A 110,873-nucleotide genomic window follows, 5' to 3' on the forward strand; every position below is an offset into this window, starting at 1 on the left:
TGCTCATTGAACAAATGATATTTAGTCAGGCTCTATGTGAAGTGCTGAGGATTTAGCAGCACAGGACCCCCACGTCCTGAAGAAAGGAGAGATGTAAAGTGTTAGGAGCTTTTCAGGTTGCCATCTACTGCCTTAGAATTAGTGAATGAACCTATATCTCCCCCCACACCCACTCTCCATCACTGACCACACCATCCTAATCCTCAGCACAGTCATTTATAAAGTGCTTTTCCACCTATAAACGTAACTGTGCTGTCATGCCAAGGAAGATGCCTTAGAGATATAAATTCCAGATGGAGAAGAAACCATTGACTTCCCATTGCTGTTTGAACATCTATTTTATTTTTGTCACCATGAAAGTAATAAAACTTCATTATATAAAATTTGGAGCAATAGAGAGAGAAAAAAAATCACCTCATGACAAAGTTAGGATTTTGATGTGTTTCCTTCTAGTCTTTTTTTCTATAGCTCTTTAACACTTTTTCTCAAAGGCCCTTAGCCCAGGGCATGTCCTATGTCAATGGGTATGGAGTGAGGTAGATACTGCATTTTCTCCTCTGACCCCATTCAGAGTGGCCCCTGAGGACAAGGTTTCATTCTATCTGGTGCCCGGACACAGAAATGGTGATAGAGGCATTCAGCAGGCTGATCTCTTAATCCAGATTGGTGTAGTCATTTGAAACTGAAAGCAGCTCCTTTTTATGTTGCCTGCTTCTCAGCATTAACTTTTCTTTGATGTAATTTTTGCTTCCGATGCTCTCTCCCTTCATGGGTTAGATTAGTGTGAAATTGGCCTGGCTCCTCTAGAGACTGCAGTGTTAAGCTTCAAATACTTGGTTCTTATTGGAAATCCTTAACCCACATCAGGGGAGAAAAGTGCAGTGTTACTTAGGAGTGAGTGTGTGTTTGTGTGTATGCGTGCGTGTATGAACACACGTGTGCAGGATTGGGCGCAAGGCAAGAGGAAGAGAAGTGCATGTTGACAAGGGGGAGGTGTGAAAATTGAGACCCTTCTCCATTTATTGACTGCTGAAGACCCGCTCATGTTAGTCATGGGGAAAGGGGTAGGAACAGGTCTTAGGGAGCTTGAAAACCAGATAAGTGAAGAAAGCCAATTTAGTTGACTGGTCCTCTGGCTGGAGCTGTCCAAAGGTGTTGGTGCTGAAGAGAAGGAAAGATGATGGTGATGTTACACGACCCTGCCTAGATCCATGGGGTTATGCCTGCTCCTATGGGTGTGCCACCTGGTTCGGAGGTGACCTTGAAACACACACAGGACATGGTTACCAGCATTCTGAGAGGACAGGCAGGGGTGGATCCCTTCACCAATCCTGCCCTTCTTTCTTGCTACCTCCCATGTGACAAAGAAGAATGGCGACTTGTCATTGGGCCAGGCTGCTGGAGGGGGCTACTCAACCACAAGGAAGACTTGCTTGAGCACCTGGCTCAGGAGAGGGTTACCTCCCACCTTAAGGCAGAATCAGGGGCTTCTTGCTGTAAGTGATCTAGATAAGTCCAGAGGGAAGAGGTGCTCCAGGTTTTGGATGGCACTTCCAACTTACCCCAGGTAATACAACCTCAGACTTTCTGCTCCCAATTCAGCTTTCTGCCTGACATAAAGACATCACTGGAGGAGAGAAGCTGCTGAAGGTGGTTCTGACCACCACCTGGCCTGAGCTGTCCATAGAGGAGGAAGTAATCACCAAACTGTATGACCATCAGGAAGTTCTGGGGGAACCTCAGACTTTCCATTCAAAAACAGTTTAGCTCCAAATATTTCAAGCTTGTTATCAGCCAACATATACTTCCCCTCTGCAATCCCCATCCAGCTTTCTCTGTCTGACTAGCCTTGACCTTTACTTGTACCCCCCAGCTTCCGCCTCAGTTTCTTTTCTTCCCTACAGTACTCCATTCCCTGGCCTTGGCTCTCTGTCACCCCCGGCCTTGGCCCTCTGTTATCCCATCTCTGGCTCCCCATGTGGCATTGTCTCAGCACCTGAGCTTAACCTGTAGCTTCCACACCCTCCCTGGCTCCTGGTCTTGGCCCATCTGCCCTTGCACATGCCTTTTTCTCTAGCACCCGCTGCTGCCCAGAGCCACATAGAGCCATCTCCTGCCAGTGTACGCCTGTGACCTTTCTTTCCCTCGCCCTGCACTCTATTCCTTCCCCTCACTCCTGGTGGATTCTTCCCCTGACTTTCCCACTCACCTGGGTCTTCCGCTCTGCCCCCTTCTACCCAGGGTTTCTGCACACTTGCCCTGCTCAGTGCCCTGCTGGTCTCTGCCTCGTGGAGGGGCCTTGGCCCACTTTGGTTTAGCCTTGCGCCTCCCTGTGCTTGGGCCCTCCTCTCCCCTTCTTGAATCCGCAAATCACTCCTTCCAGTGTCAGCCGGCAAATTGGTTTATCCTCCCCCCAACCCGGCTTTCATTACCTTGCCGAAATGAAGCGATATCTCCTCGGCCGAGGCTTCCCGGCCGTGCCGCCGCTGGCATAATAAATGAAGACAAAGTGCCGGCGGCATAGACCATCTCTCCCACCGCACCACCAGCCGCTGCCAGCTTCATTATTCGCTTAAGTTGCCGGAGAGAATTACTTAACCCTGACCCGTGTATTAGGGGCCTATATTAATGCCGCGACAGGCGCCTCTTACGGCAGAGAACAATTTATTAGTGCCGAAACAGGCTGCTTTTCTCTGTCATTTTTCCAATCTGAGCTTTGAACACACATCATTAAACTTGTCTGACTCTCTCCCCTTCTCCATCATTCCTTTTTCATTTTTTTTTTAAACAGAAATCACCGTAGAGAATGGAGATTGTTCTGCAAATCTCCAAGTGCCTTTCCCTCTCTTTTCTCATCTTCTTTCTTCCTTTTCTTCTTTCGTGTTCTTTCCTTGGCCTGTTTTTGGTCTTGCTGCTTTATCTGTCACTCCCCTATTTTCAGAGTCAGAATATGTTGGGAGGAAACATTTGCTTCCTGGAAGAGAATCGAGTTGTCCTTTGGGTGTGGGGGTGCAGGTAGGTGTGGGGACAGCCATAGCCTGGGTCCATGGAGCCCTCCATCAGCTGTCCCTCCCTCAGATTCCTCTGCCTCTGCCTCTTTTTGCACCTCCAGCTGGGAGCATCTTACTTTGAAAACAGGCATTGGGATGGATTCTGGGAGCTAAGGAGCTGTGCGTCAGGAGCAACTGGGCAGGGTTCCTATTTGTCATGGAGAATTTACCACATGCACAGTTGAGAAGGGGGGAGGTGGCCATGCAGTGTCTAAAGCATTCTTAGCTCAGGTGCAGTGTCTGGCCACAGTCCGGGACATTGGCCACTGCCACAGAGCTGCATATATGGCCCTCCCTGACCAGGGCATGCAGGGTGTCAGTTTTTAGGTGTTCCCGTCTCTGGTTCCCCATGTGGCATTTTCTCAGCACCTGAACTTAACCTGTAGCTTCCACGTCCTCCCTGGCTCCTGGTCTTGGCCCATCCACCCTTGCACATGCCCTTTTCTCTAGCACCCGCTGCTGCCCAGAGTTACATAGAGCCATCTCCTACCTGGTGACATCTCCTACCCTTTGTGCTGGGGACACATATGGCCACTGTCTTAGTTTGTGTTCCTCTGAAAGCAGAGCTTGGGCATACTTGGCTACAGATAGTTTGAAAGGTGACACCAGAAAGCAGGAGTTGGGGAGGAAGGGAGAAGTAAGGCCTGTAAGGAGGAAAAGCCAAAAAAAGTGTGTTCTCAAGAGGCCCTCTGATCAGGGTACACAATGTCCTCCAGAATTATCCTTTTGGGGAGACTGGGGTATTTATCCACAGACTACTGTCCCTCATTGGTTAAAGGGCATAAACTCTACCATACTTCACTGTGCTTGGTGTGTGTGCAGGGTGGGGGTGGGCTTGCTGCACCTTCTCCTTAGAGAAGGTCCTGGGGCAGAAAACAAGAGAGAAATGTGAAGCTCCTGCTTGAGATGTGTTAGTATGGGTTTGCATGACAATGACCAGCACAACTGTGGCTGAAATCAGAGGTGGGCTGGGAGGAAGTAAAGTGCACCAGTGGCATCCACCCCTGCCACCATCCCACAGGCCCTCCTCCTCTCACCATCCCCTCCCTCTCAATCCCCAACACCTGCCACCTCCAGCAGTTCTGAGCTCTGCAGCCCCAGCCTGGCCAGGGGCTGCCTACACAAGCAATGTCACAGACTGGGCAGAGACATAAACAGGTGAGGCAGGATGGGGAAAATCAACAGGAACGGGTGGGGACTAGTAAATCAGGGAGCAAAGACAACCACACACACTGTTAGACAAACATATTTGAGGGCTAGAAAATATGACCTGCAGATGACCAGTTTAGCATCAGGGTGGTGTCTTTGCAGGAAATTCAACTTTGGGGAAGTTTCCACTCACTTTTTAGCATTCTTCCCAACTCTAGCTGATGGCTCTGGGCTTTGTTTGGAAGTGAGTCTGGAGGAGAGGGGTTGAGGAGGGGAGAAGAGCAGGAAAGCCCATCTAAATGGCCCGTGGCTTTACCCACATCCTAGTCCTTCCCAAATTCCCTGGGCCTCCAGATCCCTGCCACCCTCCCTCCCACTTAGCTCATAGCTCTTGAAAGTTCTCTAATCACCTCTCTGCTTCCTGCATTAATGAGCCTCTCATCTCACTGATGGCAATCAGAATATTTGCTTATGAAAGGGACACGGTTAATAACACGATCGCTCCCCTCCGCCTCCTTCCTTCCTCTCCTTCCCCCTCCCCTTCCCTCACCCTCCACACAATTCTCTCAATTAACGATAGGCAGAAATTAATTTTTCCCCTCAATCGAAACAATTGCAGGGAAGCGGATTGCCAGCGTGGCTTCAGATAGGGATGGCTCCCAGCAGAGCGGAGAGAAAGGAAGGAGATGGAGGAGATAAGCTGGCTCTATCTGCAGGCACAGGACAGAGTAATACAAATGTTATCCTTAGAAATGTACTTAAAGAGGATATGTTTATAATTCGGAGGGGATTTTCGGGGGCTCTCCTGCCCTCCCTCCCTCTCCAGGGCACTCCACTCGACTCACTTCTGTATAGCAGAACCCAGAGTTTGCTGAAAATTTTGCTCCTGCTGCCTCAATGGATGGAGTGGACCTGGGGTGAGAAGGGAGATCAGGTTATCTGGGGGTTTATGGTCACGGTCCAGGGGCCCAGAGCTTAGGCCACTATTGATAGGGTTCACTTTGCGGCCAAGTGCCAAACACAAGGTGTCAGGTTTGAGTGTTGCGTGGGCTTCCCAGGTGAGGACCTGGCTTATCTGCTACCTTTACCACCCTTTCTGCACCTGCCTGGACTTTTGGCATGGGCCTCCCTCCCAGCCCATTTCTCCAACCAAGTAGAGAGGCAGGGGCCTACATGGAAGCCAAGATCATGTCCTAGCAAAGTGGTTTTAAGAACATGGACTGCTCTATGATAGTATTGGCGGACCTGATCACACCTCTCAGCATTGGACAGATCATTTGGGCAGCAAATCAAGAGAATAACCATTATTCTTTCAGAGGGAGAGAAGAAATCTAGGGTGATTAGAGGGGAGAGCGGGGAGGGAAAGGGGGATGGGGAGGGATTGGACAAGGGGCATAAAGAATAATTACGATTTGTAACACTATATATGCTAGTAATATTGATTTGATCAACATATCTCAATGTTGAGCCCCCAAAATATGTATAATCAATTTTGATTCAATAAAAATTTAAAAAAAAAAAAAAAAAGAACACGAACTGTGGAGCCTGACAGCCTGAGTTTGAATCCCAGCTCTGTTTGCCTAACAGCTCTGTGATTGTAGGCAAGTTACTTAACCTCTCTGTGTCTTGATTTCCTCATCTGTAAAACAGGGATCACACCTACCTCACAGAGTTGTTATGAGGATTAAATGAGTGACTATTAGTAAGTGTTTAGAATAGTACCCGGTGTGTAGCAAGGGCTATTTAAATGTCTGGTAAATAAGTTAAAAAAAATAATAAAGCTTGTACTCCGGTGGCAGTCAGAAATCTGTTGATCCATTCATTCAACAAACATTCATTGTGCACGGGTCTTATGGAGGAGACAGACATTTAAAGGATTTGGTGGTCTCTGCACCTGAGTTGTGAATACCCATCACGTGAGCAGAATTCATCATCACTGTGGACTTCGAAATGTGCTCTGGGATTTCAGAGGGAGGGAGAGGGGAAATTTAGCCAGGACAATCAGGGTTGACTTCACGGAGGAGGTGGCATCAGCGATGAACTTTGAAGAATACGTTGAATTTATAGGTTGGGAAAGGATGCTGCCAGGTAAAGGGGCAGGAAGAATGGAAATATGTCGTTGTAATGCCAACAGGTCAGGCAGGAAAGTTGGAGAACGGGGTGAGGCAGGGACGCAGCGTTAGAGTAGTCCCTTGTGTCATTTCCACCCCCGCTCCGTCCCAGCCGTCCCCTCTCTCTCAATATCCAAGAAAGATGAACTTCTCTCAGTGCGAGAGGAAGTTATCATTAGCCGAGAATTAAGACTGATTAATGCTGCGGCCCCCTCCCCCCGTGGTCCTTATCTGGTGGCGGTGAGCTGGACAATGCGGCAGGTTGGGAGGGGGAAGAGCAGGAGACGGAGGAGATGGAAGACAATAAACAGTAAGTGCAAGAAAAAAGGGAGCGCCGCTGCTCCCACTTGTTAGATGGAAGGCGCCTCTCGAGAGGGGGCGAGGCTCCCAATTGCTAATTAGCGCCTGTGAAAAGGCCTGGCTGCGATACGCGCGCCGCTGAAAGGCCGGCGTTAATGAAGCCGCGGCGGGCCCGCTTCCCTTTGACCGGCCGTCGTCCCCCCTCCGAGCCCCGGGCCGGCGGGACAATGCAGCGGGGAGCGCCGGCTCCCCCAGGCCTCGCCGGGACGGCCCGGGCAGCGCGCGCGCCAGGTGGAGGGGGAGATAAGGCCGGGCGCGGGGAAGAGGCTCACTCCCAGGGGCCCGGGGAAAATTTGCAGTTATTATGAAGGAGATGAGACAGATTAAAAGCCCTTGTGTTCGCCGCTTTGCCCCTTTCTTTAGTGGCTTCATCTAGGAGATGAAAGAAGTTGGAAATGACTTTCTCTGCTTTGCGCTGCAAGAAGCTTCATGGCACATTTCTTGACTTTATTCCTTCTTTTGTTTCTCTCTTCCTTGCCTTTAACCCCTGAAAGGCATCACCGTGCCGCCGCCACAGGCACTCGAGACTGGGAAATGGGGACTGGAGGGGCCTCCTCCGTTGACCGCTGGCAGCCAGGCCTTGCAGGTCTGTGGCTTTTATCGCTGAGGGCAATGGCTGGGCTAGAGAGGAGATGCGCTTGCCCTCCCAGGAGGGCTCCAAGAGGAGCCTGGATGACCCATATTCCAGAGGAGTTGGAGATTCCCAGAATCCCTCTGGAGATAGGCAGTACTGCACTGTGTCTTAGCACAGGCACTCCACAGCCAAATCACCTGGGTTCAAACCCTAACTCCAGCGCACATTAGCTGGGGCCTTGGGCAAGATACTTAACTTCTCTGTGCCTCAGTCTCCTATCTGTGAAAGGGGGATGATGATAACACCTACTTTTTAGGTGGGGTAGACTGATTGCATTTCTGTCCCTGTTTTTTCATGCCTCCTTGTATCTACATCCTTTGTGAGTACCTTCCCATACTAATTCTGGGCTTGACCACATGACTTGCTTTGGCCAATGTGTTTGTAACAAACTCAATTCAAGCAGAAGGTTGAAAAACTGTTGTGTGTTTATGTCTCCTTTCTTAGAATCCTACTACAGTTATGAGAACATGCCAGGCTGGCCTCTGGCCATAAGAACATGGCTGTGCCAGCCTGCTAAAGGCATGTGGGAGACATGGGGAGGAGAGTCAAGTTGCCCCAGACAAGGATATCCTAGAACATCCAGCCCCCAGCTGACTGCAGATGCATGAGCAAGCCCAGCCAAGATCAGCCAAGCCTAGCCCAGATGGGCAGAACTTCCCAGCCAACCTATGGACTTGTGAGAAGTAATAAGTGAATGTTGTTTCAAGCAACTAAGTTTTGGGGGTGGCTTGTTATGCAGCATTATTGTGACAATAGATAGATAACCAGTACACCAACTGATTTCTAGAAGTCAGGTGCTGCCATAAGCTAAACTAAACCAAACCAGAAAACAAAACCAACCCTAACATACGTTGCATTAATTTTGGGATTGGAAAGCAAGTGGAAGCTAGAAAAGATGATAAAGAAACTGCTATAGCAGGTTGAAAAAAAAAGTGACCCCTATTATATCTAGTGAAATAAATGGTAAAACATGTTGTCTGAGGTAATTTGGAAGATAGAAGTGCTTAATGAACTTATGGATTTGAGTAATAGGATTTCCAGGTAGAATGTTGAAAGGATTGGATGGCTCTTACTAACTGAACTTGATAAGGTATTATGAGAAAAAGATGAGCTAAAGAAGGAAATGACCAGTTTGTTAACAGAATTTACAGGGAATATAAGGAGCCCAGAACTTGCTGGATTGGAGAAAAAGACTGTTCCTTATCTCCAGCTGTCCTAGTCAGTAAAAGATTCTCAATGTAATACATGGCCTGAGACTTTCACTTTTGCCATTAACAGAATAACAGGGACTATATTTTCCCTCTCACCTTAAAGAATTAAAGAATACAAAAATTTCCCACATCCAACAAAGTAAAAGTAGCAATGTATGGAAAACAATACAAAATTATGGAACATAGAGAAGCAGAAAAAGACAACTATGATGTAAAGAAAAGCAAATTAATAAAAGCAGACCCAGAAATGACACAGATGACAGAACTAGTAAACAATTGACTTTGTAGAAAATTAAATGGATATTATAACTATATTTCGTATGTTTAACAAGGTAGAGAAAAACATGAACATATTAAAGAGAGAAATGAAAGATATAAAAAAAAGTCCCAAATCTAACTTTTATACAAACATAACCTCTGAGATAAATAAATAAGTGAATAATAGCACATTAGGTACTGTAGAAGAAAAGATCAGTGACTTTGAAAATATAGCAATATAAACTAAAATATAACACACAGAGGAAGAAAAGTCACAACAAAAGACAGGAAGGAAGAAAAAAATAGATCCATTTAAGACAACCTAATACACTTGTATGTGTAATTGAAGTTCAAGAAGTAGATGGGAAGTGGGAGGAAAAGAATATTTAAAGAAAATAGTCAAAAGTTTTCCAAATTCAATAAAAACTACAAATCCACCGATTCAAGAAGCTCAATGATTTCCAAGGACAAGAAGCATGACAAAAATGACACCAAGACACATTATAATCTAATTGCTTAAAGCTACTGATGAAGAGGAAATCTGAACAGCAGCAAGAGTATAAAGATAATTACAAATAGAGGAAAATAGATAAGAAGAACAGCAGACTTAGTCTTTGAAATAATACAAGCCAAAAGACAGTGGAGCAGCATCTTTAAAGTACTGAAAGAAAAACATTGTCAACCTTGTATTCTATATCCAGCAAGATACTTTTCAAAAATGAAGATAATATAAAGAGTTTTCAGAGAAACTAAAGCTGAAAGAATTATCACAAACAGGACTTCCAATCAAGATGGCAGAATAGACAGTCCCCAGTGTCACTCTCTCCCACAATCAGCCAATTTACAACTATTAAAAAGCAATGGCTGCCAGGCTGGGGCTGCTGGAGCTCAGGGGAAGAGGAGGAGAGACCTACAGAGTTCATGCAAGCAAGAGAAGCCACGACGAGAGAAAGAAAGGACCACTCTGACCATTTTGAGCCCCAGTCACTTCAAGGCTGGCCCTGGTGAGCACCCAGAGCAAGAGCTGGCAAAAGCTGCAGCTGTGCCCTTCATACGAAGGTGCTTGAAGGCTGCAGGGGAGAAGAGGGTTTTGGTGGCCCTCAGGCCAGCAAGACCACTAACAGGGTTCCTGTGGACTCACATAGGAGTGAGGACCCATAGACAACTGAAAAAAAGAGCCACTTGGCGGCTGGTGAGTCATTGCAAGGAACCGGCACATGGCCTGTCCGATGGGAAGTGTTTGAAGTGCGGGGGGTGGGGGAAGACGGGCCCACCAGGAGAACACTGAGGCACAGCATGGACAGCTGATCTGCCCTCCAATCAGCACAGGCCCACTCAGTGGAGACTGGTCAGGAATACAGGACTGCAGGGGGTGCGGTTTTCTGAAAAGACTCAGGCCCAGACTAGATTTTCCACACAATCCAGGTGTACCAGACCTCACAAGACCCGGAGGTGCTTACAAGATCAACAATTAAAACCTGAGCTGGACAAAAAGCCTTCCCTGGAGAATCAGCAGCAAATCAGCAATTTAGCTCAACCACAGAGCTCAAGTGCTGGTTCCCACAGGAAGTTCCCCCATTTTAGAAGTAACCAAAGGATAACAAATTAGTTCCAGTGCAGAGTTTAAGGGGTGGGAACAGCAAATAATCTAAGACAGAACTGAAAGAAAAAACAAAAACCCACAGATCAGAGACAAAGTTCTGATATTAACCAGTAAAGGTCTAACACTACTAAAGAATACCTATAAAACCTAGAAGGACTGGGAGTCCCTCAGGCTCCCAAGCCAGGGTAGAAGGAGGACTGAGTGCCTCAGCCACACACCCCCAACATACCCCCAACATCTGCATCCAGGCCAGCCACAACTGAAACGCTGCTCGAAGCCCCTTGGGCTCTCCTGCCGGAAGGAGGGGGTTGCCACGGGCTTTGACCATGTCCCACCTCCCTCCTTCCTCTTCCCCCCACCCTATCTCCCTCCCCTTCTCCTCTCCCCCTCCCCTGCAATTGCTCCACAACAACATCTTAGAATATAAAAATAAATAAGTAAATAAATAAATAAGTTTTTAAAAGAAAAAAAAAAAAGAATTATCACATACATACCATAAGTAATGTTAAAGAAAACAAAAAATTTTTTTTTTGGTGACTGGCTGGTTCAGGGATCTGAACCTGTGATCTTGGTGTCACAAGGCTGTGCTCTAACCAACTAAGCTAACTGGCCAGTCCAAGAAACTAGTTTAGGCAGATGGAAATTTATACCACATGGAGATCTGAAGCTACACAAACAAATGAAAAACACTGAAAGTGGTATCTGTGAAACTATAAATTATTTTTTTCTTATTTGAAGTCTCTTTAAGTGATAATTAACTGCTTAAGGCAAAACCAGCAACAACAAAAACAATGTATTGTGGGATCTCTGCCATATACTGAAGTAAAATGAATGACAACTGATGGGGGTCAGGGCACACTACCCCCCAATATGACACCTTGGTCATAGAGGAAACAGCAGAAACAGGCCAAACAAAGTAGAAAAAATTCCTCTCGCGCCTTCTCCCCCAAAGCAGGCCCTAAAACATAGGTGATCTTCACCTGAAAATGTACATAACACTCTTATTCCAGAGCGATACTTCCTATACCCAGAGGAAAAGAATGTTCTTATCCTCAATGACCTAGACATGCCAAAAAGAATCTGAACAAACAGGGCTTGCTAAATCCCCCCAGTTTATGACCATTAGATCACACCTTTTGTCCTCCAATCATACTTCTGCATGACTGTTCATAAAAATATGGTTTTCCATGTTTCTTTGGGTCTTCGTTTCTGAAGGCTCTTGTGTCATGTAAAACTTATTTTAAATAAATTAGTATGCTATTCTCTTGCTGATTTATCTTTTATTATAGATTCCTCAGCCATGAGCCTTGCATTGGATGAAAAATCTTTTCTCCCTACTCAACAATCCACAAAGACTGGAAGAGAGGAAACGGTACTATACAGTTGTAAACTTCTTTTTTTTTTGTCTTTTTCGTGACTGGCACTTAGCCAGTGAGTGGCCATTCCTATATAGGATCCGAACCCGCGGCGGGAGTGTCGCTGCGCTCCTAGTGCCGCACTCTCCTGAGTGCACCATGGGCTCAGCCCAGTAAACTTCTTATACTAGGTGTGAAGAGGTAGGATATTGCTTGAAGGCAGACTGAGATAAGTTAAAAATGTATATTATAAACCTTAAAGCAACCACTAAAAATATAAAACAGAGGTATACCAAGTAAGCTAATAAAGGAGATAAATAAAATCACAAAAAGCAATCCAGAAAAATGAAAAAAAAAAAAAAAGAAGAGAAAAGAAACAAAGAACAGATGAGACAAACAGAAAATAAGTAGCATGATGGTAGATTTAAACTTAATTGTTATGGTCTGAGTTGTACCCCCTAAATTAATATGTTGAAGTCCTAACTCCCAATACCTCAGAATGTGACTATATTTGGCAATGGGGTCTTTAAAGTGGTAATTAAGTTAAAATATGGTCATTAGGAAGGGCCCTAATACAAAATGTCTAGTCACAGGAAATTTGGACACAGACACGTGCTGAAGGAAGAAGACAGGATGGCCATTTATAAGCCAAAGAAGAGGTCTCAGAAGAAACCAAACTTGCTAATACCTTGATCTCAGACTTCTAGCCTCCAGAATTGTGAGAAATAAATTTCTGTTGTTTAGGCCACCCACTCTGTGGTCCTTTGCTATAGTAGCCTGAGCAAATTAATACACTAGCCTAACCAATATTCATATTCAGTGCAAATATTCTAAACAACCCTGGTCCCCACCACAACCACCACCAACCTGCCAGACCAGAGCCCACTCATCCCCTTTAACTCATAGATCTCTGGATCAAGAGGAGCCACATTTAAGAAAAGAAGCTGCATTTGGTTCTGATATAGTCCACATCTTAGTCTGATATAGTAATTGGATGAGACTTTTGGGTGTCTTGGGATGGGGTGTGCATATTTAGCATGTGGGAGTGAATAATTGTGACCAGAGGGAGGACTGTGGTAAGATGATGCCATTAATGACCCCAACTTTTCATGTTTCCCCCCAAAGGATATGCTCAAGTTCTAACCTCCAGTACCTGTGAATGTAACCTTGTTTGGAAATAGAGTCTTTGCAGATACAATCAAGTTAAAGTGAGGATCATATTGGGTTAGGGTGAGCCCTAATCCAATGACTACTGTCCTTAGAAGAAGAGGAAAAGAGACACAGAAACAGCCACACAGAGAGGGAAGATGGCGGTGTAAAGATGGAGGCAGAGAATGGAGTGATGGATCTATAAACCAAGGAACACCGAGGATTGGCAACCACCAGAAGTTAGGACGAGGCAGGGAAGGGCATTTCCCTAGAGCCTTTACAGGGAGCATCACCTTGTTAACACCTTGATTTTGGACTTCTAGCCTCCAGAACTGTGAGAAAATAAATTTATGTTGTTTAAAGTCACCCAGTTTATGGTATTTTGCTGTTGCAGCTCCAGGAAATGCGCCACCTCATGGCCTTTGCCTTTACAGTTCCCTCTCCCTAGAATGCTTGTCCCTGAGATGGTAGGATGGCACACTCCTTCTCTTCTTTGAGGCGTCTGCTCACATGAGCCCTTATGGAGATACTTATCACAAATTGCAGCAAGTCCCCTCCCAGCATTTCCTTTCCCTTATCCTGATTTCTTATTCTTCATATCCACCACCTGACATTTCATATATTGATCCATTTATTGTTTGTCTCCCTTCCCTGGAAGAGAAGAATCCTGAAAGGAGGGACTTTTTGTTCAAGGGTGCATCTTCAGTATTTAAGACATGATAAGCACTGAGTAAATATGTCCTGACTGACTGACTGAATGAGTGAATATCAGTGCAAAACGGTTCCTGCCAAATACCTTCCAAAGGGAAGAAGAAAGTACAGTAAAAAGAATACCTTTTGGAGCCAGATGCCTAGTTCAAATCAGTTATTTCATACACCAGCTGTGTGACCCTGTTTAACCTCTCCAAGTGTCAGTTTTCTCATCTTTGTAGGGACAATAGCACTTAGATTACAGGGTTATTTTGAGGATTAATTGAGTGATTTAATCAATAAATGAGGTACAAATCTCTTTCTATAACAACATATGTCTAACAGTTAATGTATATTATATATGTGCCATGCAAGCTGCTAAGCACACACACTCATCTTAGAGGCATTATAGCTTCATGGTTGCATGTATGGCTCCTGGAGTCACTGTGCCTGGTTACACACTTACCAGTTGTGTAGCCTTGAGCAAGCTAGTTAACCTCTCTGTGCCTTAGTTTTCTCATCTGTAAAATAGAGATAATAATAGTACTTACTTCATAGGATTTCTATGAGGATTATTGAGTTACTCCATGTTAGTATTTAGAATAGTGTCTGGCAACTACTGAGTGCTCAGTAGATGTCAACTACAGTTACACGTCGCTTAACGACAGGGATGTGTTCTGAGAAATGTGACGTTGATTTGGTGATTTCATTGTTGTGTGAACATTGTAGAGTGTACTTATACAAACTAGATGTTATAGCCTACTAAACACCTAAACTTTATGATATAGCTTTTAGGCTACAAACCTGTATGGCGTGTTACTGTGCTAAATACTGTAAGCAACTGTAACACAATGGTATTTGTGTATCATAAACATAGAAAAGTACAGTAAAAATATGGCATTATAATCTTATGGGACCACTGTCGTATATGTGTTCCATCATTGGCTTAAACATTGTTGTGTGGTGTACGACTGTACTTGTAGCAGTCAGGGTTCTCCAGGGAGACAGAACCAATAGGGTGTGTATGCGTGTGTGTGTGTGTGTGTGTGTGTGTGTGTGTGTGTGTGTGTGTGTGTACACCCACATAGATGAGCGAGGATTTATTAGAGAAATTGGCTCATGTGATTATGGAGACTGAGAAGTCCCACGATAGGTCATTTGCATGCTGGAGACCCAGGGATGCCAGTAGTATGACTCAGTCCAGGTCCAAAAGCCTCAGAATCAGGGAAGCTGATGGTGTAACTGTCAGCCTGAGCCTCTGGGGGTCCACTGATGCAAGTTCTGGAGGCCAAAGGCTGAAGAATCCAGAGTTCTAATGTTCAAGGGCTGCAGAAGGGTATTCCAGACCGAGGAGAGAGCTAATTGGCCATTCCCCTGCTTTTTTGTTCTATCCAGGCCCCCAGCCTGGGTGAATGGTGCCCACCAACACTGAGGGTGGATCTTCCCCACTCAGTCCACTCCATCCCTTAGTCCAGACAAGTTGGCACCTAAAATTAACTATCATACCACTATTATTTTATTATCATTTAACTTAATCGTCTATGTATTTCTGGGACTGTCCTGGCACATTAGTGCTCTAAAAATACTCATTTCCCTTCTCCCATCCTCTTCTCAGTCCTCCATAAAGTCAGCTTGAGCTGTTCTTTTATCTTTTAGCTGTTCTTTTTTACAAGCTCCTCAGTGAATTGCAGGTTAAACAGTCTCGGCCTGGCTCTCTGAGCAGTCCAGTTTCTTGTTTTTCTTTAGTTCCAATGAGGTTCATGTAAGAACAAGCTCAGCCACGCACAGAAGGTGAGTGATCTGAGCTCAGTTATTTCAGCCCCTCATTACCTGCTTAGATGGATACCACGTCTTGTGACAGCCCCTTCCAGACACAGATACAGGAATTTGTAATGCTAAGCTTTCAATGGCAGAACAATTTTTATGCATATAAGGGCAGCAGGTTTGGGTACACATTTTCTGTCATTTTTTTAAAGAGATGGCAAGAGAAACATGAGTAGAAGAGCTGCAAGTTTTGCCAAGGTAAGTGGCAGCAGTGTCTTTTGGCCCTAAGGATGGGCAAGAAAGAAGATGTTGGTGGATATGGGAGGGTGGCCTGAATGATGGGCAGGTGTAAAAAGTAGGATGCTCTTGGCTGTAAGTAACAGAAAACTGCAACAAAAAGTTGCTTCAACAATAAGGACAGTTGGAACATCCCAAAACAGAAAGTTCTGGAATAGATCCTTCAGAATAGGTTGATACAGTCCTCAGCGATGTCATCAGAGATCCAGGTTCTTCTCTGCTTTGCCATCCTCAGTGTTGGCTCCATCCTCAGGGTATAAGAAAGAAGGTTGTGACAGTTCTAGATGTCACATTCAGGCCCAACAATTTCCAGAAAAGGAAGAGAGATGGTCTCTTCCTGTGATTCTCTGTAAGAGTAGAAACGTATATGAGAAGGTGCCCCTAACCACTCTCCCCTCATGTTTCGTTGCTCATTATTGGGTCACGTGCCCGCTCCTGAAACAACCCACATGGGAATAAGATTGTTCAGCCCATTAGATGGGGGTGGGGGTCCACATTCTCTGAGCACATGGACTAGTGTGGTGGTGTTCAGGGCTGAATTGTACCCCCCACATTCATATGTTGAAGCCCTAACCCCCTGTACCTCAGAATGTGACTGTATTTGGACATGGAGTCTTTAAGAGGTGACTGAGCTGTTAGGGTAGACACTACTCCAATCTGACTGGTGTCCTCATACAAAGAAGAAACTTGGGACATACAGATACCAGGGGCGCACACACAGAGAAGCAAGAGGGTGGCCACCTGCAAACCAAGGAGAAACCAGGCCTCAGAGGAAACCACCCTGCTGGCACCTTGATCTTGAACTTCCAGCCTCCACTGTGTGAAAACAAATTTTTGTTGTTTAAGTCACCTAGTCTGTGGTATTTTGTTACTGCAGCCCTAGCAAACTAATGTATGGGGTAGGTCCTGTTAGGAAGAAGGAAGGGGTATTGAATTGCCTGGCAGGCAGCTAATGTGTCCACTAAAGAAGCAGTGACAGAAGAAGGAAAGAGTAGGAATAAGTGAATGTATCTTAGAGATTAGTTGGAATAAATAAATATAGCCAGAGCAGAAGCTTTGGAGTCAGATAGAGCTGGATTTCAGTCCTGGCTCTATCATTTACTAGCTGTATGGATTTAGGCAAATATATTAACCCCTCCAAAGCTTTAATTTTTCATCTATAAAATGGGGATAATATAACACTGTGGTAGGCAGAATAATGGCCCATGGAATCTCCAAATATGTTACCTTCCATGGCAAAAAAGACTAAATATATTACCTTACATGGCAAAAGTGCCTTACATTGCAAATGTGACTAAAGTTAAGGATCCTGAGACAGAATGACTATCCTGAATTATCCAAGTGGGTCTACTCTAAGCATGTGGGTTCCTTAAAGCAGAGAACCTTTCCCAGCTGTGGTCAGAGAGAGACATGGGGACAGAAGAAGGGTCAGAGAGATTTGATGTTGCTGGATTTGAAGATGGAGGAAGGGGCCATGAGACAAGGAATGTGGGCAGGCTTTAAAAGCTAGAAAAGGCAAGGAGATAGATTCTTCCCGAGAGTCTCCCAAAAGGAACACAGCCCTGCTGATACCTTGATTTTAGCCCAGTGAGACCTGCATTAGACTTCTGACTTACAGAATTTTAAGATGATATATTTGTGTTGTTTTAAGCCACTAAGTTTGTGGTAATTTGTTATGGCAGCCATAGGAAACTAATACAAACACCTACGTCAAAATGGTAATTGAGAGGACTAAATGAAATAATGAACTTAAAGGCTTCAGCATGATGCCTAGCCTATAGTAAGCCTTTAATAAATGCTACTTCAACAAAACCCCCAAGCTCAACAGAGTTGAGGAGGGTGAGAGAGTATGAGAGGTGGTATATGGCACAGGAGGAGTTTGGCTAGCCTCTGACAGCTGCCACCTGCCCCTTGGCTGCCTGCTCTGGACTACAGCACAGTCCCATTTCCTGTCCCCTTTCTTGATGTGCTTTATAGGAGTTCTGTTTCTGTTATCATTCTGCTAAGGAGCATTCAACATTCTCCCATTCCTAAATCCTTGCCTCCAGGGAGGTTTCCTACAAAGCCAAAGGCTGGGGGCAGGGGAGGAGGGCAAGTTGTTGGTAGTCACTAATTTTCCAACTAAATGCTGACACTGCTAGCCCTTCTTGGTGGGTACTACTTCTATGAGTAACATCTCTCCAGTGGCTGCTGGAAAATATTTTTGGAAAGATTCCAGGATGTCTTGGATCAGTTTAGAGAAGATCCAAGCCAAGAAAAGGGGGAAATAGAAAAGAATTGTGGAGATGAGAAAATGAGGAATTTATTCATTCATCAAATGTTTATTGAGCACCTACTATGTGTCAGGCACTATTCTAGGTGTTGGGGCAAAAGAACACACAATGTCCCTATTCTTTTTTTTTTTTTTTTAAAGATGTCCAGTAAGTGGAACTTAACCCTTGACTTGGTGTTGTCAGCACCATGCTCTCCCATGTGAGCTAACCGGACATCCCTATATAGGATCTGAACCCGTGCTCTTGGTGTTGTCAGCACCACACTCTCCCAAGTGAGCCACGGGCCGGCCCCTACAATGTCCCTGTTCTTACAGAACTTACATTCCATTGAGAGACAATAGAGTAGAAGTGAGCAAACACCAAATAAACAAGACAATATTGGATTACGACAAGTACCATAAGGTAATAAACAAGGTTCTATGGTTTGAATGTGTCCCCTTCAAAATTCAGGTGTTGAAATATAATGGCCAGTGTGATGGGATTAAGAGATGGGGTCTTTAAGAGGTGTAATCACTCTTAAAGGAAATTAGAAGCACTAATCTCAATCTTAAGAGAAAATTTAATTTTAAGAGAAATGCTTCTCCCCTCATGAGTGAAATTAGGCCCATACAAAAGAGTTTTTATGCAGCATTTGGCTAGCTAGTTTGCCCTTCTACTTTCTGCCACGTGAAGACAGTGTTCTTCCCTTCCAGAGGATGCAGCAACAAGGCACCACTCTGAAAGCAGAGAGCAGGTCTCACTTCACAGCCAGACCTACTGGTGCCTTGATCTTGGACTTGTCAGCCTCCAGAACTGTGAGAGGATAAATGTCTGTTATTCATAAATTACCCAGTTTGGTGATATTTTGTTATAGCAGCACAAAATGGACTAAGTCACAAAGTGATGAGATAGAAAGTACTTTAAATCATATAAGGAAAGGCCTCTCTGTGAAGGTGACATTTTAGCCAAGATCTCAAGGATGCTGTCAGGTACAGGACAGCATACATCAAGGCCTTAGAGAAGTGGGGGAAGACAGCTTGGTGAGCTGGTACTGCAAGCATGGGGAAGAGAGGCAGAGGCTGGCTGGCTGGCTGGTTATCTCACTCAGTGAAGCATGGTGTTGATAATGCCGAGGTCAAGGGTTCAGATCCCCTTACCGGCCCGCCACACACAAAAAAATGATGAGAGGCAAGCAGGGGCCAGATTGCATCTGGCTGTGCAGGCCCTGGTGAGGACTTCAGGTTTAATACAAATGCAGGAAATCTAATGAATCAACAGGAGAAGATTTTTATTAATTAATCATTTAAAACTATTTTTGAGTGGGGGAGGAAAGTAGAAGGAGAAACCCTATTATTTTCTCCCATGTGCAGATCATTTTTCAGCTGGGCATTTCTTCAACTAACAGTTTCATTCCAATGGTTAACTGAGGGAAACCTGTTGATAGACTCTTCTCAATAAACTAATAATACTTTTGGAATAGTTAATTTGTGTCAGGCTCTGTGCTAAATGCTTTGCATTCATCATTTCCTCTCCATCCAAGAGATAGGCATGTACTATTATTATTTCCATATTACAGATGAGGAAGCAAGAGCTCGAAGAAGTTAAGCGGCCAGCTCTGGACATGCTAGTCAGTTACAGAGCTTCGCCGCTCACCTCCTTCCCTCCTTCCCCCGCTGTTGCCTGCTTGCAGTCTGCTCAAACCTCCTGACCGTCAGTGACTTCCTTAGTCAACAAGGGTGATGGCATTTTCTTAGAACTGCTCACCTCCAGTTTTCCTTTTGGTCTTCTTTTTCTTAAAACTCTGCCTCCTCTGGCATTTATACGCTAGTTCACTTCAAATGCTCTCTGTTCCTTTGGAGCCATCCCCTTTGTCCCCCACAGACTTCTCTTGCTATCGTCTTTTATTGTGTGGCTCTGTTGATGTCTTCCACCATCCCATGAAAGCAGAGCTTTCATTAAAGTTTTCTCCTGACCCAACATTTAGTAAACAAGTATTTAATGTTTAATTAACAATAGCTATTGAGCACCTACCATGTGCAAAGCACTGTGCTAGGCACTGGTGAGAATATGATAAATAGGACAGGGTCTCCGAGGCAACGGAGTAGGCTTCATTTTTGTTCACGTAACTACACAAGAATCTCCAGAGCTTAGCACAGGGCGAGGCATATTGCTGGTGCTAAGTAAATATTTGTTGAATGAGTGATTTAGTTGGGGAGGCAAACTCACACATAATTGGCTCTATTTCAAGGCTGAATGAAGAAAGTGCTGTAATGAAGACACTGGCAAGTGCTGAGAGAAAGCCAAAGGAGTGGGCAAGCAAAGGGAGGTCTTCATGGAGGTGACATCTGCATTGAACCTTCAAATCACCCAAATCCCAGGGATGTTCAAGAACCAGCAAGTGGTATAGTGTGCTCAAGCATGATGCAGGAGGTAGTGGAAGATGGATGAAGTGACATGATCCAAATTGTGTTTTAGGAAACTCACTCTAGTGCCAGTATAAAGAATGGCTTTTGCGGGGAGAGGCTGCAGGTGGGAAGACATGTAAGGTGGCTGCTGCATTATTCAGAAGAGTGGTTTCCAGCCCAAACAAGGCCAATGGCACAGTGAAAACAAGAAGGACAATGGACACAACACTACTGTAGGAGTGCAGCCCATGAGGCTTAGCATTTAACTAGATAAAGGGGTATAAGGAGAAGCAGGAACCAAAAATGGTTTTGAAACTTCTCACCAACTGAGCTCTAACCAACTGAACTAACCAGCCAGCCCTGAAACTTCTCACCTTGGTGACTGTTTGTGGTGGTGATACTTCCCAAGCAGGGAACAGTAGAGAAGTGGCAGACTTGATAGGAACTATGGAAGAAACTAAGCTTTATTTTGACATCTTAAATTGGAGACGCTGGTGGAGTAAACAAATGGAGATATCTAGCAGAAAGCTGACAATAAAAGCTGGATTTCAAGAAATTTGGGGACTTTCAGTGCTGATGGAGGCAACTGACATCATGGGAATGGATGTGATTTACAGGAGAGAATTTTCACTTAAGCAGAAAAAAGGGCTGCTGGCTGCTGGACACCTTTGAACATTTCCATATTTCTGTCCTGTGGGATTCACAAATTCAGTATGTCCAAAATGGAATTAATCATCTTCCCACCAAACCTGTTTCTCTTCTTAACTTCTCTAGCTGTGCAGATGGCACTGACCATTCTCGTAGTCACTCCAGCCACTCTGGCTTGAAACCTCAGTCATCTTTGTCTCTTTTTCTCTCTCTCTCTTTTTTTCTGTCTCGTCCCTTGACTCTTTTCACAATAAGTTTCACCTATAGAAAATTCTGAAAATACACAGAAACATCAGGTAGGAGATATAATCATTCATACTGGAACTATTTTGGATGTAGTATAGTGTATTAGTTTGGTAATACTCCTATGCAAGTATCTATTTAATTTCCTTTATATATGAATCATACTCTACATTTTTAGGGTAACCTTTTTACTGAACAGTTATGTAGAAATGTACACAATCATAAATCTATGACTTTTCATGTCATTAAATATTCTTTTAGAACATCAATTTAACAAGGCTGCAAAGTATTCCATCCATAGATGTACCATAATTTAGTTAACTAACCCCTGTTGAAAGATTCCTGACTTTTAATCTCCTTATCCCTCTCAGCAATACTGCAGAAATAAATTTACCTGCATTTAAAATTTTTGTGCCCACTTCCAACTATTCTTTAGAATAAAATTCTTACCGGCAGAATTTCTGGGTCAAAAGGCATGTGCATTTAAAAAAAATAAACCGTTTCTTTTAAAACAGTTTTAGGTTTAGGGAAAAATTATGAAAATACTATAGTTTCTATACAACCTCCACCCAATTTCCCCTATTATTAATGTCTTACATTAATATAGCACACTTGTCATGATTAACCAATATTGGTACATTGTTATTAACTAAAATCCATACTTTATCCAGATTTCTTTAGTTTTTATCTAATGTCCTTTTTATATTCTGGTATCCCACCCAGGATACCACATTATATTTAGTTGTCATGTCTCCTTAGGCTTTTCTTGGCTGTGATAGTTTCTTACATTTTCCTCATCTTTGATGACTTCAATTTTTGGTCAGGTATTCTGTTGAATGTTCCTCAGATGGGGTTTGTCTGATTTTTTTTTCTTTTCTTATGATTAGACTAGAGTTATGGGTTTTGGGAGGAAAGTACCATACAGTGCCATTCTTGTCATATATGAAGTCCATATACTGTCATCATGATTGATCGCTTTTGATGTTAACCTTGATCACCCAGCTGTGGTAGTGTTTGTCAGGTGTCTTCACTGAAAGTTACTAATTTTTCCCCCTTTCCATACTGTATTCTTTGGAAGGAAGTCACTACACTCAGCCCACACTTAAGGAATTGGGAGTTAGGCTCCACGGTGGAGTATCTACATAAATTATTTGGGATTCTCCTGTAGATTTGTCTCTTCTTCACCATTTATTAACTTAATCACTGATTTACATCAGTATGGGCTTATGATATTTCCTTTATACTTTGAGTTATAATTCAATACTACTTTACTTGTTTTATTGCTCAAGGCATGTGTTTTTTTAATGTTCTGAGTAACTCTATGTAAAATCAGCCCCTCCCAAAGGTTGTGCCAACTCTCATAGTTAAGAATGAGATCCATTTCTTCTCAACTTCACACACTCCTCAGCCTAACGCCCCGAAAAAAGATGAGCATTCGGGTGTCTTCCCTCACGATCACCTCAGTCCCGGCAGTACCCCTCTGCCTGCCTCTAGCCCCACCTCGGGTTTCCCCGCGGCCCCGCCCACCGTAGGCGGACGTGGGCGGGGCCGAGGGCGGAAGCGCTGGGGCGGGGCGGGCCCTCCAGCGCGGTCAGCCCTTCCCACTCTACCACCGTCCCACCCCTCCGGCCCAGACCGGAAATGAGGTCAGAGAGGGAAGGCCCCGGCGGGGGGACTCGGCCCAAAAAGCGGCGGGCGTTGGAGGTGGCAGCGGCAGCCGGTGAGGGGAGGAGTGGGTTGACAAGGTTGGGGTCCACGGGCCAGCGCCAGAGGGGATCGGAGCTCCGGACCGTGGCTGAGCTGCTGAGGGCGCCATGGAGCCGCGGCGGCCGGCGGGAGGGGCGAGGGTGGCGAGGCCTTGCTTTTCGGGGCCTATCGCTCCCATCCCTGGGGGTGAGGGTCTGGCCGTCCCCGGGGCGATAGTCCTCTCTTCTCTCTACTTTCTGTTTCTCTTGGGCTTGCGACAGCGGGAGGGCCTAGTGTCCAAAGCCGTGGTCGCCCTAACCCTCGGGGACGGGCGGGGGCGTGATGGAGAATCCTTCGAAACACCGTTTTTCTCACAGATGTGGCCTTGTTGTGACCCTGATCACGGAGGGAGCTCAGTCGTCAGGACTGGCTTTTTGGCAGTTTCTTCCCTAAAAGGGCTGAACCCCTGCTCCTGGGGAGCCCAAATGAGAAGGTGCCTCCTGCCTCCCCCACCCCCTACCCCGTCCCCCATCCTTCGACCCTGCGCCTGCTTCTCTTCTGCTTCACTGTCCACCAGCTTCACGTTCCTTCCTGTGCGTGACTCAGACAGCCTTACCTCTCCCCGGGTGCGTGCCTGGACCCGCGGGTCCTCTCGGAGAGCACAGCCGAGACTGGAGGTGTGGGAGTCCCAGGGTTCTTCTGTCACCTACTGTTCGAATTGCAGGCTTTGAGGCAGAAAAGAATTCTGCGCAGGCATTTGACTACAGATTGTTTGATGACTTCGTTCTACATTAAAGTTTGTGCAGTTCTGCCCGAGTTTTTAAAGCAGTACTTTATTAGGGAAGTAGATTTAGACATGCTGTTCCCACTTGTTTATCTATTTTGGTCTTAGGGACAGTTGTTTTCCAAACCCCACTGATGACGTTTTAAACCACTTTTACTGCTTAAAGGGACTTGGTGTTTTTATGTGTGTGCCTTTTGACACTTTGAGAAGTTTTGTTTGGTAGTTTGGGAAGTAGGTGTCCGGAATGCTCCCACAGATGTGGCAAATAAGCCAGAAGACTGTTTTCCTGCCTTTGAATTTGTTGGCGTAGGGACAGCATGAAAATAGGTTTTAGAAATTCCTTTACAAAATGAAAATTGCATAAAAGGAAATATGGCCTAAGAGTGGTGCCACACAGTTTTAAGCTCTAATTATGGTCTTGAAATACTTTGGGCTTAACAAGGGCTAGGGAAGAAGTGCTAATTTAATATGTATTGTGTTGTATAAATTATATTGCAAATTTCCCTTTAAAAGGGAATTTTGAAAATCGCTGCTACTACTCTCATCCCTTGGAGGTTTTGCCTCTGAAGTGACCCCTGGAGTGTGATTTGACGAGAATCAGTTGGAAAATAGGAAATTTTGGAAAGCAGTTATGTAGAAATCTTTGAGACTCCACCCTATCCCTGTCATTTCAGCCTTTGATATATCCTATTTTTCTGTGGTTGTGTGGCACTAAAGCATATAATTAGGGTGATCATTTTCTAAAGGATAGGAGAGGAGCTTAAAAATTGCTATTTAAAAATATTTGTCATACTCTATAAGGTTCTATACCTAGTAGCTTCCAGGTAGTACTTGGTACCAGAATGGGTGCAAACTTAGTTTTTTTTCCATTTTTCCATTCTGAGTACAAACCTGAGTCACTACAAATTCTTGATTACTAAAACAGCAAACTGTCTTTTTTAACATATGCCATTAAGTTGTCTTTCTGTTCCCTGCCATGTGCATTGTCAGTAGTGACCCCAGACCACTGAACAGTCCTTTATTCATCTTCAGCACCATGATGATGAACCTGTGTTTCTTCGACTCTTCTGTGGTTTTAAGGTTGTGTATTTTTCTGCTGATGAGACATTCTCTAATCTTTTTGGATCTCATCGTTAGGTAATTCAGTGACAAATTTAACTGGGGAAAAGGGAGAAAGATCTATTTCCCTGAGTTTGCTTGATTTTGCTCATATCCCAGTTGTCATCTGGAGAATGTTTGAGTTTTTGTACTTAAGAAATGTTGACTTCAGGCGTTTAACAAGTGCCAAATACCTATTTTTAGCGGCTTAATTGGGCATAGATGGTAGGAACAGAGCCAGATGAAAGGTGACTTTATTTTCTATAGACAGGCAGGACTCTGGATTGCCATGAACAATTTTATAAAATTATTCTGAAACAACAGATCCTATTCAGGCTTTCTTTTTTTTTCGAACTTCCTTTTGGCAGATGTGGCCTCATGGATGAGCTGGTACATGACTTAGCCTCAGCCTTGGAGCAGACATCTGAGCAGAATAAGCTTGGTGAGCTGTGGGAGGAGATGGCCCTGAGCCCTCGGCAGCAGAGGCGGCAGCTTCGGAAACGCCGAGGCCGGAAGCGTCGTTCAGACTTTACTCACCTGGCAGAGCATACCTGCTGCTATAGCGAGGCCTCTGAGTCAAGTCTGGATGAGGCCATTAAGGACTGTCGAGAAGTGGCCCCAGTCACCAATTTTAGTGACTCAGATGACACAATGGTAGCCAAACGGCACCCAGCTCTCAATGCCATTGTTAAGAGTAAGCAACATTCTTGGCATGAATCTGACTCCTTTACTGAAAATGCACCTTGTCGACCACTCAGGCGCCGGCGGAAGGTAAAGCGAGTGACATCAGAGGTGGCTGCCAGCCTTCAGCAGAAGCTGAAGGTGTCAGATTGGAGCTATGAGAGAGGCTGCAGGTTCAAGTCTGCTAAGAAGCAACGTCTGTCCCGCTGGAAGGAGAATACTCCCTGGACCTCATCAGGCCACGGGTTGTGTGAATCAGCAGAAAATAGGACTTTCCTAAGCAAAACGGGGAGGAAAGAAAGGATGGAGTGTGAAGCAGATGAACAAAAACAGGGCTCTGATGAGAACATGTCAGAATGGTGAGATCTCCCTTACTAAGTCAAAGATTTTCCTGGTTAATTTTACCCAAAGTGCAAAATCCACAGTCTTGATGAGTTATACTTTCTTTCAAACCAGCCACACTAGTCTTGACTTTGTAGCCTTCCTTTACTCAATTAGTAGTTTATCTCTAACTTTTAAAAGTACCATTCATGAATCTATTTCCCTGTGTCAGAAAGGCTATATGTAATAGAAGCACATTTGTTTCTAAAAGTTGTTTAAACTTTGTACCTCAAATGCATAACCAAGAATTTTATTTTAAAAAGCAATTTGCAGTTGTTTCTGCCATCTAGTTTATACATAGATACTGGTCTTTAGAACCAGGGTCTCAGCAGAGGCTGGTGTATATGAGTACAGTTGGCTTTCTGTATCTGTACTATGCCATTTTATATAAGGAACTTGAGCATCCACAGATTTTGGTATCTGCAGGGGGTCCTGGAACTAATCTTCCACCCTTACGGAGGGTCTGCTGTATATGTGTGTGTGAGAAAATGCAGGTGCCAGGTATATGGAGTTTGTAAATGTTCCTGTAAGCTGCCTTTCCCCATTAAGAATCATAGCTTTAGATACTTTTGGGATATAATTCTGTTACAATTTGACTATACTGACTTTATTTTTTATGGCTGACATTCAAGTTGTCTGAACACATGGTGGGCTTTGAAAATAACAGTACTGAGTCCCATTATCTTATACTAAATATGATCAAGCCAGAAAAATTTGTCTGTAATGAGTGCATGTGTATTATCAGTGTAGTTTTCAGTAACTTTTTATTTTTTACATCGCAGATAGTCCTAGGAACATTGATACCCCCAGCTCGATACTTAATCTGTGGTATCTGTTTCCTAATGAGGATGCCATTGGTGTTGTGGATGGGACAAATTCTTTGTGGTGCATTGCCGGATGTTTAACATCTCTACATTGTTCACACTCCTTTTCACTGTATCAAACCAAATGCTGCCACTGGTGCTCCCTAGTGAACTGAGTACTCCTGGTTGAGAACCATTGTATTCTATTATTGTTAATATTAATTAGCATTTATTAAGCACTAACTGTGTGCCAGGCACTGTACTATACTTAACATATATTCTTATTTAATGTTCATGACTCCACTGTGTGGTAGTTACCACTATTGGTATTTTATAGAAGAGGAAAGTAAGGTTAATAGAGTTTAGATAATTTGCCTAAGGTCACTCAGTGCCAAAACTGGGAATCAAACCTGATTCCAAAGCTCATTCTTAACCACCATGTTTTGCTGCCATTTGAGCTTGTCTTTTCCATGACCCTTTTCTGTCTCAACTTAACTTTTACAACGGTAGAACATATGACCTTTCTTAGGACTTTGCTTCTTCTGAAGTTTGTCTTAAAAGCAAAGACATAAATCTTAGGAACTCTGAGGTGAGGCTGTGTCAGTAACGGGAGAAACTGTTTAGGTCTGTACGCCTGTATCTTTCAGGGATGGTTTTTAATCTAGCTTTTCAACTTTTTCTTACTAACTTTGTATTTGCCAGTCTGCTCAGTTATATTGAGGTAGACTCATAATTTGGCTTTCCTAATTTTCCTCTAACGCCTAGTTCTTTCTAAAGCCTTTTTACCCAATTTATATGCTTTTGGATTATAAAGGTATTTTTTCCTCATCATGCTATTTTTAATCAAATAAGAAATGCTTAGTCAACTTGAAGCCTTTCAAAACATTGAAAACCTCTATTGAGTCATTCAAGTTTGTTTTAATATTGAGCACACATAGTAAACAATAATTTTCTTACTGTTAAGAATAGTGATTTTAAAAATACCTTTTTGGAATGATAGCTTGTGTATGCTTCTTCCCCAGCATTGCTTGTTAAACTATGACGTAATTGTGTGTGAGAGAGACTATTAACACTCTCTCCTCTAAAGTAGCTCAAGTGTGGCTCTAAATGCAGAGCCTATAATCTAGCATTGAGGTGCTTCAGTCTTCCTGCTCCTTCTTACCCCAGACACATCTATTGCACATTATAATCAGGCTGTAATCATATATATTCTAATTATCTAACAGTCTGAATAAATTGAGGTAGAGAGCAGTTCTTATTAAATTCTTACTCTTTTCAAATTGAGAACTTGTTCCCCATTTGGGACTTCAATCCCTTGTCTGTGACTTCAGAGTTCTTTCAGTAATGCCAAAGTCCTTGTAGCTATGAAGGAATAATGGGTGGAGTAATAGCATACCTGGAATGAGAAAAATTATTCTTCAAGATTTTCTAATTATGTAGGCATCCTAAATTCTCCTTGACTTGTCCTGAATCAACTGTAATTATAAACAGAAGTGTTTGTTATTTTTTTCCCCCTAAATCCACTTAATGGGGAAAGAGGGTGATTCTTATTATTTGACTGCATATTATGTTTGCCTCTCCTTAACAGTAAAGCGGGACTAAAATCTTTTGATTTTCAAGCTGCTCCCGATTATCAAGCACACCTTATAAACAGGGCTCACATTATAATGTAAGTAGATAGTAGTTTATGATTTGGGTATTATACTGTCCTGGTGAGTTTTTTCTGTCAAAAATTTTCTACTTTTTTTTTCTTCCTTTAAAAGAAATACTTCCAAGAATCCTCTTAGTTACTCTTTCATAAATCTGCTTAGATGTGCCACAGTTGATTCACGTACAGATCAGAGTGCAGAGCTTTACCTTTTATCAGCGGTGTTGAGGGTTGTCAGAGTAATGATCCACCTTGTAAAATTATTAAGATGAAGGTGATCATTAAGCTTAGCTTAGCCTAGTCAATGGATAGAATTTTTAAAAAGGCATATATTAGGGGGGTTAGATTTGAAAATGTATGTCTCAATCAGCTTTGTTTCTAATTTCCTTAAATTCATTCTTTGCTGACTAAACATGGAGTAGTTTTAAGCTTCAGCAGTATTTCTTTTTGCTTTTCTGTTTCTTTTCCTTCAGTTCTTCACCTATCAATCCCTCATGAGTCCTGAGGAGCTCTAAGTAGTTACGGTGTAATAGTTTTTTTTTATGCCTGCATAAAGATCAAATTATTATTTTAATATTTTTGTATTTATGTGTGTTTATGAATATTCTAAAATGGAACTACTCTTATAAAATTACTTTCTACTGATCTTTATTGAAATTGTCTGTATAGCAGCTATTAATTCGGTGACCATTGCCTAATTTTGCTCTGTTCTTCACTAACACATTATTTGTTTGTTCCCCTTGAATATAGTTCAGCTTCTTTTTCTTTCATAAGTGAATTGGTTGGGTGATGGCCCGAAGTCACATTCAGGAGCCTTCCTAAGATGATGTATTAGAGGCCGATCTCACAGGAAAGAAAATATTCCCTTCTCTTGGAAGGCAAGTGACAGAGATAGAGTGCTAAACCTCCCCCCTCCTTCTTCAGCCCAAGCTGACCTTCTGCGGCCCCTTGGTGCCTCTTGTTTTCTTATTTTTATAGAAAATCAATATCACTTCTGACACAAACAATAGCTCAGAAGCAAGAATAAATGGGAGAAAGCTGAGATCTCTGTCCATCACCTCTCACTTTAACTCCCCCAAACTCTTTAATTATGAGTGTGCTTTGCTCCAGGTGTTTGTGACAGTGAAATTGCTAAATGAGGACCATTTTAACCAAAGATTAGGTGATCAATAACACTCTATAGCAGTAGCTTGTTGGATCAATAGCATTCATTATTTCATGGTTAAGGTAAGTAGCCTCCTTTGCAAGTGGAGGTCATTAATCAGGGGTTACTGGAGCTGTGGAAAAGAATATATGTGGTGGGTTGGGGATATTCTGTTTTCTATTCTGCAAACAGGGATACTGACCAAAAGTATATTTACCATTGTTGTAGTTGGAAGTCTTACATTTGAGAATATTGCATAGTGTGCTTATATAGATTTATTTAATGTTCTGCTAGTATGTCCTTAGGAACAACTGAAAATGACAACTTTGGAGGTGAATATGATACTATTGCATTTGAAGGACTATCTCTTGAAAGAATCTACCTCTTGAAAGAAATGTCAGGATTATTCTGTGTGGCTCCAGAGGAAGGAACTCCAGGACTCAGGGATAGAAAGTATGAAGAATTAAATGTTGCCTCAGTGTTAAAACATAACATTCTAAATATTAGAACTCTTTAAAAATGAAGTGAATTGTTTTGCCAAGTAGTAAGTTCTAGATTACTGGAGGGATTTAAGCAAGGGCCTGATGACTGCTTATTGAGTTACTTTAGAGTTGAGAAAGTTGAACTGAAAGACTTCTAATATCCCTTGAAACTCTGAGATTCTATGATTCTTTTGAGTCACAGCCTACCTCCCACCATTGTAACTTCTTGTTTTAAAAGGCATCTGATTCTCAACTGCCTACTCAATACTTAGAAAAACATAAAACATTGCCAACTCACATCACCGGAAACTAGGGCTTTCAGCTGGCTTATTGCCAAGATTTCCTTAAACTACAAGGCTGATAGAACTGCACTGGAGAATACAAATTGGCATTCTATGGTGGCAGTGCTGAGCCTGCCCTGAAGGTAAATAGCAGACCCTGCATCTTTTCTCTACAGTCAGCCCTTGGTTCAGGATGCAAGGTCTGTTTCAGTCAGAAAATTGGGCAGTTGCAGTTTGAGGCAGAGTGTTTTTCCATCCTTAACTTCCTAATCAGTGTCTTTCAGTTTCTATTTAGAGGCTATAACTTCCAGAATACACTTGGATAGAGAAGCTTAGTGTTTTCTATGTGTGTATTTGTGTTTGGGGATAGAAGGTAGTCACAGGATTGAGTCCTGGGAAGTATAATCTCCAAGAATAAAGGGTTTTTTTGTTTGTTTTTTTTGAAGCCCCAGCAGTTTTTTTTTTTTTTTTTTTTGAATTTTAATTTATCAGTATACAATGTAGTTGATTTTTGTGTCCCTTTACCAATTCCTCCTTTTCCTCCCTCCCTCTACACTCTCCCCCACATCAACATCATATCTGTTCACTTTTCTTAACAAGTTCCAAGAGTAAAGTTTACTGTTGGCATGGGCAGAGAAGCAGAAGGCCCTCTTCATAGTGCATTCTGGAGATTGTAGTGTTTTATATACCTCCATTTGCAAACTCCTAGAATGGGGTTAGAATCAGGCAGTGAGGGTTAAACCTTTTATGCAGTCCAGCATAGCTGTGTAGATAAAAGCCTACTAGTAGCACTGGAAATTAGGCTAGGGGCTCTGCTTCTTCTCAGTTGTAGGTCTGAGAAGAGCATGCTACCATATCCAGGGAGTAGAGTATGGGACCAACGGTAATCTATGCACCCTCTCTATTGGCAAATACCAACAAGAGGCCTTTGAACAAACTCTGCAGAATAAGGGAATGGGAACATTATTCTGAAAGTTCAGAGGAGAAGAGCAAGTCTTTGAAGATGATTGCCAGAGGGAACCAGAAGAACATTTTAGAAAATCTTCATCAGGGTACAAGAAGATATAATTATTTTGAAATAGGAGCAGTAAGTCATAGGAGAGAAAGATAGCTATTTGAAAACCCAATAGTTTGTGAGGAAAAATGATAGGGAAATTTAAAATGTAATTACAATATTAATATGAAGGACAGTTTACTCTGCAGAAAATTGAGTTGATGATGTAGAAAACTTTGGAAGCCTGCCCGAAATGCAGAGAGAGGAAATAAAAAATGAGAGAGAAAATCATATCTGGCAGACAGCAAATAGAGGCCCAGTCTGTGAGTGTGTAAATATTCTCAAGGAAGAAATCAAAGCATTGGGAAAGAATAACTTAAAAGATACAGCTTAAGATAAAAAGTGTTTCTGAGTTGAAAAAATTAAGGCTAAAGATTAAAAGGGAAAACTAATGAAAAGAGACCTTTAGTTAGTCATATCCTGGCAATATTTTTGCATTCTGCATTGATGATGGAGGTGGAGCAGGTATAAAGGAAAATCTTAAAAGGAATGTAAATATAATTGGCATTCATTCCCCTAAATGTGAGGGGTTACATTTGCCTATAGAGTTTTGAGGGGGAAAATGTTGCTCTCCACCCTTCATTTTTATATACAGTAAAGATATATTTCATGTGGAAAGGCAGCAGATAGACATTCTCAGATATGCAGGTCTCAGAATATACGCTCTTTAAAAATTTACTCTTAAAAGACATTTAATTTACCTGAAGATGAATCACTATTAATTCTAAGAAAAAGTAAGTCTTTAAAGGATGGGTGGACTTCTCTGAGGCATAGCCCCAGGTCAATAGCAGAGTCTTCAGGAAGATCATTATTTCTGCAAAGTATACCTTATTGTACCAGTCACATTAATGAACCTGTAAAACTCTAGATTTTGCTGCCTTCTCTCATGGCACCATCTGAATGAAACTGAAAAACAGACTCCTTCATTATACATTCTCCTAACTTACAGGAATAATTTTGGAATCGATATGAGATATTTCTCCAAATAACCTCTCCCTCAGTCATATTTACTACCAGATTGGGAAATCTGATTGCATATGGTTGTAAATGTACCACCTCTACCAGGAAAAAGATTAGGAAAAAATAGTAAAACCAAAAATGATTTTGGGCAGTGGGTCTAGGAGTGACATTTGTTTTTTCTGTTTTTCTGAATTCTAAAACAATTTAAAATTTTTCTTAAATGCATTATTATTTCATGTAGAAATTAAAATTAAAACCCCTTAGTTTTTAGAATTGTGATGTAAGCCGTAAACTTTATCTTACTTGTTTACTTTAAAATATATATTAATTAAATGTTAAAAGACATTTCTTATTAAACAACTTGATTAATAAGACCTAAAATGGGGGAGAAACAAACTCAGGTGATAACTCATTAATACCAACTTTTGATTATAAGTGATAAACTAATTCTGTACCTTCTTATTGAATTCAGACAGGTATAAACTACTCTTTTTCAATTCTAAGTTTACAGTCTTTTGTGGTTAGGGATATGAAAGAATTAGCAAGCTCTCAGGTCATAGTGTTAGCTGTGCTTTTTTTCTCTCAATTGTGGGAATTCAAAGAGATCTGTCTTGTTGAAACTAGAAGCTACTATTTAGGACTAGGAAGAAGGGAATTATTTTCAAAAAAGAATTCATAAAGATTCTGTATTATATATTGCTGCAGAAAGAATTGCCCTAAAATTTAGTAACTCTAAACAACGAATATTTATTGTCTTACAGGTCCAGGGGTTAAGAATTTGAGAGTGACTTAGCTGGATGGTTTTGGTTCAGAGTGTCTCATGAGGTTGCAGTCACACTGTTGGCAGGGGCCACAGTTCTTTCAAGCCTTGACTGGGGCTGAAGATCTGCTTCCAAAATCACTCACATGGCCGTTGGCAGATCTCATTTCCTCATAAGGCTATATTGGACTGAGAGTCTCAGTTCCTTTTCATGTGGGCCTTTCCACAGGGGTGTCAGTGTCCTCAAGACACGGTAGTTGGCTTCCCCTTGAGCGAGTGATCTGAAGAGAGAGAGCGCCCAAGATGAAAGCTGCAGTCTTTTATGACCTAATTTCAGAAGTGACATACCATTACTTCTGCCTTATGCTATTTGTTACACAGACCCCCCCCCCCCCCCCACCGCCCCATGGTACAGTGTGAGAAGGACGACACCAGGGTGTGAAATAACAGCAGGCTGGGATCATCAGGAGTCATCTTGGAGTCTGATACAACAGATGGATACTGGCCTTCTGAAATTTTTTCTTAACCTAGTGTGATGCTAAATTCAGGAACAGTGTTGTTAGGCTCTGATATTTCCCCAGAACTTATAAGGAGAATGTTTCTACTTTGATTTCAAAGGGAGGGCATTCAGCAACCATAACGGCAAGCAAGGTATGGGTCCCTAAGAATATATTTTGGTGTATTTTATGTAAGTATGTTAACGATGTTTGTTTTTAAAATTCAAGATATGGCATTGAGCATGGTGCTGATAACACCAAGGTTAAGGGTTGGGATTTCCATGCTGGCCAGCCACCAAAAAAAAAATATATATATATGGCATTGAGGGGGAGAGCTTCTTCCCAAAGTGAGTTTATAATTAGTTTTCTTAGAGTTCAGCATGTCTGATGTATTATTAGCTGATAAGCGGTAGTAGTGAAAGCACAGCTAGAGTTTCAGCTGCATCTGAAGTTATAAGTAACAAACAAAGCAAAGGAATTCTCCTTCCCTATCTCAGTTGATCTGTTTGTGTCTTCAGGAGAATGAAAATGAGAAGTCCTGCGATTCAAAGGTGTCTTATGTATAGAGAAACATGGACTTGCCTTTTGGTAAATTAGGTGAATCTGTCTGCACTATCCTTGTTTTAGTGTCTATTCAGTGAGTTCATGGGTATTAGACATAAACCACCCTGGCTCTGATGCTTACTCGCTGTGTGATGTTGGGCAAGTTGCTTAACCTCTCTAAGCTTCATTTCCTCTGTAACATGAGGTTGACATATTTACCTCACAGAGTTTTGGGGTAGAAGAAATGTGATAATTAATATAAAGTGCTTAGTACATTAGTTATGCTACTGAATAAAGTGGGGGAACATTTTTTTTAGTGAAAGGCATTGTAGAGAAATGTGATGTGTTATTATTTTTAATCTCTTATGAATATTTTTGAGACATTTTCTAGTTTCTAAAATGGGGTGATTTCCTTAGGGTTGTAAGGGTAATTTTCTAGGCTCGCACCACCCCTTATTAATTGCAGAATATTCTTCATTAGAAAGCATTCTTTTTCCTATCTCTTCACACCTTTTTCCCACAGTTGTAGACTAATAGTTCTTTATAAAATGCCTTTATTTAAATTGTGATTGACAAGTTTCTTTGTTAGTTTTAGAGCTGGTTACAGGACAGTGTCTGGTATATGATTAATACAGTAAATACTAAATAAATGAGTGAAGGTTTAGGAGAAATGGGGGGGGGGTTCCGTCCTCCTCTTTTTCCTGTTAGCGACTCTTTATTCTCCCAATTTGTGATTGGGTTTTTTTGAATGATATATAAATTATTTGTAAGGTTAATGTATTTCTTCTACTCCTCCAAAATATTTTAGAAATATTCTAGGAAGATTTTTATATGCAAACTATTTACAGATTAGAATCATATAAATCATATGAGAACAGGGAGTGCAGAACAACTGCCAAGGCAGACAGGAGGCATTGATGCCTCTAAGAGTTGCTGCCATTTTAGAGAAGACAAGATTTCATTACCAGCTATCTTTGTGGGCCTTGTCTTGTGACTTTATGTGAAGATTAATAAAGGCTGGGTTTCCGTCTTCCTGACTAAGCTTCAGAAGATCACAAGTGGAGTGGACACTAGAGGTGAGATCACATTTTTTTCTTGTGAAAATGAGGAAAGGGGCATTTTTTTCCTTACCTAGTAAAAACGCTCATAGCAAAAAAGTGTGAATTATAAAAGAGGCAGTCCTTTGAGATGCATCCTGAGTGGCTAACTGGGTTCAGATTCTGAAAGGAGCCGAGCAGCCATTTGCTGGCTGGATGTTACATGCATGCCCAGCGTCCTCAGAAAAACCACAAGCTGGACAAAAGCTGAACTTGGGGCTTTCATAGCTGTCTGTTGCTGTTTACACTGCCAGAATCAACTGCTGCTGGATTTTAATGACAACCAGTCAGGACTGAACAGGCTTGCATCCCTCATTTACAGAGCAGACCGAAGTGAGAACCTGGGCAGGAACTTTCTCTGTAAGGTAGTCCTTGTCTCTATTCTGGCAGAGTGCGCTTTCATTTTGTACAGAAGGCTGCTTATCCCTGGTTTGTAATCTGTTTGTCAAATAAAGTTTCCCTTTGTCTCCAAATTCTTTTCTAGTGAGTTTTGTTAACAAAAGTTATAAATAAATTTAAAGGTTTTGGAATAGGAAAAAATATGTACAAGCCTGACATCTTTTAACTTTTAGACTTGTGATCTACAAAGGTGCTAAAGGAAAATTCTTTATTGAATGGGAACTTCTTTTTATCAGAATATTAAATTGAATTAGCTAAACTAACATTTTATAGTTGACTAAATCATTATTAAAATCCTACTGATCTAATTTTTTAAAAAAATCATAATATCTGAGCCAGAAATGAGGACTACAGGACTGGAAAACTTTGACCTATAACTTGGAAGGGGAAATATTTGCTTCTGCTTTATAGCTAGCACTACATTTTTGCAACCTGTATGAGAGTGTTTGTGTGTGAGCATGCCATGAAGCTTCCACTTCTTTCTGCCTCAGAAAATTGCGCGAACAATTTTTTACATGTGATTACGTTTTTACAATGCAAGTAATTCTGAGGGGAAAAAAATAGAATTAGCAAATGCTATCAGATGATGTATTCATTTCCAGGTATTGGTAGAATGATGACACATTTATGTAATAAGTGTTCTGTACACATAATTTTTTTAATGAAGAAAATACATATCTCCCTTGATTATGGTCTTAAAATCCTGGTGATATTTCTATTATATCATTGCCATTACTCTAATTAACTATATATAGGAAAAACTCTTTTAGACAAGTTTACTACAAGCCCTTTTCAGAACACTAATTCTCCTGAAATGCTGCTAACAACAATAGAAAATGTACAGTGACAGGTTACCAACACCTTTCTTGATCCAGCAGATATTCTTTGAGCTTGCCCCTTTTATTTGGAATATGAGGAGAGAATGGAATCTATGCAAAAAAGGATCAAGGAAGCGCTGTATGGTGTGGTGGCTGGAAATTAATGGGGGAAGGAATTGATAGCCTTTGTGATAGAGCAACTGTTTAATTTTTTAATTGGAAATATTCAAACAGAGAGGATCATAGTCATTGCAGAGTAGAACTTGTAATACATATAGAATAGGGATCAGCAAACTTTCTCTATTAAGAACTATATAGAAAATATTTTAGGGCATTGTGGGCTATACATTTTCTGTTGCAACTACTCAGCTTTGCAGTTGTAGTGCAAAAGAAGCCATAGAGGATATGAAGTGAATGAGTGTGGCTGTGTTCCAATAACACTTTAGTATTTATGTACACTGAAATTTGAATTTCATATCATTTCCATATGTCACAAAATATTTATCTTTTGATTTTTTTTCCCCAAAGATCTAAAACTGTAAAAATTCTTTGCTCATGGGTCATGCAAAAACAGGTGATAGGCCGTTGTTTGTTAACCTCTAAATATCAGTAATGATTCTGCTAACGAATAAAGCATATAACACGATGGTGGAGTAGAATCTGTCCCATGGCCTATGTGGTTCGTAGCTTTCCTTCATATCAAGAGAAGTTTAAAAGTATTAAATTTGCTTTATCCTCGAGGCCAGATAAGTATAATAAAGTAGTAATATGAAAGACTGTGTAGTAAGACTCTATGGATTTGACCACTAAGGTTCTATGGAAATTGCTAAAAACACAAAAACAACACCATTAAGTTTAGCAGGCACAGTTCCTTAAACGCAGGAAGAATGTAGAACTTGGTGTAGATGCCTTTTGTATTTAACTGTAGAGCTCTTTGAAGATTTTAAATCCATCAGACTCCAGCAACAGAGTTTCGTGAGACATTTCATATAATGACCCCTGACAGTGTTCCCACTTATAAGTACAGAAGAGAATAAGATGAAAGAACCTATAAAGAAATAGAGTATGTTGGCTCTTGCTGCAACAAATCTCTTGCATCTGTTCTTCAGAGATGAGCTTAAGTGAGGAAAGAATTGCTACTTAATTTAACTAGCATTTTTAGGATTTAGTGTTCGCGGGCTATTTGGAAATTTTGCAAAATACAAAATATTTTCAAATTTTTGTTGCAAGAATGTAGATTGGGATTTTGTTAAGCCTCTTTCTTCTGAAGCATGGCGAAAATGCTTTTTTTTTTTTTTTTTTTTCTTTAATCTTGTAGAGCAGTTGAAAAAAATTGACTAGCTTGGAAGGAAACACTCCCAATCAGGGAAATAGTTAATATTTGTAAAGGATTGAGAGAGTTTTCTTGAACCAGATAAATCAAATTCAGTGAAGATTAGGTGGATGAAAGCAGCATAAGAAGAAGCAGAATCAATTGTTAGGACAAAAGTTTTATTTCAATCTGTTCAAACAAAGTTTTTTTTTATATTTTTATTTTTAATGTTAGCTCATTTTTTCAGGGTGAGTTTTGTGTATCTGCTTGATATCAAAGAAGACGTTAAATTTAGAAATTATAACTTGCTATATTGATTTTTTTTTTCTGTTTATGGATTTTTGTTTGCTGCTTTATAAATGGGGGGAAACTTAAGAGATGCTAGATGTCTTAAAGTTGGATCGCTTCATTTGAAACAGGTAGTTGGCAATATTTAAAAATAAAATTGGTTGATAAAATTTGCAAATTGTGTTGTTTAATATACTAAACCAGATTAAGATTACTTCTGTGAGCCTTAATAAATAATTTTCTAATCCTAAACTAACAGTGACTTTAGATATTTTAGAAATACTTGGAAATACAAGTAAAAGTTTTAGAATTCTCCTCTTCTTATATTTCTTTTGTTTGATGGGAGAATGGACTTCACCTTGTGGCTTCCCTATAATATTTACGTATTGGGCTGGCTGGTTAGCTGTTTAGAGCTCAGTGTTATCAAGGTCAAAAGTTCGATCCCCTACTCTTTAGGAAAGCTTGGAATATTTCCATTTGAAAACCAAAAAGAATGTATAGTGCTTTGTTTTTGATTGGAACTGTTATTTTACTCTTGTGTTTTACTCTTTTTTTCAGTGAAACCAGCAGTGTGTGTAGCAGCAGTGACACTGGGCTCTTTACCAATGATGAAGGACGGCAAGGTAATCTTGATCCCAGCCTTAGGACATTGATTCAGTGTTTATGGGAAGATTCTAATGATTATAGGAGTGACTCACTGAGAATATGATGGTTTTCTATGGCAGTGGTTCTCAAACTTTAGGGCATATAAGAGCCACGTGGGGATCTGTTAAAACTGCAAATTCCTAAGCTTCTAGAACCCAAATAAGGCGAGAGTTGACCCCTGGAATCTACATTTTTTATAAGCACCTGAAGTGATTCTTATGCAGGTAGTTTAGACTTTGAGAATCATTGGTCCAGGGGTTAGGATGTTGAGGCTGGGACCTTGGGAATTTTCTTTTTGTTATAACAAAGAAATATCCTCATGTATTACTCTCTTTTTATTTGATTACATTAATTAATTTATTTATTTTTGGCATCTGGCTAGTACGGGGATCCGAACCAATGCCCTTAGTGTTATAAGGCTACTCTCCTTTTTTGGATGTTAAGACATTCTTATTTTAACATAGGGAAAATTTTGTTATTTTTATAACCTTATTTATAAATGATTATAGTGCTCTGGGTAAATATACAGGTACTTGTATATTTACCTGAGTGTCTTCTTTCTCAAATTAAAACTCCTGAAGTTTAATATGGAGCCCTGTGAATAAGGCTAGCGTATGTTAATTACCAGTTCTTTAGTTTTACAGTAATTTGAAACTGTGTCTTGATATAAGGACATTTTACAAAATTCTTGTCCTCTAGACTTGCTCAGGGCCACACTACTTGTATACCAACAAGAATTTCATTTAGTTTTTTTGGACTGTAGTGTTCTTAATCTAAATAAGGTATTTGTAGATCTCTAAAGTCACTTCTAGCTCTGAAATTCAATAATTTTTCCCAAGGGTTACATGTTTAGCTTGATCCAGGTAGGCTCCCCCAGTAACCGAAAGGATCCTGGGACTGTGAGACTCAGCGTCCAAGTCCTGATTTGGACAGGTATTGTGGGGAGGGTATCTGATCCATGCCTCAGAGTTGTAAGAATGGAGACAGTTTCATCCCCATGGAGTTGTTGAACTTCCTACTATAATGGAGGTTGTTGTGAGCACATTTCTATCTTTAATTCTGAGGGAACTAAATGTCATTAAACAGTATGTGTATGTACAAGTAGGCTCTAGCTATAGCGTCTTGATTTTGTTATCTCATAGCAAAAAAGTCTAGTTGTCTTTCCATGAATGAGCTCTTTATGAGCTGTTCATGGTGCATACTGTTCAGAGTTACTGATGTTTGCTCTTTTTCTTTTCTTTTACTACAGCGGTATGAAGTATCATAATGTACCTCTTAAAGGTCATGTTGCATAATTATACAGATTTGTAAGAAAGTGTGGACCTATTGTAGCAGATTTAAGTTTGGGGGCCTTTGAGAACCCTTTCCACTTACAATAATTCCTTGGCTTATCATGAAAGATTATAGAATATTCTGAAGCTTCAGCTCCTCTCTTTCCCTGCCTTAACTTTATACTTTCTGGTGATATTTAGATGCTTAGAGCTCTTTGCACAAAGCTATGTTATTTCCTGCTTCTATGCCTTTGTTCATGCTGGTCTCTCTGCCTGAAATTTCATCCTCACCTTTCCTTGAATGGCTAGTCTTCCACCAAGACATAGTTCTCCTTTAGCCCCTCCAGAGCTTATTTCCGGATTATATTAGTGGGTGTTCTTGCCCTCAGTTTCTTGTTGGGTTTGGCCAATAGGAGGCATCAGCAGAAGATGAGAGGGAGGGATGTAAGTGTATTCACTGTATTAGTCAAGTTTTTATTGTGATAATGCTGCTTAACAGCCCCCAAATTTCAGTGACTTACTCTAGGTTACCACATTTATTTCTTGCTGTAGGGCTGTGGGTTGGTTGTGGTTTAACTGATCTTGCCTGGGCTCAGCTGATCTCCAGGCTTCAGGTTAGGTTTACATCTACTCAGTGTATTTTATTTTGGAACTTAGGCTAAAGGAGCAATGGATGTTTGCGGCATGGACTTCTCATGACAAAGGACATAAATGCCAAGAAACCAAGCCAGACCATGTGTGCATATTTAAAGCCTTTGCTTGAATCATATCTGCTAAAGTTCAGCTACCTAAAGCAGGTCATATGACCAAGCCCAGTGAGTCAGTAGGATGAGGAGTGTGCTCTGCCCAAAGGGTAAGGGGCTGTGGAATTCAGTGGCAAAGGGCATGGATGAATCATTGTATTATAGGGTGGATATGAGGACTTGGAAATGATAGTGCAGTCTATCACATTGGATTATAGCTTTCCCTGGCTCCCTTTCTGTTGGATTGCTGGTCGGTATTGGTTGCATTCCTCTGCTGAAGGCTACCGTTCCTGTTTGGCTGTGTTTTCCTGTAACCACGGTTTTTTGCTCTGGGCACTGAGAACCATTTTTCCCTTGTCACTTCAGGTATGGTAAAGACTCCCTGCTGTGCTGGCTCCAGGGTGTTTCACCATCCTTTGTTGCTTTCCTTGTTAGTATTGTATATAAATTTGTAAATGGTCACTTCACTAAAATGTCCTCAACTACCCCATTTAAATGTGCCCTGTGTTTCCTGAAGCCATTCTAATTGATAGCCCTTACTCATTCTTCATGCTCCTTTGGCTCCTGGTACTTATTGCTTTTTTATCACTTACCATACTATGTTGTTTAGATGTGCATCTTTTCCATTGAAGCTTTTTAAAACGAATTATTATTTGCAACCACAGTACCTAAAACATTGAAATTCACACTTTCTCTCTGAAGGTTTGATAATTGCGTCTGCTGAAATAAACTGACAATAGACAGATTAACAGGAGAAAAGGGCATATAAATTTATTAATAGAAGGGTACGGGAGTCACACAAAGTATGAAACTCAGAGAAGGGCCAGATAGTTTAAGCTTAAGTACTCTTTTCATTTACCCTAGGGAATATAGGCAGTTTTAGAGAAAGAGTAAATGATTTTTATGGGAGATAAATGGGTCCAAAGAATAGGCAGTATGCTGAGACTAAGTTCATATGGCTCTGGGTGTGATGTCAACTCTAGTCGTCTTTCCTTCCAGTTAATCTGTTTGATGAGATGATAGGGAAGGAGGCCCAAGACAATTGCATTCCTTCTGGAGGAACTTCCCTTGTCAGATAAGGGAACTTCAGAGAAAGCCCCTCCCTGTGCTACCTAGAGAGGCAGAGGGGCAAGAGAAGGTCTGAGAGACCTTGGTTCTGAGGCTGCTTCTTTAGTTCAAAGTATGCAGCATGTCAAAGCACTATCCTTTAGGGTATTGTTTTCTGAGCCCCAACAATGGCATATAGTGAGTTCCTAACAAATAGTTATTGAGAAACCCAGATAAGGGAAACATTCTCCTTTTTCTCCCCCAAATAAAATTGTACCAAATTATAAAACAACTTATGCCTGTTTTGGTTAAAGCAAGGTTCTAGAAGAGCCAGAGGTCAGGAGCCTGATCCACTCAGCCTCTTCCTTATTCTCTGGCAGCATTCTTTTAAGGAGCTCCTGCATCAGGCATCCTAGTGACCCCAGGTTGAAGACTACTGATCTCACAAGGTTCCTTCCAGTTCAGTGAGTCCCTTTTTGTATTATTAAAAATCTTGATTGAATGCTTGAGAACCAAAAATCTGTCATTTGTCATCAGAAAACATGCTCTAACTAAATGTTCTATTTCAATAAATAGCCAAAGGAATGCTTATGGATAAGAAAGGATTTAAAACATTGAAGTGCAGAGAAAACAATCATTGCACACTAATGCTTGTCTTTAATTCATCTATGTACCTGGTTGGTAAGATACTTTTGGAGTAGTGGTTCTCAAAATGTGGTCCCTAGATCAGCTTAGCATCACTAGAGAACTTGTTAGAAATGAAAATTTTTGGTTCGCCAGGACCAGAATCAGAAACTTTAGGGGTAGGTCCCAGTAGTTTGTCTTACCAAGCCCTCCTGGTTCTTCTGATGCATGCTAAAGGTTGAGAACCACTGTTTTAGAGTCAGCTGTTTGTAGTGTGTTTTTAAAAGGGAACACTTTGAGTAACTTCTTTAGTGGCAATATCTGCTGCCTATTCACCAGAACACAGCTTTCGTTGCCCCTTTTGGAGATCTCCAAGTGATTTAAGAGTTATCATTATGCTGGGTGTTAGTGGTTCATGTGATTGGCATGCCAATCACAGCTTCTCTGAAGATCCAGTATACATTAGAGAATGAAAGCATTATTATGAACTCTTGAGATGCTCTTGTAATAATTTCCTTCATCCTTACTGTTTTAAAAGGGGAATATGGTTGCAGACATGAAGTTTTCTTCTTTGTTCTTTGTTGTCAGGAATAAACTCTAGTGGAAACATCGTTTATCATTGTAAGCAATAGAAAGAAATTTGAGCCAAGAGTCTGGATATATGGATCTAGTTGTGACTTTGCCATTAAGGAACAGTATGGCCTTGGGCAAATAGTATAACTTCTTGAAATTCTTCAGGGAATTATATAGTGTATTTCTGTGGATAGTTTTTTCTTGGTAGTTTGGATTGCTAATGTTAAGATGATTTTCTGTCCCATTAATGAGATGCCAAGGAAAAAACAAGACATAGGTATACATTCTTTATTCATATGAGAAATGTGGATATACCAAGAAATCCCTCAGAAACAACTACTTTTGAATTGAGAAACATTTTTAAGCTTTGAACCCGTACGTTTATTTATACCATGGAGAATGATAGAGGGGAGGCAGTTTATTTTTGTAGTAAAGACCTCAAGGTTTGGAGTTAGGCTTTGGGTTAAAATCCTAGCTTTATTATTTACTAACTTGACCTTGACTTCTCTGGTCTTTAGTTGTCTCACTGTAAGTTGGAGTTAAGTGTAGGGCTTGGAAGAGATAACTTATTTACAGATTTTGAGCCTGGATCTTTGTAAGTTATAAGGACTTAGTAAGTGGTAGCTTTATTAGTTTTAACTATTAAAGCAGTCCAATCTAAGAGTTTGACATTCATATGAAACTAGTTTGATGTCCAGTTTTATCATAATGTGGATCAAGAAGAAGGACCAGAACAATTATTTTGTACTTTGATTTTTTTTTAAAGTATACTCAAAACTATGGCACTGAGAACTCATCCTCCCATGGTTTTTCTTAGAGCATGTTAAAATCCAGTTTATGATATGATCTCTTTGTTTTAGGGGATGATGAGCAGAGTGATTGGTTCTATGAAGGAGAATGTGTCCCAGGATTCACTGTCCCTAATCTTCTGCCCAAGTGGGCTCCTGAGCATTGCTCTGAAGTAGAAAGAATGGATTCTGGACTGGATAAACTTTCAGATTCCACATTCCTTTTACCTTCTCGGCCAGCTCAAAGAGGTGAGTTCTGAGGTGAGACTAAAAATATATACTTTGTGCTTTTATGGTTTTCTTTGGGAAGAAGAATCATCTCGTAGCGAGCATACTAGGGTACTTCAAAAAGTTTGTGGAAAAATAGAATTAAAGATAATACAAATCTTTCCATGAACTTTTTGAAGTACCCTCGTATTCATACCTCTAAGTACACGTTAACTATCTGAATTTGGAAGCTAGTTCAGGGATTTTTAGAGGACTCAAGGGTGAGTCTTAAAGCTTGAGGTCCATTTCTACCTAAATCAGTCCTTGCAGACTGTTGAGACATATATTAGCGCATTTCTTCAGCTTGCCATTGCCATTTGTGCCAAATTTAGAAGCCTCACGCTATGTCATGGCTGCTTATCCTGCTGTAAAACTGATGGGTTATTGAGTGCTTATTGGAAGCCTGAAATATTGGATCTTGGAAGAGAACAGATTTCAGTCAGAACATTCACATTCAAGGTATAATGGCGTTTTTTAAATGGATGATTTAAAAATATTTCTTTAAATAATTTTATTTTAATGATTCCATTATTGCAGACTTTAACCTAAATACATGTTCTTTCTCCTTGCTTTTCCTTCAATTATGTTGTAGCAAGGTGGGGAAGAAAGAGCCTAGGACAGGGGGAAGGAAATGTGGTGGTAATATTCTCTGGTACTGTTTACCTAGCTCTGTAGCTGTGACAAAGTCACTTTATTTTCTTGGGATGTTAGGGTCATCACTTAAGATTGACATTGAACAAAACTGTTTCAGAGGTGTCTTTTATGATTCTAGGATTCCCAGTATCCAGTAATCAACCAGTTAGTTATCAAGTAGTTGTTGAGCATCTGTTGGTGAGCAGAATTACAGTAAGAGCTGTGAACTCCTATTATGTAGGATTTTGTTATGATGAATTTGGATGGTTGAAAGGCCTTCTCAGAGCAGTTGGTTCTTGGTAAAGACTACTGCGTGGCTAAGGCACATTCTTTCACTGACAGTCTCAGTTAACATTTCTAAAAGTTCTTTATGGACCACGTAGAATATACACAAGTATGCAAGAATAACAGGAAGAAACTTAAAATGGCCTGTAATCCTACATCCAGAGACCATTTCACTCTTAACATTTCTGTGCAGATTCTTCCAGTTCTCTCTATGTGTAGAGCATGTACAAAATGTTAGAAAAATGTTAGAAAAATGGGACTATGCTATAATACATGCTATTTTCATCATTATTTAATGAATTAGAATGTTTTTGAGATAGTAACTAGCATTTGTGTAGTGTTTTCAGTTTATAAAGTACCTTCCATGTGCTGTCTCACTGAGTCTTCTGTTTCACAGGGCTGTTAGTCCTGTAAGGTAGGACTGAGCAGGTGATTATCTCTCTTTTATAGATGAGGATGCCTAGGGCAAAGATAAATGGCATGCCTAAGATCATACTGCTAGTGACAAGACATGGGAATAATAAATCCTTGGCAAATAGCCTTGTGATACTAGTTTAAAGGTCAATCTGGTAAGATCTTGGGGTAGAGCCTTCAGTGTACCAACAGCATATGATTGCTTATGGATTTTCTGCATTCAGTAACTGAGGCCTTATTTTTTTTAGGGTATCATACTCGCTTGAATCGTCTGCCTGGAGCTGCAGCTCGATGCCTCAGAAAGGGGCGGAGAAGGCTTGTTGGAAAGGTGATAGCTCTCACGGTTTACTAGGCTCAGTGGGAAGATACTATTCCCTATGGGATTTGTGTACCTGATTGACAATCAAAGGTGATGCAGAACTCCCTGGAGTTATGAAGCCAACTGGAATGTTTTGGGAGTTTCAAGAGTGAACATTAAGTAGGACCTGAATGGATACACACATAAAGATGAAGCTTAATTCATACAGAAGTCTGACAAAACAAATACTTTATTACAGTGTCTGTTATCTATAAATCTACATGCTCGATCTGTGTCTCTTCTGCACTTTTGATTAATGTTATATTATTATTGTATAAGTTGAAATACTCTTGGCTTATGACTCCTCCTGAATTCATGAATGTGTCTTTGTTCTGTCCTAACTTTGGTCTTTCATCCTAGAATTCATTAAAAAAAATTTTTTTTAACTGGAAAAAAAAATCTCTTATCAAATTTCAAGAGCCCCTCCTTGGCTACAAGGGAAGAATATGAGTATCTACTGTTTATTCATTTCTGCTTTTGCCAGGGACTGTACTAGGCATTCAGCTCATTTAGTCCTCCCAACAACCTTGTAAAAAAGGTGATATTCCCCTTTAGCACATGAGGAATTCTTAGGTTCAGAAAAGTTATGTCTGAGGTTACCCAGATAGAAGTGGCAGAGTAGAGATTTGAACCCAGGCCTCCTTTTATGTTTTTTTATTTTTATTATATTTTACTTATGTTTTACTCTGTCTTTGAGATTGAGAAATAGGATAAGATAGAGGCTCATACCCAGTTAGAGAAGATGGTAGTGAGCAAAGAGTATGGAAAGGAGGCATTTGAGAGCATTAATTTGTTTACTCAATAAGCATTTAGAATACCTACTATGTGGTAGGCTCTATGCCAAGCCAGGTATATATGTAGTGGTCAGAGACACAGTCTGGCTACCCTCAAGGGTACCCCCTGACTGCTATATACCTGGCTAAGGAACTATGTTATAGTCTAATGAGGGAACTATTTTCTGAAGTTTCAGGCATGCAAAAGAAAAGAGATTGTTTATTTCCAGATTAACTTAGAGTCTTATTCTTTTTATCTCTAAATTAAAATTCAGATTTCTAATTAGACATTTGATTATTGGAAGAATGGTACCTCTTCCTTCTGAATTACTCATTTTACGGACAATAACATGGTACTTTCACTGTTCTAGGAGCTTATTCTTGACAGGATAGCTAGCAGGATAGGAGTACCTGAGATGGAGGGAGGCCTGAGGTGGGGAGTGGGGAACAGAGAGATGGTTTTACTTTTTACTGGTTAGCCTTCACAGGTAATGTTCTCCCTACCACTTACCTTCCTTTCTTTCAGCTCTTATAAAATAAGAAGCTCTACTTTCATGGAAGTCACTCAGTTCATCTTGAAGGCTCCCTTTAGCTTGCCTGGAAGGGAACTAGGGCCTATTGGATGTGCCCCTAATGATTTCAAATGAATAGGATAATATTTACTTGTTTAATTCATCTTCATCACCTTAAAGGGATATTTGTCATTTCTAGCAGAGGTCACTGCTCTGCCCCCCTAGTTCCCCCTCCCCCATCTCTCTTTTCTTTTTCTAAATTGTAATCATAAATAATGAGTTTCATTCACAGTTCCCTGCCAGCGAGCTGCTAATTACGCAAAGTACTGCTTGTAATTTACACAGTAATAAACTGTAAATTTAAACATTACAGCACTTTAAGTTAATAATTTTTCTGCTGTAACAAATAGCTCATTTTTCACCCATCTTTTCCCGTTGCCCCCCTACCATGTCTGTGTCTATGACCAAGAAGCATAGCTGTAAGGGATGAAGAATATGAAGAATACAGTGTGTGAAACCTTTTCATTTAGCTCCACTCCCACCCAGAATCTGGCCTCAAATTAATTTTTCTGTAGCCAGTTCTGCTAAGATGTGTGTCCTAATGTTTAGGCTAATCCATACACATAGATGAATACAGATAGTAACATTTGCCCAGAAATAAATGTGTTTGAGTAATAGGTTTGACATTCTTGACATTCGTGCCCATGACTTATGTTCTCTTAACACTTACTACTGCGTGTGTAACTCTTCCTGTATATGTGTTGGTATGCTTTCCTGGGTACTGTGGTAGATAGTCATTGTAAATGTACTCAAATTAAATGAAGGGTGAGTGCCTTCTGCCATTTTCCAATTTTGTGGAGGTGATTAATTTCTGAATTGCTTGTGGTGTTATAGGTAAGCTTTCACATTACAATCTCGAGAAAGAATCAATTTATACAAACTTCTGTTTTTACTTCAGGAGATGATGTTAAAGGGACAAAATACAGAGTGACAATTTTTGTAAGTCACAGAAGTCTTTTGACATGTATACATTTGGTCAGCAGATATGTAGGTTTTACCAGTGAGGACTCAGTAAGTGTCCCAGTATGAAGACTGTTGGCACTATCATCACATAACTGTAGGGATCTTGTTGTGCTGGCTTGTTAAAATTGGCCACTGCTGGATTTTCTAAAAAATTGTTTCTATTCCTATATACTTTAATAACTCCAGTATTACTCACTATATTAAAATACCATATATTATAAACAATATTTGTAATGACTTTTTTCGATCACCAGGGGAAAATAAGTTTAGGATAACACATAGTACTTTTGAGATAGATTACCATAAAAAGAAATATAGTTGCTATTGGATTTTTAAAATTGACATTTGACATGTGGCTTTGAAGTTGCCTCGGCTGGCACAGCTATGGGAAAGTGTGAGCTTGATGACAGATTGTGCTTTATATATTTATTTCTGTGGTTGGATGATACTCTTGTCTTCCTTGTCTTTTTAGGAGACCATAAGTACTTTGGGTACTGAGAGGATAAGCCATATCATTAGTGACCCTCGGCAGAAAGAGTAAGTGCTTATATATTTACTGGCTGTCCTAGCCTGTTCCTTGGAGAAGGAGGCAGAGAGGAGTTTTGTGAAGTAATCTAGAAATAAGGCTTCAGAACTGAAAGAAGAGATCCTAAAGATTTGTACTTTATAACAGTTAACATGGTTAATATCCTAAACCCATGACAGTGATTTTCTTTTCCTTTCTAGACTATTTTCTGTTTTTTGTTTTTTTATATCTATAGATGCTGCATTAGTAGACTCCAATAAGCATGTTATATTTTAAACTCATTTTTCTGTTTTTTAAAAAATTATTTTTGTTCAAAATGGGTGTTTGCCTCTACTCTCCTATGTTTATTCTCTTCCCATGTTTAGATTTCTTCATAGAGAAGTATCTTTTTGTCTTAACTACAGTGGTATAGTAAATGCAGTGAAAAAGCCTGTATGTAGCTACAGGAGAATCATTCTGCCCTTTCTCGTGACAGCCTCGTCCCCTAACATAGTTGGCTTTTTCATGTATCCTGTGTGCATTATGGTCAGTACCCAGTTGTGATCCTATACACATCCAGCCTGGTTTAATTTTTAATTTACAAAATAGGCAAGATGTGCCCAGAAATAAATTTTATGCCCTTGGAGAGAGGGTTTTACTTTTCCTCTTTATTGATTAGGCTTGACAGATAATGTTCTCTCTACCACCACCCTTACTTACTTACTTTCAGTTCTTGTAAAATAAGAACCCTATGCCCTTGTTGAGTTGGGGATCCTGTTGTCGCTGCACAGCTGAGAGTGCATTTGTGTCACACGGTAATTCTGGACTTATTTCTAGCCTGTCCAGTCTCTTAGATTCCGTTTCAAGGCTTCTTCCTTTGATGAGTTATTTTCAACAAAAAAGTTCACACACATTTAATATCTTTCACCTTTTCTCCTTCCATTGCATCTTTTCTCCATTTCTTTCTTTGACTTTACTTCATTATTCTAACATCTTTTTATCTTCTCCTCCCCTCTATAATTTTCCTACCACTTCTTTTATTGTTTTCTTTCCTGTTATTCTCTCCCTCTCTGTAGTTTCTGGTTACCATCAGCTGGGAAAAGAGAACGAAATCAGGTAAGATTGCTTTTCTTTGTCATCTGTATTTTATCATTTGGTTTCCTTTCCTTTAGAAAGAATAAAGCGTTGGCTTCTGACTTTCCTCACATTTCTGCCTGTGCGCATGAGGTAAGGTTTCCTCTTTCCTGTGTTATTCTGATTTTCTTAGAGTACTGTTTTCCAAGAATATCAGTACTCACTGATAAGAACTATAGCTAATTCTTCTTTTTAGGTCACACTGTGATCATCAGTTTCTTCTCACTTGTAACATTTACCTCATAGGATTCCTGTTTTTATTTTAGTTTTGAACTTTGCAGTAAGAAAGCAGAATGAATCTCATCTGCTTTATGGTTTAGTTCAACATTCAAATCCTATGCTGAAGAGTATGATGTTGAAGACTGAATAGATGAAGCAAAAGAAGGTAGAGCTGCTTTGTGAGTGAAGTGGGGTTGAGGCCTTAGAACCCTGCCCTCTTAGTCTTTTCCCTAGCTACCCCTTGAGGGGGTCCTTGGCATATTTAGTCCTTTGTGTAGGGGTCATAATTTAAAAATTACAGTAGCTATTAATATGTTCCTTTATGTTTGATGCTTTTTGATTTTCTTGGAGGGTAAGTTTATCTTGGTGCATCTGCTAGTTGTAAAATAGATGAAGACTGATAGGTAAAAATTCTTAGGCTTCCTGTCGCTCTGTGTTTTTTGTTTTTTTAACTACTTAGTAACTTATCGAGTTAATTTACATTTTAGACTTGGAAGCTTCATAGTGAATTTGCTGTTACAGAAAGAACTAGAGCAATGGAAGACATAATTTGTATATATTTATGAGGTTATTTTATGTGGTACGTGGATACACAATTTTTATTTTTAAATTATATATTATAATGTATATTAGAAAAAATATAATTTTTATATTGTTTATGAAAACATAGTAAGGACAAGGCTGAGTAAAAAGAAAAAGAAAAATACTAAGTAAACAGTAGTGCAGGTGGTAGGCAGATAAGGAAAAAGTCATGAAGGTGGTATAGTAGTGAGATAACTGCAGTTTGGGGAACTCTAAGCTAGAGCACTAATCATGTTTATTTTGGAGGATCTAAAGGCAGTAGGGGACGTGTGGTGATCACCTGGTTCAGATCTGTTATTTACAAATGAAGAACTAGAGGTCCATAAGGTTTATGGTTTTGCCTGAAGTCATACAGCTAGTAGAAATGGGACTGGAACCTCTATGGCAGACAGAACAGTTGCCTAGTTTGTATTTTCTTTACATACTTTTGAAGTTACCATTCAAAGTTCTTCTAGTCTTAAGGTATACTAAGTTCTGAACTTTTGGGGGTGGACTATTTATTGTGGAAAAAATCTAAAGAAAGCTAGCAAACATAAAGTGAGATGCTTTTATATATAGTATCCCATTTGATCCTTTCCACCACCATTCGAGGTCAATATTTTACAGATGAGAAACTGAAATTACTTTGTATCCTGAAGGCCATATTTCATTTAGCTCTCACAATAATCCTGTAAAATAGATAAGACAAATAGCAATACATCCATTTTACAGATGAGGACAGTAAAGCTGAAAGAGATTGTATCATTTTTTTTTCCTGCTGTTGGCGTGCTGGGGCGCCTGCAGTGAGCCTGGCCAGAATGTGACTGCCACAGCCTTCCTCCTCACCCAGGTGACCCTGGTTCCAAGGTTATGTTATTTTTAACACGCAGCAACTCAGTGGTAGTTTGGTACTAAAAGTTAAATATTCTAATTCTTAGTCCAGTTCTCTTTCCACTATACTATGGTGCTGGTATGTGCTAACCAGTTGTTCTCGGAAACATTTTGCCAGGGTAAGGAAATGAAAAGGTAATTTCATGCTAATCTTCTTTGGAACAAGGGATAATACATAGTTGATAATCAATAGGCATAAGTTCTTGCTATGTCAGTTGGAAAGTACTGTCTTCTGCCATTTAAAGGATTATAGTGTATCTGAAGTTTTTGAAAAGTTGTTCTTTAACAAGGAATAGTCTTTTATTTTTTTTTTTAGGTGTGCTAGATCAGGCATGCTATAGTCATGGGTATACTATTAAATGTCTGTAACTTTATTGAATGCTGTCTGTATTTGGTATGACAAAGGAATGGTCAGTTAAAGGGGAAAAATAATCAAATAGTAGGTTACCCTTTGAGATCAGGTCTGTTTCATATAAACCTTATTAAAGCAATCTTATTTGTTCCCACAGTTTAATCCCCTTTCTCCTCTGTACTCCCTGGATGTTCTTGCTGATGCTTCTCACCGAAGGTGTTCACCAGCACACTGCTCTGCCAGGTAATTGTCCTCAAGTGGCTCTTATTTTCTTCTGGGCAATACCGTATCCCTTTTTATAACAGTTCAAGTTGTAAATTATGTTTGTGTATAGTATCCAATTTGATCCTTGCAAAACTTTTTTGAGGTAAATGGATGTTTTACAGATACAGAAACTGAGGCAGAGCGGTGAAGTCTCTTTCCTGTGGTCACATAGCTAGTATGTGATTAAATCTCAACTTTGACCTAAGTCTTCTGGCTTATATTTTACATTATTTCTGCTGCTAAAAGCCTCATCTTCAAAGAACATTATTAATGTTCCTTGCCATGACCTGCAAACCCCTGCATAATCTGACTTCTCCCTACATGTTTAGCCTCCTTTCATATAATTCTTCCCCCCCTTTCTGGGAGAGAGACTCAGCTGCTCCAGAGAGTTCCATGTTCTTCACAAATAGCAATTCTTTTCTGCCTCTGAAACTTAGCATTTGTTCTTTTTGCCTGAAAAACCGTGTTAAAGCTCCTGCCTGTCTCAACTCAGGTGCTACTTCCTCAGGGAGGATCGCTCAGACCATCCTATCTAAATGGGCCGCCTCCAGCACTTTCTGCTCATTACCTGTTTTCTTTATAGCTCTAATCATAGTCTGTAATGAATTTGCTTATTAGTTTATTTTGGTGGGATTTTTTCCCCTACTTTTTCCCCCAGTCTCTCTCTGTAGAATATAAGCTTCAAAGTATCCCCATACTTTGAAGTGGTATAATTTTATTTTGTTCCCTGATAAATCCCCAGGACCTAACACAGTGTCTGGCACTTGCTGAGCATTCAGTATATATTTGTCAAATGAATGAATCTTACACCTCTCAATATAAATGCTCTTGTTAGGTGACATGGGAAGTATATAAATGGTAGCATCCACTGGCAGTGCTGTTATGCACAAAAGAGCAGCTAATAGGCTGGACCACAGAACTTTTATTATTTCTGGTGGGACAAATATTTTTTTTCCAAGGTTTTGATGTTTGTTTTCTTTTCTTTTTTTCCTCTTCCTAATAAGTTCTAAATAAGTTCTAAAATGGATGTGCTCATAGGCTTGGGGTGCAGCCTGCACAAAGAACTTACTCTTTCATGGATACAGTTAGAATTTCCACTGTGGGCTACAATAATAAACTCTGCACTAGGATCTACTGCTTTCTACTGGAGAAGCAGAATTTCAACAGGGATAGTCTTTTGAAAAGAGAGGCCATCAGAAATGGTGTTACTAAGAATGTGGAAAATTGTGGGATGATATAAACTGCTACTGTAAAGCCTTTTCTTCAGTAGCATGCTGTTTATTCTCATTCATTCATTCAATGTTTGCTGACTCCTTGCTATGTGCCAGGCTCTTTGTTTAGGTACTGCCCTCAAGGAGCTTACATTCTCACGGGAAAGTCAGATGTGGAGATTGACAGTTACAATAAAGATATGATATGAATAAATATAAAGCACAGAGGATGGGGTCCTAACTTAGAGGCTCAGGGAGCTTTTCTTAGAGGTGTGGTGCTCAAGCTGTCTTGGAAGACACAAAATCTCAATCCATAGAAAAGCAGTCCTCCAGTTTTTTGTCTTAATATGAAATAAAATAATGGCTGTGTATACTCTTTGGGAAAACTATATGAGTAGCACCATTTCATGTTAGATGCTGAAAGCAGATTTACTTAGCCCTCCTCCCTTTACCTCTGCTACATAGAGCTGTGCTGTGCTGAGATCAGTATATCTGCTTTTTTCTATTCGGTTTTCTGTTTTCTTTAAAAGCTTTATCCTGTGGCTGGTCTGGGAGACAGTTTGTTGTTTCTTTGTGTATCTCATTATTTACATCATTATCTTCACTTTCTTGCCTGGCAGTGTTTGTGGCTGGACTTGGAAACGTAAGGAAGTCTTAGCCATGCTTCTAGTGCATTTGGCTCTAGGGAAATATTGTTTGTTGCTTTAGACCATTGCTAAAAAAGCAAAGGAGAAAGAATGTGGAAAATTATAGACTATATTTGTCCTTAATTCTACACATCATTCCCGGGGCAGTAGGATACCAAGTGGGTTGCATGCATGAAGATTCTTTGGGATAGAGGAAAAAAATTTTTAAATTTACGTTTATTATCTTATCGTTGAAAATTTTTTTTGCTTTTAATTGTACATGTATTAGTCTAGTAGCACATATTTATATGTATATATTACATATATAATGAGTATTTCCTTGAAATTTTTTACTAATGAGAATGTACAGTAAATGAAGTTTGGCAACCACTACTCTGTGGGAAATGATCAGCACAAATGACCTCTGTGCAGTTTTTAGAAAATGTGAATGATGAAACACTGAGCTCTCAGCGCTACCTCTCACTCCTTTGAAATAATGGTGGGGGTCTCTGCCCAGCAAGGAGTCAGTGAAGAAGGGGCTCTCTAGCTCCAGTGTAGCAGACTGATGAGATTGAATTCAGAACTAGGTAGTGGGCTTTGCGAAGAGTGGACTATTTAAGAGAAGCCTGGAACCAAGGAGGGAATGTGAAGCAGTAGGGTGGTAGGCTAGAGGCAGGTGAATGACTATATTAAAAATGGATTCAGGTGGAAATTTTCTTTTTCTTGTCCCACTTTATTTGTAGTAGGAAAAGGTTTCTTTCAAAGCATTTAGGCAGCATTGGGAATTTCACACCCATCATTAGAACGATGTGTGTGTGGGGGGGGTGACTATGTTACCATTGTGTGTGTGTGTGTGTGTGTGTGTGTGTGTGTGTGTGTGTGTGTGTGTGTTGACTATGTTACCATTAGTGGTATAATTTTATTTTGTGAAGAGAGAAGTGTTTCCTGTTTTATCACAGCTTTCCCTGAGGAGGGCTGGTGTATTAATTTGCTGTATTGCCTCCTGGCTGTTCCCAGGCTGTTTTTCCTCTTCATCATGGAATTTTTAATGGCCCTGGTGCCTCTTGGGAAGCATGTGAGGAAGAGTTCCTCAGGGAGTACTTCCCTTTTTTCACATGCCTATAATTACTCTCCTTTAAGAGCACAAAGAGTTTGATAATCATGCCTGAACTGTGAAGGTTCCCTCCTGTCAGGTTACTGAGCTGAGGTTGCTTCTTGCCCGGACGCTGCCAATTCCACTCTCTCAAGCACTTGACTACTGCATAGGAGCAAAGGCTCCTCAACTGTTTCCTCACTGCTAGAGCCATGTACACCTCTGATGCTCAGAATAGGTTTGGGGACCACTGGGGGATGATGAGTGGCCTCAAGATACGCTCTTGTTTAGTACTTTATTGCTATAACAAATAAATAATAGGACCATAATTTTAAGATAACACTTTATTTATATATATTATTTTTGTACAGCTTAGATAGCAGGTAAAATGGATGGGAAGGAGAGTTTTGTGGTCTTTGTACCATCTAATAGATTTATGGATTAAGAGGGTTTCAGAAATACCACCCTAGAAATACTTAAGTTTGGGGGTTTTCAACCCTAGCTGTACTTTGGAATCACCTGACAATCTTTAAAAAATATATCCATGCTAGGCTCCACCTCCAGAGATTCTTATTTAATTGGTCTGGGATGAGACCCAAGCATTGGCATTATTTTAAAGTTCCCCAGGTGACAAATATACAGCCACAGGTAAGAACGATTGCCCTAAATGTGTATGGCTTTTTGACTGGTGCTTCGTAATTTGCTTAACAGGGGCTCCCATTTCATGACTGGCATAAGCTCTTGCCTTGGTATTGTGTGCATGATTCCTTCTGAGAGGTAGAACTCTGGACTTTTCTTAGCTTTGAAGAACCTGCTGCAGGTGAAGAAGAATGTTAGTGTCTAGCACAGTGCCTAGCACATAGATTCATAAATGGGGGAGGGCATAGATTTGCTGGATCGATGTACGGATAGGTGGATAGTTGGCTGGGTGTGTGGATGATATTCATAAACCAGCTATTTTGATTTGGCTGTTTTGGTTGCTAACATTGGGATTTGCTATTAAAGTAGTATTACTCAGTATTGGTGTTAAGAACTGCTTCTGCTCAAACAGCAGATGGTGTAATTGGTGTTCTGGTAGAGGCAGTGGTATTGTTAAGAGCACAGTCACAAATTTGTAATAGGGAGATTAGTGCTGTAGGCAGCTTTTCCCAAAATTAGAGATTTATTGCTTGTGAAGGATAGCTTCACTTACCATTATTACCTATAGAAATGATAGCTAGAACTTATTATTACATACAGATCAATTGCATCTATGTGATGCACAAATCTCCAGTTGTAGTTTTTGATTGTTTTATGGCAGTTTTGAGTTTTCTCCAGCTTTAATGACCTTTCCTCTGTTTTGGCTGGTGATTTGTTAATGCATTATCATTTTCATTTATTCTGTCTTACCTTAAGTTCCAAAATAGCAAAGTACATGTTTGATACCTTCTTTCATACAGGCCAGCTTCCTTTGAAATAAAGGAAGCTTTTACATTCAAGAAATTATATTTTCAGTTCCAGTGAGGACAGCAGATATCAGCCTGGTATGCAAATATTGTACATGTTCCTTAATGAATGTATGAAGAGTCTCATACCTTCTATTATTTTCTTCATGGTCTGTGAGATATTGGTATAGGCAGTATGAGATTAAGAGCATAGATATTAGCATGAGGCAGATGCAGGTTAGAATCTTAGCTTTACCTGGGCAAATGACCTAACCTCTCCATACCTCAATTTCCTCATCTTTAAAATGGAAATATTAATACTTTTCTTATTGGACTAGTAGGGATCAAAATGAAATAATATATGTAAATATTTAGCATCTTGGTTGCTAATATTATTTTTGTTACATAGTTACTACCCTACTCTGTCCTTAGGATAATTGCAATTTTAAAAAGTTTCAGTTGGCTTCCAGGTCATTTGCTAATGAGATGTAATACAGATTCTTGAAGTGTGTAAATGGCCTCAGATGGACTGAAAGAGGAGGCATTTGGACAGTGTTTGGGTAAAAAAGAGAGAGACCTTTCTGCCCATTAGAGAGTTGAAATATGATAGACTGGGCTCATTGTAATTCATTTTATCTGTTCACAAACGTTATGATCTGCATATCAGAGTTGTGTGCCCAGCTGGTCGTGCCACTTGACAAGGAGTTTCAAAGAGCAGAGAGAAGACTCAATTCATGCTATTAATTTTGACCTTTGGAGCCATAGTAAATAGCCTTAGGTTTTACCCCAGGGCTTGGAGGAAAGAACCTTTTATTAGTCCTATATCTGTTGGGGATGCTCTGATGTACAGCAGCTCTTGCCTACCTCTTTGGTGTCTTAGTTTTGTCCACGTGAGGAAATGCTTCTGCTATTATATTGTCCATAATGCTGCCAGAGCCTATTGGAATTTCCCATTATATAGTACACAGTTCTTGAATCTTTTGTCCTCTGTTGGAGGGTCATGTTTATAGCAGCTCTCAGCTGGCTGGCATGTTACTGCCTAAGTGGAGTGATGAGAGCATTTTTTTCTCTCTCTGTTTTTCCGTTATAATATACCCATCTTTCCCACTGATGTGAAACAATTCTGTTCCTGTGGGTGGCATGAAACAGCTTCATGATATGTCTACCTTGGCCTGGCCTCGCTGAGGGAAGTAGATCAGGGAGGATTTTCAGGTGCTAGTGAGCAGTTTGTCACAGACTGCTGAGGGTTAGATTTGAATCAAAACCATTAGTGGAATTGCCAGGATTTCTTCCTACTTCATAAGCCTCCTCTGTTTCCTAGGATAATTGTGGTTTTCTCTCCCTAGCTGCTCTTGGTGTCATAGGGCTGGAAGTTTTCCCATGTGCAAGTCTGTGAAAATATTTCCCCTCCTGCGTGTTTAACCCTAAAGATAAAATCACATGTGAGGGAGGGTTCTCTCTACTTCCCTGGATTTAATCCTCCTTTCCCTCATTTTGCCCTCGCACTTCACTTGTTCCTTGATTACAGCTCAGTGTCTCAGATTATTAGTTCTTTCTTATGAATAGGTCTTCCTCCTATTTTGTGAGCTCCTGGGGACTGGGCCTCAGCTCAGTCATCTTGAATCTACCCTCTCCACATCCAGCGTAGTGTTTTACACAGGATAGGACTCCATAAATTTTTGTTCAAAATAATTGAGAATAGATTACTAATTAAGGAGAATAATAGGAATATATGATATATATGACCGTTGGTCTTTAGAAACATCAATTTTTTTCCTGATGTTACTTATTTGTGTGTGTTTAAGAAAAAGTACAGCAAATAAATACCTTTTTCACATTAAATTTTATTCTTATTTCATACAAAAAATGAACTTTTCAATAGCTTTAAAAAATAAGTGATTTTTGAAGGTGAACTGTTTCTTAAATTAGTTTGCCATAGGCAGATAAAGACCGTCTTCTCTCCTTAGGAGTGACTCTAAACATCTTTGTTCTAAATCTAAAGCAGTCACTTCAGTTATTTTTTGCCAACATTGGTTCTAGTAAACATGCATGTATTTCTCAAAGTAATTTTTTTCCCCTAAAAGTACATTCCTGCCCCAAGGGCATAGTGATCTGCCCAGTTTCCTAAGTAACACTGCAGTTTTAACAACTCACCTGATCTTTCAGTTACCTGCAGTAAAAAATAAAGTAGAAATGTGTTTATGCATGGATATAAAGAATACTCTTTCAATTAATTGTTAATCTTTAGCATTCACCTTCACACAGGATAAGAATTTAGTGACTTTTTCTGAAGTAAGAATTTTTTTTACAAGAGTGTATTTATTGCTTTTAATACTCATTCCTTCTGCACCCTTATACCCTCAATAAATTCTTTTTGGCAAATCCCACCACAGTGGGAAAATGTGACACTCTTGAGGGAAGTACTGGTCCCTGTGCTCAAGCTGCAAAAGAAGTACGTGCCCCAAGTGTTCACTGGCTTGAGTGGAGATGGACCCTGAGGCCCCATCAGATGGGACAGAGCAAGCACAGCCTGTCTCTTCTGTAGGTTGATTGCTTGTATACTGGGGAACAGTACTTTTATCTAAGTTTATATTCGTTTAATCATTCTGTTCTTCTTTAGGTAAATATTTAGATCTGTATTATTGACTAGGTTGGCTTTGGAAATTTGGTAGATTTTTTTAACTCAGAATTTTCACAGTGGGTAGGTGCTTGTCAGAATTACCTGGGGAAAAATTTCAAAATAAACATATTACTGACCCTGCTCCCACTCCAGCCCAATCTACTAAATTAGGATCTTGGTGGGGGCATGTGTTCTTTATAAAAGCTCTATATATGATTCTGATAACCACTTGCCACTCCAAATGAGAATGGAATTTTAACTTGGAAGAGACTTTAGCTTAACTTGTAGTTAGCCTTTTTTTGCACTCTGAATTATTGAAAGGTCCCTTCACCTAACATATATAGTACATGGTTTTCAGCACAAGAACAACCATATACTGCTCTTAAAAAACAGTTTTTAAAAATCTGGTTAAATCTTCTACCCTTTCTACCTATAGGGAGGGGCTCTGTGTGTTGGTGAGAAAGGGAAGCCCAGACTTTTTCCCTTTCCTTCCTGTTACCTCATTTGTGCTCTGTTCCTTTTCAGTTTCCATTTTGTGTTAGGCAGTGATATTGTCAAAGTAAAATAACACACATGAAAGAAATAACACATTAAAAATAAAGGGAGCCAGGTGGTTAAATACCCTTAACTGAACATGGGGGTGCAGAGGTGGTCAATCTCTTTATTTTTTCTTCCCTTCCTTAATTTTTTATGTCTACGATTAATGATATGGGATTATTTGGGAGTAAACAAAAAACTAGAACTGCCTCTGGTATAGGAAGCAGAGACTACAGCAGTTGCCAACCCACATGCTGAGGTTCCCAAAAATAACACAAAGGGGCCCTTCCTAGCCCCACACATATTATCTTTTACTCCCAAATAGGGCTGCCCTAATGTTTTGAATGTGCTATACAGCATGGCAGGTTCCATTTCCTGTCTCCTTTAAATACTCTTCCTTTCTCCAGGCTGTTCTGGGTCCTTTTCCTTTTTCTTCCTCTAACCAAGCAGATGGAGTCCTCAGGTGGATTTTCCCGGGCTGTAAACTCTTCCAGTACTGGTGTTCACTTAAAACCGAAAAAGAAGAAAAATGTCTTACTGTCCTTTTAAAGCAGTTTGACTGTTTCTCATCTTCCTTCCCCAAATTTTGACTAGGAAAGGACAAAGGGAGAGAAAAATATCTCTTGAGTATTAAGATATGATGTTATTCTACCTTCTATGAAATAGCTTTCCAACCTGGAAATGGGTCTTAAGAGAAATGTCACAGCCAAGTAACCAGCATCCAGATTAAAAGAAAGAACATTACCTGAAAGAACCCTAGAAACCTTCGGTGCCTCTCCTAGCCACTGTCTCTTATCCCCCACACTCCACTTCTCAAGGGTGCCACTATCCTGACATCTAATAACATAGTTGAGTTTGAAGCAGTGGTGTTAACATTTATTCTGAAAAGTTTTGGAGATTCCTTTAATGAGCTTAAGATAAAGAGGAAAGAAGCATAAATATAAACTGTAATCCCTTGTTTGACTTTTTCTCCTTCTGAATTACTCATGATTGAATTAGGTCAAAGTGCCTGGACAGTTAAAGTTTGGATCTGTATATACTCAAGTACTGTTGGCTCTCTGTATCTGCAAGTTCTGCATCCGTGGATTCAACCAACCATATATCGAAAATATTACAGCAATAAAAAATAATACAAATAAAAAACAATAAAGAATGACAGCTATTTACATAGCATTTACATCGTGTTAGATATTAAACAACTATTTACATAGCATTTACATTGTATTAGATATTATAAGTAATCTAGAGATTACTTAAAACTAGAACCTCAGGCAAACCTGAGAATCTTGTTAGCAAGGCAAGAAGAAAACTGTCAGATGGGCAAATTTTCCTACTCAGAGGGCCCCTAATCTGGCAACTTCTTAAACAAGTTAAATCTAGAAATGATTTAAAGTGAGTGTACAGGAGGATGTGCAAATACTATGCCATTTTATATCAGGGACTTGGGTATCCTTGGGTTTAGGCATCTGTAGGGGGTCCTAGAGCCAATCCACAGCAGATACTGAGGCATGACTGTACCATGTTTGTGGAAAAGATGGAGTATATTCAGTACATTTCTCTGTTTTGATGAGGAACAAAATTTTGTAGTATTACTTTCTTTTCTGCTGTGTCTTGGCTTCAAAGGGAATTACCACCTCTCCATTCAGACTGACGTGTTGTCTACCTTTGATGTTCTGTCATCTATGTTAATTTATTATTAAATTAGCATGCTGACTTAGACTTATTCCCAGGATTTATAGAAGGTATGAAAAACAAACTGTTTTCCCTATTTATACATTTATTTAGAATTAACTATTTGTACTTTCAGAATTAACTATTGATGGGGTGTTTAACTTAATGGTAACTCTCCGTACAGGAGAGAGTAATCAAAAAAAGGTGATTTGAATGGAAGTTTCCAAACCACTGGCTTTGTATTGTACATCTCTGCCTCTAGCATTCATTGCATTAAAAAAAAATTTTCTTAGGATTCCAGACAAATTCTTATATTTTCCTGTTTATAAATTGAATTGATTCTTAAGCTTTACTATTTAGAGAAACAAATGTGAGTATGTGTGTGCGCGTGCACATGCGTGTATGCTTTTAAACTGAGGTAGTTGCCAAATTAGGGGCCCTCTGAGTAGGAAAATTTGTCCATTTGACAGTTTTCTTGTTGCCTTGCTAACTAGGTTCTCTTAGGTGTGTCTGAGGTTCCAGTTTTACGATTAAGCCATGAGACTTGATCCCTAGCTGAGACTACCAATTAGGAGTTCATCTGGTATAATTTTACTGATTCCTTTTTATATGTTATGTACTTTGGCTATTTTTAAAAAATTGTGGCTAAAACATACATGAAATAAAATTTACCATTTTAACCACTCTTAAGTGTTCAGTTGGCCATTTGATTTTTAGAAATTTTATTCACTCATATCAGTTCTAGTCAACAGATATTTAATGAGGATCAGCTATGTACCTTGTGCTGATGTTGGTAGATAATTTGAAAATTATGAAAGAACTATAAATATGGTCCTTCTTCTCAGGATCCCTGTTCTTAATCTCAAGGAGATGAAGCCTCATTTAGGGAAACAAGATATATGTACACCAGTTAAATAATAATTCATGGTAGATAAGGCCTCAGATGTTCAAGGAAAGCTTTGTGTAAAGGTATGACTCAATTTGGTTCTTAATTCAGGGGCAGGATCTTTCTCGTTTGAGAGGTGGGAAAAAGGGGGAACAGTGGTTAACTAAAATAGCACATCAGCTATTTCAGTGTTAAGTCTGTCTTTTCAGAGAATCTTTGCTTTTCTAGCTTTGACACTCTCAGTGTTTTGTTTTTAAAATAAGCTGAATTTTCAGATGAGGAAACATATTATTGGCACATAATTCATATTTTTAAAAGTCACAGAAACCAAACTTATTCAACTTGTGATATAGACAGTATTAAATAAAAATCCAGATTTAAGTGGCAGAAGAGTTCAACTTTCTTTTACAATTCTATACAAATATCTGTGTTCATGCAACATTAAACTTTTCAGTATATTGTCATTTGGGAGTAGGTTTTTCATGAGTGAGTTTAGAACAATTGCATTTATAGTTTTTATGAAAAATAACTATAAAGATCAGCATGTAATGAAACACATATTTATTGTAGTTAATCTTTGATGTCTGCTACTCTGAAATCAGGTGAAAGTTTAGAATGGGTGTGTATTAGGGGTAAAGAGTGAGTTACGATTAATTCTGGATAATCTTGTGCCAACCCTTACAGCAAAAACATGGTGCCCATGGCTTTCCCCAGGCTATAATTGATCAAGAATTTCATCTAGGCTGCGCATAATGTCTTACAATAGGAATTACACAGTTAAAACCATTTTTTCTCTTTTCATATCTACAGACAGGCAAACATACACTGGGGACCACCATGTTCACGTGACATTAAGAGGAAACGGAAACCTGTGGCCACAGCATCTCTGTCTAGCCCCAGTGCAGGTGAGTATATATGCAGTTATCATTTATTGAGCACCTTCTGTGTGTCAGGCACAAAATTATGTGTTTTTCTACCTAATCTTTTTGATAAGGTGGGTTCTTTTATTCCCATGTTACATGGGAAAACTGAGACTATATGTAATTTGCCCAGTTCTCTCTGACCCTGAGGTCTATGCTTTCTTACTGTGTTACGAGGCTTTCTGGAGTTTTAAGACCTATATTCTACTATCAGGCAACCTCCAGTCATCTGAGGTTTTGTTCTAGCACAGATGGGAAATTAGGTCCAAGTTAATGAAAATCCAGTTGGGGTGGTAGTTTAGTCAGTAGTCAGGAATTGCATGAGTTTATTTACATTCTTATTTGGTATACAGTACAATCCACTCTTACTTTTGTGTATAATAGAGTGCTAATATTTAACTGGTCATGAAAGTTCTAATTAAAAACTATTTTTCAGGTTAAAACTTTTTAGTTTTCTGTGCAAAACTAATACTACTTAGTAGAAGCCTATTAAAATAGTATTTATCTTTGGTGGGGGGTAGTGACCAAGAGAAGGCACAAAAAAGCCTTCTGTGGTGCTAGAAATGCTCCATATCATGAACTAGGTAGGGGTTACATGGGTATTTACATATGTAAAGACTCTTGACCTATATACTTAAGATTTATGTACTTTACTGCACGTATGTTATTCCTAAATGAAAAAAGGGACAGTTATGTATTTATGTCAGCAAGAAAATTGGATATTGAGTATATTGCAGATTATTTTGTTTTCCTCAGAAAATACTGTATATTATATAGGTCAGAGCAATTGATAGCTGAGTAAAGAGTAAACCTCAGACAGATATGAAACTCTTCCCCTACCTTTGCTTAGTAAGTTTCAGCATACTCTGAAATTGTCCTCTTTGAGCTTCTGTTTGGGATGGCTGCTTGGTGGTTCATACTGGACACTCTTAATCACAGGTCTGACCATTACAGTAAATTTTTTTAGTGCTTTCCACATGGCCAGGCCCTGACCTGACAACTTTGCATGCATTATTCCACTTAATATTTGCAACAGCCTTATAAGGTAGGTGCTGTTTTTATTCCCAGTTTATACATGAGGAAACTGAGGCTTAAATCATTTCCCCAAGGGTACACTGTTGAAAATGAGAGCCAAGATCAGACTAGTTTCCCTATGACCCTAGAGATACCCTCTTAAACACTGCAGGTGTTTTGTCTTTTTATATACAATAGGATTGATTCCAAACTATGAACCCACATCAAAACTCAGATCCTAACCCAGTCTGTGGTATTTGAAACATTAAAACAAAAGCTCCCTTTTTAAATCTTTTTTTTCTGTTTAATATCTACCTATTTCTATTTAATATCTATCTATTTTTAGCTTTTAATTCTTTATAAGAGAAGAACCATTAGGAAGAGTTTAAATCCTTATTCCATATTAAAATCAAGAAATGTACTGGGAGGTATTAAACAAGATTTGAGCATTAAACATGTCACCTACTGAGCCCAACTCCTCTCTTCTCACTTGTTGACTAAGCCCTGCTTCACTGAACACTTTCTTTTTTTCTTCCCACAACCTGAGTGCCCCATGGAGGTGAAGGACATAGCCCGAGCCTGCGCCATCAGTCAGTAGAACAAATGGGCTTGCTCTGCCTAACATCGGGCCATCTCGGATTCCACCTCTTTTATAGAAATGAGTGATGAAGAGAGGTGCGTTCCGCTTTGCCGCTGTATTAATACACATCAGGGGCCAGCTCCTGGCACTAAATCACGCTACTGCATACATCTGTTATCAGACTCTTCACCAGTGTGATGAACAAGACTGCAGATAGAGGCTTCCTTGTGTCATTCTTTATAGGATTTTCCTAAAAGAATAAATAGCTCAGATCTCTGCCAACACTCTCCCCTGTCACTGTGATGAATTCAGCTTCTTTCTTAAACATGCAGCCACAAATCTTTTTCCTTTTTCCCCTCCCCCACTAGTAGAAAGTTTTGAGTTGAAATTGTCTGAATTTAAAGATATTAATAAGGCTAGAGAGGTGAAGAGCAGGAAGGAACAGCATGTCTTCCTTGTTTTTTGTGGTAATAGTAACAAAAGGCCGGGGGAAAAGACCCTTTCATAGGGTTGTTAAAGTAGACCCTTCTTGAAAGTGTAGCACCTTTATTTTCTTCTTTTTATCTTCATTTCCCTCTCCTTTATGGCTTTATACTGTGCAGGTGTCTAGTGCACAGAGCCACACCCTGGATCTTAGTGAGTAAGCGTGCTAATCTGCTTCTAAGAACAATATACCTGAACAGGGATTCCCCAGCAAGTCTCTACCTCATGCCGAAGTGACTAGCTGTATATGCTCTTAAAGAATGTACTTGGAAAAGAAAAAATGGATTATTATTCCCCAAAATTTGAGACTGGTAGCTCTAAGAAACAAAAAGAACTCAGAGGAAAACCAGACTTCATTTCTTGAAATGATTTTCTTCTCAGAGTGGTAGGTCAGAGCCATTGGCATGCAAATACCAATCCCTCAAAAAGTAAACACACAGCTTTTGGTAAAGGGGAATTGAGGCGAACAGAGTTTCTGTTTAGAGCCTGGAATATTTTGGCTATTCCAAAAGCCTATTCTGACCTTCCTTTCCCTGGGTAGAAAATGTGTCCTTAGAGCTTCCTTCAGAAGGGTACCTAGGAGTTAATCTGTTAATTAGTTACACCAGATTTCGAATACCAGGCCAGTGATCCTAGAGATGCATTCACGAGGGCAGGAATTTTTATCTGTTTTGCTCAGTGCTGTACCCCCAATATCTAAAAGAACACCCAACATGTAGACCAAACTCATTAGATATTTGTTGTATGACTAGATCAGTAGAATCTTCAAGTTGAAAGAGAGTTATTCTTGGTATTATTCTAACTACATGGTTGGATTCAGTAGTTGTGTTTTTAGGATGTCCCTTTTCTTGGGAGTCATAGGGCAGATTCTTAGTGCCTACTATACATTTTTCAAGTTAAAAATGTTAAAATGTTTTTTAGTAAAAATTGAATGGCTATGAAAGAACATCTATAGTAGATATGTAAGGTGTAAAGAAAAATAATACAGCAAATATCCATGTACACCCAATCCACTTTAAGAAAAAGAATATTACCTTTAAAATCTTCTTTCCACTCTCCTCAATGGTAACAGCTATCCTAATTTTTGTTTCTTTAACATTTATCATTCTTTTGTTTTTTCAAATAGTTATAACAGACCTATGTATCTCTAAACAGTATATTGTCTAATGTTTTTGAAACTTGTGTAAATGGAATCAACTGTCTGTCGTATTTTGTGTTAAAAGTTTCATCCACTTTTGTTCTTGAGATTCAAACATGTTTTGTCCTGCCAAAGTCCATTCTTTTGGTATTCCATTGTATGAATATGATGAATATACTACAATTAAACATTCTTGACAGATATTTGGATTATATCCTGTTTTATGCTATTGTGAAAAATACTGCATTGTTCTCTGAGAGAACAAGTGCAAACATTCTTCTAGGCCACTTCATACTCATTAGGATTGCTATATCAAAAAACAGAGAACATAGGGCCGGCCTGTGGCTCACTTGGGAGAGTGTGGTGCTGATAACACCAAGGCCACGAGTTCAGATCCCTATATAGGGATGGCCGGTTAGCTCACTTGGGAGAGCGTGGTGCTGACAACACCAAGCCAAGGGTTAAGATCCCCTTGCTGGTCATCTTTCAAAAAAAATAGAAAGAAAAAAAAAGAGAACATCAGGTATTGGCAAGGATGTGGAGAAATTGGAACCCTTGTGCATTGTTGGTGGGAATGTAAAATGGTGCATCACTGTGGAAAACGGTATGGCACTTCCTCAAAACATTAAATGTAAAACTATCATATGATCTAGCAGTTCTGCTTCTGAGTGTATACCCAAGAGAGCTGAAAGTAGAGACTCAAATAGATTTTCGTCCACCCATTTTCACAGCTGTGTTATTCACATAGCCAAAAGGTGGAAACAACCCAAATGTCCATTGCTGGGTGAGTGGATAAGCAAAATGTGGTATATTTCATTAAATACTGTTCATCTTCATTATTATATAAATTCATTATATAAAGCTTTCATTATTCAGAATGAAAATCTTGTTGCTTTACCCCCACGGATTTGTCACCCCACTTCCCCTGGGTGATGGAGCCGCAAAGGATTACTCAAAGCCCATCTCTTCTGAGCAGTGAGAAACCCTGAAGTGGTTAATCTCCCCTGGAACCCTCAAGTGAGGGGCATTGCTTCCTTGGGAAATTAACACCAAATTGGGGTTTTCTTCCTGCATTTAATTTCCAGACCAGGAAGTTACAGGAAGAGACATAGGTGGGGTTATAGTTTAACAATAAAGGCTGGTAACTCTCTGTGAAACAAGTCAGATGATACTCCAGTAAGGCAATTAAGTTGATCCACCAACAAAGCTTGGTCTTAGCAAGCATTCCTTCTCATAGCAATTTCTCAGTATCTTTACATAACAATCAGTAACTAGTCTGTCCTTGAGCCAGCAACCTAGCTGTGCCACAAATCTTTATCTTACACCAGAGACTTTATAGCCTGAGGAAAATTTCCAGTCTTCCGCAACGTCAATATTTGAAATTGCAAGGCTTTGGAAAACCAGGCCCTAGGAAGTACATTTGCTTTGTAGTATATTCCACAAAATCTGATACATGCTACAACATGGACAAAGATGTTATGCTGAATGAAATTAGCCAGATACAAAAGGGCAAATGTTGTATAATTCCACTTTTGTAAGCTACCTAGAATAGTCAGATTCATAGAAACAGAAAGTAGAGTGACGGTTGCCTGGGACCGAGGGAAGTGGGGAAAGGGGAGCTACGTTCAGCAGATGCGGAGTTTCCACTTGAGACAATGGAAAAGTTCTGGTGATGGATGGTGGTGACGGTTGTGCAGCAGCGCGAACATGCTTAGTGCTACCGAACTGCGCGTTTTTAAAAGGTTAAAATAGTAAGTTTTATGTATATTTTACCATAATCAAAAATAGAAAAAATAAATTTTTCTAGGGAAGAGTTTTTGTCACTGTGACTTGGCAACCATGTAGAATAGGTGTTGTTTTGGGAAATTTATTATCAGTTAAATATAAGTGAATATGTATGTGTGAGTATGTATGTATGTGTGAGTTCATGTGAGTGTGTGTATGTGAGAGAGAGAGAGAGAGAGAGAGAGAGAGAGACTTGTCAAATGTATTTCTTGCTGCTGTGGTTGAGGTTCCAAAACATTTGAAAGCTGTTGCCCTCAAGAATCTCAAAAAGTAAAATATAAAGAAAAAGAATCTCTTATATTCTTATATGTGCTATAGAGTAATAGCTTTCAAGTCGTTTTTACATTAACCCACAGTGAGAAATCCATGTTTGAATATGTGTGCGAGTGGACATGTAAATCCGAAATAAACTCTGGGTGCACACTGATACTTCCTATTTTTTTTTTCATTGAGAAAAAAAGTACTGATCATGATCCACTAAATTGATTTCATGACCCACAATTTGAAAATTACTACTCTAGGTTACATTCCTGGAAGTAGAATTATTGAGTAACAGAGTAAAATCTAAACTTTACTAGATTTTGCTATATTTTAGTGTATATTTGTTTGCAACATACCAGGTGATAGGGTTTGTGCTACTCTTCTCAGGAGCATTTGGAAATGTGAAGAAAATGTTTGCTTGTGACTAGGGAATGCTATTGGCATTCAGTGGATAGGATCCAGAATGCTAAGTGTTCTAAAATATACAGGATAGCCTTGCACAGGCAATAGTTGTCCTGTCTGGAATGTCTTTAGTCACGTTGTTGAAAAATAGGGGCCTGATTATTTTAATTTTCTACCATTTTGCTTGCATGGTATTTATTTGTGACACTGACATATTGAAGGCAGGGGGTGTGGCAGAAAGAGCATAAGGCTTGGAGTTCAGTATCTGATTTTGAATCTTGCTACTTAACCAGATTTGTTGCTCCCTGAAGAATTTATCTGATTTCTTTATACATCAGTTTCCTGATCTGGAAAATGGAGATGACAAAATCTACTTGTAAGGGTTTGCATTAGGAAATAAGATCATGAGTGTGCAGTGTTGAAGCAGTACAGTGCCTGGCATATAAGCGCTTATTTAATAAGTGATTTTTACTACATTATGAATTTGTACTTAATTCATTTGTTCAGTTAAACCTATTTTCTCGTATGGAGAAATAATTACTTAAATCTTTCCTTCATTTTTTCATAAAGAAAAAAGAGAAAACTTATGTGAGCACTTGGGCTAATAGGACATGAAATATAAGGATTAAGAAAGTTTTGTTTCTGAGTGTCTGCCACTCTAATTTGTCTTATTCTAATTCCTTTCTCCTTGTTTTTTTCCCTCTTTACCTTACTGTAACAACCTTACCAGTTCACATGGATGCAATGGAGCCAACCGCACCAGTATCACAAGCCCAGGAATCTCCAAACTCTGAGTGGTTGGTCAGGACCTCTGCAGCAGAGAAAGCCACTGACTCAACTACAGCTACATTTTTTAAAATGCCACAAGAAAAGAGCCCCGGACACAGCTAAAGAACACTATTTCACCTGCCAGGAGCTGACTCAATGTTGTTGAAACAAATGTTAGACTTTGTATTATATGGTCTTGCATATCTTAATTGACATTCCTAGTCCTCACCATCAGGGCCGACTCCTCTTCAAACACAGCAGTGGACTCTTTCTCTTAGAAAATCATCTTGTGGAAATCGCTCTCTCTTTTCTTTTTAAATTAGTAAAGTATTGAGACAGCAATTTTTTTAAAAAAAAGATTATGCTATGCTATGCTATATTTGTTACATTATTATTGCTGTCCCACATTTACATACAGCTCCATTTATAGAGCTGTTGATTTTTGCAGGTGTGTCTTTGTTCTTGAAAAAGTAGTAACTGCTTTTGCATACCTTTTGTGTAGAGTTTTTACTATCAGTTGAGGAAATCCCACATTTGCAGCCAGTTCCAAACAAATTTAAATACCAAGTTAAGACCTGTATGGAATTGTGTTTGCAGGATATAAGGCTTGCCTTTGAGCTTGGTCTTGATTCACTCAGAGTGCCAATAAGATAAATCAGCCAAGTTCTCAATTTGGAACCTCAGAAGAGACGCCAGCAGCCTGGACTTCCGGAACTTCCTCCATTTTTATGCAAATGGCTAATGGGATCACCAGCAGCCGCTTTGTACTTTACCTCATCTCCAAAGTTTGTGTTCTACCAAAAGAGGACATATCCGTATACACAAATTGGTGTAATGATGTTTTAGGTGTACAGCAAATTTAAAATTGTCAGTGGATTGTGTCTTACTATTTCATGTCCCAGTGTAAGCTTTTATGTCTTAAATGGGACTTTATTGTTAGTATTATCGATCAATAACCTGAAGCAGAAATTCATCATCTATTATAATATGGCTTTTGGGGGCCAGGCTTTGGGAAGGAAAATGTCTTTTTGACATGCCTTTATACTTGGCATGTTTATGATGGCTCAGCTGCATGTAGAGTTACATATACAGTCGTGCCTGAAGTTGGATGCTACTTTGTCAAAATGAGGAATAAGTGACTGCCTGGAGCTGCTGGAGAAAAGCCACCCTTTCTCAAAAGTGTTATCAAGACTGTCGTTCAGGGGCCTGGTTGACAGAAGGGCTCTTTTTTTGTACAAATTGAGTGCTTTTATTCTGAAATACATGGAAGCTGTTTGCTAAGTACTCACTGATCTGGTCATGTTATAGAGGAACTTCCACTCCTGTACCTAGTTATGTTCTGTCTTAAATAGGTGCTGAGTGGGGCAGTGCCTCCTTTCCCCAAAGAGTGATTGGCTCTTTTTCCCACATAGATGTAATGGTGGGCTGCTTTATCATGGTTCTTTTAAAAATTACAGTCCTTATCAGTGGACACTCCAGAATTTCTTTATCAGTGAGGTGGGGAGGTGTGTGGGCATGACTCTAGTCGGAAAGGGGGACTTGAAGCTAAGTTTACATAGCACTTTATGTAAGACTGAAAACATATCAATTGTCTGTAACAAGGAATTTGGTAGAGGGAGGGACACATGGAGATTATGGGATGGGAAAGGAGTAGTACTAAAGCCAACCCAGAGTCCCTCAGACTCTCCCCTGGTTCTCATGTGCTCATGAGTGTATTCACAGGGGGTTTCAAAGCTGCACTTTCCTTACCCATGGGCTGTACCCGTAGAAGTATAGAAAATATCTGTTGAATATAAAATGGCTCTACTGAATTGTTTTAGTGATGAAGGTAGGTTTTATTGTTATGTGCATTCTCACCTAGTCCTCATAGTGACCTGTGGCATATGTTTCTAACATACTTGGTTGGATTTAATAGAGAAATCTATGGATATAATTTTTTTTTCTTCATGCCAAACTCTGTGGTTTATACAGAGATTGATCCTGTGATCATGACCTTTTAAGTCCTCTACAGTTCAAGTGGCCAAGGTGTTCCAGCTTCTTTTCTTCATGACGTGTTGCTTAATAGTCCTCCTTTCTATCTATGATTAAAAATAATTTACATATACAACTTTATTTTTTAAACATCTCTACAAAGTCATGCCATTTTCCAGAGATGAAAACAGTCACTTGCTAAAAATCACATAACTAAACCCAGGGCTAAAATCCCAGACTTTGTCTGCATAATCTGTTGTTTTTCAGTGATAGACCTGAGGCATTCTGAGACCCATATTTATGAAACAGTATGCCATGAATGTTTATTGTCTTTATTGGGCATGCTTTTCTACACATTTTGAATACTTTCAACAGGGGTCACCCAAGAATGCAACATCTCCCTGTAACAAATGGGAAGAAAATTAGTTGCCTCCGAGAATGGAATATTAAGCACACAAATTCTTTCCAACACAGGGTTGTGAAATTGTGCCCCTCATATTAAGGTGCTGTATGTGCATGCTTAAGGAATTATTAATCAACTTATTCTGCTTGTTTTCTGTATTAACCAATTCCAGAGGATCAAGTGAATTTTGAATCTTAAAATTTAAATTTCCTTCTTATATGGCATGGTGTATAATGCCATAAATTAAGAAAAATCTGTTACCTTTCAAGAAAATATACTTCTTTCAAAATCATGTTTTTGTAACCAGTGTTGGAGAAACTGATAGCATCACTTACTTTGGGGATGATCCTTGAGCTCACATGTTTGATTTGCTCAGAAGTAATAACTGAAGCTGAGTTCCACAGTTTTTATTTGTCTCAGGGTTCTGATTTATACCAGCTAGCTACACAGATTGCCTGAGTCCTCATCTCGTGTGTTTTCCACAATGGGCAAAGTCAAGACATTATCTACTTGCATGAGGATCATTCATAAAAAGTTAGTTTGACTTGTGAGTTTAAGGGGATTTGAGATTATTTTTCAGATGCAGTATTTTAAAGAAAACAACTCTATTTGTATCAAAACTTTTGTGTTGCCTTTTGATAAGAACTGATGAGAAGAGGAAATTGGTAGGTATTTACATGGTACCAAGTTTGGAGGGGGAGAATATTTTACTGAGTGGTATATGGCTAGAAAATATCTATATCTATATATCTATACCACAGCCTGGGAAATTCTGGTGCTGCAGACTTAAAGGGGCAGAGTTATCACAGAAGTCACTTGGCATTGAAAAAGTTACAGTGTTGAAAAAGGAGCTAGGCTGGCACAGTCATTGCTGATGTGATGGGTTCTCCACTTAGGCTCCAGGTGAAGGCTCCTGACCATGCATGATTATTTCAGGTCTTTATTTTGGCTTCATCACTGTGGTTCTGCACTACGTGCCCCCCCCCCCCCTTGGGGAGGAGGCTATGTAAAAACCTCAGCATTAGAAGCTATTCTGTGTCCTATACATATGTCTTGTGAACCTTATCTGAGCTGGGATGGGAGTGGAGCGGCTTATTCTAGCAGCTGTTGGAAAGTCTAATTGGAGACAGTTAGAGGATGTGTCGTGGTTCATAGGATGGTGGGAGGGATGGTAGAAGAAGTTTGCTCTTGTCGGCTGCTTCCTTTGCTAATGCTTGAGCTGCCGGTTTTGCTTGTTTTTATTCCTTTATCTCCCACTCCTATTGTAACAGTTAGCAGAGTTGCCATTTCTGGCAACAATCAGGTTGGGTTCCTAACCCATCAGAAAACTGGTACAGAGGGGAAAGGTGAGGAAAATGGTCAGTTTCACCACTAAGCACTAAACCCAAGTGGCACAGCTGCTTTCTACTATGTTATGATCACAAAAAGATGAACATCAAATGCCTGGAAATAATAGCAACACCAAAAAGAAATAAGGTGAGCCACATTGCTGAAGAGTGTGGATTATAAGTTTTTAACAAGCCCAGAAAAACAAACTTGTGGCCAGAAGAAGAAATTTTCCAGCCACTGCAAATGGATATAAAAAGCATTTGGTAAAATTTTCAGATTTGGGGACTAAAATGTTTCAAGTACAGCATTGAAGAATGGATCAGATCTGGAAGATGTTCAGCAAGGAAAGTCTTGGCGAGACGGAGAAGTGGGAAGCAGGGGGAATAGAAGGGGAGAAGCTGAAAGCAGGGGTCCTCGAAGTGTGGCCCTCAGGCCAGCACCAGCAGCCCTTTTTTCAGCCCCACCAGACCCACCAAGTCAGAAACTCTGAGGGTAAGGCTAAAGTTAGAACCGCAGGCTTTGCCACAGTTTAAAGGAAATGTTTTAATGTACTTGTATCTTCCTAAGCTCTGAGGTGCAATCTTTATTTCCCTCCCTAAGTAAAGAGATGTATTGTGTATTTACCATATTTTTTTCTCCACAAGCTCCTGAAGGATCCTCTGGAAATATTGAGGAATAAGATGTGGAGGAAAATGCCATCAAAGCCATGTTTAGATGGATGAAAGTAACCTTTTTAAAATGGATAAAAACGTAGCAATGAATGTTTAGTCTTGAAGGATAGTCTTTTTCACAATTGACAGTAAAAACATTTATGTAAGATACTTCCATCTGTGAGTTTACCATATTTGTTCATTAGTTCTTAGTTTCAGGGGAAAGTGTCATGTATTTTCCAGCGTGATGATGAATCCTTTAAAGTATGGCTCATAAAAATGAAAACATAATTGGAAGAAAAAAACCACTTTGGTACATTGCAGCTGTGTAATAAATACCTGTTGAGTTATTGGTAATCTTTTGCTAGGACTTAATCTAAGTACTTCAGAGCATGTAAAAATCAATTTTTCCTGATCCCACTTAATCACACCCTATTGTCTTTGTTTTACATTTCAGTTAGTGATTCTGGAGGGGTTGGGACCAATAGCAATATCGTTTCGTGCTTTTTTTTTTTTTTTTTTTTTTTTTTTTTTGCTGTTGTCTGATTCATGGAATCAGTGTTTCAGAATATGGTGCTCTAATCTTAAAGCTTTGAAAAGAAATCATGACCATTTTTTCTTTATATTTTATTTGTATTAGTTGGGCTGGACCCTAACTTGTTGCTAAAGCCTACAAACCCAAGTTCTATCTTTCAGGGAATATGCATGGCTAAGGAGTTCACTGTATTTGCAAAGGTATGCTCAGAGTTCGGTAGTGTCATTTGCTCAGATGCTCATGTATAGGCTGTCTAGCTCTCATTTCAATTTTTGCAGTCTTTTAAAACACCATACAATTGTCCTTTTCCATCTTAAAAACCAGTTAAAACTACCTCTGGCCAAAAATGTTAGTGTTACTAGATATTATCAAGGTGTGGGGTAAGCTGTAAATTGTGTAAATTAGTATTTTCTTTCTCTGAAAGTTTTGACCCTTACAGACCTCTCATTCCAATGTTTCTTTGTTTTTTTAACTGATTGTACGTATCTGGGGGGTACAGTATTGAATATCAATACCTATGTGCAGTATGTGATGCTCAAATCAGGATAACTAGTATATTCAACATTAGACAATGTAATCACTTTTTGTGGCCCTTTACCAATTTCTCTCTAGCCCCCCTGCCCCCTCCCACCTCTGGTGGTCTCAGTTCTGTTCTCTCCTTTTGAAAGATCAACAAATTATTGTGATTGTTGTATCTTTGTTTATTTTTTTAGCTCACACTTATGAGTAAGGACATGTCGTATTCCTCTCTCTGTGCCTGGCTTATTTCACTTAACATAATTTTCTCTAAATTCATCCATGTTGCTGCACCATTCAAATGTTTTTAATTGAAAGAGGGAAGAAAATATCAGAGAATTTAAAAATGGCTGTGGTGGCTTTGACTTAAAATCAGACCATTTTATTTTATATAGAGTCTACATATTGCTTCTCCCAGTGGGACATGAAAAAAAACCTCATGACCATGCTAACATTTGAATTGCTCTCAAATTTATCCTAGTCATTCTCTCTCCTGTTGTCAGCAACTATTGTAAACTGGCCATTCTAAACCCTTTCTACCCCTACCTCTCAAACTCAACAGCTAATCTCACTCCTCCCCCACCAGATAACAGAGGATTAGGCAGAACTTCCCACTTACACACCCTGACATATATTCTTCTTACCTCTCTTCTTCTTGCAAGTACCTGTCCTGACCAAGACAAGCCCTTCTGTGCCCTAGGCCCTTTCCTTGATCAGATGCCTTGCTCTCTCTAGCTTCAACCTCTCACTCCTGGCATATACAGCTTTGCATTTAAACATGTTCAAAGACTCCCTCTTCAAACAAAAATACCCTTCCTCAACCCTTTGAACCCCTAACTGCCACTAAAGCGTACTGCCCTCACCTGCATTCTGTCCACTAATTCCACAATCCACTGAAGCAGTGGTTTTTAACCAAGGCTGCACATGAGGATCCCCTGGGGAGCTTTAAAAAAATCCTAATTCCCCTACTGGACCACAGACCAATTATACCAGAATGGGGAGGTGGGGACAGGAATCAGAGTTCTTTTAAAAAATGTGCAGCTGAAGCTTAGAACTACTACGCAAAACCTGGCCGCTACCCTCACCACCATTAAAATTGTTCTTGCTGGGTTCACAAGTGACTTCTATCTGCCAAAATTTTGTCCTTAGGTTGATCTTTATGATATTGATGTTGTATACAACTACTTCCTTTTTTGGAATTCTCCCTTTTCTGACCCTGTTCTCATGATTTTTCTCCTCCTCCTTTGCTTTTTCTCAGTTTCCACAGGCAGGCAGATTTGTTGGTAGGTCAGTCCTGCTCAGACTGTGGATATCTGTGTCTGCACCACCTCCATTAGCTGAGTTAGCACTTATATGCTAATGACTTCCTTTGCCATACCACCTTACTACCACTAACTTAAAGCATAGACTTGGAGTGGAGCATTTACATTCATTAATAATTAGGGCTGACCCCGTGGCGCACTCGGGAGAGTGCGTCGCTGCGCGGGTTCGGATCCTATATAGGAATGGCCGGTGCGCTCACTGGCTGAGTACCAGTCATGAAAAAGACAAAATAATAATTATTATAATTATTGTAATGTTCTAGGAAAGCATACTCTAGGTCTCTCTCTGCTCCTTCTCTCACCTCCCTTGTTCCTCCTCCTTCAAGCCCACCGAGGTAGGAGGAATTGCTAATCAGATTAGTTATATTCTATGATGGATCACCTCCGTTTACTAGTGAGTGGAGTTGCTGTTCATGAAAAGTCACACTTGGCCTATGGTCCCTCTTCTACTTTCTCCTTTCCAAGGTCTTGGACTGGTAAGGAGGCCTGAGCCCACTCATACTTAAAAAGAGGCTCCTCCATCTAACGCTGTCTTCAGTCCTTGACTTTCTGCTGCTGGTAAGATTTAGTTTGGGTTTAGGTGATGAGACAGCCCCACTTCCTCACCCCTTTTTAGCCCTGGGCTCCATGTTGGGTCTCACCTTATTAGAGAATTTATTGGGGTGTAGGCACTAGCCCTATTGCTAATAAAGTGGAACTTGATTTTCCACTTTACTGCCATCAGAGCATGCTGCCCCTGGAACTAGATATAGAGGTTCCACTCTCATCAGAAGGGACTCTGTGTTTCTCGCTTCTTTGAATCACAAGTTTCTGATACAAGATCTGGGGTGGGTGGATCTTATTAGTAGTCATGTGGTTATGTTCTAACTGTAGGAAGTGAGGATGAGGTTATCGGGTAGGTACTCCAGACACTGGACAGCCAATAAGAGTGACAAAGCCATTAAGAAAAAGTTAGAGCCATTGTCCTAGTCACTGATTCAACAAACACTGAACGCTAAATAAGCCATTCCTTTTCAGGGACCTCTTAGGGATGCAGATATCTGCCCTGAAGCAGGATATTCCTGGGTCTCTTGGATATATTCTCCTTGAAATCATTAGGACTCTATCCATAGTCTTTAATAATGGTTGATATTTACTGAGTGATTATTATATGCCATTTGTTAACAGCATCTCATTTACTCCTCAACAGCTCTAAGATAGGTATTTATCTCAATTTTAAGGCAATGAAATATGCTTACAGTTAAAGATTAACTTGCTCAAAGTCATAAAACTAATAAGTGTCAGTCAGCCAGGACTGAAACTCAAGTCTGTTTGATTGTTAAAGTGTCTGTTCCCAACCGATACCTTTGCTGCCTCTTTTCACAATATAAATGAACTTTTGGAGGCCAGGTGCATATGAAATATGTGGGCCACTGGCCCAGGACCAGGTGTCTGGTGAGTCCCCTTTACACCATTGACCTGTTGCTCCTGGTGGGCTGTTTCTCTATCCAGGTAGCTGTGAATGGGCTTACTCCTTCTCTGTGCCTACATGATTAAAAGGAAATAGCCAATTTCTGTGACATCCTCTTATAACCTGTTTTTGTTTTTTAAAGTGACCAGAGCAAAAGAAAAGTCAATAAAATCTTCCAAACCTATGGCAATAAAAAGATACTGTCCTTTGTGTACCAAGGGAACACTGATTCCTAAGCCAGGAGGATTTATTTTGAGTTGTAAAGGGTAGTGATGGACTCTTTTGAACATCTTGCTAAACATCTCTTTGACTGCTAGCAGAATAGCTGTCTTAACAGTTTTAGCTTTTAGAAATGTGTCCTTCATTCAGTAGATGTGAATAGAACAGATTTTATGCCAAGCACTCTGCTAGGAACTGGGTAGACAGAGAGGAAAGGCATTCCTGCTTTCATGAAGTTCATGGTCTTTTGAGGAAGAGACAAGAAAAGCCAATCATGTAAATGATAAATTTTGTGATAAGAATATCAGGGTATTTTGGCAGTAAGGAGAAGGATACTTTAACTCAAACTGGACAGATGAAGAAGTCAAAAAACACTGAACCAAGTCTTGAAGGATGAGCAAGATGTAAGTGAAGAAGAAAGGATGGAGCCCTCCAAAGGTAAACAGCATGGTTGGTTTAGAGCCCTGCAAGTATTTTGGTATAGTCATCATAAAGGAGTCTTCAAGAAGTTCATGGACAGATTTGTGTTATCTTTTAATTCTATTTTTCCATGAACTTTTTGAAGTCCCCTCATATAAATATAGAGGAGAGCAGAGAGAGGTAGGCAGGGGACAGAAAGTGAATGGCCCTGTGTACGCTGGCTTCCTTGTTTATTTGGAGAGCTGTTGTAGCGTTCTGCTGCTGAGCTCAGAGTACAGTCATGGAAACCCTAGTACAACTGGCCCATTGTGCAAACAAAGCTGGAACTGAGATGTGAACAGGTTTGCATTCCCTCAATCACCTTCCCTGGGAAATATAACCAAGCTACCTATTTGTAGGAGCTTACTGATATGCCTAAGAGTAGATTAAACTGAATTGGAAATAACACTTTATACCATGGCTGCCAGATTTCCTTACGTGTTCTAGCATGGTACCAGTCTGAGGTTATTCCCCTTGAACCACTTACTTGGTAGAATTTTATGCACAATATGATGGTTCTAGTTCCTAGTACATTCTTCAGTAACAAGTTGTTACTGTCAACTATCAGTTAAGCATTTGGGGCTTTGTCAGTAGTGACAATAAATTTGTGTTGGTTCATCCATACATTTTAGATGAGGCACCTTTGCAATTTTTGATATTTTAAGCCTGAAGAAAGTGCCCAAAGGATAAAACCAATCTGGGTGGCTCACACTAAGCTCTGATCCCATGATTTTGGTCTAATTAACTTGGCCATGCTATAAGTACAGTTTGCTAACCCCTTTGAAACTGTATAGAAGTGAAATGATTGTGTTTTTGGCCAACATATTTTTGCAAATAGCATTTTAAATTAGGAGGTGTAGTCTAGCTTTAGTACATAGAAATAGGAAAGCAACTTTTATGTTCCGTTATTAAAAATATTGTAGTAGAGAAGATAAGTAAATATACTCATTTCATCATTGCTAATAGGAAAGTAAGATATATTGACTGTAGACATAGAGGATTAAGGAGTTATATGAAAATATAGAGATTATCAGTAAAAGAAAAATTCAGACTGCTAATTATGAGAAAAAACACCTAAGTGAAAGATTTTTAAAACTGTGGAATCAGACCAAACATATCTGTCATATTAATAAAAGTAAACTTACCTAAAAGTAAAAGACAAAAATATCAATTAAATGATAATTCCATGTTGTAAGATTCAGAAAGGTTGAGCAAAGGTTAACTAAGCAAAAACAAATGAGAAAACGGGCTGTAGTCTTAATATCAGACAAAGTTGAATTCAAGGAAAAAGAATTGAAAGAAAAAGGAAGGCATTATATAATGGTAAGAGTTGCAACTTATAATGAAGATGTAACAGTTATAGTTATCAATGCACCAAATAACAGAATGACCATTTATATATTGGAAACTATGGGAGACACAGGAAGAAACAGAAATACAATATTAGTTGGACATTTTAATTCAATTCTGTCACTTCATAATAGATCAGGTGGATAAAAAATTAAAACATTGGAAGATTTAAATAAGATAAGGAAGATCTAGTCGATATGTGTTAGACTTTACCCTAAAAATGGTGACTACTCTTTATTTCCAAGTAACCATGAAACATCCCCCCAGTTGACTGTATGTTAGAGCATACAGAAAACATTCATACATTCCAGAATAGAGAAACAGTACAGAGTGTGTTTCTGATAAAAATGCAATAAAACAAAACAAGAAAACAATGGCCATCTGCAATGGAAAATGTTTTTAAGCTCTTCAGCTATTCTTGGGTTGAATAGGAAATGCAAAGCAAAAAAAAAAAGCATTACTTTATACCTAAAAAAAAAAAAAAAACTTGTTCCTCTGAGATACAAATAAAGCAGTGCTCAGAGGGAAATTCGTAGCCCTAAAATTTGTGTATTGAAAAATGAAAACAAGTATTAAACATACAACTCAAGATATTAAGGAAAGGACAGCAAAGTGTTTCAAATGCAGACAAAAAGAGATAAGATAAATTGATTAATTTGAAAAATGGGAAAATATGATCAAGATGATCTGATTTTTAAAATACATGGTAAAATATTAATATTTAGGCTAACATAATGACAAGATAAGACAAGCATAAAATAAGATAGAATTACAGATACTGAATAAATTAAGCCGTAAAGTATAATTTGCTCAATCCTATGCAAATAATTTAGAAGTTTGGACCAAAAGGATACTTTTCTAGGAAAGCATAATTTGTGAAAAAAACGACTTCAAAAGGGAGAAATCTAATACACATTATCATAGAAGAAATAAAGTGCTATTTCAATTAGCATGACAGACAAAATACCTCAAATGACCATCCCAACAAAAACAACCAAATATATTTTGGGGATTAAGAAAAAACTTTTTTGTGTTACTTTTTATTCTATTTTTTAGCATGAAATGAAGTTTATTGTAAAGATACATATTTTACAGAATCCAAGCAAAAGCTGACCAACCATAAAGTGAAGACAGCTCAGGGAATATGAACATTGGTGATTTATGGTCCTTCCCTCTAGTGGTCTACCTTAGTGACACACAGCCTCTTCTCTACATTTTCTGGGGCTCTTGATCCAAAGCCTTATTTAAAAAAGTTTTCAGAGTTACAGAAAAACTGCAAAAATAGTTGAGTTCCCATGTGTCTTTCTCACAGCTTTTCCTAATGTTAACAACTTACATACCTATGATGCAACTATTGAAAACAAGAAATTAACATTGACACAATCCTGCTAAACTGCACACTATTAGAATTTCATCAGTTTTCCCAGTTTTTTTTTTTTTTTTTTTTTCCTGGTTCAGGATTCAATCATGATCCATATGGACTTGGGTTTTCCTAGGCTTTCTATTTTATTCCACTGGTCTGTTTCTCTACTTGTGAACTGTACCACTCTGTTTTCATTAAGGACACTTTATAGTATGTTTTAATGACTGATAGGGCTAGTGCACCCACATAATTTTTCTTTCTTAGTGAGTTCCTGGCTATTCTTACATGTTTGTTTTCCATATGAACTTTAGTATCAACTTGTCTAACTCCATTTTTTAAAAAAGGTGTGTTGGTATTTTTATTGATATTGTATTACTTTTATTAACTAATTTAGGGAGAAATGATATGTTTAAAATGTGGAGTCATCTTATCCAAGAACAGGGTATGTATTTCCATTTGTTTAAGTCAATTTTTATGCAGTTTCAGGAGTATTTTAAAATTCTTCTTGTATAGGTTTTGCACTTTTCTTGTTAAGTTCATCCCTAAGTATTTAATCTTGTTGTTGCTAGAAAATGAGTTTTTTTCTGCCATTATGTCTTCTAACTGGTTATTGCCCTGTATATGAAGGCTATGGACTTTTTAATGCCAATTTTATATCCTGTTATCTTACTGAATTCTCTTATTTGGGGGTTAGTTTTATCATTGATCCCCTAGGGTAAAAAACAAAAACAAAACCAAAAAAAAAAAAAAAAAAAACCCAACCCCCTAAATGCACAGAGGAATCACAAGAAATGAAAGAATCCATAGAGGTGAAAAAATGATATGAAATCTTAAACCTTGGGAAGCAAGTGAGACAAAAGCCATCTTTCACTTTGAAGGTATCTACTAAACCCTGATTACCTTGAGTTTTTGTCGTGATGCCTGGGATGGGTATGGAAGGAAATGCAGGGCCTGCTCAAGGTAGGGAGTTTAATCTGAGATCTCCCACAAAGCTGGGACTCTCAAGTGCTACAGTAACAGTGTAAGGGTAGATAAACCACCAAACAGAAATAACAGCAAGGATATTTCCCTTTGTTGATATTGGCCCCAGGCAGAAGAAAAAAAATTTTTTTTCACCTAAAAATGTTTAACAAGTTGTCCCTTACAGAGGTTTATGGTCCAAATTTATACTCCTTGTATGGTCCAAAATACTGCAAATGGGAATTTAATTTCCAGTGGGCCAAGGTCAGTTGTAACTCCAAATAACTACCAAAAGCAACCACAAATTCTCCCTAGAGGAATGAAATTTTAATCCAGGTATCAAAGAACTCCCAGAGATAAAGCTAAGTGAGTAAATATGGATAGCTCACAGTTAAAACCACAAACCAAACACAAAAATAATTATAGATACAGCAGAGATTAAAAGTTACTAGGTGTACTGGCCAGCTGCCTAAAAAAAATAAAAAGTTAATAGGATAATACCATCAATGACTTTAGCCAATAAATTTGAAAGCATAGACAAAAGAGACAAATTTCTAGAAAATGTAATTTACCAAAACTCATTTAGGAGAGAAATAGAAAGCTTAATTAGTCCTAAAACATTAAGCAAATCTAATACATACTTTAAAATCTGGAACTATGAACTCTTTTTCAAGAAGGTAAGTTCTTTTTCTGGAGATAGACACATTGATTAAAAAGTTCATGTGAAAGAACAAATGAGCAAGACTAACCCAAGAAAACCTTGAAAAAGAGCACTTGAAAGGGGGAGGGCTAATCCTATCATATATTGAAACATAAAGCTTCTAACTCTGAAAGTGTGAATAGATCAATGGAACAAAATAGAAAATTCAGAAATAGGTCTGATTGCATATAAAAAATCAGGATACAATATAGATGGTGTCCTAACTCAGTGGGGAAAAGACAAATTACAAAAATGAATGGTGTTGGGATAACTGGATATAGTTAGATAGATAGATAGCCATATAGAAAAAGAAAATTGGATCTGTTTCTCACACCATATGCCAGAGTAATTTTCAAGTTGATTAGAGATTTAATTGTACAATATTAAACATACGATTACTAGGAGAAAACTGGATGAATTTCTCTGTAACAGGGATCAGCAAGATATGGCCTGTGGGTCAACTCTGGCCCCAAGGTTTATTTTTGGGCTGTTGCAAGCTATGAAATGTTTTTTTGTCTTGTTTTGTTTTCACTTTTAAAGGATTAATAGAAAAGGAGGAGAACATGAGACAGATACCTTATGTAGTCATATTATTGACCCCTGCTTTGTAACCTGGGAGTGGAAAAGCTTTCTGAACTGTATTGGTTAGCTATTTCATAACAATGCCACCCTGCTCAGCTGTTCCCTGTGTCTCATTCTCCTTGGACCAGTTGGTAAATATACTCCACCCCTTTAGTGAAAGGGATTGTAAATTCATGTGGCAAAGGGTGGGGATACACGGAAGGGTAAAGAATTGGGACAATAATGTAATTCCCCCACCCTAAATACTACTTAAAACTCAAATGCAATAAGAGATATATTTGGTTACGTTAAAAAAAACTTTTGCGTACAAATATATATGGTAAGCAAACTAGAATATAACCCAGAAACAAGTTTGCAACTTACATCACAGATTAAGGGCTAAAACCCTAATTTACAAATAATTTATAAAAATAGAGAATATTCTATAGAAAAATGGGGAAGAAATATCAATAGACAGTTCATAGAAAAAATGCAAATATCTCTCAAACATGAAAAGATGCTCAACTTTTCATATACTCAGTTGATTTTCTCAAAAACCTAATGAGTAGATATTCTTATCATCCCCATTTAAAAGACAAGGAAACTGAATCTTAAAGAAGTAAAGAATTCTGCTTGAACACAAAGTAATAATTAATGGTGCTAGGATTTGAACCTAGTCAGGCTGGCTCCAGATAGAAGAGTAATTCACCATGACTAAGAGAGACTTATTTCAGCAATGCAAGGATCATTTAATATTAGGAATAGCTGGGCATTTCCTTAATTTGATAAAATATATTTATCTCAATCCAAAACCAGCATCACACTTAACTGAGAATACCAGAAGCAATTTCATTAAAGTCAGGAACAAGACAAAGATGTCCACTAATTGTCACTAATATTTAAAATTGTTCTGTAGGATACAGACAAAACAATTAGACAAGAGAAAGAAATTAAAGATATAGAAATTAGAAGAAACAGAGGATAAAATAATTTGTAGATAATATGATTGTTTACCTAGAAACGAAAGAGAACTAACCAAAAACTTAAAAATAAAACAAGAATTTAATAAATTAATTTTCAGAAATCAATAGCCTTTGTGTACACAATGTCCAATTTCAAGCTACAAGGGAAGAAAAGACCCATTCTACAATAGCAGCAGAAAACATAAAAGATTAAAAACTTAGAAATAAACTTAAAAAATATTATTTGTAGGAAACTTTAAAAGGCTAATGAGGGACATAAAACAAGACCTGAACAAATGGAAAGACCATGTTCTTGCATAGGAATAATCAGCATCATAAAGATAATCACTTCTTAGTTAATCTACACATTTAACATAATAAAAATACCAATAAGAGTTTGAAAAAAAATTTTACATAAGCTGATTTTGAAGTTCATATGGAAAAATAAATAAGCAAGAATAGCCAGGAAAGAAAGGGACAGTGATAGAGGAAGACTTACTCTAGTACATATTAAAATTAGACATCTATAGCAATGAAAACAGTGTAGTAATAATTTGTGAGTAGTCATACAAGTGAGTAGAACACAATAGTTCAGAAATAGATATGAATACATATGGGAATTGAAGATATGGTAAAGGTTGCTTTTCAATCAGTAGGGAAAAGATTATTTGGTAAATGGGGTGGGGACCACTGGGTGGTGTTCTGGGAAAAAATTAAATTGGATCCATACTTCACTCCTTACGCTAGGATAAATTGCAGACAGTCCAAAGATTTAAACATAAAAAATGAAACTCTGTAGGTACTAGGGAAAAAAAGGAAAATTATTTTATAACCTAAGAGTGGGGAAGATACTTCTAAGTATGACACAAAACCTAGAAGCCATAAAAGAAAGGATTGCTAGATTAGACTTCACAGGGATAAAAACTTTCTTCATGACAACAGCAACATAAACAGATGCAAATGAGAACCAGAGCAAGATATTTTTAACTTCACCAAGATGAGGGCTAATTGATCTAAAATAGAAAGCCCATGCAAATCAAAAAGAGTAGATTCACAACCCAATATAAAAGCACATAAAGGAAAGTAACAGACATTCATAGGTAGAAAATACAAATGACTCTTAAGCATATGAAATGCTTAATAGTAACAGAAAATTTTCAGCAATCAAAACTAAAGTTTGATAACACTATAATGGCAAGTGTGTGGTTAAATAGGCACTCTCACATATTGTATAAATTAGTACAAACTATAGAGGTTGGCAGTATCTATCAAAATTACAAAAGTATATTACATCTTTTAACACTGCAATCCTAGGAATTTGTCCTATAGATATACTTGTATCTGTACAGGTGAAATGACTTATGAGCTTGGCTAATGGTTAGAATTCACTAGAAGTGAGTGAGGGTTAGTCTTCACACAAGGGAGGAGAATACACAAGGTTTTAGTACCAGGAGGTGGGGACCATTTGGGGTCATCTTAAAGAAGCTGCCTACCTATGGATAAATGTTTTTAAAAACTAACTATATATTGCTTTCAGGAGGCATGCTTTAAGTGTAAAAGCAAAGAAAGATTGAAAGTGAAAGGATGGAAAAAAATACACCAAGCAGAGACCAACCAAAAGAAGGATAATATAGCTATACAAATATCAGTTGAGGTAAATTACTAAGGATATAAAGGAACTTTTCATAAAGATAAAAGGATAAATCTGCTAGAAAGATATAGTTTATATTTTGATGCACCTAATGATATAGCTTCAAAATATGAAAGCAAAATACAGAACTATAAGTACCTAATAGTACAAGTAGTCATTAAGAATATGGAAGATTACAACAAAATGAATAATAAATTTAATCTAATTGATGTATATAGAACACTATAAACAATGATGTCAGAAGATGTATTCTTTCTAAGTACCCATGGAACATTTACCAAAATTTACCATATGCTGATCCTTAAAGAAAGTCTCAACAAATTTCAAAGGGTGAAATCATCCAAAATATGTTCTTGGACAGAAGTGAAATTACTCTAGAAATCAATTTTTAAAAAAGATAACCATAAAATCCTCAAATACTGGGAAACTAAACATTATACTTCAAAATAAGCAATAGTTCAAAAATAAGTTACAATGGATGTTATACAATATTTTGAACTAAATGACAATTTTTTTAAAAATGAAGAATAAAAAAATGAAAGGTTAAAACTCAAAGTATACATCTCAAAAAGTACAGAAAGAACAGTGATAAATCCAGAGTTGGTTCTTTGAAAATACTGATAAAATCGATCAACTACTAGCAAGACTAATCAAAAAATAAAAAGTGAAGAAAATGAAAAGACAATCCACATATGGGGAGAAAATATTTGCAAAATGTATTTCTGAGAAAGGACTGTTATCCAAAATATAAAAAGAACTCTTAAAATTCAATAATAAGAAAACAACTCAATTAAAAAATGGGCAAAACATCTGAACAGACATCTCACCAAAGAAGATATGCAGATAGCAAATAAGCATATGAAAAGATGTTCATCATATGTCATTAGGAAATTGCAAATTAAAACAATAGGGTACCACTATGAACCTATTACAATAGTGTGCATTCAAAACACTGACACCACCAAATACTGATCAGGATGTGGAGCAACAGGAACTCTCATTTACTGCTGGTGGGAATGAAAAATGTTACAGCTTCTATGGAAGACAGTTTGGCAGTTTCTTACAAAACTAAACATACTCTTACTACACAATCCAGCAATCGTGCTTTTTGGTAGTTACCTAAATGAGCTGGAAAATTATGTCCTCACAAAAACCTGCACAAAGATTTATTTATAATTTATTCATAAGTGCCAAAGCTTAGAAGCAACTAAGATGTCCTTCAGTAGGTGAATGGATAAATAAATTGTGGTATATCCAGACAGTGGACTATTATTCAACACTAAAAAGAAATGAGCTCTAAAGCCATGAGAAAACATGGAGGAAACCTAAGTGCATATTACTAAGTAAAAGAAATCAATCTGAAAAGGCTAAATATTGTATGATTCCAACTATATGAAAAGGCAAAATTATGAAGACAGAAAATGATCAGTGGTTGCCAAGGGTTAGTGGAGAGGGAGAGATGAACAGGCAGAGCACAGAGGATTTTTAGGGCAGTAAAAATACTCCGTATGAAACTATAGTGATGGATACATGTCATTATGCATTTGTCAAAACAGAATGTACACCACCAAGAGTGAACCTTAATGTAGACTATGGATTTTGGGTGATAAAGATGTACCATTGTATTGATTATAAAAAAGGAACCACTGGTTTGGGGGGGGCAGGTGGAGGCTGTGCATATTGGGGGAAAAGGGGTACATGGGAACTCTCTGTACTTTCTGCTCAATTTATCTGTGGACCTAAAACTGCTCAAAAAAATAAAATCTATTGAAAAAAAGAAAGAGTGAGAGCACAGTGTTGTAACACCAAGGTCAAGTGTTCGGATCCCTGTACTGGCCAGCTGCCAAAAAAAAAGAAGGTAAAGACATAAATTACCAATATCATAAGAAGAGAGTATGAAGAATTTTATGTAAATAAACCAGAAAATCCACATGAAATGGAATTTCTAGGAAAACACAATTTACCAATTGGGGAGTAAATAGAAAATTTGAAGGGCTTATATCTGCTTAAGAAGTTGAGTCTGTAACCAAAACTTTCCCACAAACAAATCTCCAGGTCCAGATTTCTTCACTAGCAAATTATTTTAAATGTTTAAAGAAATGACCTTACTCTTATACAAACTTTTCCAAATAATAGAAAAAGAAAAGTAATTCCTAACTCATTTTGAGCTACCATAAATTTACCAGCACCACACTCTCCCAAGTGAGCCACAGGCTGGCCCAAGCTACCATAAATTTAATACCAAAGGATGACAAGCACATTTCAAGAAAGAAGAATTATAGGTCATATCTCTTTCATGAACATACTTACCTACAAATATCCTAAAGAAAGTATTAGCAAGTAGAGTCCAATGATATGATTTATTTTAGGAATGCAAGGTTGGCTTAACATTATAAAATTGATCAGTGTTTTCCACAAATCAAATGAATTTATTTTCAATAAATCAGCTGGGACAACTGGATATCCACATACAAAATAATGAAGTTGGATCACTCCTTATACAGTATGCAAAATTAACTCAAAACATATCAAAGACCTTAACGTAAGAGATAAAACTAGAACAATCTTAGAAGAAAACATGCACATAAATCTTCATGACCTTGGATTAGGCAATGGTTTCTTAGGTAAGATACCACAGGCACAAACAACTAAAGAAAAAAATAGATAAATTGGACTTCAAAATTTAAAACTTTCAAGTTTCAAAAAGGCACTAATTAAGAAAATGAAAAGACAATCTAGAGAATAGGAGAAAATTTTGCAAGTTATATATCTGATAAGTAGTATCCAGAATGTTTAAAGAACTCTTACAATTCAGTAATAAAATGTAAACAACCCAATTTAATAATGGGCAAAAGACCTGAGTAAACATTTTTCCAAAGAAGGTGTACAAATGGCCAACAAGAACATGTAAAGATGCTCGATATTATTAGTTATTAGGGAAATACAAATCAAAACCACAAGATACCACTTCACATCCACTCCTAGATATACACTCAAGAGAATTAAAAACATATGTCCCCACAAAAACTTGGACACAAATGTTTATAACATTATCCACAATAGCCAAAAAGTGAAAACCCAAATATCTATCAATTTCTGAGTAGTAAACAAAATGTGGTATATCTGTACTATAGAACATCATTCAGCCATGAAAAAGAATGAAATACTACAACATGGATTAACTTTGAGAATATTATACTAAGTGAAAGAGGCAGTCACAGAAGGCCATATATTGTGTGATTCCACTTATTTGAAATGTCCAGAATAGGCAAATCCCTACAGACAGAAGGTAGATTAGTAGCTGCCAAGGGAGCTTGAATTAAATGTTCTGGAATTATTTAGGATGATAGTTGCACAACTTTGTGCATGTACTAAAAACCACTGAATTGTACCCTTTAAAAGGATGAATTTTAAGGTATATAAATTATACTCTCAATTTAAAATTAGTGTATATCACTGTTAGTATCATAAAGGACAAAAATATCATCTGAATAGAATGATGCAGAAAAAACATTTAATAAAATCAAATATATGTTCATAATAAACACTCTTAACACACTAGGAATAAATACTTAAAACTGATATATATCATCAATAAAAATCTTACAAAAAATATAATAGTAAGTAGTGAAATATTGAAAGCTTTCTCCCTGAGATTACGAATACCTCCTAATATTGCTTCTATTAAACATTGTACTGAAGATCCTAACCATTGCAATAAGGCAAGGAAAAAAAGTTAGACTGGAAAGGATATGATTGTTTAAGTAGAATATTCTAAAGAATCTATAGCCAATTTGATTTGTTAGAAACAAGTAAATTTAGCAAAGCCACTGGATTCAAGGTCACTATACAAAAATCAATGCTATTTCTATATATCTGCAATGAACAGTTCAAAACTGAAATTTAAAAATACTCCCCACAGGAGATGGGAATGGGTGTAGAAGGAGGGCAGACGAGGTTCTTACCTGGGACCAGAATAAGGTAATAATGACCACCGGATGTGCCAGGAGCATCAGGAAGTGAGAGGGCACAAGGCCCGACAACAGGCCTGTGGCTCTGGGGGACAAGGGCACCACCGGGAGCAGAGGCCGTGGTTTCTGAGGCTGGAAGGAAGCCTGACTAGAAGTTTCTCACAATAAGTACTGTAAAATAGAAGCCCCTGAGTTTTTTGACATGATGTTAGGATCTTCAATAGCTTCCTTCTGTCTACTGTGGTAAGATGTTCCGACTTCCAGTCACAATAGCAGATTAGATGGTCCCCAGCATCACTCTCTCCCACAAGTCAACTAATTTACAACTATTTAAAGGCAACAACAGCCAAGCTGGGGCTGCTAGACCTCAGGGGAAGAAGAGGAGAGACCTACTGAGTGCATGAAGGTAGGAGAAGCCATGAGAGAAAGAAAAAACCACTCTGAACATTACGAGCCCTAGCTGCTTCCAGGCTGGAGCTGCTGAGCTCACAGAGCAGGAGCCAGCAAAAGCCACAGCTGTGCCTTCTGGATGGAGTTGCTTGGAGGTGGTAGGGAAGAGGGCCTTGGTGGCCCCCAGGCCAGCAAGACCACTAATCAGGTTCCTGTGGACCCACATAGGAGTGAGGAGCCAGAACAACTGAAAAAAAGGAGCCACTCAGAGAGAGGCTGGAGAGTTATCACAAGGGACCGGAGCATGGCCCATCCCATGAGAAGTGTTTGCAGCACGGATGGTGGGGGAGACAGGCCACCAGGGGAACACTGGGGCACAGCACGGACAGCTGATCTGCTCCTTAATCAGCACAGGACCACTCAGAGGAGATGGTCAGGAATATAGAATTGCATGGGGTGCAGTTCAATGAAAAGACTTAGGCCCAGATCAGAGTTTCTACACAATACAGGTGCACCAGGTCTCTGGAGAGCCGGAAGTACCTATAAGGTCAACCATTAAACCCTGAGCTGCACAAAAAGCCTTCCCTAGGGAAACAGCAGCAAAGCAGCAATTTAGCTCAACCACAGAGCTCAAGTACTGGTCCCCACAGGAAGTTCCCCCATTTTAGACATAAGGAAAGGACAAAAAATAAGTTCCAGTCTAGGCACACCACCAGTGCCTTGGGGCTGCCCGGGGTCTTCAGGTCTGGATCGGGGGACCAGACCATCCTCACACAACTAGGCACACCAATGCCAGTGCCAAGGAGCATGCCGAAAACATCACCTCCATGTGGGTGGCCCATCACAGCCTCCACAATAACCATGGCTGCCACGAAAGCGGCTAGATACCACAGCCACCACACAGATGGTCTGCCAGCCCCTGCAGTGCATTGACACAAGGAGAGTCACCAGCAGAGACCAAAGAAAAGAAGAGGATGTCTCTCTCCACAAAGCCCTTTTCAGAGTGACAGAAGAAGCTTCTGCTCTGCAATAATATTGGGGGACCTGAACACACCTCTCAGCATTGGACAGATCATGTGGGCAACAAATCAGAGTAACCATTACTCTTTCAGAGGGAGAAAAGAAATCTAGGGTTATCAGTGAGGAAGGAGGGAGAGGAGGAGAGGGAAATATTGGACAAGGGGCATAAAGAATAAGTATGATTTGTAACAATATATATGCTAGTAATATTGATCTGATCAACATATGTCAGCGTTGAACCCCAAAAATATGTATAATCAATTATGATTCAATAAAAATTTTAAAAATAAATAAATAAAATGGAGAAATCTTTTTAAAAAAGATACATTAAAAAAAAATAAAATAGGGTTTCAAGATGGCGGCGGCTGCGGCGGCTGGCGCGGAGTAGCTGAGGTGGAAAAGGTGGCCACTGGGCCTCAGGCAGCCGGGAAACTTGTGGACCTTCCTCTGGCCATCTCTTAAGGGAGGACTGCTGCTGCTGGCCGGTCGTGGGGGCTCAACGCCACTTTGCCCCCGGCAGGAGAGGCTGCCTCATTTACAGGCAACAGCTTTGAAGTGTGGAGCAGGAAAAGAACTGATTCTTAGCTGCAAAAGCGAGTCTTGAAACAGGGAACACGGCGCCAGGGCTGCTGTGGATGCAGCCAGGATCCCGGAGGCTGGGGCCGCACTGAAGGCGGCCAGCTGCCCTATTCAGGATCCGAGGTTTCAGGCCGGCATTAAAGAAGATTCCTGGGAGCGCCCGAGCGGCGCCGCGACTGAACAGCCCGAGGCGGCAGCGCCGAGAACACGGAAGGCAACAAACCAGAGACAGAGCGAGCGCCCGACCTGGCACAGCACTGTGAGTGATCCCTGGCCCACGCGGCTCCCGCCTGCACCACCAGGCCACTCACTGCCACGGTGCTGCCTCCATTTTCCCAGGTGCGGGCAGCTCCGCCCTGCTCGGCCATCACTGAGCCCATTTGCTTGGCCTGGCGCGGGGCTTTCCGGACCCTGCGGGCCGGCCTCCTCTCCCACTCCCTCCGCGGTTCTCTGGCGGGGCTGGGGGTGTGGGGCGTCCCGACCAGTGTTGGGAGGGCTAGAAAGTACGGGCGGGCCGACTGTCACTCCACCACACCCTGGACTCCGGCCCCGGTAAACTTCCTGTTACTGGGAGGCAGATAACATCTCTGCGACCACCAGTTTGGAAAAAAGCCTAACGAATTTCTGGTTGGGAATAGTGTGGTAGGAGAGTTCCCAGGTCCGCTTGAACCTGCCGGAGAGCAGGCTGCAGGCAGGCACTAGACTCGGTTTATACCGGGGGGATACAAAGGTGAACAAGACCCGAGAAAGATCTACACAGTGCTACAAAGGCACCCAGAGAGACCGGTCGTCTGTGCCTAGCAGAAACCTGGTAGACTTCGTGGGCGAGGCGGTGCTGAGCAGGGTCTTGAAGGCCCAGCTGATAGACGAGGGGTGCAGAAGACACGCCCCAGCCAAGCACAGTGTGCACAGAGGGGGGAGACGTGCGGCCAGGGAGGCGGAGACTCGACAGAAACCACACACCCGGTGGGGTCGCCACTGCACGATCTAACAGCCTGGGCCAGAGCACACGGAACGGGGAGAAGTCCTGTACAGAAAGTGAAAGCTCAACAGAGATCACACACCCTGTGGTACGTGATCCACCAGCCCAGCAGAGTACAAGCTGACCAGAAAGGTGGATCCCTGGAGAAGCCCAAGACCCGAGGCAACCACACACACAAGACACTAGAGGCCAACTGAGCAGTCACGGCGGGAGCCATACCAAATTAGCAACCACAGCAACATCCTAGTTAGTCATTAGTCTCAAACCGGTGGACTGTGAAACCCCCTGCCACAATGAATAAACACCAAAAAAAAAGACACCAGAAATACAAAAAATCAAGAAAGTACACCACCAAAAGTTAATAAATCTCATACTCTAGATCCTATAGAACAAGAAGCCCTTGAAATAACTGACAAGGAATTTCGAGTGATAATTCTAAGGAAACTGAATGAGATACAAGAAAACTCAGCTAGACATCATGATGAAATGAGGAAAAGTATACAGGATCTGAAAGAGGAAATATACAAGGAAATCAATGTCCTGAAAAAAAATGTAGCAGAACTTGCTGAACTGAAGAAATTATTCAGCGAAATAAAAAACACAACGGAGAGTTTAACCAGCAGGCTTGTCGAAGTTGAAGAGAGAACCTCTGAACTTGAAGATGGGCTGTTTGAAATAACACAAGCAGACAAAAAGAAAGAAAAAAGAATCAAGGACATGGAAGAAAATCTGAGAGAGATATCAGACAACCTCAAGCGCTCAAATATCCGAGTCATGGGTATTCCAGAAGGGGAGGAAAATGGAGATTCCATTGAAAACATATTCAACAAAATAGTGGCAGAAAACTTCCCAGGTATAGGAAAAATCACAAATCTTCAGATCCAGGAAGCTCAACGATCTCCAAACGTATTCAACCCAAAAAGGCCTTCTCCAAGACATGTCATAGTCAAATTGGCAAAACTCAGAGACAAAGAGAGAATCTTAAAAGCTGCAAGAGAGAAGCGTCAAATCACCTATAAGGGAGCCCCAATCAGGTTAACATCAGACTTCTCATCACAAACCCTAAAAGCTAGAAAGGAATGGGATGATATTTTCAAAATACTAAAAGACAAAGATTGCCAGCCAAGAATACTCTACCCTGCAAGGCTATCCTTCCGAAATGAGGGGCAAATAGTATATTTCTCAGACAAACAAAAACTGCGGGAGTTCACTACCACAAGACCACCCTTACAAGAAATCCTCAAGGGAGTACTGGGTTTGGTTCCCGAAAAATAACTACCACTGCCATAAAAACCTAAGAAAAATCTAAACCCGCTAGTACAATAAAAATGGCATTCATGAAGAGAAAACAAGCTAACAAAAACACTATCTACAACCTAAGGAACCAACAAACAAAGAAACCAAACAGTAAATCAGAAAGCAAGGAACAAAAGACACCTAAGACAACCAAACAACCAATAAAATGCTAGGAATAAATCAACACCTTTCAATAACAACTCTTAATGTTAAAGGCTTAAATTCCCCAATTAAAAGACACAGACTGGCTGACTGGATCAAAAAGCAGGACCCAACTATATGCTGCCTACAAGAGACCCACCTCACCCATAAAGATTCACACAGACTAAGAGTGAAAGGATGGAAAAAGATTTACCATGCAAACAGAAAAGAAAAACGAGCAGGAGTGGCTATTCTTATATCTGACAAAATAGACTTTAAACTAAAAACCATAAAAAGAGACAATGAGGGACACTACTTAATGATAAAAGGACTGATCCATCAAGAAGACATAACAATCATAAATATGTACGCACCCAATGTTGGAGCAGCCAGATTTATAAAACAAACTCTATTAGACCTAAAGAAGGAAATAGACACTAATACCATAATAGCAGGGGACCTGAACACTCCACTGTCAATATTAGACAGATCATCTAGGCAAAGAATCAGTAGAGAAACACAAGATCTAAACAAGACTCTAGACCAATTGGAATTGGCAGATATCTACAGAACATTCCACCCAACAACCTCAGAATATTCATTCTTCTCATCAGCACATGGATCATTCTCCAGGATAGATCACATATTAGGTCACAAATCAAGTCTCAATAAATTCAAAAAAATTGGAATTATCCCATGTATCTTCTCAGACCACAATGGATTAAAACTAGAAATTAATAACAAACAAAACTCTGGAAACTAGGCAAACACATGGAAATTAAACAGCATTCTACTTAATGACATATGGGTCCAAGAAGAAATCAAGCAGGAAATCAAAAAGTTTATTGAAACTAATGAAAATAATGATACATCATACCAAAACCTGTGGGATACTGCAAAAGCAGTATTGAGGGGAAAATTTATTGCATTAAATGCTCACTTCAGAAGAATGGAAAGATGGCAAGTGAACAACCTAACACTTCACCTTAAAGAACTAGAAAAACAAGAACAATCCAATCCTAAAGTTAGCAGACGGAAAGAAATCATTAAGATCAGAGCAGAACTGAATGAAATTGAAAACCAAAAAACAATTCAAAAGATCAACGAATCAAAAAGTTGGTTTTTTGAAAAGATAAATAAAATTGACAAACCATTAGCATGGCTAACAAAAAAAAGAAGAGAGAAGACTCAAATAACAAAAATTAGAAATGAAAAAGGCGATATTACAACTGATTCATCTGAAATACAAGGAATCATTCGAGACTACTATAAACAACTATACGCCAACAAATTTGAAAATCTGGAGGAAATGGATAAATTTCTGGACACACACAAGCTCCCAAAACTGAACCGTGAAGACGTAGAAAATTTGAACAGACCAATAACAATAAAGGAGATTGAAGCTGTTATCAGAAGGCTCCCAACAAAGAAAAGCCCAGGACCAGATGGATTCACAGCAGAATTTTACCAAACATTCAAAGAGGAATTGACACCGATTCTTTACAAACTATTCCAAAAGATTGAAACGGACGCAAATCTCCCAAACTCATTCTATGAAGCAAACATCATCCTGATACCAAAACCAGGTAAAGATATAACCAAAAAAGAAAACTACAGGCCGATATCCTTGATGAATATAGATGCAAAAATCCTCACTAAAATACTAGCAAACAGAATACAGCAACACATACGAAAAATTATTCATCATGATCAAGTCGGATTCATCCCAGGGATGCAAGGTTGGTTCAACATACGCAAATCAATAAATGTGATACACCATATTAATAAACTCAAACACCAGGACCATATGATCATCTCTATAGATGCTGAAAAAGCATTTGATAAAGTTCAGCACTCATTCATGACAAAGACCCTCTATAAGTTAGGTATAGAGGGAAAGTATCTCAACATAATTAAAGCCATATATGACAAACCCACTGCCAATATCATCCTGAATGGGGAAAAGCTGAAAGCTTTTCCTTTAAGAACAGGCACTAGACAAGGATGCCCACTCTCACCACTCCTATTCAACATAGTGTTGGAAGTACTAGCCAGAGCAATCAGAGAAGAGAAGGAAATGAAGGGCATCCAGATTGGAAAAGATGAAGTCAAACTGTCCCTGTTTGCAGATGACATGATCCTATATATCGAACAGCCTAAAACCTCTACAAAAAAACTGTTGGAATTGATAAATGATTTCAGCACAGTAGCAGGATACAAAATCAACACACAAAAATCAGTAGCATTTCTTTTCTCCAATAGTGAACATGCAGAAGGAGAAATCAAGAAAGCCTGCCCATTTACAATAGCCACCAAAAAAATAAAATACTTAGGAATTGAGTTAACCAAGGAGGTGAAAAATCTCTATAATGAGAACTACAAACCACTGCTGAGAGAAATTAGAGAGGATACAAGAAGATGGAAAGATATTCCATGCTCTTGGATTGGAAGAATCAACATAGTGAAAATGTCCATACTACCCAAAGTGATATACAAATTCAATGCAATCCCCATCAAAATTCCAAAGACATTTTTCTCAGAAATGGAAAAAACTATTCAGACATTTATATGGAACAATAAAAGACCACGAATAGCCAAAGCAATGCTCAGCAAAAAAAATAAAGCTGGAGGCATAACACTACCTGACTTTAAGCTATACTACAAAGCTATAATAACCAAAACAGTATGGTACTGGCATAAAAACAGACACACTGACCAATGGAATAGAATAGAGAATCCAGAAATCAACCCACACACTTACTGCCATCTGATCTTTGACAAAGGCACCAAGCCTATTCACTGGGGAAGGGACTGCCTCTTCAGCAAGTGGTGTTGGGATAACTGGATATCGATATGCAGGAGAATGAAACTAGATCCATACCTCTCACCATATACTAAAATCAACTCAAAATGGATTAAGGATTTAAATATACACCCTGAGACAATAAAACTTCTTAAAGAAAACATAGGGGAAACACTTCAGGAAATAGGACTGGGCACAGACTTCATGAATACGACCCCAAAAGCACGGGCAACCAAAGGAAAAATAAACAAATGGGATTATATCAAACTAAAAAGCTTCTGCACAGCAAAAGAAACAATTAAAAGAGTTAAAAGACAACCAACAGAGTGGGAGAAAATATTTGCAAAATATACATCTGACAAAGGATTAATATCCAGAATATATAAGGAACTCAAACAACTTTACAAGAAGAAAACAAGCAACCCAATTAAAAAATGGGCAAAAGAGCTAAGTAGGCATTTCTCTAAGGAAGATATCCAAATGGCCAACAGACATATGAAAAAATGCTCAACATCACTCAGCATCCGGGAAATGCAAATCAAAACCACATTGAGATACCATCTAACCCCAGTTAGGATGGCTAAAATCCAAAAGACTATGAACGATAAATGCTGGTGAGGCTGCGGAGAAAAAGGAACTCTCATACATTGTTGGTGGGACTGCAAAATGGTGCAGCCTCTATGGAAAATGGTATGGAGGTTCCTCAAACAATTGCAAATAGATCTACCATACGACCCAGCCATCCCACTGTTGGGAATATACCCAGAGGAATGGAAATCATCAAGTCGAAGGTATACCTGTTCCCCAATGTTCATCGCAGCACTCTTTACAATAGCCAAGAGTTGGAACCAGCCCAAATGCCCATCATCAGATGAGTGGATACGGAAAATGTGGTACATCTACACAATGGAATACTACTCAGCTATAAAAACGAATGAAATACTGCCATTTGCAACAACATGGATGGACCTTGAGAGAATTATATTAAGTGAAACAAGTCAGGCACAGAAAGAGAAATACCACATGTTCTCACTTATTGGAGGGAGCTAAACATTAATATATAAATTCACACACACACATACACACACACACACACAAATCCGGGGGGGGAGGGAAGAAGATATAACAACCACAATTATTTGAAGTTGATACAACAAGCAAACAGAAAGGACATTGTTGGGGGGGAGGGGGGGGAGGGAGAAGGGAGGGAGGTTTTGGTGATGGGGAGCATTAATCAGCTACAATGTATATCGACAAAATAAAATTAAAAAAAATAAAATAAAATAAAATAAAATAAAAAGTAGCTCATGTTTGTAACACAATCCATTCATTTAGAAACGCATTGGAAAAAGTACTGCTTGTAAGAACTCTGGTAGAATTGGTGCCCACATTGTGTAGGTACGTAAAACATGAGTTGCTCAATTCCTACTACAAGCAGAAATCAGACTCAGGCTCAGCCACTCAGCTCTGCACTGCGGGAGCCCTACACAGAGTCTGAGAGCTGGAAGCCCATTGGAGGTCACCTGGTCCAGCCTCTCCCAGGCAGAGGGTCTACTCCATGATTCCTGGCCCCAGGGAGCAAGGAAAGTGGGAAAGCTGTCTACTCCCTTCACCCAGGGCAACTCCTCCATGAAGCTGAAGTAGCAGTAGACAATCCTGGAACTTTCCAGAAGCAACACTGCTTCATGTGTCTATGCGGCTGCAGTGCTGATGAGGTTAAATGCTAATAAGAAGGCTTGTCTGGAACCAAAGGTTGAGTATAGCTTTATGTATCTGGATATTAGTTTTGCATCCACTTTTGAAAGGTAATAAAGTGGTGTTGTTCCCTCTTTACACTGAAACCCCAGAAGGAACAAAAATTCTCCCATCACATCTAAAATTCTCAAGAGTTTTGCTTTGAATGTTGGCTTCCTTTGGGGGAGGGGGGAACATAAACACTTTTGGGGTGTGCGCGTATGTATACAAAGAAAGAGGTTGCTTTCTTCCGCTCACCTCCCTGCATTACAAGTCTTTGCCTCTTGCTCTGAACTTGTAACTTTCAGCATTGTGCCAGGGGGCATGCAGTTTCTAGGCTGTCGGTTTTCCAAGGTCATCCTTTGAGATTAGCTGACTGCTGGATGCATCTGTAATAAGTCAGACAAGGGTTTCTTCGGCTGACTTAGTAGGCTGTTCCTCTCTGATCTGAAATGGCTGAGGAGGTCTCAGTGTAGCCTGTAGACTGTTTAGTTGCTATAAATTCCTAGAAGAAAACGAAAGCAGAGTTTAATCATTCCTGGTTCCCATTCCTTCTCACCTCTCTCCTCCCTCCCAGTCCTTTGCTACGTGTGAAAGGATATGACAGTGTCTGGTGGAGTTGGTGGAGAGAGAAACAGTGGCCTTTGGGTTGGAGCTTGGAGAAAGAGGTTATGCTAGGATGAAATATCAAACCATATCACATCGATTTTCCCTTTGGGGGGCCCAGATATCACATCCTTCCATTTCCCTCTAGTCCCTGCCCACCATCGACAGGGAAGCATTAACAGGGAATAATCAATGATGCTCTGTCCTGAAAATAAAAAGCTTGTCATGTCTCTCCATTTGGTGGAATGGATGTGGGACCAGAGGTCATGTGGCCGCTTCCATCTGCCTCCTGACAGAGGCACTGACTCAGACATGCTTCCCATCCAGAGGGCTGCAGTCCACAGCTAGGCGATTGCAAACTCTCCATGGGCATCAAGAAAAACAAAATTCAATTGCTTTGAACTCTTGTGTCAGGAGTTTGCCTAACTATCAAACATGGCAGCTCAGGAGTGGCTTTAGTGAACTTTAATTTCTGAGTTTCCTAACAGACTGATGTTCCCTAATATGCTAGGTGCTGTGCTTGCAGTCAGAACAAAGCCATGCATTCGCTGTTTCCTGATAGAGTCACAGAAATTCAGAACTGACAGGGACTTAAATCTGTGGTCCAGCTTTATTCCCCATCCGATGGAATTTGCTTCAATTTCCCTGGTAAACCCAATGACTGCCTGAACACCATTACTGCCTCCTGTTGTTCATCTGTTGTCAGAAAGCTCAACTCTTAGGAAGTATTTTCTTACACTTGACCAAAATCTATTTTCTGGTGCACATGACTGTCACTTGTAGTAACCTCTCCATATGTTCCCACCTCTTTCAGTTAGATCCCGTTTCTTTTTGGTTCCTGACTCCTGACTCTTTCCCATTCACGACACTGTCAAATCCCTTTGGATTTAGCCCTTATATCTGGTCATTCATCAAAACCCCTGGCTTGGAAGCATACCAGGGGCTTTTCCCTTTTCAGACTCCTTGGGTAGCCTCCCTGCTCCTGCCTAATCCTCCACCCTTCAACCCAGAGGTAAGTAGGAAGCATGCCCTTCCATTTTCTGTACTTGTGTTCACTTAGCTGAAGACCCACTAAGCTGGCTTTGGAAGATATCCTTTGGATTGTTTTAAGACAGCTCTAATCAACAATCTCTTTGCATTTTTGATGTATGATACAGCTAAAGCCTTATTTTTCCAATCTATACCTGTATGACTTTGTTTCATTTGGGTCTACATGAAGAACCATACAACTACCACGATTACATTTTGTCTTGTTAAGATTGCTTCTTTGCTCCACCTTTTGGAGCTCTTTTAGAATCAGATTTTGCCATTGAAAGCCTTCACTTTTATTTGCAGCTTTGGTTAATGCGCAATTTTTTTTTTTTTAAGATGACTGTTAAGGGGATCTTAACCCTTGACTTGGTGTTGTCAGCACCACACTTTCCCAAGTGAGCAAACCAGCCATCCCTATATAGGGATCCGAACCCATGGCCTTGGTGTTATCAGCACCACACTCTCCCAAGTGAGCCACGAGCCGGCCCTTTAATCTGCAAATTTGATATGCACATCTTTTCTATCTTGGTCTCAATCACAGGCAAAAATGAGAGGAAGGGATCCAGGAAACGCAGATGCCTGCTGTATAACTGTATGGAGTGCAGGACTTTAGATTCATCTGAATTGAATTCCCTCCTTGTTACAGGGACAGAATCCCCCCCCCCACACACACCCCACTAAGTTACTGCATAACAGAAAGCAGTGACTGCACATCACTGTGGGCAGGCAGGCTTCAAAAGAGAGCCCAAAATGTGCTGGGCGAGCTCACTCTGTTCCTTCTCGAAAGATACCAACCAGAGACGTTATTCCTCCTCCTGTCCTATCGGTAATAACAGCAAGCACCCTAGGGTGTCTTACTGTTTATGATCACTTTCCTATTCCTCTGCTCATTCAATCCTACCTTAATTGTTTTGTGGGAGGAGAAGTGTTTTTCTCATTGAAGTCCCTTCACGTGTTAACATGGACCCTGGAAACAGAGGTTCTCCCAATAAGCTGCCCTACATAAGGGTCATATTAAAGTAGTTCATTCTTCTTACCATCAACAACCCTGATTTTCTTTTGGGGGTCTGCTCTCCTCCATTTTTGCTTTGTGAGGTTTAGATGAAATCTCTCTTCTTCCCTTTCTCCATATTCAAGGGGTAGGCATAATTACTAAAGCTAGGCAGTGGGACCCACTGTCCCAAACGTTCAGTCTTGATTGGGTGATATAAAAACAGCTCACCCTCCCTGTCCACATCCCCCAGAGACAATATTCTGACTCAAGCATTCCAGCAAGAGTGCCCTGACCAGACAGTTCTCTGACGACCTGGGTCCTGCCCATTCTTCCTATCAGTTCTGTGCATTCTCTGATATTTTCCCAGGAAAACCACTGTTTCCCTTCAAGGTATGAGAGTTACAGTCTATTGCTTATAGCAATATAAGTCTAAGCAAAATGAAATGTAAGTTTTGATAGTAACCAGGGTCTGAGCCTACCTTGACCCAGCTTTGGCCCCAGTAACACAACTTTCCTGATTTCCTGGTTGGTACCTCATGCTGCTGACCTCCATCAAAGGACAGCCCAGCCTTGTGCCTGAGAGGGGAGGGGATCAGAAAATCCTTTGTTGAGATACAGATATACCATATCCAAGAGTCTAATAATTGTGGCAAAGAAATGATGGCAATCTGGTATTATGCATGTGTGTTGTGAATGAACCTGCACAGTGTCCCAGTGACCACCACTTTGTTTTCTAAGTGTTCAGAGGTTATTTAGAATCTGAGACTCTTGGGGCCATTAGTAACCTTCCGTATTTACAGAATGAATCTTCAGTGGGACCTTGGGCAAGTGTTTTCGAACCTCAGCTTCCTCAACTTTAAGATGGATGGAATAATTATAGCCATCCCATTGATCATAATTGCAAGCCTATGTATGGGGTCTTATCACTTATTGTTACATTTATTCTCTCATTTGGTCCAAACCTACTTGTTTGTTGCGAAGAACAAAGAATTTATGTGAAAATACTTAGTGAAATTTAATGCATTATAAATAGGCTATAGTTCGTTATAAAAGTGCTAACCCTGATCTTCTAGAATCTTCTGTACTCCTGGTTTGCCTCCAAGATCCCTGAAAACAATTTAGCAATCCCATTTGCAAGAGTTATCAGCATCCCGGAAAGTAATTCATTGAGGTAAGTGACTTTAATTCATTAGCGTAGCCAGAGAACAGGTGCACTTTTTATAATCTCTTCACTCAGAGCTTTAATTCTCTCTTATCAACATTTGTGTTACCCATTTCATGGTACGAGATTTTATTTGACAGAAAAGATGGTAGCACATTATGGGTGCAGAGATTCTGCCTTCTTTGTGGTAAAAGTCACTACTGTTCCTAAACAGTGGCCTGTGTCATTTTTTTTTCCTACTTCCCCTAAACTTAACTTTAAAAAGCAGAACCCATTTTTGATGCCCTGGACTCTTCTTGCAGGTCTCAACTCATTGCTGGCTTCAGCCATCTGACACTCTCTAACCAAAAATTGTCTTATTTAAAGTCCTTATTCACGTACCACTCTGCCAAGATTCTATATATCAGAAGCCCTTGAGAATAGAGGGAGATATTTAGGAAGGTGTTTTGAGCAGGATATTCAAGGCCCCTTTGCTTCACTCAAGGAATGAAGCCCTTGCAGTTGGTTTTACCAAGACGTGATCTAAAGGTTTTACCAGGCTGAAGCCCCCCATTCGAGCCTCACCTCACCCATCATCACCAAATTCTCTTCGGTTGTACCACCTGGCACTGTTCTCAGAACTTTATGCTATCTGCTCTGTAGGTCCTTGGTTTTGTGTTTCTTCTTTCCACCCTTTATATTTGTCCTTCCACCCTTTTTAGTTGTGTTTGTCAAAGCTCCTTATGCAGCTGCTCAGATTTCCTTACATTTCATCTCCCTTTCTTTTCTTTTGGTGACGTTTTTATTGACATAGATTTTACCTTTTGAGGGGTTCCCAGTTATGAACTATCTTCCTTATGTTATGGGATCATCCCTAATATGACTAAAATTAGAAACTAAATACACACACAAACACACACACACACACACTCAGTCTTCTGGTTATCAAAGTAAGTTATGCATATTAGCATATCATAGGCCATTTGAAAAATTTAAAGTAAAAAACACAAAAATAAAATCACAGAATATTGCCGCCCCCAAACAGCTACTCATTGGCATTTTGGTATAACCCATCTGGATGTTTTTCTAAATGTATTTTGAAATTTACATATATTTAGTAATCATACAGTGCATCAAATATTTTGTGTTTCACATGTTACATAGCCTTCCCCCCGTATTAATATAAATTCTTAATAAGTGCTATATTTAATGGCTATATAATACCAAGTACATGAAACACATCATGCTCCTATTATTGAACATTGAAGGTGCTTTTTCCATTTTATAAGTAACCCTGTGCAAGTTTAGAGGGAGCACAATGCACAAGGCCACTCTCACTTCTGACACCAATTGTGAAGTTAGGGAACAGTCCACAAGACCACTTTTACTTGTGACACCAATTGCAAGTCCAGAAGGGTTCCACAGACCTCCCTGAGGTTTGATGATTCACTGGAAGGGCTCACAGAACTCAATGATAGTTGTTATACTCATGGTTATGGCTTATTACAACTAAAGGATACAGATTAAAATCAGCCAAGGGAAGAGATGCATGAGGAGGAGTCCAGGAAAGTTCTAGGAAAGGAGCTTCAAGTTATCCTTTACCCAGGTAGTCATGGACATTGTTATGTGACAGTATTTTTTTATTATTATTAAATTTAATATGCACAGAATATTGCCAACCAGGGAAGTTCACCTAAGCCTTGGTGTCTAGAGTTTTTACTGGGGCTCCACGGTTCACTGTCTGTGTGCCTGATCTTTAGTTTCTAGCCCCTCCAGAGGTAGAGTGGATACCACATGGCCCAAAGTCCCCATGATTTTCAATCACATAAATCAAGGCCCCAGGTAAATGAAGACACTCTTATCAGGCAGGAAATTTCAAGGGCCTAAAGGTCAACTCCCTATAGCTGATGGCAAAGGCCAGCTTGCTCTTTGGATAAGGTGAAGTCTTTATTACGCACACTGTAATGAATATCTTCATGCACAAGCACTGTCGATTTTGACGGTCATTTTTTAGGGTAAATACCTGGAAGTGGAATTATTGAACCAAAGAGTATGAACATTTTTAAGACTCTTGATAAATATTACCAAAATGCTTTCCAAGGAAAGCATCAATTTGTTTTCCACCCTTCCCCACCCCCACCTAGCAATGTATCAGTCTGCTCTAAAACACCCTTGCTTGTAATGGGTATTGTCATTTTTAAAAATTTCTGGCAATTTGATAGACACAAAGTGGTTTCAGGTGGCTTTCATATGCATTTCTGATTACTAATGAGAGCAAATACTTACCCATTTTTAAAAGGTATTATTATGGAAAATTTTAAACACCCACAAAAGTTGACAAAATAGCTTAATGAATTCCAACATAACCATCATACCAGCACCACAGCCATCAACCCCTGAGAATCCTACCTCATCCATAGCCCCAACTCCCACTCCCATAGCTTTTTGAGAAAATCTCCTGGACATACCATTTTATTTTTAATATTTCAGTATCAATTTTTAAAAGATAAGAACTCTTTATTAAAAGTCCACAAATGCAATGATCATACTTTAAAAATTAACAATAATTCCTTAATGTCATCATATATCCAGTTGATATACAAATTTCCAATTGTTACGTGAGTATCAGAAAATTTTTTTACATATAAGAAAATCAGGATCCAAATGGGACCAGATATTGAGATTCATAGATATGTCTTTTATTTTAACATATGTCCTTTAATCCTTTAATCTATGGATTTTCTCTCTCTCTCTCTCTCTCTCCAGCTGCCTCCGTCTAAGACATGTGTTCACTACACATACCTGGTGCCAAAAACAGTAGGTGTGGCAGACAGACTCTAAAATGTCCCCATGATCCTTCTGAGTATATATACTTGGTGTATATAACTTTGTGTAATCCCTCCCCTTGACTATGACTTGCTTCTAACCAATAGAATATGAAAATGGTGATGGGATGTCACACCTGTGATTATGTTATATGAGACTTGCTAGCAACCTCACTCTCTCTGTTGCTGGCCTTGAAGGAGCAAACTACCATGAAATAAGTGGCCGTGTGGAGCGGCCCATGTGGCAAGGAACTGTGAGTGAACTCTAGGAGCTGATGTGGGCTGCAGCAAGAAACTGAAACCCTCAGTCTGGTAACTGCAAGGAAATGATTCTGCTAACAACCTGAGGGACCTTGGAAGCGGATCTTTCCTCAGTTGAGCCTCTGATAAGATTGAGCCCCAGCTGACACCTGGATTGCTGCTTGGCGAGACCCTTACATAGAGAAACTAGCCTAGCTGGGTGTAGACTTCTGACTTACAGAAACTATAGATAATACATATGTGTTCTTTAAAGTGGCTAAGTTTGTGGTAGTTGGTTAAGGAGCGTAGGAAATGAACCTAGTAGATATTCACTAAATCTATATTGAGTTGATTGAATGAATAATAAGAAGTCTAGTTATGAACTGGTCAGACACTGTGCTTTTTAGCTGAATGATCTTCCAGCCATTGGATAGATGGTTGAACTCTACCACCCTTTGCCTCTCAGGTGGTTGTGACCCACATCAGCACTCACTGAGTAGGTCAGGCTGTCCTTCCAGCCAGGCTGACTGTGGTAAACTCTGACAATTGCTCCATCCCCTCCCCTTCCCCTATGATCCCTCTCAGCCTGCTGTATTGACCTTAGGATGAGTTTCTGGAGAGGCAAGCAACTTCATGAGAGCCCTGCCAACAGGCATGTACTTCTCAATAGACCTGGTAGTTTCTTCTTGAATGTGGACAACACTGAGCGTATGATTTTGGGGTGTCTATCTGCACTTTCTTCACCCCGTGAATATTTCTGGTTTTGGTATAATTTACCCTCTCCTCTCCACATAGCTTCCCCAATCTGATTTCTGGATGGTTGTAAATTGGTCTCAACAAAAAGCTTTAGAAGGCCTCAGCCCCACTCCACTGCCAACCACAACCAGGATGGAACTGGAGCAGAAGCCCCTGGGGTCCTGAGGTGGTGGGCTGTGGGCCTTGGCCCTGCCCATTACCCACCGCAACCAGGCTGGAGCTGGAGCTGGAACCGGAGCCAGAAGCCTCCAGGGTCCTGAGATGGGGCAGAGGGCCTCAGCCTCCCCCACCCCTTACCGCAACCGGGCCAGCAACAGAGCCAGCCATGGGTCAGCTCCACACCCCTTCCTCCCCTACCCCCTGACATCTTAGAGTATACTCGTTATTAAAATATATATATATATATATATATATATATATATATATATATATATATAGAGAGAGAGAGAGAGAGAGAGAGAGAGAGAGAGAGAGAGAGAGAGAGAGAGAGAGAGAGAGAGAGAGGAAAAAAAGCTTTTGAACATAAGCATTCAGCCATGTGGTCATAAGTCTGACCCTGTGAGGTCCCTGGGCAAGTCAGGCCACCCTGCGAGACTTCCTTGCCCTTCCGCCCTGCAGGGGGAGTGCTTCCCATTGTTTCCATGGCAAAAGGCTCACAAACCCTCTGTTCTCTCTAGTGTTCTCTCCGCCACCTCCCCCATTCCAGCCCGGGCATTTAAAAGCATTCATTGTCAGAATATGCCATTTAATCTGTTTTCATTTTTTATTGTAAAAAGATGAGGCAAGGACTAGTGTAGTGGTAAGATTGCAGCTGAAAAATGAAAGAATTCCTCCCAGCTGTTCAGGGATATGTATTTTTCCTGCAGTGGAGTGAGATGGATTCCCATCACAGCTCGGGGACTTGTTCCATGAAGCCCTTCATCAGTCATGCTCTGGGGGTGAAGGGGACAGTGGTGAAGTGTCATTATGGATGTGACTGGGCTCAGTTACACTGGAGTGCTGGTCAGGGTTGACACTGCGGTCCCAGCGGAGCTGTTTATGGAGACTTACCCAGGAAGCACGGTTGGCTGGTGAAGAGAGCAGCCCCAAACAGCCCTGCTCTGTCCCTGATCCCCGATTGCTCTCTTCAGTCAGACTGCCTTGGAGTTAAAATAAGACCCTCCCATGTAGCTACCTAAGGAAAATGCCCTTTTACCTGTTCCCAACTAGACAGAGAGGAAATCAGAGCAAGTATCTTCTCAGTTTTTGCAGTCAGCCTGAGCCAGCTGCTCTCATCGCCCGTCCTGATGCCACACGCCCAATCTCCCTGGGGACTCTGTGCAGAGTGGGGTCAAGGTGGTCTCATTCTGCGGCAGCTGCCTTACACCAAAAGGCAGGAGTGCTTGGATCTGGGGGGCCTGGATCCGGTGTGGGTTCTGATTTAGTCTCAAAGTGAGAAGGTGAGGAAGGACAGGTATTGCTCCATCTCATAAGACACAGAAGCTAGACCACAATTTCTTCTCCCTACTCCCCCCAGGAAGCAACTTGCACAAAAAGCTCTTCTGCCACTGGCAGCTGTTCGTCCCCTCTCTCTGCTCCTGCCTTTAGGCTCCCCCACCTGCCCTCCACCAGAGTGCCCACAGCGTCAGGGGTGTCAGGATGGTGGCTGTCACTCTGACTGCCTCTCCCCCCAGGTTTCGGTCTGCTTAGGGAAGGAAACGTTCTCTCCTTGCACCACTCCCCACCCCCTTAAAATATATTTACTTATTGCCAGCCTCATTCCTAAATGGATTTGAGCTGTCTGACAAACATGTAAACAGTACAGCAAGGTAGACAGTAAGGGAGGAAAACCAGGTGGGGGAAATAAAGACAGGAAAAATGAGATGACACGGTGTGAGACTCTCATAGCAAAGGCTAATTGATGTTCACTTGCTAATGTGGTTCTGAGTTTTCTGGAAGAAGAAAACAGAATAATTCCCTTCACAGTGTCCATGAGATGAAAGCAAACTAGTTGTTTGGGAAAAAGTTCTGAGGTACCTGACGCATCTCTGGTGGGACGTTCGTTCTTTGAAAGATGTGAGCAACGCCCTCAATAATGATGAGTTTTATAGGGCCTAAAATTATTTTAAAATTTTTACTTTCTTATTAAGGCTGCTGTGAAGATCACTGGTGTTTGAATTCTGTGATTGTCTCTAAAAACAATTGATGTCTTGTGAAATCAGGTTTGAAAATACACTGCTTTTGTGTTTTTTCCTCTTCCTCCTTCTCCTCCTTTCTCTCCCCCTCCCCCCATCTCCTTCTCTTTCTTGAAAGGACACGAGACACTTTCCACTTTCTGTGAGGAATCAGAGAACCCGGGCTCTGGTTTTAATTCTATAAGCAGTTGTCTGTGTCATTGTGCTGTATGTGTCTGGTGTCCTGATCTCTCTGTGCAATTTTTACAATGCTGTGTTTGTGCGTGAACAAGAATAAATGAAAGTATCCAGCCCAGCTACTTTACTAAGTTATTATTAAATTACATGCAATGAGTTGGGGGTAGGATTTTTCTAAAGCAGTGGTTCTCAAACGTGATCATATATCAGAATCTCCTAAAAAGCTTGTCAAAACACAGATTGCTACTGAGTCAGAAACTCTGACTCTGAGTCCGAGTTTCTGACTCAATAGGTCTGAGGTGGGCCTTAGAATCTGCATTTCTAACAGTTTTCTAGGTGGTGCTGTTGCTATTGGTCTAGGGATCATGCTTGGAGAACCACTGTTCTAAAGAAACTTCCTTTCCTTTCCTTTCCCCCACACCATCCTACTTTGGACAACCAGTTGTGGTCCATTTGGGAATTCCCATTTCATGTTTTCATCTTGAGCCAGACAAAAATGGCCACTGTCTTTTGGTTTTATTCTTAACCCAAACCAGATATCTGTCTGGGCAAGTTTTAGAGCAACTCACATTGGAGTCACGAGGAAGCAAATATTTAGATTTTGTGAGCATGCGCATTCTGTACTGACTAGTATTGGATTTTTCCACAATTCTCATTTGGACAAAACACTGTGTTGTGATCAACCAGGTGGTACCTCTCAGATGCTTGATAAAGTTCTAAAAATTAGAGAAATAAACGTTACCCATGTGTGGCAAATACAGGTATGTTAATACAGCCTGGCCAATGATATTTGCTGGGCAAATCCTCCTTTCCCAACTCTGTCACCTGGAAGTAAAAGTTTGTATTAGTGAGCATCCATTTTGGCCAGAGTCTGAGCACTGTCACCAACCACAGAGGGTTTAGAGAGGACAAGGAACAAGTAGGGATGAGGTTTCATAGCTGCCTAACACCTTACATTCCCAGGACTGCTTTGCCACATTTGATGGTATGTCTTCTGTCGCTCTACTACAAGTGCCAGTTAAGGCAAGAATAGGAAATCAGTATCCACCTGCTGTGGTTTTAAAAATGTGTTCATATAAATTAAAACCACAATGACATATCACCTCGCACTGTTAGAATGGCAATTATCAAAGACAAAAGATAGTAAGTGTTGGCAAAGATGTGAAGGAAAGGGAAATGTTGGTGGGAATGTAAATTAGTGCAACGATTATGGAAAGCAGTATGAAAGATCCCCCCCCACAAAATTAAAAACACATGGTACAGGCTTTGATTCCTGTACTGGCCAACTGCCAACAAACAAACAAACAAACAAAAAAACTCTATCTATATATCTACCATATGGTCCAACAATACCACCAGTAGGTATATATCCAAATGAAATGAAATCAGTATGCTGAAGAGATATCTGCACTCCCATGCTTATTGCAGCATTATTCACAATAACCAAGATATGGTTAGGCATCAACCTAAGTGTCTACTGATGGATGAATGGATAAAGAAAATATGGTATATATATACAATGGAATATTATTTAGCCATATAAAAGAAGAAAACCCTGTCAACACCATGGATGAACCTGAAGGACATTATATTAAGTGAAATAGAAAGAAAAATGCCACATGATCTCACTCATATGTGGAATCTAGTGGGGCTTGATCTCATAGAAATAAAGAGTTAAATGGTGGTTACCAGATGGAGTGGTTGGGGGATGCATGGGGAAGAAAAAAAAATGTCCATACATTCTTTGATACTCCTCCCTGCAAGAAGTGGAGCTTAATTTCCTATTCCTTGAGTGTAGGATCTACTAAGTGACTCTCTTATAATAACTAGAATATAGCAGATATCATATTTTACCTGAAATTTGATCACTTCTGAATTGAAGTCATAAAAGGCATTGCAGTTTCTTCCTCACCCACTTCCTGGGATCACTCACTCTGGAGGAAACTAGCTGCCATGTTGTGAGGAAGCTCAAGCAGCCCTATGGAGAGACCCATGTGACAAGGAGCTGATGCCTCCTGCCAAAAGCCCGGTGAGTGAGCCACCTCAGAAGTGGACCCTCCAGCCCTAGTCACACCTTCAGATAACTGCATCCCCAGAAAACATCTTGACTACTACCTCATGAAAGATTATGAGATAGAACCATCCAGGTAAGTCAACTCCCAAATTCTTGGCTCACAAAAACTATGAGATAATAAAAGTTTGTTGTTTTAGACACTAAGTGCTGGGATAATTTATTACACAAGTAATAGATACCTAATAACTTACAATAAGACACCACCACTGCTAAGACTCTGATCATGTGACATTCCTTCTGTGAAACTTTCAGTGACTCTTTATTACCTCAGACTAAGTGCTCACTGCTCAGTTAGGTGACCAAGACCCTACTAAATCATTTTCCCAACTTGTCTTAATAGA

General features: G+C 39.7%; 1 protein-coding gene and 1 long non-coding RNA gene across 4 annotated transcripts; one reads left to right on the top strand and one right to left on the bottom strand.

The window, feature by feature from the left end:
* Positions 1-15,063: 15,063 nt before the first annotated feature.
* LOC134373928 (uncharacterized) lies at positions 15,064-23,725 on the bottom strand. Its single transcript, XR_010023003.1, has 3 exons — positions 23,482-23,725; positions 20,663-21,209; positions 15,064-15,978 (listed from the first exon to the last, which is right to left on the bottom strand). It is a non-coding gene; the product is annotated as an uncharacterized LOC134373928 (long non-coding RNA).
* Positions 22,807-73,906, top strand: GPATCH2L (G-patch domain containing 2 like). Of its 3 annotated transcripts, none has more exons than XM_063091988.1 (10): positions 22,807-22,899; positions 25,116-25,787; positions 38,454-38,518; positions 43,659-43,835; positions 45,434-45,513; positions 48,324-48,388; positions 49,433-49,472; positions 51,671-51,756; positions 62,656-62,750; positions 69,159-73,906. In XM_063091988.1, the coding sequence occupies exons 2-10, from the start codon at positions 25,126-25,128 to the stop codon at positions 69,317-69,319; spliced, it is 1,431 nt and encodes a 476-aa protein (XP_062948058.1). In that variant the 5' UTR covers positions 22,807-22,899; positions 25,116-25,125; the 3' UTR covers positions 69,320-73,906. The 3 variants fall into 3 exon arrangements, with proteins under 3 accessions (XP_062948058.1, XP_062948056.1, XP_062948057.1); XM_063091986.1 differs by lacking the exon at positions 49,433-49,472 and adding an exon at positions 49,529-49,583; XM_063091987.1 differs by lacking the exons at positions 22,807-22,899; positions 49,433-49,472 and adding exons at positions 22,906-23,072; positions 49,529-49,583.
* Positions 73,907-110,873: the final 36,967 nt, after the last annotated feature.

Source organism: Cynocephalus volans, chromosome 3 (genome assembly GCF_027409185.1).
Source record: "Cynocephalus volans isolate mCynVol1 chromosome 3, mCynVol1.pri, whole genome shotgun sequence".
Classification (NCBI taxonomy): domain Eukaryota; kingdom Metazoa; phylum Chordata; class Mammalia; order Dermoptera; family Cynocephalidae; genus Cynocephalus; species Cynocephalus volans.

Coding starts and splice junctions, on each gene's coding strand:
- GPATCH2L (XM_063091986.1), top strand. CDS start 25,126: ATGGATGAGCTGGTACATGACTTAGCCTCAGCCTTGGAGCAGACATCT. Junction 25,788..38,453: donor GATGAGAACATGTCAGAATG/GTGAGATCTCCC, acceptor TCTTTTTTTCAG/TGAAACCAGCAGTGTGTGTA. Junction 62,751..69,158: donor TCTGTCTAGCCCCAGTGCAG/GTGAGTATATAT, acceptor CAACCTTACCAG/TTCACATGGATGCAATGGAG.